The 144,179-nt window shown below is 41.9% G+C and overlaps 2 long non-coding RNA genes across 2 annotated transcripts; both read right to left on the reverse strand.

The window, feature by feature from the left end:
• Positions 1 to 20,186: 20,186 nt before the first annotated feature.
• Positions 20,187 to 26,980, reverse strand: LOC310690081. Its single transcript, XR_014517876.1, has 2 exons — positions 26,931 to 26,980; positions 20,187 to 20,391 (listed from the first exon to the last, which is right to left on the reverse strand). It is a non-coding gene; the product is annotated as an uncharacterized lncRNA (long non-coding RNA).
• Positions 26,981 to 41,441: 14,461 nt separating this feature from the next.
• On the reverse strand, positions 41,442 to 102,347 carry LOC310690104. Its single transcript, XR_014517905.1, has 3 exons — positions 102,282 to 102,347; positions 42,150 to 42,290; positions 41,442 to 41,519 (listed from the first exon to the last, which is right to left on the reverse strand). It is a non-coding gene; the product is annotated as an uncharacterized lncRNA (long non-coding RNA).
• Positions 102,348 to 144,179: the final 41,832 nt, after the last annotated feature.

Here is a 144,179-nt window from a genome sequence, read left to right on the forward strand (position 1 = left end):
CTCTCGGTTCCCCATTCTATACCTCAGCAATGGGGAATACTTTTCAGCCTGAATGCTATATTCCCTTGTAGGCAATATTCCAGGGGTTCGTGCCATTAGTGGGCAGGGCCAGGAGGAAAAAGTGGGTGGAGCCATTCTTGCTATCCAAAAGCCAGAGATTTTGAAACATACTCACCCCTCTCTATCCTCAATCCAGGCAACCAAGAGACCTAACCACAATTTAAAGGCATAAATCAACCCCTTGAGGCTGTAGAGCAGGTAGTGTGGCCATTTATGCATTGTCAAGAAAAGAGGAAATGAATTTGCATAAAGTGCAATTTCCACTCCAAAGCGTGGAAGCTTCAAGGCCCCTGCTTTCTACATTTCTTTATCTTCAAAGTGATTTGGACCAGGGAGGAACAATTTAGTTATAAATCAACTTCTGGGGGAGAAATGAAGTTTAAATTTAGTCTTACTTTTAAAAGGGAAATATGGGGTGCTCAAAAATGTGCAGTCAAATCCAGTTGGTTGTCCCCACTTTAATGAAGAGACTAGAACTTTAATTTGGGAGTACAAATAAAATCCACGGTCAACAAAAGAGACCACTTTTTCCTTATGAAAAGACCAGCAATGAGCGAGGCATCCCATTAGTTTTTAAAATTCACAATAAGAAGCATATTAAGGCTGAAATCCTAACCCCACTAACCAGAGAATAAGCCTCTTTAAACTCACTGGCATCGACTTCTGAGTAAGCATGGTTAGAATGGTAATCTTAGTACATAGAGGGTACCTTTGACAACAAACAGCACTTCAGAAACAAGAGGCACCTGTATTAATGAATATGTAAATAACGTACACTGCAAAGCAATTGGCGTATCTATTTATATATATCATGCATGCATGCTAAAAAGTTGGTTGTAGAGAACTAATGTGAAAAGCTTTCACAGCAATTGTCCATACCACAATGGAGGTTGAATTGGCAGGCATAAGAAAATTCGCTTGATGGCCTAGGGGTTATCTTAACCTCACCCACCCAGTATCAACACCAGAGGAGAATAGGATAGCACTGTTTAGGATTGTAGCCCACAGGAGATGAGCACCTAAATGAGATCAGGTCCCATTTTCTTCACTTTTAACTTGCTTTACTCACTGATTCATCCCCTGTGTTAAATTAAGCAAATGAGAGGCTGATGAAAATTATAAGTTTAATGTTTCGATACAGCTTCAGGACAATCAGTAGTATGGAAAAAGTTTAACTTCATTCCAGATTCTCCTGTCCAGGTATGGTTTGGTCTTTTGCAACTTTAAGTAGCTAATAAATGGTTTTCATATGGAGTCTGATTTTCCAATACATTCTGTCCAGAGTTCTGGCATATGTGATATAGAGGAATGACATCATAGCCATTAAATCTCTGTGCCTTTCATTTAGAAACTTAAGGTTAACAGCTCAGACATCGTTCCAAGGATCTGGTGGTGCAAAGAGGACTATACTGCTCTAATTCACAACGCCTTTAAAACAATGAAAGAATAACCACTAAGTAGGTCACTGAATTTGATACAAACCATCAGTGCTAACAATATCCTAATTTATAACATATATGTGTGTGTGTGTCTGTTAGAATGGAGGCCATTTCCATTTCTTTTTTTGTTTCCAGGATATGCTCTTGCTCTTTATAACATAACTCTGGTAGGGTCTTTTTTAAAAAATAAATAAAGGCTGCCGATATAACAAGACGTAAATTAAATTAGTATTAAGTCGTATATGTTAACTAACTGACTGATGACAACCGCAGGGCTCTGTACCATTAATATTTCACCTTCAAGCAAGCTATAAAGTCGGAAGGTAGGAAATTAAAATAAAATCAGATACTAAGAGGAGTAACAATGGGGAAAGAATGCTTAAGTTCAAGCCCCCAGAAAACCAGTGAACATATAACTCATTATAATTCTGTGCATTCCCATCCATGTGCTATAAGATACTCTTGGACAAAAACTTGAAAGTTAACAGTATATTCTACCGGAAAGCTTCCATATTGTTGCAGGCAAGCCCGATCTCTGAGTGGTGCGAGAGTCATAGCTGTCAACGTTTCCCTTTTTTAAAGGGAAATTCCCTTATTCCGAATAGGATTCCTCTCAAGAAAAGGGAAAAGTTGACAGCTATGGCAAGATTCCAGGGGTTTCAGACAATTAGCCAGGGTTCATGTTTCGTTTTGGGAATGAGGCCCAGTGGAGACTGTAGTGTCTTTATGATGTTCTCCTTATTTGCACATATATACAACCTGAGCCTGCAGTGGAGAGGTTCACAACATTAACACCACCAAAGTGTCTTGTTTCTCCCATAGGCACAGCCTTAGATTCAAGCAAGGAACAGACCCTCTCTCCAGCTTGCTGCTTTTCTTCTAGGTTACATCACACTCTCTCAACTCTAAACTCTGGTTTTATATGCTGATGAAGGGGTCCCCCACACACTGGCCATCTCTCGCTGAACCCCTTAATCTCACTTAATGGACCACCACCCAGGCTATCACCTCAGGGGAAGCTATATTGGCTAGATTAGATTCTAATATTGCTGGATCCAGGTATTAAAGGGGTCGGGCACCCGGTTTAACCCCCTTAGCCTTGATTAAATTCTAACACTTGCTGGATCCAGGGATTAATTAGAAGGGTCTGGAACCCACAAACCCATAACAATATAAAACAATTTAGCAGTAAAGGTGCACTTTGGAAGTTATATATTCTGAATATTAAATATTATAGAATTCCAAAGGTGTGGTCAATGTTATCTAGAGTCTGGGGACTCAGCTATGTTGGCAAAGAAAAAGCGTTTTATGTGCATTGTATAAGGTAAAGGTAAAAGTAAGGGACCCCTGGACGGTTAAGTCCAGTCAAAGGCGACTATGGGGTTGCGGTGCTCATCTCGCTTCAGGCTGAGGGAGACAGAGTTTGTCCACAGACAACTTTCCGGGTGATATGGCAATCATAACTAATCCGCTTCTGGCGCAATGGGACACTGTGATGGATGCCATTTACCTTCCCACTGCAGTGGTACCTATTTATCTACTTGCACTGGTGTGCTTTTGAACTGCTGGGTTGGCAGAAGCTGGGACAAAGCAACAAGAGTTCACCCCGTTGAAAGGATTAGAACCACCAACCTTCTGATTGGCAAGCCCAAGAGGCTCAGTGGTTTGGACCACAGCGCCACCCACTCCACTCCCTATATGTGTTGTATATGCATTATAACACTGTGACACCAGATGGCGCTGTGGAATTCTGTTTTTGCCAACTTTGTTTCTCATACAAGTTTACAACGCACTGAACTGAAACACTTCATTGATGTGTCTTGATGCACCCTGGGATTTATATCCACAAATACTATTCATGGAAACAGTGTTATTTATTGATTCAAATGCTCATTCCCACCTTCTAGCACATAACAAGAGCCCTTGAAGGAGCATACATAACCCTCACTCCAGTTCATTGTGTAGGCAATCAAGGAATGAAAGATTATAAGGGATATGGAAGGTAGGCAAAGGGCTCCTCTTCCTTATAATGGACTGGTATGCTGAATACTCTGTGATGCCTTGTGGAAACTCAGCACATCACAAACTTGGGCAAATCCCAGGGCCAGACTGCAAGTACTTCTAGAGACCTTCCTATACTGGCTTAGAACGATTAACCTCTTTATTCTTATACATTACACCAACCCTGGTACAAAAGCAATAAAATGCTTTTAAATGTGTAGGGTGTTTTTTTTTTTGGGGGGGGGTGATGTTTGCATCATTTAAAACTGAATCCATCCCCTCCCCCCAATGCTTGCCATTTTAACTCACAAGTGCAACAATTACATCATTAAAAATAGCAGCATTTGGCAAGTTTTGCCAATGGATCAAATCAAACTACAGTTTCCAAATACAGAGTCCTTTGTTCAGTGACTGACTGGGTGGTTTTTCAGAAACATAATAGTGTGATTCTACGCTAGTAAACGCTAATGCATGGTATTTTACAGTTCCCATGTTGAGCTGTTGTCTAAAGTCCTTTATGTGTATATTCTCGTCTATTTATATCCCAAAATGCACTCAGTTTTAAACTTTTACTATCCCAGAAATAAAAGACATGCAGAGAGCTTGTCTTAATCTGCCCTGCATGGGCTCCCGGTTCTTTTCTCACTTTTTTTGCCTCTTTGTACAACTGATATTTTTGCAGTGAACTAGCAGTATTTTTGCATGCATGCATTTCGAAGGTATTGTACATATAGAGACGTCACTGCGGTGCACGCTGGCTGTTGGTCACACCGGATTCTGTAACATAGCAAAGAACAGAGGAGCCATGGTGAATCCTGTAGTCTCCAGCCCTTGCCCTGGTTTGACATCCAGATATTTCCGGGATGACATTGAGAGAAGCCACAGGGAAATGTCTCCTATAATGTCTCCCCACTGCCTCTTGGAGGCATGTTGGTACTCAACCATCCCAATCTTTGAGCTGTTGTATCTGCAGGTAGTTACTGATGGTGGTGGAAGTTCTTGATCTTGGTGGTGGATGCTAATTCCATGCATTTTACAGGCAGCATAGATGTTCAAAGAGGATCTGGTGCAGCATGTAACAATAGTGGGGGGAATAACATTTCTGTTGCCCATCCATTTGCCATCAATTACTGCACAACTTCTAACTTTCTAAATCTTAGGGGACTTTTCAACTCAAGCACTTGCAGCTTTGAGGCTGAGGGGACTTTTTTTTTATCTGATTATTCACAGCTTGCTAATTTGTAATTGGACTTTTGCAACTTGAAAACCTCCCGATTTCAGAAAAACTAATTTATTTTTTTCCTTGGGTTAATTGTGGTATTCACACTCAAAACAGTGCAGTGAGATGAGTTCAAGTGGGCTGTGTGCAGTGTTCTGGAACTAATAAAATATATTATTGATTGCCTAATGAAAAGCACCATGTTCACACAAATTTGCTGTGACTGGGCATGAGTACAACAGCTACTTCTGATTCTGGGTGATCACCTGCCATTTTGCTTCTATTGCTGTAGAGCAAGGGTGCTTTTAAATTAAGTTCGGGTTACCTACAGGGCACGATGTTGGGTGGCTCAATTATGGTGCCCTCATACCTGTCCCCCATGCAGGGCTACCTATTGGTTTTAATTTAGCTTAAGATCATCAAAATTAATTATGATTGGAGTGTATTCAAAGTTGGAACAGGCAGCATTAAGATCTTAAACTGTGTTTTGACTGTTGTGTGGCCTGAGGGGGCCCCTATGACTTGCTCCTTTCCTTTTTTCCACCTCACTGTAATTTAGTTTCCCTGCACACTTTTAATATTCTGGATATCCTTTAAATCAAATTTGTCCACCTTATGCAGTCTAACTGCAAACGGTAAGTCTAAAATAAAATAAACCCAGCCCGCTGCAGCTGAAATAGTGATTGCTGCCTTTGCATGGAGCTCATCCTTGTCTTGTCCTAGTTCCCGAGAAAGATATGAGCCCTGTTCAGAAATTCAAAAGAACATATGAGGGTTCAAAGCTCAAAGGAGAGGTATTACGTTGCACCTGGCACCACCAATGCCTCTGTGTGTAGCATGAAGGGAGATTCTAACCCCATTCAGCTCCTCTGTTCCTATGTGTTAAAGGCCACATTCACAATATATATTTAAAGCACTATGATACTACTTTAAATAGTCGTGGCTTCTGCCAAGGAATTCTGGGACCTGTAATTGGCTCTGGGAGCTGAGAGCTGTTGGGAGATTCCTGTTTTCCTTGTAGAGCAACAATTCCTAGAGTGGTTTAACCATCAAGCCCTCTTTCCCTTGAACTCTCGTCAGCACGTGGACAGCACAGTAAGCTAGGAAACAGGTCACTTGGTCACAGTGCCGGATTAAACCCAGTGGAGGTCCCATGACAGTCAGTTTCTGGGGCGGGGGGCTTCACAAATTATCTCCTCATATGTTTTTGAACTTATGACAGGCTAACTCACAGAAAGCTTTGTATCTGGAGGTTTCTCAGGCACTCTCTCTGATGGGATAACATTGAACTAAGAAAGCTTGATTGTAATTTTCAATTTTCAACACTATTTTGATCAGTTGTCATGGGTTACCCAAAAGGTGTGGGGCCTATGTGGTAATCCGGCACCAGCTGGTCACAGTTTTCACTCACCACGGTGAGTTATATTGTATTTCTAATTAAATTACAGCAATTATTTCTACGTTTGCGTTGAACCATGTGAAGCAACATGAGCAAATTTTATTCAAACCTGTCCCCTCTTTTGATAATGCATTTCCACCTTTTTCTGATGATGTGCGGGTGGCCCCACTATCTAGGGTAAGGTAAAGGTAAAGGGGACCCCTGACCATGCGGTCCGGTCATTGCTGACTCTGGGGTTGCGGCGCTCATCTCGCTTTATTGGCCAAGGGAGCCGGCATACAGCTTCCGGGTCATGTGGCCAGCATAACTAAGCCGCTTCTGGCAAACCAGAGCAGCGCACGGAAACACAGTTTACCTTCACACCGGAGCGCTACCTATTTATCTACTTGCACTTTGACGTGCTTTCGAACTGCTAGGTGGGCAGGAGCAGGGACCGAGCAACGGGAGCTCACCCCGTTGCGGGGATTCGAACCACCGACCTTCTGATCAGCAAGCACTAGGCTCTGTGGTTTAACCCACAGCGCCACCCACATCCCTTACTATCTGGGGTACTAACCTTGAAATTCCCAAGAAGACAAAAACATGAGTCTGGCAGGGGTCCATGTGAATCAGCTCTCCATCTACTGAGCTTGCCTAGCAAGAGGTTGCAGGTGAAGATAGTTGCTGAGAACTGCCAGAACCTCAGCAATTTGGAAGAGCTCTCCTTCAATTTGGCAACTAACGGAGAGATGAATCCTTCTGAACACCTGGCTATAAAGCGTATCATCAAAACCTGAGGCAAACACCCCCAACACACACACTTCCCTATTCCTTCTCTGCAAACCACTCCCCACTCCCTTTTCTCATAAAACAAAAACTTTTTCCTGCACACTTTTGAAATTAGTTTGATTGTTCTGGCATTAAAGGGGCTACTTGAAAATGATTGGTTTAGAACATTTTTAGGTTGCAATTTGGAGCAATGAGTTGGGGGGAAATCTGCAATTCAGAAGGGGCTTCCGCCCTCCTCTCCTTTTTCAAAACACCAATCCTCACCCTAAAGGTAAAGGTAAAGGTACCCCTGCCCGTACGGGCCAGTCTTGCCAGACTCTAGGGTTGTGTGCTCATCTCACTCTAGAGGCCGGGAGCCAGCACTGTCCGCAGACACTTCTGGGTCACGTGGCCAGCGTGACAAGCTGCATCTGGCGAGCCAGCACAGCACACAGAACGCCGTTTACCTTCCCGCTAGTAAGCGGTCCCTATTTATCTACTTGCACTTAAGGGTGCTTTCGAACTGCTAGGTTGACAGGCGCCTGGACCGAACGACGGGAGCGCACCCCGCCGCGGGGATTCGAACCACCGACCATGCGATCGGCAAGCTCTAGGTGCTGAGGTTTTACCCACAGCGCCACCCGCGCCCCAATCCTCACCCTACACTGCTGCAATTGGGGGGGGGGTGAGATACTCAGGTGCAAATGTTAAGAGGCCTACCAGACTTCTCACTGGGAATACCGAATGGGCCAGAGATGCAACTCCTATGCTGAAAATATTTGGTCTATGGGCTTAGCCACACTTATCTTTTTCCAGCTCTTTCCAGGTACAAGTCCACACTTATAAGCTGTTTTTGAGTGTTGGATTTTTGTTTTGTTTTTGCCCCAAAACTTTCCCCGTGCAAAACACTCTAGCACTCATTCAATTTGAATTTTCTGCAGGTTGCAGAGTGGGCTTTCATGGGGTAAGCACTGGGACGAAAAGAAGGGCACTTGGGGACAGAGCTTTAAAGCACTGACTACGCTTGGAAAGAGAAGTGTGGCCAAGTCCTATGAGTCGGTGCTGCTTTCCCCCCACTGACAGCTAGGGGGAGCTGACCACTTTATAGAGAAATGGTGTGTTTAATTTATTAACAGATCCAATAAAAAGTGTTAATAAAACTGGGCTCAGTACTAAATGTGGTCCTAAGCTAAGATAAAATTGGAGTATTTATGTATTATTTACAACCATTAGATAAAAACGTATGTGCTAAATGCTTTGAGACTCAGCTAATGTACTTCCATTCAGTCAAGGTATAGGAAACATAAAATAAAAGTCAAGCTGGAGAGTTTCCCTTACCTACTAAAACACACCCCAAATTAGTGAAGCTTGACAGCACACTCCATTTTCTGAGGAGAAGTAATTGAATATATATGCAAAGATGATAGACAGGTTGCATGTAGATGATAGGGAGATGAGAGATGTAATAGATAAATGCAAAAGGAATGGAAAGGGATAGGTATCGAGGGCGACCTCATGTCACATGCCCAAAACTCGCAGTGTGAGCCTCTGTGCTTTACTCAGAAGTAAGTCTATGGCAAGCCCTGTCGTGCAGCACCATGGGAGGTGGTGATAAATGAAGGCAGGAATTGGTCTCTGAATGGTGCAGCGAGACTGTTCTGAATGTTGGCCCTAGTAAGAAGGGCAGGGTCCCTTGGTCCTAGTTTACAGAGCGCTATACAGCTTGAGACCAGGATCCCTGAAAGATCATCTCGCTTTCTGCAAGTGAGGGCCTCCTTCAAGATACCATGTTACCGGGAGATCCATTCCACACCAGCAGGATTTGGGGCTTTTATGTTGTGGCAATCTCCCTTGGGAATCATCTCCCCCCTCCTGCGACACCAATGGAAGACCTTCCTCTTCCAATAATTAAAGGTCATTCCCAGTTTGTGCCTGAACTGGATTTTTTTTTATTTTTAGATAGGTTAATTGTTTTCTCATTTATGTGTTTGCCACCCTGGGCTCCTTTGAGAGGAAGAGTGGGGTATATATTTTCATAACTAAACAAATAAGCCTCAGTTAGTAAACCTATTCCACCCAGAATAATCAACCTAGATACAAAGGTGGATACATTTCTTTAAATAGTAGAGACGTTTCCTTCACCAAATGTACCTGTTTCCATATTTAAAGTTCTCAAGACATCCCTCACCCATGTTTATTTGGCTAGAGATCTTTGAAGCATTTCCCGTCTCACGTAGCTTGAGTTACTTGCTTGAGACATCAGCATTTGTTTTGTTTGCAACCATTTCCCTGCAAGACCCTTCCTCTTCAGAATTATGTGTGCTCAATAGGAGATTTGCAACTGATGGTTGCTTCACGTGTTACATTTTGAATGTGCAACATTAAAGGCTTAAAATGGCAGTGGTGGAAGGGGTGTACAAACTAGAAATAATTTTCAATTGTGAGGCACATGCAGACTGCATGCAGGGAATAGTTACATATTAGAAATGTGGAGGAAATGGAGAAAGAAAAGTTCTTTCTCCCTCTCTCATAGCACTAGAACTTGTAGACAGCCAATGAAGCAGAATGAAGACCTCAACCTTCTACAGTATCCATTGTGGGGACAATATATGAGTCAACATTGCTTATCTGCTGCCTATTTTCCCTCCATGGGGAGGGTAGAGAAGTGTCGGCAAACTACAGTTTGAAGAGGCCAAAGAAAAAATGGCTCCTCCAGATGATCTAAATATTGAGCTTGGATCCTGATTTGCCTGCAGGAAGCCTGTGTAGAGGTTGTATAATACAGTGGTACCTCAGGTTAAGAACTTATTCGTTCTGGAGGTCCGTTCTTAACCTGAAACTGTTCTTAACCTGAGGAACCACTTTAGCTAATGGGGCCTCCTGCTGCCACCGCACCACCACACAATTTATGTTCTCATCCTGAAGCAAAGTTCTTAACCCGAGGCACTAGTTCTGGGTTAGTAGAGTCTGTAACCTGAAGCATCTGTAACCTGAAGTGTCTTTAACCCGAGGTACCACTGTATCAGCTCTGTATGGAGCATTTGCTCTGGATTGTTTGTGGGAAAGGTTATATTGCAATAAGTATTCAGCCTGCTTTGTTTGCACAGAAGTTACACATCTCTCCATCAATCAATTTAAGTCCCACACCTTTTAGTGTCTTTCCCGATGGCTTTCCTAACTGGGCCAAGGCTAATTCAAATTGCCAAATTGGACCCTAAAATCGGATCAAGGGGCTGTGCACAGCCCTCGCTTTAATTTAATTTCTGGGAGACAGTTGAATCCTTCCCACAAAATATTGATACTCTGGAGGCAACCAAGGAAGAATGAATGCCAGGAAAATGGTGAAAATGAAGTGACCCCCCCATACTTTTTACCCAGTTTGTAACATAGTTATGATGGAGATGGCAAAGAGCGAATGCATTCAGCTATCCTGGGTTTCAACTGCTGCTAAATATGACTTTTGGCATTCATAAGCATGGATCACACAGAGCGTCCTTTTATTTCGTTTTCCCTCCTTTTTTAAATAGCACAATGGAAACTTTTTCCTTGCATTAATATTTATATATTTATAGCATAAATAAAATAGTGGCATGGTCTAGGAAGAGAGCTATAAATAAAACAGTGGCACAGAAGGAAAGTGCCAAAAGCGATAGCTCTTAATACCATTTCTTTAATTAACACAAAAACCTGTGTGGTGCCAACAGAGCTGTGAATTTAAGAGGAGCAAATTTGTGACATCCCTGCAAACAAGGCTCCATTGGATCCAGTGAATGGATTTGACAGTTGCATCAGAAGGAGAACGTTACAAAGGGCCCTGCAGGATCAGGCCAACGGCCCATTTTGCCTTGCATCCTGTTCTCACAATGGCCACCATTTATGGGGAGCCCACAAGCCAAGACTTGAGGGCACTAGTGCTTCCCCCAGTTTGCGATTCCCAGCAACTGGTAATCAGAAACATTGTTGTTGTTTAGTCGTGTCCGACTCTTCGTGACCCCATGGACCAGAGCACTCCAGTCACTCCTGTCTTCCACTGCCTCCCGCAATTTGGTCAAATTCATGTTAGTAGCTTCGAGAACACTGTCCAACCATCTCGTCCTCTGTCCTCCCCTTCTCCTTGTGCCCTCAATCTTTCCCAACATAAGGGTCTTTTTGGAGCCTCAGCTTCAGGATCTGTCCTTCCAGTGAGCACTCAAGGCTGATTTCCTTCAGAATGGATAGGTTTGATCTTCTTGCAGCCCATATCCAGTTCTAACTATAGCTTCTTGTCCCACATAGAGATTTCTCAGGAGACAGATGAGCTGATCAGGCACTCCCATTTTTTAAAGAACTTGCCATAGTTTGCTGTGGTCGACATAGTCAAAGGCTTTTGCATAGTCAATGAAGCAGAAGTAGATGCTTTTCTGGAACAGAAGCAGAAGTAGATGTTTTTCTGGAATCAGAAACATAGTGGAGACAAAATGTAGTCATTGTGGCTGTTAGCCACTGACAGGGTAATTCTCCATGAATCCTCTTTTCAAGCCATCCAGGTTGCTGGCTATCACTCCATTGTGTGGTACGGATTTCTTTCATAAACAGAAGCCTTCTCTTGCCTCCAAAGGTAACCAGAAGGCTCAGCTCAGTGGCAGAGCATTTGCTCCCCCTACCTCAGTTTGAATCCCTCACATCTCCATTTAAAATAATGTGAGGTAATATGGTTGAGAAAGACCTCATTCTTAAGGACAGGTGCACACCTCACATTTAAAGCACATCCGACACACATTTCAAGTACATACCTTGCCCAAAAGCAGGGCTTTTTTCAGCCGGAAGTCTCCGGAACTCAGTTCCGGCACCTCTCAAGTGGGCACCATTGCGATTATAAGAGAACAAGGTGAGTTCATGGTAAGTTCTGGCATCTCTTTTTCTAGAAAAATAGCACTGCCCAAACAAATAACGATAACTGTAGTTTAAGGGAAATGAGGACTGTAGCTTTGTGAAGGCGAAACAACAGTTGCCAGGAAGACTTGGAGGAAGTCATGTGCTTTAAATGTGTGTTGGATGTGCTTTAGATGTATGACATGGTTCTGCCCTCAGAGCCTAGAGCACCACTGCCAATCAAGAGATAACCAGCCAATCATCTCACGTGCCATAAAGTAGCTGCCTGTGTTATTTTCTCCGTTCTGAGCAAGCAAAAAATGCTAGATCGATTCCACTAAGAGGGGTTCGGGGAGGGGGGTGTAAATTAAAGAAGTGGGAGACAACGTTTGGGATCTGGCACTTCCAATCAATGATTTTACCATTTACTATCGTAATTTAATTCCAGGGAAAGGAGGAAAGAGAAGTGCAAGAACATCCTTTTGCAAGAAAACTAAAGAGAGAAACATAGGTAATTCATTCTATATAAAGACCACAACTGCATTTCATTCGTCATGGGTGCAAGTTCAAATGACATTAAGAGCAGCCAGTAAGCCTGATTGCCCCCCCCCCCACTATATGCTAGCCATGATTGGAGGAATTACCTTCCCTGTGAAAAGGAAAACCAGAGGAGAATGCTGTTCTATTGCATGTTCCTTTTATGGCACCTCTTCCCCCAGGGATGTTCTGCTAGACAACTTAACTATCCTCTGCACTTGTTGGCCTCTGCCTTCTATGGTCGATTGGTGTGTAGTGCGGTCCTGCCCCCTTTTACCATGCTATCATGCAGCCGGACTGATGGGTGAAACTGATAATTTCAGTTTTCTGTGTTTCTCATTTTTCAGGTCTTAAATTCTTCATATTTCCAAATCTGTTTGTGTGTTTTTCTTTTAAAGTCCTCCTGAAAATTCATCAGCATTTGGTTGTTAATTTCTCTTAATATGCACATATTTTCATGCAGTTTTGCCCAATACACATTTTTTTTGCAGAGCAAATTCCCCTAAAATAAATGCACCTTGGATGTTATTTTCACTAATATACACATTTTTCTGTATCCTTTAGCCCAGTATTTGCATTTTCAAACACATTGCTTGGCTAAAGAACTGCATTGCAAAATTCAGAAAAGTGTGACTGTCAAAGGATGGCGGCATTTCTGTTTCTGTATTATTTTGGAAAGTGCAAATTAGCTAGGTTTGCCTTTAGATGGGAACTGAAGCAAATCTCCACCCCCATCCCCATCACTACACCCTGTGCAAACAGATAAGATTTGGATTGCAGTAAGGAATATGTAGAGGGTCAACTTTCAACTATGGCTTTCCACACTTTATGTGAGAGAGCAGGGACATGGCCACCACACTCTATACAATCTTTCCTTACAAATGTCATAATTGACATATGCACTTGGAAAACAGTAAAACAAAAATAAAGGTGAAGAGATGGAAATCTGGTGGGAATGCATTCAGGATTCCACCAGGATCCCTGATGATTTGTATGTTTTCCAAACTGGTGATATCATTTAAGAAATGCATGATATCCATTTCTTAGTACAGAAAGTATTGATCTGTTGTGCAGAGATCTTTCCTATTCTAATTAATTCAAGAGGGTTCTGGAATCTTCTCTGTGTGAAACAAACAAACAGAAGGTTCATGATGTTCGGGTTATTCCTTCAGAGAAGCCGAGTACAGCTGGCTTAAACTGGGTCTCTTATCTCTTTCTGTCAAGGTCATGCTGACTATAAAAGTAAGGCCAGAAGGAGCCTGGGTTTCACACATTCTTTTTCTATCTCTTTTCCTTTGGGTGTGGTGTTCTGCACATAGTATGCTTAGTGTTAAGGTTTAGACTTATTATACGTTATTGTAAGTTTAAGTTAAGTCTGCTGCAACTGGATTTCTTATGGACAGTGCCAATCCTGAATGTATTGGATTTGTGACCATAATGCACATTTGCCTTCAGTAGCAGTAAAGCTCTGCCTCTGGTCTATTTTGGGGGAATCCTGCACCGTGTTTAAGTTTTTGCTCTGCTAACTATACATTGAGGTTCTACTCTGGATCAATACTGAGTAGAATTTCATGACAATCACTATAGAGCAGGAACAGGGAACCTGCAGCCTTCCAGATCTTATCAGGACAGATACAGCTCAGAATGAAACTTGGGGAATTCCCAAATTCTATGTCCCACCTCCACTGTCTCTAAGCTTTTGAATGCTGGTTACTTGGAATTGCAAGTAGGGAAAGTGCTGTTGTGCTCAGATCAAGCCTGCAGGCTCCCCATGGGCACCGGGATGGCTACTATAAGAAGAGAGCGATGGATTAGATGAGCCTTTGGCCAGATGCAGCAGGACTCTTCAAATGTTCCTAGATGTTGTTGGACTCCTTTCAGTCCCAGTCGGCATGGCCAAGGGTGAAGGGAAGTGTGGTTCTTCAACATCTGGAGGACCACATATTCCTCACTCTCATTTCCAGCTGTGGTTTGTGAGTTTTGTCCTAATTCTCCATGGTAGCCTGTTAACATGAATGGCAATTGTAATAGGTATTGTGGGTTTTTTTGCAATCATTCATGTAGAAAAAAGATTACTATCATATTTTCCCCCTAGGCTAAGAAAAAGAACTGTCATGTTAGTGTAGATATGGGGCATATTCAGAATGTTTATCTAGAAGTGAACATTCCTACAGCCAGCAATCAATCCTCTGAGCTTTCCAGTCTGCTAGTTCTTCATTGCTATAAAGAGAAAAACCTTCTATTAAAGCTTTATAAGCATTCCTCTCTCTCCCTCTCTCTCTCTCAGCTTCACTCTGCTCTGTTCCCAAGCTGAACATTACTCTTGAGCTGACAAGAGATGACAGGTATCCACTTACAAGTCAATTGAATCACAAAATAGTGTACTTTAGAGCCATAATGATTCAAAACAATGGTCAGCCTTCACCATAATTTAGTATATGGGCATCCCACGATCCTACCTGCCTTTTGGAGTTAACATGTCCTTTTGCGTCCCTTGGAGGACATGGTGATGTAATTTGATAAGCTGTGTTATTTTTCCTGAAAAGAAGAGAGGGGGGGGAACCCAAGCTGCATTGGGGGGGGGGCTTATATCATCTTATATCGTAGTGGAAGTTTAGGTATCTTGAGGCTGAAATAGGCTTTCCAGTTTTTACTGAGTGCAAAATTAGCACCAGTTTATTACCCTTCCATACAGGCTTCTCACCTGCAATGTCAAGAATTATGTAAACATCTGGGACATTTCTGAAAGAAAAAGTTATAATTTAGACTTCATGGGTTTGCTTCTCTTTGTTATATTATTTTAGCTGGGATTCTTTAAGCCATGTTGATATATTTTTTTATAAGGACCTGTCTTATGGAAATGAATTAACTTCAAGCCAGGCTGCAAAGACCTGCTGATAGCTGGTCTTACCATTAGAGCTGAATTTAAATTCAGCACAGATCTCAGCCCTTGATTTTGGTAGGAATAGGCTGCAGTAGGGAGCTCCCATGCAGCTGAACCCAGCGACGCTTGAAATCAGCACCAATCAACTGCTCAGTGCTGACTGCATGTCCCATTTTCAAGGCGGGGTGGGGGTCTCCAGTCAGGAACTTGCATTTGTACTGTCAGGCTGCTGTCAGCAACTCCCGGCTGATTGCCAGGAACATACAAAGACAAGGGAATGTTTCTTACCGTCTTCTTTTTATTTAGTATTTACAGAGAGAGGCTATAGAACCCAGCCTCTTGGATAATGGGGTTGTCCCAAGTGAATCTCCACACACACCCACACCCGTCTCTCCCACTTCCTCATTCATCACTTCTACGTGCCCTCTGTCTTTGAGCTCTTTGCTCTCCTACTTTCAAGGCTCGTCGGGTTCTGGGAGAGAGGGGTGGGTCTGGAATGCTTTCTAAAGACACTGTGTCCGTCAGTTGTCTCTCCCCCGTGCTGCTTCCTCCTCCTCTTCCTTTATTTCCCAACTTCCCCCCTCATCTGCCTCTGAGCTGTGACCTCCCTCAAACCCCTGTTGTAAATCTAAACTGTCTTCCACTTCCCCTCCCTGGAAGGGTCAGGCTGGGGAGACGGTCTTCACCATTCCTCCTCTGCCCAGTCTCTGACAGGTGCCGAATTTGTGGGAATCGGAAATAAATGGTCATGTGACAGGGAGATCTTCAGCCATGCCATGTCTTCTTTGGAGACTCCTGCATGTGCTCTACCTGAGGGAGATACAAAAGACAGCCAGATGAGAATAATAATAATAATAATAATAATAATAATAATAATAATACCTTTATTGTCAATGTATAACCTGTGTACATTTTCAGCAGTGGCCCCCATTTATGGAATATTCTCCCCAGGGAGTTGCACCTGGAACTATTTTTGTCAGTCTTTAGGCACAAGTCTAAGATTTCTTTGCTTACCCAGGTATTTGATAAGTAAGATGCCTTCTGAGTGTCTCCCTGGGATAGCTCAGTCAGTTGAGCATGAGCCTCTTAACCTCAGGGCTGTGGGTTTGAGTCCCAGGTTGGGCAAAAGATTCCTGCATTGCAGGGAGTTGGACTAGATGACCCTCGTGGTCCCTTCCAATTCTACAATTCTAAGTTTTACAGTGGTGTTCATCTTTTTGTGAGGGGCTAAGACTTGCCCTTATTAATATTTCACTAGATGAGCATTTTACACATTTGTTTTGTTCATTGTTTTAAAGTTTTCTGGTTTTCAAATACTCTTCATTCGTCGTATTTTAATCTATCAAGTCACTCTGAGACTTTTTCTTTTGTATAAAGCAAATGTAAATGCAATAATAATAAGTTTAATGGAAAGTAAAGCATTAGCACTAAACAATGTCTGAACATGCACTTCCTTTTAAATAATACAGTCTATTTAATGCAGGCTGCACAGATGCAGTCTCTTGCTTTATGCCCTGTGCCAGAGAAGAATTTCTGGTAGGAAATGTTGCGTGCCTGAAAATACATCTGAGCATTACGAGCTGGAGAAGTTTTTAAACTGAAACAGGTTCTTGCAAACTTCAACACCATCTTTGCTAATTACTGCCCAATTCTTTCTGAGCTGACATCCGTACTTTGAACTGGCTACTTACTCAGATAGTGCCCTGACCATGTAAAAGAAGCCCATCGTGTATGTCACAACTTTTCTGGATTTGTCCATTTCAGAAGCTGCTGGTGGCTCATTTTTAATGGACTGTGTTTCTCTGACATGAACTTCAGCTCTGCTAAGGCAAAGTAAATGTCATAAACTACTCTGTTCTTCAGCAGCCATTGGCAAATAACTGGCATCTGTTTTCTGTTGTCTTGCTGCAGTTGCGCTTTTTCAAAACAGAAGCTTCCATTTTCTCAATTATTTCCTTGTTGATCTAGGTCCCGTGGGGAATCAGAAAAACTTCTTCAAGGGAGGAAAAATATCAGAAACATGTTGCTGTTCAGAATATGGTGTGGGGGTGGAGAGATCCTAACATTAGTTTAGTATTTGTCTGTTTATAATTATATAATTTTTGTATCCTGCTTTTCTATCAAAATAGCTACCAAAAGGCTCATAAGAGAGAACGCAATATTGAACAAGACAATAAAATATGCATTCATTAGGAGCAATGCACAACAATAATGAAAACAACAAAAGATTAAGAGGTACTAAAACTTAACGAATCCATTATAAATCAGGAGGTTGCTAATGAAAACGGAGGTCACCGTGCAGGTGCCAATGTGCCCGCCGCTATTGCTTATGGCTCCTGTAAAAGTTCTCCGTAAACGCCCCTCGAAAATTCGTGAGAGACTATTTGCTCTTCCTGCTTAGGTTCTGCTTGGACAATCTTGGCCTCATCTGCCTTGATACATACTTAACCATGCCCACATTTCACTGGACGTCAGTGACAGATGGCCACCCAATCTGTCAGGCAAGAATCTCCAAAGGGAGGAATTAACTCTTTATTGTTAAAAGCATTCTTTAGAAAAAGCCAAGTCCATCAACCCTACGTCTCTCATCTACTTCTAGGTGTGCACCCAATGAGTCAATGACCGCAACAGAGAGGCCCCACCCCCAACCTCAGCTTATGTGTCTCTCCCACCTGAGCTGTGTGCAAGTAGGTGAAGACTCTGCCTGTGTGTAACCTTCTGCTCCTCCTTCTTCAATCCTCCTCTGGTCCTGGGGGACAGTGGAGCAGGAGAGGTCAGAGCAAGAGGAGGAGGCGTGGAAGCCCTTGACTCCACACCACCCTGACCTATCTCTTCACCCTCCAATCCTGCAGCTTCTCCTGCCTCTGACTCTCATCTCCTAACTGGTTTCTCCAGTTCACTGATCCCTTCTTCTGAGTCAGTCTCCATCCCTCCTTTTACTGGTACCCACTCATCAGAAGCCAGCCACCACTCCTCAATGTCCAGCCAGTTCCTCTGCTTCAAAACCTCCAAGGAGAGCCCACAACCTCTCGATGGAGTCTGTTCCACTGGCAAACAGCTGTTACCACCAGAAAGTTCCTCCTGATGTTTAGTCTTTTCTTGTAACTTGAATCCATTGGTTTGGGTCCTGCCCTCCAGAGTAGGAGAAAACAAGCTTGCTCCATCTTTCATGCGACAGCCTTTTAGATATTTGAAGATGGATTTCGCCTGGTTTTAGGGGTTTTAGAGGCCAATACCAACGCTCTAAATTGAGCCCAGAAACAACACTGGCAGTGGACATACAGCTCTTTCAAGTCTTTTAATTTCACTGTCTGGAACGTCTTAAGAAGTCATTTCTGTGGCTTCTAAGTATTAATATTGCATTTTGGGGAAGGGTTGTGGTTCAGGGGTAAAGCATCTCTTTTGTACATAAATGGTCCCAGGTTCATCTCCTGGTGGGGCTTGGAGTGGCCCCAGTCCAAAGTCCTGGAAAGCCACTGTCAGTGTAGACAATACTAAACTAGATTGCCCAGTGGCCTAACTTGGCAGCTTTCTGTGTTCCTGTGTTACAATGAAAAGCTACCCAAATGAATGAGTTGGAATGGCTCTATTTTTAATTCAACAATGGCTGTGGTTTGACCTCAGAGTGACACTTTGTGAAACAAATACTAAGCTTTGTTCATCCGCTGAGTGCAGTTTTCTTCTGTTTTTAATTACACGTTAAATGAAAGCTTAATTAATTAGGACTTGTGTTTGTTTATGAAGCAAAAAAAAAAAAAAGCCCCCTTGATACTTATTAGAAATATATCAGAATCTGTTTCTAATGTAGAAGATCAGAGAGAGAAAACTGACTTCAATAATTCTTTTGGCTGTGCACGAGGCCATTAATAGTCATTAGCACACTTTCAAATGTATTGCCAGAGCGGTAATAAAATCAACACCTCCGCATTTTTTATATTGAATCGCCGCCAAAGTGCATTTGGTTTTGTCACTACATAGCAGTGCATGTGATACTTAAGATATCAACAGAAACACTGAATAAAAACATAATTTCTTTATTAAACTCAGACATGTTGAAATTTGATAAGAAACCAACTTTATTATTCAAATGAGTGAGCAACATAACATAATTCGTAATGAGGGACAGATGTCAGCATTTCGAAGAGAAAATTCAACTGGATATACAGTCTTGAATTTTATGCTCTGTTTCTAAAGGGAATCATAAATCCTAAAGGGAATGTATTTTGCTGTACAAACCACCGTCTCCACCAGTGGAAACCTTCTATGACAAGGATGGGGTACTTCTGTCCTGTGGACCAAACTTAGTCCACTAGGGGGTCCACTTTGGCCCAGGAGGCCATTTTTCCAAAACCACACCCACCTGTAGCCAGCAGATGGGCAGGACAGTGCTTTGGTTGTGTGTGCCTTGTAATCTCATAGTGTGCTTTTGGTGATCCCTCACACTGCTGAGATTCAGTCAGGCTTTACCAGGAACCAAGCCTTTAGTGTGGCAAGATATCAGAATTCAAGGAGGCATTGCAGCCAGGCAAAACCATGAGGCATATGGAACAGGCTCCATCTGGTATGCCAGCTGAGACCCTACCTGCCAGTGCACTGTCTCGCCAGAGTGGCACATGCTATGGTTATCTCCCACTTGGACTACTGCAATGTGCTCTACGTGGGGCTACCTTTGAAGGTGACTCAGAAGCTACAACTAATGCAGAATGTGGCAGCTAGACTGGTGACTGGGAGTGGCTGCTGGGACCATGTAACACTGGTCCTAAAGGATCTATGCTGGCTCCCAGTACTTTTCTGAGCACAAGTCAAAGTGTTCGTGCTGACCTTTAAAGCACTAAATGGACTAGGCCCAGTATACCTGAAAGAGCATCTCCACTCGCATTATTCAGCCTGGACACTCAGGTCCAGCTGCAAGGCAGTTCCCTCACTGCAAGAAGTGAAGTTACAGGTGTTACGGAAAAATCTGGGTTCGGGGGTTACTCTGTCACCCAGCTCATCGGACTAAGTCCGTGGGTCCCTGCGGAAGAAAATGAGCTCAGCCGGACGCAGGAGCAAACTGCAGAAGATCCAAGTTTATTGCGCAACAGGTTCAAGGCGAAATTGAACCGAGAGAAAGGGGTGACATGAACTTTTGAAATTTCCCTCCATGTCCCAGAATACAGTGCAAAATACATCCCAGTTACATCACGAATACATTAAGGAAAGGTTGGGTTACACAGATTACATCATGAATACATTAAGGAGAGGTTGGGTTACACTGGATTAACATATGGAGGAGGGAGGGGGGAATATGCAGAGCTGGAGATATGCGCAGATAAGCACATCCTGAGAAGACAATGGTCCATGTACGCATAGTCTGTCACCTGGCATTGCCCGAGGAAAGGTTTGGCAGAGTGATTTTGACAGGATTACTTGAGAGATTATGGAGGACAGGGGAGGGGTGATGGAGTCCTAGAGAAATTGAGCAAATATATTGTAGTGAAGAAGACATGCCCCCCCCTTCCGTAACAGTCCCCCATTCGGAGATAGATTTGCATTAAAGTTCTGTAAGAACTTGCAAATCTTTTCTCCACACCCTAAATCTCGGTGAATGTAGGTTTTCCCTGTGAGTGGGAATACGCTCTAATGGAAAGGAGGTGGGTTGAGCAGGGCAGCAAAAGAGGGAGCAACACGGACGAATACAATGTACACGCGTGTTATATATATGCGCTAAATGATAACTTGGTATCTACCGTACCAGATGTGTGGGTTTATGCAAACCTGAAAGGGACTTGCAAGCCATGCCTCTTACGGCCATTTGCAAGTATAGCAGTGCAGATAGCTGGATATAGGGTATTATATAAAAGAACATCTGTTGTATTTTGTTACTAAATTACTTGTGGCACCCTAGCTCTTGGGAGAAACATTTTCAATAGTGGTTTATGCTTTACATTTAGCAGGAAGGTCTACTACTGACTGAAAAAAAATGCAGTTTGCTTTCCCCCCCGCCATTTTTGTGTTCTCAGGTGTCAAGGTAGCTCTTCTGTGGTCTCACACTGACATAGTGCTACAGCAACACATCCTGTCTGTTGAATCCCCTCAGGGCTTTCATTTAACCATGTTGCCTAGCATTCACCATAGCTGGCACAGGTTTGGGCATCTCGTGAGGGAGAGGTCTTCGCCTTGGCCTTTAGCTATGGGATTTTATTATAGGCTGTGGTCATGAGAAGTTGCTCACTTGCACTTAAAGGACCAAAAGGCTAATTGCAGCCTGGATACACTTGCCCAATTCAAACTGAGTCCAATTTGAATTTATCTTGCCCCATGGTTCTCAACTCTTCAAACCAATCTGTTAAAAGAAAACCATTCTTAACAAGGGCAGTTGTCCAAATAAGTCAATTTAAGTCTATAAGGAATCATTCCTGCTAAACCAAAGCATATCCACCTTCATGTTTCTTAGAAGCTTCTCCTTGGTAAAGCAAGTTTTAGCACATTTTTTAAAATGGGTAGGGAAGGTTGGCATAGTGCCAGGTGGGACAACGAATTGTGGTTATCTAAACATTGGACTACACAATAGTGTGAGCTATTAGAAAGTATAAAATGCATGAGAATTCTCCACTGGTGTGTAAGGAATAAGACATTAAACATAAAAACAGTTACACACAATAAATTGCCCCCCTTTGTGGAAATCACACTGTCAGACACATTTCAACATTCTTACATAATAACACATAATACAAAACAAAATAATTAAATATCTGTTGCATATCTTGACACAATTGTGATCTTTTACGTATGTATCTTTTGAATCTTGGAGCAGAGGCTTGAGGTTCAAGTGAAAAAATGTCCTTGCAATTCAACTCCTCCCCCCTTTGTCAGCCCCCCCCCCCGTCAGTCTATATCATTTTAAAGAGATAGCTGTGGCCACTTTGAAAACTCTGGTGTTGCAGGTCTTGTGATAGCGAAGAACTGAGTTGAGGGGTTGTTGAGGGGTTGTTGCTGCTTTTCATCATTGCACATCTGTAGAAGTGATATCCTGTAAGGGGCAGGGTTTTGGGGTGACTTAAAAACAGTTAGACAAGGAAGGGGCAAAAGGCAAAAAGGATGTCCTCCAGTTTCCATGGGAAGCTGCAAATAATAACAATCTTAGTGGATTAAACATTTTATTCATTATCATTATTGGACTATTTTGATTGTTGTTAGCCGCCCTGAGCCCAGCTTCGGCTGGGGAGGGCAGGATAGAAATAAAATTTATTATTTAGTATTATTTATTATCACATTTCCATATAATTACTGTTATTATCTGCTAAGTTTGTTTGCTTTCCTTCACTTAGTTTTTGTTGTTGTTGTTCTTTTCATATTATAAAATAAAAATTACTCCACATGTATAGAAAGAGAACCGTAAAAAATACAAAGGTTAAAAAATACAAAAGAAAGCAAAAAATTAGATTACCAGTCAGATGAAAACAAACTTGACACAAGGACATCAGATTTAGAAAAGAATTATTATTAAATATATTATCAAAACCACGCATATTACTACTAGACTGAAAAAAATGGGAAAACAATGGGGAAAAACTTAAAATTCACCATGTGCTATCTGATAAAAGAACTTCATGAAACTGACTTTCAACATGTGATGAACATGTCCCCAAAGTAAAACACAAACACACAAAATGAGCTATGAGGAACCAAAAATAAATAAATGCTAAGACACACAATTAATAAGTAACCTGAAGTAATCTGTTTTGGCATTCTAACATCCCAAATGAAAATAAAAGTGTTTCTTGATGTGACATCAGCTGTAATGTTAATAGTGGAATACTGGGAAATGAGTTAATACCAAGAAAATGAATGGCAATTTAAAGTTGTGCAAGTACCTTGCACTAGCCAAAATGACAGAATTAAGAAATGCTCAGGCAAAAAGGTAAACAAATACCATTCCACAAACAATGTTTGGTTGTGCTTCGATTAATTTCATATATATAATGGAAGAACTGATAAAACGAACTTAATAAAGGAAAACAGATTATTTGTAACCTAAAAAAAATAATGTCAAAGCCACAAAGAGATAGAAGGAAATCAACTAATATAGCAGGGATTCAGACTTGTTTTGCTGAACAGAAAGAAAGTGACTGTTTGGCTTTAAGGGAAGAAAGACAAAAGGAAAACAAATGCAATTACTTTTTATAGAGTATTTAAATCACTGTTTGCATCCCCTCAGAAAGGACACTCTGTTAAAAGGGAAAATTATTTCATGTGAGAGGTCTGTCAGGAAATGCTGTTCCTAAAATGCATAGGCATATACACATACACACACACACAAGAAAACTGTTATAAAATTTAAATCCCATGGGGGGGGGGAAACTACTCAAGAGAGGAACTCACAGTGGGAGTGCTTTGATATTTACCTGTGAAAAGAATTTGGCATGTCCAGTACTTAACTCTATTGTCTTAAGTAGCCCTGGAGCAAAACACATTAAGGATGATTTCGCTCAATGGTTCCAAGTTTTACATAAGGAAATTTGTATAGGTTTCACGCTCTCCAAACCTTCTCTCTCCCCCCTCCTTTCTCTCGCTCTCTCTTTTTTTTTTTAAAGCTGATCTAGCCTCTGTGCATGTGCAGAGTTCATGTCTCAGCAAACCTTTTATACCATTGAAAATGTTGCATCTTTTGGCTCAATTAGAATAAGGAAGGGAAAGGTAAGGAGTAGATTTTAAAAATAGGGTTAGATTTTAAAACAACAAAAAAGAGAAACTCAGCAATTTAAGTATTCACCAAAGCTAGCAATTTCAGCCCAAGCAACAGGAGTGCTTCCTTTATGTACAGGAAAGGGCTATCATTATTGGTCATTTTATCTGGTCATTCGCGGAACAATCAACCGCTCTCTTATTTATGAGTAAAATGGCCAGAGAGTTAGAATTCATAGGATTTTTTTTTTTTTTAACATTCTCAGCCTTACCATCGGCAGACAAATTTTACTGCCCTTTATTTACAGGATGGATGGTCAAGGCTAATTCTACTTGATTATATGAATTTTTATGTGCTTAAACTTTTAATGGACTTTTAAGTTTGATTTTTTTTTAAATAATAGACAAAATGATGAACACTGTAATCACTTAAATGCTTGATATTACCAGTTGGGCTTCACCTCTCACCTTTTAAAACTAAAGAGCAAAGCTAGGTTGAATTTCAACTCCATCACGTCACCAGAATTTAAGAAGTACCCTCCAATGCTTGCAGACACATGTCCTTCCACACAGCCACAAATCGGGAGAGTTGAAAGGGGACCCTGGGGTCATCTAGTCCAACCCTCCAAAATATAGGGTTCACAGCAAGATTTTGCAGCAAGATTTGTACTACCAAAGAGGCATACACATTTAAGTACAGATTTACAGCTGGGAAAGGAAACATCTATGCTCCTATCATGTACTAAGGAAGAGGAAAATAAAAGTACATAACTTTACACAGAACCCTTTTTGCAGATCTTGAGATAGTTTGAGTGAGTTTGAAATGATATTTAAGGAAGATTGAAGTGAACAGTTTTCGTAAGATAGGGAGAGGATCTCTTATAAAGCACAGTTAAAGCAGCCCTAGATTTGATTTTTTTTAAGGGAATACACGAGTGTTGCCCCCCTCCCCTCTTTGCAGTTTCCTTTAAAGGAAGCTTACTCGGGAGTAAATTTATCTGGCACAGAAGTAAGAAGGGAGAAAACAACTGAAAGAGGCAGAGTGAAACAAGGGGGAGGGGGGGGCATTTTCTAACAAAAGAGGCCATGAAGTCTTATAGAGACTGATATCAGGAGCCTTACAATAACTCTTCTGTCCAACCAAATCAAAGTTAAAACTGGATTCAAATATTTTCTTAGAATGAACACCATACTTTTATAGGCATATGCTTAATGAAGTACATACACTGCATTTTAGCTTGAGAGAGCAGTTGGCTCAACTAGGCTTTTGCAGCAGAAACATTAGGTTATCAGCACCTTCCAAAATAAGACTGTAGACTCACAATCTCAAAAGTTGGGGCAAAGCAAGAGGTGGGGTAAACATTTGCACACTTCATTCTCAATTTTTGTCTTATTTAGGACTGCTAAGATCCAGCATGGCTTCCTTAGATTTAAATTTTGAAGCAAGCTTGCAGTTTAAACTATGCACACTTAAGAAAGGCAGTCTGCCAGAGACAGAAGGAACAGACAACACACATAACAGACAACATGTAAACATACATATTCTCATATATGTATTAACAGACAACACACATAACAGACGACATGTAAACATATATATTCTCATCCTTTAGTTGGTTATTGCAAGGAGTTGGGCCACTACCTTTGGCTTCATTAAGTGAAATTAGTAGGAAGGTCCCACATGGTTTTATGAGCCTCCTTGCCTCTTCAAACACACCACCAGTTAATCAAACTGGTAGGGCTCATAACGCTTGGTTGACTGGGTACCCCTTTATAGATGCATGCGTTGCTGTTGTTGCTTTTTTTGCTTTTTCCTTTTTTGGGGGGGTGTCTGGGATAGAGAAGGGGGAAAGAGAGGGGTTGATTAGGATTGGTATGTCTAGGGGTTTGGTATGCTTAGTACAGGGACGTATAGTAAAGAGGAGAAGGGGCTTCTAGTTGCCTGGCAACTTCCTTAGTGGGTTTTAGAGAGCTCTAGCTATCCGGTTCCTTGCGTTCCCTTTCCTATTTCCTTATTTCCTATTTCCTTATTTCCTTATTTCCTATAACCTGGGGTCTCTTTCCACTCTGCCAGTCCTGCCCAATTCCTCATGGGCTATCCCTCCTGGCAACCTCCTACCTATCGTCACATCTCAGGAAAAGGGGCCCTACTGGACGCCCGCGCCATGCGGTGCCAGATCGGGTGGTCCCTGGATAGAATTTCGAACTGAAAATCCCCCTTGCTTTTGGAAGCGGGCTCACGCACGATACACGTGTTACGTGGCACCGACCAGTGCGGCTGGGATTGGGATAGAAAGCAAGACCACTTTCCGCCCCCTTGCCGGGCGCTAGAGAAGTTCGGAAAGAGAGCTCCAACCCCTTGCTTTCAACTGGGATGTCCGTTGCAGAGAGTCGGCTGTCTTTCAAGTCGGGTCTCTCCGTCTTACTTTCGGGCTCCCAATTGGTGCGGCTGGCTGGAGATTTTAAGGAAAAGAGATAGAGCTCAGAACCCCCCTTTCGGGTTGAGCAGCGGTCCCCGGTCTCTCTCACTAACCGGACCAAGAGAAAGGCAAGAAGGAGCGATAGAGAGGAGGGCAGAGAATTCAGTTGCCAGGAGATTCCACCCCCTTCCCACCAGTGCACTGGATTTCTTTTCCTATACTCACGCGTCTTCAACGTTGATCCCGGGATCGATGAATAAGCCGGCTGGATCCCTCTTTTGCTCCCCGGCTGAACTCCTAGGGCTTTCGATTACCGCCCAGAAGATGGCTGGGGGTCTAAAAGGATCTTCCCAGGCAAAATGGCCTGGAGCCGGCTGAAGATTTTGGGGCCCCCAGTCAGCAGCTCGGGAGAACCGCAAGCCCCACGTTGCGGCGCCAACTGTTACGGAAAAATCTGGGTTCGGGGGTTACTCTGTCACCCAGCTCATCGGACTAAGTCCGTGGGTCCCTGCGGAAGAAAATGAGCTCAGCCGGACGCAGGAGCAAACTGCAGAAGATCCAAGTTTATTGCGCAACAGGTTCAAGGCGAAATTGAACCGAGAGAAAGGGGTGACATGAACTTTTGAAATTTCCCTCCATGTCCCAGAATACAGTGCAAAATACATCCCAGTTACATCACGAATACATTAAGGAAAGGTTGGGTTACACAGATTACATCATGAATACATTAAGGAGAGGTTGGGTTACACTGGATTAACATATGGAGGAGGGAGGGGGGAATATGCAGAGCTGGAGATATGCGCAGATAAGCACATCCTGAGAAGACAATGGTCCATGTACGCATAGTCTGTCACCTGGCATTGCCCGAGGAAAGGTTTGGCAGAGTGATTTTGACAGGATTACTTGAGAGATTATGGAGGACAGGGGAGGGGTGATGGAGTCCTAGAGAAATTGAGCAAATATATTGTAGTGAAGAAGACATGCCCCCCCCCCTTCCGTAACACAGGGAACCAGGCTTTGGGCCATTTCGACAGTGGCACTCTCCTTGTGGAACGCCCTCCCATCAAATGCCAAGGAGATAAAGAACTACTCTACTTTAGAAGACATCTGAAGGCAGCCATGTATTGGGAAGTTTTTGATGTTTGATGTTTTATTATGTTTTTATATGTGTTGGAAGTGTGTCTGGGGCAATCCAGCCAGATGACCATGGTATAAATGATAAAATTATCATTATTATTTGGGGTGAGTGCTGAATAAACAGGTTGCTTGAACTGCACAATTCAATTCTGGCAGTTTTCACACTGCGAGAAGTGAAGCTACAGGGAACCAGGCAGAGGGCCTTCTCAGTAATGGTGCCCACCCTGTGGAATGCCCTTCCATCAGATGTTAAGGAGATGAGTAATTATATAACATTTAGGAAACATCTGAAGGCATCCCTGCATTGGGAAACTTTTTAAGGTTGAAGGTTTTACTATGTTTTTATATGTGCTATAAGCCTCCCAGAGTTGCTGGGGCAACCCAGTCAGGTGGGAAGGTACAAATAATAAATTATTATTGTAATATTATTATTATTGAGGTGTGTGGTTTGTGGATAGGTAGTCTAGCTTATGCAGAGTTCCAAGGACCAGATAGAGAGGTCCGGGGGGGCAGCTTTGATCCCAGAGGCTGAGGTTCCTCACCCCTGGGCTAAACACACAATACTTTAGACCCTTTCACTACACCTGCCCTCTTCCCACAAGGGCTCCTATTGCATTCTGATTTCATTGTGGTTCTTCCTTCCTCACATCCATATCACCACCACTGTGGACTCTGTTTCCTATTGGACTGCAGTGTGTGGATTGCAGAGTTTCATGGATGAAACTCCATGATGGAATTTCATCGCCAAAAGAATATTGAGGCCACATTCACACCAAATATTGAAAGAATTATGAGGCCACTTTGAACAGACCTGGCTTCTGCCGAAGGATACTGAGAACGGCAGTTTGCTAAGGGTGCTAAAGTTGTTAGGATACCCCTACTGCTGTCCCAGGATACCCCTACTGCTGATTCCCAAAGTTCCTTCTGAAGAGGGATTGTTTGTCAAACCACTCCAGAAACTATAGCTCTGGGAGGGCAGTGGAGTCTCCTAACAACTCCCAGCATCCTTAGCCACCTGCAGCTCCCAGAATTCTTTTTTGGAATCGCAGTGCTTCAAGTGTGTGGCTTTGAATGTGGCCACAAGTACCATGGCCCCAACTGGTGTGCTACCATGGCCCTCTTTTGCAAAGAATTGAAGGTGGTATTTGTCTTCAATGCACTCCAGCTTTGCTTTTCTGTCATTTCACAAATAAATGTTCAAAACCCTACCCTAAAGTCAGGAGCGAGTATGCAGTTCATTTACCAAACCTCCAGTGTTTAAACCTGACCTAAGCAGATGCCATTGCTTGTTAGTTTAATTGAAGCTACACAAACATGTTTAAGAGTTGCTGACCTTTGCTCTGCATTCCGGTTGACTTTCTGATTACGATCCCACTTTGTTCTGACTCTTATCAAGTGTTTGCTCTTTGCGAACTCTCTGATTACTTGATTTCTTCCTCTCCCCCGCCTCTGTTTCCTTGTCTCTCCATTTATTGTGTGATATAGCTTATTCTTAAGTCCCTGACATTTCAAGTGAGGGTCACTGAATTTATGCAGTGCCAGTATCTTGAGAATATATTCATATGTGTTGAGTATGCTCTTCACCATTGTTCTGCAAATTAGGTGACATGAAACCAAATAGCGATAATGTGTTGTTATGATTAAGGTTAATAAGCTACTGATTATCTCCATAGAATACAATTGCAGACACATTATTTAAATGCTTTTTTGCTCTGTTAAGCTAAATGATAAAGAAAGCTGACTTATCTGTGTTGATAAATAGCATGCAATGTGTCGCATAAATATTAAACACCACAAAAATACATAGAGGGTGTCGCTTTCCTGCCAGAGTGTGAAGCGTTTGACGACAACCTCGGGGATCCCTTACAGACCCCCTGGCTCTACCCACCAACCTCAGGCTTCATTATTAGGATAGTGCCATGGGATCAGTTTGCTGCAAGAAGTAAGCTTTGGTCAGAAGGTTCTCTAAGGATAGAGCCATGTTCAAACTATACCATCTAGCTGATTGCTCTTAGTCATAAGGTGGCCCTGTGTCCTACATTAAAAATGACATTTCTCTATGTCATAAGTCAACCCTTTATTTTGGTGTTGGGAACTTGTGGCCCTCCAGATTTTTCTGAACTTCTTTGACCACTGGCCAGTGAAGATGCCCAACAGCATCTCAAGTGCCACAGGTTCCCCAGCCCTGGTCTATTTGAAGGAGTCCTCAAGTTAAATTGCTGTCCAGTCCAAATCTAGTTTAAAAAGAAAGAACCATAAGATAGGACAGCAAGGACCTTCAGCCCATCAACAGTTAGCAGGTGGATATCTAACTCAGCAGGCATACAAGTTACAGTCTTCCTTACCAGTGGCACAGACTGTGTTTCTTCTCAAATTACAGTTTCTAAAATTACAGGTGTACATTAGGGGTTAGGGTTAGGAGAAGGAAAACTCTGATCTTAAACCTCTGCTGCCTTGCAGGACATCTATGGGAAAAGAAAAGGCTAAGGAGTAAACCCTACACAAATCCAGAGAGGAGTCCCTGAGACGGTTGGATGGTGTCCTGTATACCTCCTTCCAGCAACTTCTGCAGCCAAGCTGGTGCCAAACATTTTGCTCTGCTTTCCTTTGGACCACATCAGCGAAGCTAAGAGGATGGGTTTTGTCATCTTGGCAGCCCAGGACCTCCATACACTCTGCCCAGGCTTGTGCTCTGGGGAGGTGACTTAAGTGCTGTTAGAGCAGTTTGAATTAATCACCCTACCTGTCCGCAGACTGTCTTGCCAGTGTGGTGCATGTTCTAGTTATCTCCCGCTTGGACTACTGCAATGCGCTCTACATGGGGCTACCTTTGAAGGTGACCCGGAAACTGCAATTAATCCAGAACGCGGCAGCTAGACTGGTGAATGGGAGCGGCAGCCGAAACCATATAACACCGGTCCTGAGAGATCTGCATTGGCTCCCAGTACATTTTCGAGCACAATTCAAAGTGTTGGTGCTGACCTTTAAAGCCCTAAATGGTCTCGGTCCTGTATACCTGAAAGAGCATCTCCACTCACATCATTCACTGAGGTCCAGCGCCAAGGGCCTTCTGGCGGTTCCCTCACTGCGAGAAGTGAGGTTACAGGGAACCAGGCAGAGGGCCTTCTCGGTAGTGGCGCCCATCCTGTGGAACACCCTCCCATCAGATGTCAATGCAATAAGCAATTATCTTACTTTTAAAAGACATCTGAAGGCGGCCCTGTTTAGGGAAGTTTTTAATGTTTGATGATGTATTGTGTTTTTAATATTTGGTTGGAAGCCACCCAGAGTGGCTGGGGAAACCCAGCCAGATGAGCAGTGTATAAATAATTTGTTGTTGTTGTTGTTGTTGTTGTTAGACTTCCCAGGGAACCAAAGGATTTGGATGTTCTTCAACTGTGGTTTACACTTGCCCTGAAAATAGGAGGGGAGAGAGAGAGAAGTCTGTAGCTTCTAAGAAGCGAGAAAATCTTTAATAATATCTTGAAGCACAGCTCCACCTGCCAATTTTATAATATGCTGAGAATAAACCTAAACTGCTTCTCTCCCCATGCAAGGTTGCAGATGTTCTCATAATCTGTGTCCCACCCCCTTTGCTAATTGATGCAGGCAAGTGAGACTCTCTCTGAAGAGGGTGGAAGGTCAAAGTTGGACTCCAGAGTGTTGCATCACTTAGGAGAGGAAAAACATTTAAAAGCTGGGTTGCTTGCCTGATGTTATACACCAAAACATAATGTGACCAGCTGTTCAATCCATGCATGCTTCTCACAAAATCAACGGAAGGTGTGAGCGATCAGCACCTCAGAAAACCTGGCCAGTTTCACTTATGCGAGTCTTATGGATGTTAGTACCCAATTATAGGAACGCAGATTTGATCATTTCTGACCTTGGTCGTCAGCCCTTTGTGAACAGACATGCATTTATTCATTGCTTTCCAGAAAGAGAGAAAAATGTCAAGTGCTTCAGATTTGCAGCTTTCTAAGAAATGAACTGAGAGCAGGACACGGGTGCCGCTAGGATGTTTTGTCTCTCATTTTCTGTTTGTTAGGGCAAATTATCTCGGCTCCTTGCCTGGAGGTGGTGAAGCCTTTCGCTAAGGGCGATTATGGTGAGGGAGCATCACAAGGAATCAGAAGTGGCAGCATTATCATTGAGGAAAGATGAATGTAGTGGCACTTCTAATTTATTTAGTATTCAGGATTTTGACTTTAATTAGGATTCTATTGTCACACCATTCATCAAAAGCACTTGAAAGAAATGGAAATGAACACCAAAGTTTTCTGTTGCCTCTGGCACGCTTTTTAAATACTTATTTATTGTTGTTCGGTTCCACGAAATGGTTTTGCTTCTGAGGATTCATTTAGCTTTTATTTATTTATTTGTAAAACGAACACACACAGCACAAACTCTTTAGAAGTGTTGTTTTGCTCAGGTTGCTGACTGGCACCTTTCAGCATCCCTGTAAACAGATAACATTTCTTCTTGTGGGTTTCCTTGCAAATTTGGGAATCTGTACCATGCAGATCTTCTTAAATAATGAATTGTAGAGGTTAGCCTGTGTCTTTTCGCTCTCTTACTTTTACATTAGAAAAGGAGAACAGATTTTATATACCTTGAGGGGGTTTGCTTCAGATATGTTCTAAATACTTATTTTGCCCAGAATTTCCTGGACCCATAAGATTGGACTCTGTTTTCTGTGTGGAATTTTTGTTTTATATACTACGGTTTTATTGGTTCCAGGCTGTATTTTCATTCTAATTATATTGTTTGTTTTTAATGTTGTATACCACTTACAGATTTTTAAAATCATTAAGTGGCTTTTAAATGCTTTTAAAGAATCCTCTCTCCATGACAAAAACAACCCAATGAGCATGACGAGTCCATCTTTTCTCATGCAAATATCGCTCAAAAGCTATGCAATGGGGAAGCAATGAAGAAAACTTCCTTGCTCTCCCCTCATGCATGTAAACTTGCCGCTCGCTGCCCCAGAAGCAATGCCAGGTCCACAAGTAATCGCGTGCTCCTAGATTTAAGAGTGCAGTAAACTTTTCAAGTGCCCCATTCACTCAACTTTTATTTGTCTCCTTACATTATCTGGAATGTGTTCAAATACCATAGTTCCATTCCCCAAGCATCTCATTCGTTGTACAAACAATTATGTCCCAGACACAGTCATTGGGACTCTGGCTTGGTTCTGAATCTCAGACCAACCAAGGCATAGATTGTTTGCCATTTGCATTGTTAGATTCCAGATTACATTTATGCATAAGACAATACATTACATGCAGAGAAATCAACCTTTTTGCTCTGATATTACAAACATAAAAACCACCAGTGCAATTGAACATGTATGCATGATGCTGTGCATTCATGAGAACATGCTATCATAATAACCTATTACTGTGATGAATAAAAGTTTTGGACCAGCATCACACACAACCCCAGATTTTGTGAGTGCCTAAAGCCAGCCCAGACCATAAACAAATGGCAGCTTTGAGAATATTTTGCACCCCTTGCACTTCAGAGCTGTCAGTCAGTATTTTTGATCATTAGCCATCTGTGATTATTTTAATTTTTGCCAGCAGGAGAAGGAACTCTTTTCCACCAGGGAGCTCTGTTATTACAATATAATTTATATGTAAAGAGCTCATTTCATCAGCGAAAAGAAACTTTTAAAAAGCAGTTTCTTACCACGTATAACGATTTATGGCACTTTACCTGCCCTGCTCTTCTTTATACATGAGTAGCATTTATTTTACTTGTGTTGACGTCTCTCTGCTTATATAATATGTTTGTACCAAAAAATTACTATATTTCAGTTACGCTGAAGGACAAGGTCTCTTTTCACCACTGGTTGGTCACAAGGTTATTTCCAACTGAATGAATAAAACAATGCAAAAAAACCAACAATATAGTATTTAAAACAGTAGAACACATATAAAATGGTGACAACACACTCCTGTGACCCAGAGTAGGCTTAACTGAATCAGCTGTAAGCCCAGATAAACAAAAATGTTTTAAGTTGGTGGTGGAAGTGTTAGGATATAGTTCCATTCCACTTTAAAAGGAACGGACATGGCGTTGTGTGTCACATGCCTGTTTACTTCCAGCACAGTCTGCTGGGAACTTCCGTTGTATGTTGCTTTTGCTATACTGCTCTTTTGCTTGGACACGAAGAGAAGCAGATATGTTTTTCCTTTGTACTGCTGCTGAATAAATGTTGTAAATATGCTTACACATGTCTCTGTCCACCTCTTCCATTGCAAAGAGTTCTTATCTCTGCTGGCTTGCGTGCTTAAGCTTCACCCGGCTGCTGGCCGGAGGCTGGAGCCAGCTGGGGGCCTGCCAGTTGCCCCCGTCTCCTGGCAGCATCCAAACAGGAAGGTCATCAGAAACAGACTCAGCAGCTACATACAAGACAACCCAGTGAAGTACCGTAGCTCACTGGTAGAGCTTCTGCATTGCATGCAAAAAGTCCCAAGTTCACTCCTTGGCACCTCCACAAAGGGCTTGGAATGTCCTCTGTCTGAAACCCTGGACAGCCACAGTTAGTCAGTGTAGACAATGCTATACTAGATTTACCAATGGTAAATCGGGTCCTCCCTTAAAGAGGGCACGTGTTGCGGTGAGACCTGGCAACCAAACCCTGTGTTGTGGGTGGGTTTGATTGAATAGCCACAACACTCAATTGGTAGGTCCCTTGATGCTGGGTTTAATCAGGCCAATGGGAGGCAAGCTAAACAGATCAAGGGACCTATATATGCAGGTGACCCAGAGCTTCCTTTTTTGGTGCGTGCATCGGAACACCCACCCACCTCTCCCTTTATTTAGGGCTGTGCTATGCCGTCGTGTGTCGTCTGTCGTTGGGACAGGGGCATGGCAGGAATTTTCCCCACTTGGCTGATTGGCTGGGAAACTGGCTGTAATCAATAAAATTGTGGCCTAAATTCTGCCAAAAACCAAACCACAATTTGAGTCTTGTCTGTATTTATTTAAAGGGGAGGTTTAAAGGTCTGAACACACAATGCATCTTCCTGTGTTGCTATGTGACATGTGACTTAACGTTGGTCAGGAGCCAGTCATCAGCTGATGATCTGCATGCTTGAGGAGCAGCCCTATGTGTGCTCCATCAGTTTCTGCAGCAGTTAGAAAATGTCCAACAGAAAGCACAAGAAGTTCAGGAGACAGCTGAAATAGAAAACAGAGAGGTTTGTTCCCTCCCCATGAGGGCTGCATGCATGATGGGATTGGATTGAGCCCCGTGTTTCTTCAAGGTGGAAAACTAAATACAAAACAGCTTGAAAGTGTGCAACTTCTTACAGAGCATTTTACAATATCTCAGGGTTCCTATTCCCTGGCCCCCACTATCATCATAAACATGCACAAAACCAACATTTACAATCTATTATACGCGTTCCTGTTTTTCATTTACCTCAGCAAGCCTAACCATTCTCCGGGGTCGATTTTCCTAATAGAGTCCTCCCATACTATACTGGACAAATGTCATGTCCCCTGGCTCCATTCATCCACTAATGAAAATAGACCTATTGCCAGCTGCACCTTGCTGATTGCTTCCTACCTGCTGCTAAGGATAATTTGTGCGGTGTAAATGAAGACTTCAGCAGTTGTGCAAAGTGGGGAATGTACAAAGTGATAGTGGTGGCAGGGAGAATACTGAGTTGTATCTACATAAGACTGTCCATACTGAAATGGTTTAGGTTATTCAAAAAGGCCCAAAGTACTGCAAGGAACTTTGTGTTCCTGCTATACCAACTAAGGGTTTTCCAGAACCGTATTTGCCAGTAATATAGGTCTGGTCATGAAACAATAAAGTCTCCACTACTCAAATCTTGGCTGATGAGATTTTCTGTTATCCAGGTAAACCTGGGTAGAGACCACACCCACGCTTTCTTTTTCCAGCTACAGATAATTGTACACTTCTAATGTTTCAAATATGTCCTATGGGTAGATGCAGTTGAAACATTCCTATATTGAAAAATCCACACTGATCTGCTGCAGCAAATATATCTATATATGTGTGATGTTTTGCCTAGGCCCACACTACCAACAAGTCCATCAAGCCAATGTTGGGGGGGGGGGGTACCCAGGAAGAGTAGAGTAGTGGAAACCCCACTCCTCAGGCAAAAGTCCTTGCATATGGCTTTGACTGAACAAATGTGTTAGTTGAATCCTGGCCACTATCTTTTTCTACAAATCGTTCACACTTTGTAAAGTTTTGCTGCAGCATCTCACTATTGATGCACTTTTCATCTATGCTTGCAGGCTGCCTTTGAATTACTTTCATTGATGTTGCTTTCCCACTGCTATCCAGCAGCACTCTACGTCCGTCAGATTAGCACCATGTCACAATTATGAACCTCATACTCGGTGTCAGGGACCTGACCTCCAAAACCCTTGGTCAGTATTCTTGTTGGTTCAGACAGTGCTAAAAACCCAGAGCTGAAACATAACTCTGTTAGGTAATACAGCTGGGGCAGGAGACCTTCCTGAGCCTTAGCACTCTGTTTGAGGGTATGAGCACCCTCAGTTTAAGACTGCAATCCTAAAGCAGGAGAGGGGATGGAGAGAACCAGAGGCAGATGAACTGGCTCTTCCCAATATATAGCATATATTTACATAAAGTGTCAGCCCCCTGCATCTTTACTGCAAAGAACAGTGTGTGTTTTGTTTGTTGTTTAAATAATAATGAAACTGAATCTGTGAATTTTGCCTAGATCGGGAGACAAGGGGCAGCAGCTGTCAGCACGGCTGAGGATAATTTATACATCGTCTGATTTACCCTTCTGGGATTAAAAGGTTGACAAGTTGACACAGGGTTAAAGGTAAATCAGTCTGTTGGATTTCTCTTCTTCTGCTGTGTGCTCTGCCACTAAGTAGTGTGCTTATTGATTGATTTGATTTTTATTTGATTTTTATAGCAATGGGTTGAGTCACAATGACACAGCCTTAGCTCTCCATTCAGAAGAGACGCTGCTTTGTTGATCAATGGACTAGTACCCCATACTTCATCTTCTCTGGAAGCATTTACCAAGTTTTAATGTAACTACAGTCTTTATTTACTGATATAACCACATTCCCTGGCTATTCAGAACAGGTATTGTTGACTTTTTGGCTCACTTAAATATCAGCTTCCCCACCTCCCCAAAATCCTACCGCTCTCTAAGTTTCCAACTTGCAAAAGTCTAAACTAGCTCTCTGAAAGGGCATGATTATTCAAATCACGTTTCAGAAGGACAAAATAATTTGGAACATGCAAGTGTTGACCAAATATCTACTCAGAAATGTTGGCCAGATAATAGTTCGTCATATATTTGGCAGGTTTTCATATGATTTCCTCCCTTTCAAAATCCTTATTTGTTTATGCATTTATTGAAAATATTTAAATTCCACCTCTCAGTCAAAGCTGGTTCACGAGGGGGCTAACAATATAAAGACGCCATAATAAAAGTGAGCAACTATAGGCAACAAAATATGGCAAAGTAAAAATCACCATAAGTGGTTCAAAAACTGAGGGAAACAGAATCAACTTGTGTAAAAAGCTGAGGTAAAGTTCATCTCTTTCTGAAAGTCACTGGGGATGGAGTCTGGTGAACAAAGGGGGGCACTGCTTCAAAAGGAGGGGTACTCTAAGCAGGGCCTCTGAAAGTGACTTTTAATAGGCAGGTAGGTGGTTCCAAGCCACCCAGGACTCTCAAAGTTAAAATTAGGGTTGAACCCAGCAACTTCACTAAGGCCCATCTGCACTCTATATTTAAAGCAGTATTTTCATCATCATCATTTTATTTAAAAACAATGCTCAAGGCGGCTTACAACATGACAAGATTTACATAATTACAAAAGTCATAAACAATAAATAAACCACATCAAAAAATACAAAACCAAATGGAAAACAATTTCCACATAAATCAAAATCTAAAACTAAGAATACAGCATTAATATCAGAAGGTCGTCGGTTCGAATCCCCACAACGAGGTGAGCTCCTGTTGCTCGGTCCCTGCTCCTGCCAACCTAGTAGTTCAAAAGCACATCAAAGTGCAAGTAGATAAATAGGTACCACTCTGGCAGGAAGGTAAATGGCATTTCCATGCTCTGCTCTGGTTCGCCAGAAGTGGCTTAGTCATGCTGGCCACATGACCTGGAAGCTGTATGCCGGCTCCCTCGGCCAATAAAGTGAGATGAGTGCTGCAACCCCGGAGTCGGTCACAACTGGACCTAATGGTCAGGGGTCCCTTTACCTTTTTTTATCACAGTTCAAAATTACATAGGTAAAAAATAACAGCAATTTTTTTATTTTTTTATTTTTTATTTGCTGTGTTGAAAGTTGTTAGGAGAGACTCATATTCCCCTCACAGCTAGAGAAGGGTTTTTTAACCACTCTGAGTACTGTAGCTCTTCAAGAGAAATGCGGTCACCTAACAACTCCCTGCACTCTTAAAACAATAGTTTGGGGGCAGCCATGACTTACACACAAAGGTATGGGTCCACAAAAGGTGTTGCACAGTGTTAAAAATTCAGAAAAAGAGATGCCGGAACTCACCATGAATGCCTCCCTTGTTCTTTTACAATGGCAATGGCGCCCGCCTGAGAAGAAGAAGAAGAAGAAGAAGAAGAAGAGTTTGGATTTGATATCCCGCCTTTCACTCCCCTTCAGGAGTCTCAAAGCGGCTAACGTTCTCCTTTTCCCTTCCTCCCCCACAACAAACACTCTGTGAGGTGAGTGGGGCTGAGAGACTTCACAGAAGTGTGACTGGCCCAAGGTCACCCAGCAACTGCATGTGGAGGAGCGGAGACGCGAACCCGGTTCCCCAGATTACGTGACTACCGCTCTTAACCACTACACCACACTGGCTGAGTTCCTGTGAATTCTGGCTGAAGGAAGCTTTCACGTTACTTTTAACATACAATGAAGGCTGAAGGAAAGCCCTGATGTTGTACATGCAGCTTCTTCATGTGTAGAGCATGCACACTCATTACTTCTGCCAACAGTTAATGCTCACTAGCTTTCAGTAAACAAAATACAAGGAACTGAATAATGGTCATGTGTAACTTCTCTACTGAAACTGAAAGGACTTTGGTAACAAGCTTAGGCTTGCCACAGTGACCTCTTAAGGTTTTGTTTATGCTTATTATTTATTTTGCTATGTGATCAATCCTGTTTTCATGTAACACAAATAAAAGCTTTCACGTTACTTTTAACATACAATGAAGGCAATGGTTTATGGCTAACGTGATCATAAAATGCACTTGTTTGGCCACCCACTCACAACATGATTTTTACCTGTTAGTATTAAACTAATGTAATATGCAGCTTGTAGGTCCTTTCCCTACTATTCTTGATGCTCTTATGAGTCAAAAGAATAAGATAATAATTGGAATCATATTTTGTACAAAAATATTCATATCTCACCTCTTTGCCCTGCATTCATTTGCATGGTATTTTCAATTTGTAATTAATTTTGTAGTCTATTTTCTCCCCCAAGTACTTCTTAGTTTATTATTCTTATTATTGAATACCGCCTGTGGAACACTGCACCCTGATTAATCGTTGCATGCTTTCTTTTCTCTCTGAAGCATAAACTAGCAAGTATTGTGAATTTGGCACTGTGTAATGTAGCATTTTGCTTGCTGTGCAGCACTAACAAACAACACATCAGTAATCATGCCTAGCTCTCATTTAAATGCAACCTCACACTGCATGTTACAAATATCTGGGAGCTGTGTGATTAGTTAACATCTTGCGCATAACCCTTAAGATTCTAGCAAGTTCTCGGGAGATAATTAGCTTTCAGGGTTCCTCCACTGAAATGAACTCTGGCTCCCTGATGCTTAGCTCCGAATGTTGTGACTGGGAGGAACGGCAGCATGCAAGTGCTTTAGGAAGCACACGTTTATTTGTGGGGAGGGTTTAAAATACAAAATGTTTCTTGGAGACCCTGCCCTGCCCATTATTGCATTCCTTGAATTCACCCTTGCAACCAAATAAATTTATTATTTATTATTGCTTGCGGATAGCTTTCCAAAGGGAATTGAAAAATTCATGGAGGACGAGTCTATCAAGGGCTACTATCCACAATAGCTAAGTTCTGCCTACACAGTTGGCGGCAATATGTCTCTGAATACTAGCTGCTGGGAACCACATATGGGGAGAGTGTTGGTTGGCCTGTGTGAGAACAGAATGCTGGGCCAGATGGGTCTTTGGCCTGAACCTGCAAGGCTTTTCTTATGTTCTGAATTATGGAGCATCACTCTGAATGCCAGTCCCTAAGGAAGAACAGCAGGAGAGGGCTAGTGCACTCCTGTCCTGCTTTCATGCTTCCTGTAGACATCTGTTTGACCACTATGGGAAACATGATTTTGGAGAAGCCTGTTGGGCTTGCCAATCAGAAGGTCGGTAGTTCGAATCCCTGGGACGGGGTGAGCTCCCATTGCTCTGTCCCAGCTCCTGCCAACCTAGACAGGCATAGGCAAACTCAGTCCTCCAGATGTTTTGGGACTACAACTCCCATCATCCCTAGCTAACAGGACCAGTGGTCAGGGATGATGGGAATTGTAGTCTCAAAACATCTGGAGGGCCGAGTTTGCCTATATCTGACTAATAGTACAAAAGCACACCAATGCAAGTAGATAAATAGGTACTGCTGTGATGGGAAGGTAAGCAGTGTTTCCATGCGCTCTTATTTCCATCATGGTGTCCCATTGGGCCAGAAGCGGTTTAGTCATGCTGGCCACATGACCCGGAAAGCTGTCTGTGGACAAACTCAGCCTGAAAGCTTGATGAGTGCCACAACCCCATAGTTGCCTTTGACTGGACTTAACCATCCAGAGGTCCTTTGCCTTTTACTTTTATCTTTACCTTTTACCTTTTGGGCCTCTGCTCATACAGAGGTCTGTTTAGTCCTCTATCTTTTGGACTTCTGTCTGCAGGCAAAGACTTTCTTCTTTACAAAGGACCTTCTGAGATGGCTGTCTGCCTCCAGGTTTTAATTTTTTTTAATAAAAAAATAAAAAATGGGTGATTCAGCTGTTTCTGTTTCAATTTGTAAAGCTCAGGGAGCAGTTATGAACCTTGCAAACAGCAACTTTCCAGCTCAGCAAAGAATTGAACTGTCCTATTTTGTTGAGGTTACACTGCATTCAGGAAGTCTCAAGTTCCATTTCTCAATATTCCCATGTGACATGCTGTAGTCATTGCTTAGTGGGCATAGACAATTCGGACCTAGATGGACCAGTGGTTTGTGCTGGTATATGGTAGCTTCTTATATGTTCTGTTTGGCAGGGTTTGCTTATAATTTGTTCTCTGGACCAAATAGTAATAATAATAATAATAATAATAATAATAATAATAATAATAATAATAATAATTTATTTATACCCCACCCATCTGGCTGGGTTTCCCCAGCCACTCTGGGCGGCTTCCAAAAGAATATTAAAATACTATGATACATCAAAAATTAAAAGCTTCCCTAAACAGGGCTGCCTTCAGATGTCTTCTAAAAGTCTGGTAGTTGTTGTTCTCTTTGACATCTGGTGGGAGGGCGTTCCACAGGGAGGGCGCCACTACCGAGAAGGCCCTCTGCCTGGTTCCCTGTAACTTGGCTTCTCGCAGTGAGGGAACCGCCAGAAGAAATGCCTTCCTTTCATTTATTTTTAGCATCTAAAATTGCTCATCCTTTCCTTTGGGGAGCTAATATGCACAATACCATTTTGGCAAAGATTCCGAACCACATTTACCCCTGCCAGTGACGAAACTTTCTTGCGAAGTAGATATTCCTAAAAAGTAGTTGTGAATAACATCATCTGTGGCCAGTAGTTTATCAAAATATATGATTGGTATTCCTAAATAAGTTTTGTGTGACCCAAAGGATTAAGAGTGCAATACTGCACACACAACACATGATAACCAGTAATATGTAAGTGCAGGTTCTTATTTCTCTGGCCACTTATAGATTATCTAGTGTGCCATGTTTGTATGTGTGTGGTTGAGAGGAGAGGAGCTGTAGCATACCCTGTGTACCAAAATAGTAACCAACTGCTTTGCCAAAATTACGTTTCTGTTGCTGCAATGGAGATGTCAGTTTTGGCCAATGGTGTGTAGGAGATGATTCATCGCAAAGTACCATTTGCTCCTAAGGATCACCTGTAGTGGAGGATACAAAAATAAAGCTTTGGCGGGCGGGAGGGATGATGAATAAGCACTCTGTGCTGAAACAAAGTTCTCCAGTTACCAAACACTTGTTTTGCTTTGTGGGAAACTCTTATACACACACACACACATTCTCCCGACACATCGGGGTCTCTATAAACTGACATAATTCACACTGTTCTTCAACAGATGACTTTCAGTCTCTCGCCAATCTTCTCCTTTCAGATCTCTGTTCTGTGAGAAATGGGCCCTCTGTCATATTTTTTCTTCTTCTCAGCAATTTTGTTGCAGGCTTCCCCCACCCCTTGTATATTAATGATCTAAGAGATTTATTATTCAGGTTCTTCTCCGCTTTCTTTTTTTGTTGTTTGTTGATCTTTTGTTGTTGTTTTCAGCTTAATTTCTATAAATTACTGTACAGTTTCCCATAAGGTATAATTAAGCAGAATTGCTAAAGTTTTAATTATTGTGTATTATAGATGTTGAAAGCAACATTAGCACTTAGCTTTTTAAAATGTGATAGTATATTTATAAGCAAGCATTTATAAACACATTTACATATAGTTAAGATGAAAAAGGTATTTGAATTGTAGTCATTAGCATTTCTTCAAACATATGGCATACCAGCAGAGGCCATGGGCCATGCCTTCATTAGCTGAACACTGTTTCATCAGGATCGCGGCTTCCTGCTGAGGCATCCTGTGGAGTCCCCTTCTGTCCCTGAGGTTTCAGTGACAAGGGACAATATGTCCCCAAGGTGAAAATCTGGGAAATAAAGCAGATTAGCCCTCAGAGGCGTTCTTATGATTATTTAATCACACTTAGAAAAGAACTACACAGTGCCGCTGAAAAAAAAAGCCTGCCTAACCGAATTCTCTTTTTCTGTGTTGGTTTCTTCAAAGAGCTATCCCTGAGTGCAACAAAGACAGAGAGTGACAACCACTTTTTTATTTTTACTATTACTTCTCCTGCTAGATTTCTTATCTGCCCTTATACCATATGGTCCCTGGGTGGGTTACAACCATTAAAAAATGCAAGTTTACAGTCTGGGTCCTGAAAAATATGCCTCAGGAGTCAAAGGCCAGAGTAAAGAGGTGTGTCTTCAGCATAAGAGGAAAACTACATAGTGAGGGGGCCAGAGGCACCTCTTTGGGAATGGCACTCCATTTTTATAAAGCTGACCTGATTAAAATTTGCTAGCATGATGGCCAGAATTTGAACAAGTCCTAATAAGGCAGCACAGGTCGGTTATTGTTCATTAGTTTATAATTTTTATTTTTACCTCTCGGATGAAATGTTTCTTAAGGAAGGCATGTGCAGGATTTTCATTTTAGGGTGCTTTTTTTAAAAAAGGGAAAGAAATAAAAAAATATCATCAAATAAAAGTCATGACCATATTTTATTTGTGAATTTCTCAGGTATATAAAGAGAGCTTAATATGACAAGCAAAAGCATTTGTCTCAGGGCATTAGTCTCTTTCACACCCTGCCTGCCACATATATCATTGTAATATGATACCCTTTGGAACAAAACATAGACTTTGAAACATCAGAATAAATGTACTGCAAAAACAATGCATGCATTTCATTTATCACAATGTTGTTTTGAAAGGATTTAATGTTTTAAAGATACCTTTTTCCTTCAGCAATACACTAACGGCTGTTATTAATTTGGGAATAGATGGTGGAGCAATAGATATTGGCCGGAACAGAACTTTGTGCTGTTTTGTCAGATGTTGCCCCAGATTCCTCTGTTATTTTAGTTCATAACTGGCATGAAAATGTCAGTGGTGTTAATCTTAAATCTAGCACAGACCTCAAGGTGTATTTCAGCAGTCAAGGTTTTATCTGGGCTAATCTTGAGAGTAACGACACCATTCCATCTTTGCTGCCAAAGGACAAACATTAGTTTGATGATGTCGGGGACTGGACAGAGGAGGAATGGTGGAGAACGCCTGCCCAGCCTGACCCTTCCAGAGAAGAGGAAGACAGTTCAGAATTACAACAGGGGTTTGAGGGAGGTCACAGCTCAGAGAAAGATGAGGGGGAAAGTTGGGAGATAATGGGAGAGGAGGAGCAGGCAGAGCTGGAGCAGCAGCTGGCTGACATGTTATCACTAGGAAGCATTCCAGACCCACCATCTCCCAGAACCCGGCGAGCCTTAAAAGTAGGAGAGCAAAGAGCTCAAAGACAGATGGCAACCGTAAGCAGCAACCATAGAGGGGGTGATGCTGATGACAAGTGAGGAAGTGGGAGAGAAGCGGGGTGGAGATTTACTCGGGACAATGACATTATCCAAGAGGCTGGGTTCTATAGCCTCTCTCTGTAAATATTGAATAGAAAGTGGATGGTTAGAACTTTTCCTTGTCTTTGTACATTCCTGGCAACTGGCTATAGGAATTGCTTATAGCCGTTGGACAGACACTAGTTGATAGAGTGTGAAGGGATTGCAAAAATGACAAAAGAGAATGCAAGAAGAGCAACTTGATGAAGAAGTAATTAGCTCTCATGAAGCTTGAGGTCTGACTTGAATAGGCATGAGCGAATTTGTCAATTTCAGTTTCTCATTTCTCCAACCTTAAATTTGGTTCCCCACATTTCCACATCAGTTTGCAATTTTTAAAAAAACCATTCTCATGAAAATTCATCAGTATTTTAGCACAAATTCCATATTCCCAGCATGTTTGCACTCCTGTCAGAGCGACGTCTATACTGGCTTGGTCATGTGTACAGAATGGAAGATGGCATGATCCCCAGGGATTTGCTCTATGAGGACTGGCTTCAGGCAGCAGGCCTGTTGGCAGACCAACTCTGCATTACAAAGGTATCTGCAAATGTGACATGAAGACTGGCAACATTAACCCCGTCATATGGGAATCCCTTGCTGATGACCGCAGTGCCTGGAGACAAGCAGTCAGGACATGCAACCATAGCAGTGACCAGAGGAGGAAGGAGTGCTGAAAGAAAGCATTTCTCTCCACATCGGTCTCTATAGCCACACCAGGCACTGTAACCTTCTAACTGTTTGGCTTCATTTCTAAAGGTTCAGTCCTCTATTGTCTCCCAAGACAGATGGATCTCAACAGCCCTTTATATATATGCATTTTGGTATGCAATTTTGTCTTATAGACACAATTTTCCAAAGCATTTCCCCCCAATACAAAGTATTTTATATGCATTTTTCACTAATATATATGCATTTTTCTGCACATTTTACCCCGGTGCATGCATTTTTGCACAGGTGACTTGGCTAGAAAACTGAATTGCAAAATTCGGAGACATGCGAATTTTGAAGGATGGTAGTGTCCAAAACACATTGTTTTGGAAAGTATGAATTAGGTAGGTTCACTTTTGAATGCCAACTAAAACCAAGGTCTCCCCCAGCCCTAGACTTGACTCCCATAATAGAAATAGAGCAGGCAGCTCAGTCAAAGAGCCTTTGCTTGACATGCAGGAAGTTCCAGGTTCCATCCCTTACATCTCCAAGCAGGGCTGTGAAAGATCTCTTCCCTGAAACCCTGAAGAATCTGCTCAAGACAATAATAAGCTGCATGGACTAATAGACTCAGTAGAAGGCAGCTTCCCATGTTCCTAGAGTAGGTCTGTCGGATCTCTAGATAATGCCTTGTTTTACTGGACCTGGGTCACCAAATCTACAGGCCTGGATGCTACAGAACACTGAGAGGAAAGAATACAAGACAGCACCACGCTGTTATGTTTCATCCCTTTATCTAATTGGCAGTATTATGCTGCTCTATCCTTGTCCTCCTCTCCTTCCAATTGGCCAGGCGGTACAGGAAGAAGCAGATTAGTGAAGTGGAGGCAAAGGGAAGAGGGGACACAGACCTGCATGGTATTGGTTATTAGTTGCGTGCTCACCCTCCTACCCTATAGGGCAGTGGTAGTGCCACCAGTTGCACCACGAGCAGTGGAAATGTGTTTGCACTTTTACTTATTTTTGTGGTTATTTCCATTACCCCCCTTCGTCACTACGATTCCCGGGTAGTTTACAACAAATTCACATCACTACAGGAGATCAAATAAAATATAATCATCACAGTAGATTTTCATCAGTTTCCACTTACAGCAGACAGTTGAATTATTTTAATTCTATTAGCCACCCAAACATTTGCACGAATACACAGGCCTCACACAGAAGCTTATCAGAATTGGTAACTGCCTCATTGGTAACTGCCTCGTTAGTAACTGCATTAGTTGTTTCCTTGTATGGAAATGCCTCCCACTTCACTGTTCCACCTCAACCATTTCCACCTGGAAATGAGAGGAATGGAGCACCTGGCCTACTCAATATCCACACCACATTTTGGGCAGGTTGGCAGAAGCTGGTGGCCACAATGGTTGATTTTGGGGAGATATTGCTGCTATCTTTGTCATAAGCCCCTTTGAGGAGGAATGGTGGGAGCCACCCCCTCCCCCTGCTCCTTATCCAGATCCTGAATCATCCCAGGAGCAGGAGGATAGTATAGATTTGGAATAGTGGTTTGCACAGGGACATAGTTCAGAAGGCAGAAGCTGGGAAATACTGCATGGGGAACAGGAGAAAAACACTGGAAGAGAGAGGGTTAACAGATTCACAGTCTCTGGACAGCATTCCTCCACTCAGCCCAAGGTCAAGAAGAGCTCAGAAAGTCTCAGAGAAGAAAGCACAGTGGGTACGAGCTCAGATTACAAGATGTAGGAGCAATGGTGTGATGGCCTGGGAAACCGATTCAGAGGCTGAACCGGAGGAATCCCAGCCTGCACAGGAGTCCACGCCTCCAGGGCCGGCTGAACTGGGGCAGGGCCTTGATTCTGAAGCACCTGCACCTGTGCCGGATCCTCAGGAGCAGGCACTAGGTGAATCCACTCTGGCTCCAGAGGTGGTTGAGGACTCAGTGCCTACAGGTGAGTCTCCCCCTGGGTCCAGTAACCCTTCAGCCTCTCCTGAACTGCAGAGGCTCAGGGCAGAGAGGCGAAGGGAACTGGTTTCTCCCAGGAGGAGTGCTCGCCTTAAGGCCAGGAGAGGCTGATTGGCCTCAGAGAAGATAAAGGCCAGTCAGCCCGGTCCCAGGTTGCGGGAGCAACATCGTTGATGAGCTGTTTCGGCCAGCATCCAGTTCTGTTTCCCCCCAGTGTTCCTGTCCCCGCCCGGCTTCCTGCTTCGAACCTCACCTCGCTCCTTGTGAACTGTTTCCAGCCCAGTGACCCAGGACCAGACTTTGACTACGCCAATGGTAACCTTCCCTCCGGGACCAGCACAGATGTAGTTTAATAGGGACGGAAGGTGGTGTGATGCTTAATTTGTTTTTGTTTTTTTGTTTTTAAAAAAATAATATTTATTAAAAGTTTAAGAATTACAGAAAGAATTAAAAAAGAAAGAGAAAAAGTAAACAATACAAATCAATACATTACAGTACATATAAAAAATAAAAGACACAATACATCAAAACAAAAACAAAAGCAAAAACAATTAAAAACACATCCAATATTTCCATATCTTTATCTTTCATTAACTTGTTTCATCGACCTCTTCACACCTCCCTTTTTGTGTTCTAGTTATTAATTATTTCAGCAAATCCTTTCCATCTTTCACTGTTTTCTGTCATTTAATTATCTTAATTTATTTTAACCTTATCTTACCATTAAAACCCTAAAACTTATTTATACTTAACTCCTTATAGCATTTCTACTAAAGCCAAATAGTTTCATTCCAACATTTTTTCTAACACTCATTAATTTTACAGTATTTCTCTAAATGAATTTTTAAACTTTCTTCCAATCTTCATCCACCGTCTCTTCTTCCTGGTCTCGGGTTCTATCAGTCCTTTCTACCCATTCCATTTAGTCCATCAACCTGGTGATCTTCTGTCCGAGGCTCTTAACTCTTTTCCATGTCCCTTCTGCAGATCTTCTTCATATTTATACATGCACTTTACTTTATCTTCTGCTGATCTTGTTCTTAATTTCCTTCCTTTGGCACTGAGGAGTAGATCTCGGGGAAACTCCAACCTAACAATGTCTTTATTCCTTCTTGACAGGTCAGCCCATTCTCCATAGTCAGAACTAAAGTCCAAAAGATATTTCAGAGCGTGTTTCAGAGTCCCTCCAAAGCTAAAGGCCCCCACAACTCCAATCTCCCCCTGACCCAAATCCAGATCCCAGAAGCCAGAACATCCCTGCATAAGGGGATCTATCCAACTTTCCTTCTCCAATCCAAGTGGGGCTCCAGGTGTGATGCTTAATTTGGAGCACCACCATTTCTAGGAGATATGTTCTTTGTTCTCTCACTGTGATTATTAAAGTTTCTAACTGGTAAAATGTTCCTTTCCTTTGATCTTCTTATCTACTGTCACAGGGGGAGGAAGCCGATTCCCCGAAGCCTGACAATGAGTAAATATGTATTGCAAGTGGTGGAAAAATTACTATACTGGATCCATATTTATATCCTACCATTTCAGAAAACCACCCCTCTTTGAAGATGATTTCTGAAAGATCCACAGCTTCCAGGCCTGAACTTTAATTCCATGGCTTATTCTGGCACCCATGTGTCTCAAGAGACAATGTTGTGCGCCTCTGGGGGTGAAGCCAAACTGCTATGTTAGCAGCACCAATGTGACCTCCCTGGGGCACAAGTCTGAGCAGTGTGTATGCTCAGTCCTGGCATGCCCAAATGACAAGACCCTATCTCTCGGCTTCACCGTTGTGGTCCAAAGGAAAGCAGAGCAATACCAGCTTGGCTGCAGGAAACGGAAGGTTTTCCTGAACTGAAAGAAGTGTCTCAACTCAGAAGCCACCTTTAAAAATACTTTTCTGGTATCAAGTCCCAGTAATGTTGATTGTTTGTCTTATATTCTAGCTGTCCCTATTTATTTATTTTTGCACATCTGTGCCTCTTTTCTGCCCATGCCTTGTTTAAATGTTGTTAGGTTATCAACTCCCAACAAGTCACAGGTCCCGCCTGCAATATACATTTAAAGCATGCTAAGAGACCCCTCCTCCCTTCACGAAGCTGCAGTTCTGAAAGTTGGTTTAATGATCGAGGGGACCTCCACAGGGTGTCTAAAAATAAACTTTCTAAGTGGCGTAATGGTCTAATCTTGTTTCTAGTACACGGATATGTAATGAGTGCGCATGAGCACAAAGCACCATGCAGGGTGCAGTAGATGCCGTTTCACATAAAGGAACGCATAACTGGCCTTCCAGAACTCTCTATCAGGCCCTCAGGCCTCTTCCCAAGCCACACTCCTCACAACCCTTGTTCTGTGCCCTCCTCTTGTGATTTTACCTGGCCAGAACATTTCCTTGAATTGTGAGAATACCTCTTGCATACCTTGACGGAGGATGGAGAGTGGTACATGCCTGGGCAGGCCCACTTTCGCCACTCTCACCGCTGATATGTGGCCCCTGGAAGGTTACCCATGAGGGGAAGTGGCCCTCAGGCTGGAAAAGTTTCACCGCCCCTGTTTCATATGCTGACATAATGTATTGCGTTTTCAAAATATCAGTTTCCTGTAAGCCGCCTTGTAAAGATTTGTATCCTGGACGAGGAGATATAAATAACTGAAATGAATAAATGAATAAACTTCCCAAATATACATAACAGATTTTCTTCCATACAGAAACACCAGTTTTTGTTATTCTCACTCAAAAGCAGGAGGGGAAGCAAAGACGCTGAGCCAAAAGACCCGCAGCATTGCAATATGTAGCATTTGCAATTCATCTTCAAGAATAGTGTCAATATTGATGGAGTTTTATATAGATTCCAACAAGGAACAGTAGGCTAGCGCAGGCAGATATTTACTTTTGGGAATTCCCTTTTGGGCTTCTTTTTTTTGTTAAAAATCTTGCTTTATGCACACAGTACCACAAATCCCTAGAAATGTACCATGCTATTATTGCCAGCTGAGTTCTTCCAGGCAAAGATGACATCAGCCATCTGTCACGTTATACTAATCCTGGGGAGGAGAGCCAACTGTAGAGAGAATAAATACCTTTTTATATCTATTAGCCAAATATTTACATTAAAAATGAAATGATTAAAATCTCACCAGACAAGCTGATGATTCCCTCTCAGTAAGCTATACAACCAGAGTGTGTTTGTAAATGTAGTTTTAATAGCTTTAAACAGACTAAACTGCAAGCATATATTAAAATGGATGTCCCTCTTGATATTTTTCAAACAACAAAAATACTTTCCATTAGGAATCTAGAAAATTCAGATTTAATGTAAACACATAGTTTTTGTTATTCTCACAAGTTTGCCAGCGTAGGCTATTTTTTTTTTGGGGGGGGAGGCAATTGGGACTAGATGTTTAGAAAACAAGAATGTTTAGGGGGGGGGGTCCTGTGCATTCAATTTGGAACCATTCTCTATAATGATGAGGTCTAGAAACTTGTGTTTTTAAAATGAAAGAAAAACCATATGTCACTCTCTTTGAGGGCAGAGGAACACCATTTTGGCACTTGCTGATTGGAATTGAAAAGCGATGTACACAAAGAGGTAAGTTCAATAAATTATTCTTTATTAATCTGTCAGGTTCATCACTGGATTACTCTGATCTCATAACTTGCTTTTTCTCATGGCAAAGAGTACCTGTGAATTCTGAGGTACTTGCTCCTAGGGATTTTGGAGAATTTCAGTGAAAACGGAGAGGGGGACAGAAATGGCCAGTTTGCTTATTCGTCCCATGTCCTGAATGGAAACAGATCCAGTGAGTACAACTGATATTCACTGTTGTTGCTGCCTCCAGTCAGCAAACAATACATGACTGATTACATTTCCACCCCCCACCCCCTGCATATGACTTGCATTTCCTTTGCATTGAAATCAATGGGGTGGGATAACGTAGCGATAATGCAATTTACGTAATTAATTATGTAAACTATGTAAGTTGCATAATTTCATCTCAATGGCCAGTGAGACAGATAAAGTAGTTTTGGGTAGAAGATTAATTGCAGCTGAACTATTACAGTGCTACATGGGATGAATACAAGGTGGAACAGGAAATGATTCCTTCAGACATCACTACTATGTATCGTATGTATGATGATCCCTCAAGCAGTTGCTCTTCCTTGGTATTTTCCTGATCATACTTTTCATGCCAGTCTGTGGAGTGGTCTTGCCCACATCTCCACCTTTGCCTTGCGTCTCACCATTTCCAAGAGCAGGGCTCCATGTCGCATCTTGACAGATTGAGGAAAGTTTTTGGGAAAGGGTCTTGGAGTTAGGGATAGGGGAGAAATTCACTTCACATTTAGAGGTGAACCTACCTAATTCGCACAACCTGAAACAATAGACGAACATAAACACACCCACCCCTCGAAATTCACACACTTCTCCAAATTTCGCAATGGAATTCTCTAGCCAGGTAATGTGGGCAAAAAAATTTGCATATAATGAAGCACATTATTTGGGGGGAAATCACATTGCCAAAAAAAAATGTGTATCAGGCAAAATTGAGTACGAAAGTGTGCTGAAACAAGTCCCCTTTAAGAATGTTTACAACTTGTGGGCTTTTTAGTTTAGGAAAAAAAGCAAGGAAATGAAAACATGGTTGAGAAAAAATCTGCATGCTGTGAAGAAAGTGGGACGGCACTGACCTCCATCTTAGATGACTTAAAAAGAGGTCTGAGTCAATTCACAGAGGATAAGCCTATCAATGAGGTCTAGTTATGGTGACTGTATGCTACTTTCCTGATAAAAGGCAGTGTGCCTCAGATTGACATGTTCTGTGGAGCAATGCTAGGTGAAAGCTGTCACCTTCATATGTTGCTTGATGGCTTCCAAAGGCATCTGATTGGCTACTGTGGAAACAGGATGTTATACTGGATGAGCCTTTGGCCTCATCTATCAGGACTCTTCTTATGTCCTTATGGAATTCAACCAGTTATGCTAAACAGACTTACATGACTATAGAGGTCAAAGTGCTCTGTTGAATGACACTGATCTATCCATTAACAGCTGAATGAGCTTCAAATAAAAACCCACATTTATTAATTTGTAATACTGGTCCATCTGAGGATTGCCTCAGACTGCGCTCTTATCAGCAAAATTTATAATCTCATTACAATCAACAGTACTACAGGTACCAATAAATCACATATATATATTGTCCTGAAGTCTCAAATATTAAATCAATCTTGACCTCCAGCTACTATTTCATTTCTAGATTGTATTTGATTTCTAACTTTGCAGTCAATCTAATTTTGATGGCACAGCAGCATTGGGCTGGCAGAATAAAGTTCAGATACTCATACCTGAAACAAACTGCTGCTTGAAATGTATGAACAATAGTGAGCCAAAAGCAAAGGCATCTAGCAGATGCTATCTGTTTATAGGAACTCCTGAGAAACTCCAGGTCTGAATGAAAAAGCAACTTCAGTACAGCCAGCCTATTAGTTCAGAAAACACATGTTTTCATTGAAAGGCAATAGAAAGGCTCAGGGCAGCAAATGGTGCCTTCACACTGCACAGTGTTGAAGGGGACTTCCTCACATTTCATGTACCAATCCTTGCAAGCAAAGTGATTTGGGATCAGACATAACAATGGAAATTGAAGACGCCTGCAAAATATAGATTGTTCTTTAAAATCCTCAGTTGAGGGGGGTGGGTGGAATTAGCTGAGAACAGTTTAGAATAAATATAGGCATATTTATAAAACAAAATCAAATCGATATGGCTCAGCATAATCATGTGTCAACACAGATAAAATCACATTACCTAAGAACATGGGAACTTGAACTGATAAAAACTTAAATAACATTCCCAACATGAAGCTTAAGGCTCCAAAAGGAAGTTCCAGAACTAATTTCTAGAAGAAAATGTTGTCTGTCTGTAACAAAAATACCAAAGTTCCAGTTTATAGACTTCATATCAAGTTAGTTGCAGGTGAGCAAAAGGAACTGTGGACTGCATCCAAGCTAAGTTCATAGAACTTCATCACCATTGAAATTCATGGAATTAGGTGGTTGTAACTGGGGATTGGGGAGAAACTGGTTTGGTTCACATTTTAAAGCATACCTGCCAAATTCCTGAAATAATACTTGAACTGAAACAGACTTCTCTGGTGCAGTTCTCCAACCAAAAAAAAAAAAAAAAAGTATACAGAAATGTGTATGTTAGCGAAAAGTGCATACAAAAATGCACATATTAAAGAAAATAATGTACAAAAATGCATTTTGATAAGGGAAAAATAGCTGGTAAAATATGCATATTCTAGGCAAAATTGTATCCGAACATTCAAATATTGGCAGAAATGTGCATGAAAGCACATGTGAATGTTCATGCCGACTTTTTAGTTTAGAAAATTGCAAAAGTATGCAGAAATGGGGCAAACTGATGATTGGAAAAATTAGAAACTAAGAAAAACCATAATTGAGAGATTGGTCTACCCCCTAGTCTAGATCCAGCCTATGGTGGACAGGGGGAGCTGCTGTTTATACAAACCAGGTTTTAAATAAATATGCTTAGTGCTGGAAATCCATATTTATCCCATCATTAGGCACCCACACAGAACCTACCCATAGCAAATATTGTTGGATTCCAACCCCCACTAGCCTCACCAGCATGGCTAATGGTGAGGAATGATGGGAGTGAACAACATCTGGAGGGCAATCAATTCCACATCTCTGCTTTAAATTACTAACACATTTGTGAAACCTGAATTCCATAGTCCAGGTTCAATAGAACACACCTGAGTTCTAGAGCTGTTGTTTCTTATTAATACTAATGTAGACTGAGATTGAAACTCAGCTCAAAGCTGAGTAGGGAATCTTGTAACAGCAGGTAAACATAGTCGTAAAATGTGAGAAACGTGAAGTGATATAATTTAATTTGGGTGATAACCCAAATATCAGGAGAACTGCAGTGATGTTATTGCTTAGTCGTGTAAATAGTTTAATTAAATGAGGCAAACTTGAAGTGAGATCTACAGTGTGGTTATGAGACTAACATTGTGCCTGGAAGGTGAAACTTATCTGATCCATGCTCCCATTTGAAACAGGCATCTGTTCTCTTTGGGTGCTTCTGCAATCTTTAACAGGTTATCAGCAGAGGAACATCACTTCAGAGCTGCACAAGGCTGTTGATTATTTTTTACATTAAAAGACCATTTGAACTTTCTGCTAAGTTAATAACAGCTTGATCCGCAAAACTGCTAAATCAAAGTATCTGCATTCTGCTGGCTGGATCCCTCTGAAGTTAATAGGACATAACAGCTGGAACTTGGGATGCTGCTGTTGTGTTAGCTACAGAGGTAAAAACGGAGGTGGGAACTGCTTTAGCTAAACTGATTCCATATCTTTAGCCCCCCAACATGGTGCCCTCTGAATGTTTTGGACTACAACTCCAGCCAGAGCCAGCCACAACATCCAGAGGGCACCAGGTTGGTGAAGATTGTATTAAGAAAATGGGGTGATGCTTTAAGAACCCCTTATTGTATTCAGGGCCGTCTTAAGCATATCCGGCACCGTGGTGCAAAGATCCCTCCGGCGCCCCCTCCCTTCCCCAGAATTTAGAACTTGGGGCCCATCTCATAGCCCCAGGAGCCGCTGCCCACAGAAGACACCGCCAATGTGATGGACGCAGCACAGCTGACCAGACTGCTGGAACCCCATGCTCACTTGCAAGGCTCCAGGGTGCCTCCTCCTCTTCTGCTACTTGATGACAGCCCGCTTTCACTCCTGCCCAGGAGTGGAGGGGTGGCGGCTGGCACCGGTGACACGGAGGAGGCCCCTCGGGAGCCACTCCCACCACCACCGCTCCCACCACTTCCTCAGACGATGACAGTAGCTCAGTGGGCGGTTGCTGAGGGGATTTCCGTGGCTGAGGGAGAGGAGGAGGAGGAGGCAGCCCATCCTCAGCCGCTGCTTCAGAGTCGAAGAGTGGCTCCTCGTCCGCCACAGCCCATGCCACTGCCGCAGAGCACTTGTGGGAGCAGCACAAGCAGCAGCAGTAGCGCCAATGTGCCCGCCGCAGAGGGGGGGCAGGCCGAGGAGGGTAGGAAGGAAAGATGGTTGATGGGGCACAGCTGGTGGTGTGCAAGGAAAGGGGAGGCCACCGGCAAACTGCGTAGCTCCCCCACTCGCTGGGGTGCCCCTGAGAGGCCGGCGCCCTGGTGCAACAAGCCACTAAGCCCTATGGGAAAGACGGCTCTGATTGTATTTTGTTAGGACAGGCTCGTGCTAGATTGAGAAAGACACAGCTACTTGGATGGTTCTTAGAGCAGAGGTTACTAACCTTTCGGGACCAGTAGGCACTAGAGCTCGGCAATGCCAACTGGGCTTTACAAATTTGTGTTGCCCATGAGGAATTCAGTGCTTGTCCATTTGTTTCTTTGAAGTCCCACCTGAAAATGCAGCAGCCCCATCTAGTAAATAAGGCTGGCTTCATTCCTTAGCATGCTAACTGATCACATGTATAATTTCTCCCTTGCAAATGGTTTACTTTTATGGTTTTCTCACCTTTCCTACAAAATTTATCAGTTGGACCCAAAAAGCCGTTTAGGTACCTTGCAGCACAACGATTATATGAACACTCAGGACTTCATGAGATGTGTTCCTCTTCCCTCCCACACCCCACATTTATTTTCAATGTGTCTGGGGGGGGAAAGATTTGAAATAATAAGAATGCTTTCTAGTAAGTGCCCCTTTCAGGTCAGCAAGTCAAAAGTACCGTGATGTTGTTTGGCCCTTCCCACATACCATATCCTGCCTGTTCAAACAGGAGAACAAAAACCAAGGTGCAGTTTGATAGAACTGAGCTAAATGCACTCTCCTAAGATGTTGTGTGTGTGTGTTTGTGTGCGTATGGTATTTGGTATTAATTTGCTCTTCTGAACCAAACTCAGCTTTTGGGAAAGCCTCCACAACAAACACAAACGTGTTCTGTATAAGCTTACACTTTACAGCCAATTTTTTCGCTGCAACCCAAATGCCAGAAGGCGCTTTCTCTCCGTGAAAGAGACTCTGATTTAATTCTATAACATATTCCCTCTCTCACATGTCCTCCCTGCAAATGTAAACATTAGCAATCGCTATGCACTGATTTCATTTTAACCTGAACTGTATTTACTATACCTAAGGACAATTCTCATGGAGCAAAGAGCCCCAGTATTTGTATTTCAGAATAAATATTATGAATCTGTCTCTCTCAGGGGAAGAACATGTTTAGATAACCTGCCTTTCACATAGGAAAGCTGGCTGCACTTCCCAACATGGAGACAGTGCTGAGTATAAAAATCCAATGCCTCTTGGCCATAGTTAAAAGATGTCCCTATTCCTTTGCAAAGGGTAGAACGTATGGAAGCTGTAAATAAATTATGATTGCCAAAGATCAGAGGAATTTTTACACAAGACCAAAGCAACTTAAGCTTGCGCTTTGATACAAACCTGTTAATAATTCAGCACAACAGTAATCATCACATCTCTAGAATTCCTAACAATTGAATTGCCCTTCGGGGGTATTAGCAGATGATTAACAATAGCTTTAAGTTTTTACTGACGGACCTCTCTAGAGGTAACATAAGGTATAGTGTATTATTGAAGAAGGAGGTGGAACATCTATCTATGGTGAAACAGGGCCTGTAAATCTTTGGGCACAGAAGCTTGTTGCGCCGTCAGACATTATCCAAGAATAAGTGCTGATGAGAAGACATGTAGAAGGAGTTGAGTTGCACTACATTATAACTCTAAATGATCAATGGGCTCTTTCAGAGCTGCCAAGCCAATATATGTTCAAATATCAATCTAGCAGAAGCAGAAGGAAGCTTCTGTTTAGTAGTAGTGGTAGGCTTCTCTGTGTTGTCTAGAACAGGGCTGGGGAATCTATGGTCCTCCAGACATTATTGGACTCCAATTCCCATTATCCTCAGCCAGCACAACTAATGTTGATGGGAATTGTTGTCCAACAACCAGTGGAAGGCCACAGGTTCTCCATTCTTGGTCTAGATGCACATAATATCACCACCTTGCTGAATATCATCATTCACTCACCTGTGCTGTATGCTGAGCAGAGTGGAGCTGGTAGGCTCAGGTCAAGTATCCAACTTCACAGCTTCCCTAACTAAGGAGTGGGGAGATTGCCTTCCATCACTCACTAGTTGTGATGGCATTCAGCCAGGGTGGTTTAGCCCAGAGTGAAAGGAGAGATGTTTTCATTCTTTCTGCCTTTGCTTTCATAGGTAGGATAATTGTCTGGGAAGCCTAATGTTGTATTAACAACAGTGGGGTAAACTGCCACCATTGTGGGATGCCTGGAAGTTGAGCTAAATGGACTTCAGTCTGATCCAGATGTGTTTTTCTTCTTTTGGGGTGGCAGCTGGTAAGAAGAAGGGAAGAATCTACCCCCTTGCTTACAGTGTCAGGTTTACAGGAGTATTCACATATCACTATGTTAATGTATGCACTTTTCAGATGAGTTCACCTGGAGTGTTCTCACAATCATTAACATTGATTAGCATCACTCTACCCTGTAACCAGACTGTAGAACAACCAAAGGTGTTTAAAGTGTGTTAATAGGTAGCAAATGTGCCTGGCGAAGTCCTCCTGACTTCCTGGCACATTTGCAATACAAAGCTGCTTCTCCCATTCATTCACACAGTTTTTTGGATGTCCAGAATGATCTCACTCTCAGAAAAATACTTGCTTAAATGCGAAGAAAACCACTCAGGTCCCTCTCTTCCCTCTTCCTCCCCGTTCTGATCTCCCCAACACCACCACAAAAGAAGATTACTAATAAAAGACAAAAAAGCACTTCCAGATGTGATTTGCTTTCATTTTCCAGCTGTATCAGTTAACATAATACTGCACTCCTCTTTCTAGCCATGGAAATGCATCCTAAAAAAAAGGATGCTATTCATCCTGAATGAGCTAGGTTAAAAATAAATTACGGCCAAGTATTAGAAGGCTTGTTTTATCACTTCGTTTCATACAGATCTTTAACTTTCTCGCCTACCATTCTACAGTTCAGCAAAAGAAGAATTATTTTCCCTGTCTGCTCTCAGATGCTGGAGTCTTTTATTCAATAACAGTTTGCAGAATGGTTCAGAATAGGTTAATGAAAGATCTCTAATACTCTTGCTAGACCAATCTTCTTAACAGAGAAGGGTCATAATAGTAATTACATAGGTGGTCCAGCCAGAAGGATCTTTTTATCTTAGAATTCAAGACACACTAAGTTTGACTAATCACCCACAGTGTGTTTGCAATTAAAATAGCACTATATTAACCCTGCCAATGTGAGGTATCAATATTTTATGTGTGGCTTGACAGTTCTAAGCGGAACATTTGAATGCTTGATAGAGAGAGTTCACTTTTAAAGAGAGAGTTTCTTACTCTTCCTCAGAACTGTAAACAGGAAAGATACTAAGGAGGGAACTCAAATGAGATTTTCATAAGAAATCTGATCTTCAGGATATTTTACACACTGTTGCCAAGAAAGGAGGAGAGGAAAGGAGGGGAGAGAGAGAGAGAGAGAGAGAGAGAGAGAGAGAGAGAGAGACTTCCTTCCTGCAAAGTCAAAATCTGGGATGTTTATAAGACACACATTTTCTTCCACTTTTGGGTGAGAGAATAAATTCCTTAACATTGCAATCTCATGCACACTCACTTGATCATAAGTCCCACTGAATCCAATAGGCCTTTCTTTTGAGTAGGCATGCACAGCATCAGATCGAACACTGAAAGTCAGAATTGCAAAACTGAGTTGATTCTGAGTTACGTCATAAAGTGGGGAGGAAGGCTAGTGAAGAGACCTGGATTGGACCTGTTGCCATCACATGATGGTAGCAGAGTCAACACATGTCTGTTCCCTCCCCTCCCCTGAAATGTCCCACTGGGTCGCTGCTGTAGCTTTCACCTGCCATTGGGAGAGGTGCATTGGGGCACCCCTCACCTCTGGAGCTTCCCCCCCTCCACTGGCAAAGAGTGGTCTCACAGGGCAGGACTCAATGGAGGAACACCTCACTCCATCTAAACTTCTTTCAATATGGTGGATCCAAAGTTTGGACTGCTGTCCCCATGGAGGTCCCATGGTGCTCTCAATCCTTCATGATCAATGGTCAGTGATGTTGGGATATGTAGCCAATCATCTGGTGAACCATAGACTTTCCACTTATGCTTTAAAATACACTTCTTCAAAGTCCGTATTAGAACAATACCTTGATTAGGCAGCCAAAATATAATAAAATAGCATGCAAGTTTTTGAGTTTCCTCAAACTCTTCATGAGGCTAGATAGTAAACAAAGCAATCTGGTTGGGGGGGGGGACAAGGCTGTTGGTGTCAATCAAGCCACCCATGTCTGCATATAGTAAGCTTTAGTCTGCAAGTCCCCCTTCCAAGAGTAGCCCTGGAATAGCTGCCCTGTGAAGCATGTTGTGGCCACCTTTATGGGAAATGCATCTGATAGACAAAATGATTCGAGGAGCTAGTGGTCTGACACGGAGCCCTTCCTGCCTCTGTTCCTTCCCCCTCCCTCGCCCTTGTGAAGTTTTTTGATGGTTTGAGAACAGTCTTTGATGTTCTGAGAAGGTTGGGAGGAGATGAAGCCCCAGATACAACTGCCTTAATCAGTTTGGGAGGATAGTGCTGGGTACCTTCTTTCATGTTGGGCATTGTTTTGAGAAAGTGAGGCATTGGGAGGGGGTGGCTAATGGATGAGCTGCACGTAGCCAGTGTGGCAAGCTACATAGGTTATCTATAAAATCGGACAGTTTGGGCAGAGTTTCTTTGAAGCTCATGCATGGACTGATAGGCCTTAGAGCCGTGCAAACTGAGGCTACTGGGAGAGTTGCTTCGCCGCTTCTTGAGGGCTTCCAAGTAGCAGATTGAAGTGCTTGCTTGGTATGTATACATAGTTTGCTGTTATAGAATGAAATCTTTAATCTTCTCACTCACTTGTGTATTTTGTATTGCTTCTGAATCTCATTTTAAAAGAACCACCTTGCCTTTGGCCAGACAACACCATAAGGTCGCCCAGTAAGTTCAGTGCTCTAGCCAGCACATGGACTAAATGGAGATTTTGTTTATTTATCAGCAGATATGTGCAATCTAAGTAAGCATGTCCTATGGGTGGTTCACAAATTAAAAAATCATCATCAACAACAACAAAAATCCAATCAAAACTAAAAACAATAAACAGAAAGGGTAGCCTGTACACAAAGAACATCATAAATACAGCACAAGTCAATAAAAATCCAGGTCTTTCAACTAAGGCCTCTGCAGTGTGAGTTGAGCACTCTAGCTAAGTGTACTAACAAAGCTCACTGGTTTTTGAATCTCCCTTTATGAAAGTGCTTTGCATCTGAAAACAATCTTCAGCTAAGCCATTGATCAGAATGTTCAAGCACCTGGTCCACATTAGCAGTCCAAAGCATCTCCATCTCCATCCGAAAGCATCCAGGGTCTCCCAGGGTGCCCAGGTTTTCGCACAGGCATATATTTTTTTCTCCATCCCCTTTAACATCAGGGAGTACTCTGTCCATGCATGTATTCTAATTGTATACATAAAACACTGTCTGACACAATGTTATCTGACAAGGTGCAATTATCTGACAACATGGCAGAACATGATTGTGGAATCTCCTTGTGCATTTCCAAGCTCCATCTGCACACCAGAGCCCCTGGATCTGGACAGGAAAGCTATATAAATATATATATATATGCTTATAATAGCTAATTTCCGTTGACTAGCATCCTATGTTAGCTGTGAACTAATTCTCCAAAAGCCAATCTGTATGTAGAATACACATGTAGGATGAAGGTTTCAGGTGATCTGAAGAAACCCCAAGGTTTGGGGGAGATATTTTGGGGACAGTGGGCAAAAAAAGTTGAAAAATCCAAAAGTGAGAGAATGGAATGGATAATCCTGAATGAAGGCATGGCTGATTGGTTGGAAAATTATACAGAAACATTCCACACATATATTGAAATATCAGGTGGGAGGGAGATTGCTGTGGTCTACATAAATTCTCTCTCTCCAGGCTCTCTGTCCAGTTGGTGGGGGAGTGTGTGTTCCTGGTGTTGGGAATTTAGGACAGATTACGGATTCTGCTGGCTTACCTAGCTGCCCAGCTATCTAGCTGCCCAGCAGTCTCCCTGACAGAGCTGGTCTCGGAGGCAGTATTGAGGGTTCCCAGACTGCTGGCTGCCATGACGACCATGGGAATGTCCCAACATGTCACTGGCCCAACCAATGTGGCTGGCCCCACTTTGGACCTTGTTTTCTTAACTGGGCAGGAAGCGGGTGCTCTGAAAGTGGGGGATATTGACATCAGTCCTTTGTCATGGTCAGATCACTTCCTGTTGAGGTTTAAGCTTTCAGCACCTTTCCCTTCCCTGCAGAGGCTGGGGACCTACAGTGGTGCCTCGCAAGACGAAAATAATCCGTTCCGTGAGTCTCATCGTCTAGCAGTTTTTTCGTCTTGCGAAGCAACCCTATTAGCGGCTTAGCGGATTAGCACTATTAGTGGCTTAGCGGATTAGCGGCTATTAAAGGGTTAGCGGGTTAGCGGCTAAAAGGCTATTAGCGGATTAGCGGCTTAGAAAAAGGGGGAGGAGCGAAAAAAATCGGAACACTCGCAAGACGTTTTTGTCTTGCAAAGCAAGCCCATAGGGAAAATTGTCTTGCGAAGCAGCTCAAAAATGGAAAACCCTTTTGTCTAGCGGGTTTTCTGTCTTGCGAGGCATTTGTCTTGCGGGACACCACTGTATTAGACTGGTCTGCCCTCTGAGGCTGATGGAGCCAGTGGGCTAGACCAGGGTTAGCCAATATAGTGCCCTCCAAGAACAGAAGCACAGCCATTGTTTGAAATTTGCATTTCTCCAAATGTTGCAGTGCAGTTATCCAGCTAAGTAAGGTGTACAAAAATGCCCATACTCGGATATAGTGTGCATATATTGGTAGAAGTAACATTCAGAAATGCATTGTATTAGGGAAAATTTTATACATTAGGATAAATGAATGAGGGGCGTTGTAGTTCAGTGACATAAGGAGGGGACTATATTGTCTACCTCTGGACTAAAATCCAAATGAAGAGGCAAAAGGTTTTGACTCTACCTTCTTTTTGCATGGCATATGAGCTGAAAACCCACCAAGGTAGGAAAGTCTGGTTTTCAGGATTCTTAAGAATACGGTTCCTGCATCAAAATATGTTTGTAGGTCTAGCTTAAAGTGTAACAGCTCCACAATGTCCTCAGTGCTGTGCTGTGCTTGATTGCAGCTCAATAAAATAAGGATATCCTAAGATATACTGACTCTTAAAGGCATAATTGAAAAATCATGAACCCAGTCAGTGAAACTCACATTTATAGAATTTTCCATTATCTTAGGAGCTGATGTATTTTTTTTAGCTAGATTTAATGGGAGAGTTCATAATTCAATTCATTTTTTAATATGATGGTTTTGCTAGCTGCAAAATTTACAGTCTATTTAGGGGACTCTTAACTAGTACATTCTATTCAGTCCTCCAACCGGCTTAGCAAATAGGCATTTTTTTCATGGAAAACAAATAGAGGGATTTGCCTGCCCAAGGTCTAAGAAGGTCTTTCCATCAACAAAGGTCCTGATTACCATATCCAGTACATGAAGAGACAGATTCCAAAGAGATCACAACTCAGTGTTGCCCCCAGAAAGTCCCAGGTTCAATACCTGCCATCTCCAGTTAAAAGCATCTGGTAGCAGGTGAGAGGGGGAAAGCACCTGACTGAAAATATAGGAGGGAGAGAAATTCAGTGCAGTTCGCATTTTATTTTTTGAGTTCTCTGGATTTTGTGATACAGTTCTCCAGCCCCAATATGTGCACAGCAGTGCATAGATTGAGGGCAAGTATATGATAGGTCAATGGCTCAAATGAGAACGTTACTTGAAACCGTTTTCTTAAAGAGTCAAACAATATTAAGATGATTAAATTTTTGATAGAATGGCCATTTACCCAGCCCAGGGGTGGGTGGCAGTTGTGATACACTGGAGTGGCTCCTCGTTCCCCTGGGCAGTGTAGACCTCCTCCAATGTGACCAGCTGTTTGGGCATTCCCTGGCTGGCTGCTAGGGATGATGGGATAACCTACTATCCACAAATGTAAATGCCCTGTCAGGGAGAAGCTAGTGGGCAGAGTCTGGGTGGAGGACTGGAGTGGAGAAGTCTTCACTCTGGTCCACCTCCTGGCCATAAAAGCCAGCTGTGCCCGGGCATGGGACCACAGTCAGATGAAGAGCATTTGGAGCACTTGGCTGAAGAGCAGCTGGAATCATTTGATTTATTAATTACTAATTTACATCAACAAAGGAAATTAAAATGTTAACCATTTAAAAGAAGCAAATGAGAGTGAGAACGTGTATGACTGGAGCAGGATTTCTGTTATATTTGCTAAACCTACTTGGGCTACTGAACTCTGTTCACCACTGCCAGGCAGGGAAGATTAACATGTGCAAGCCTGGAGCTAAAAAATTCAGTGTGGGGCTGTTGATGATCTGATCACACTTGAAAGTGCCTGATGAATTAGGCATCAAGATCGGCATGATGAGCAGAGCTTATTAACATCAACTCCCCGCCAACACACACACACACACGAGATCTATGCATCCCTCAACATACACTTTGCCCAAAGGGTACAGAGGACTTCTGGGGCCCAGCCAGGCTTCTCTGCCAAGTTGGCTGTGCTGCAGCTGAGCTGAGATCTGTTTCCTCTGTGACCTTTTGCTGAGTGGCAAGCAGGGATTAGCACAGATGAAAAGACCTTAAGATCTCTTTCTCTCTCTCTTTTTAACATTGTGGTTTAATTTGAAGCGATATATTGCAGGAGAGCTAGAGGCATGAGGCTCCAAAAATGAGATTTAAAGGGCCACTGGACACCCCCCAGGCCTTGAGCTACACAATTCAAGAGAAGGATTGAAGCCACAGCATGTACCCAGTGTCCATACCCTAACAAGTATAGGGTTGAGTGGTCCTATGCAAAGAGATGTATCTGAGAAGCTAGCTGTGAGATTGCTTTGCTGTGCACCCATTTGTCTTCCTATAAGCATAAAAATAAGGACGTGGGTGGCGCTGTGGGTTAAACCACAGAGCCTAGGACTTGTCGATCAGAAGGTTGGCTGTTCGAATCCCTGCGACGGGGTGAGCTCCCGTTGCTTGGTCCCTGCTCCTGCCAACCTAGCAGTTCGAAAGCACGTCAAAGTGCAAGTGGCATAATAGGTACCGCTCCGGCGGGAAGGTAAACGGCATTTCCGTGCACTGCTCTGGTTCGCCAGAAGTGGCTTAGTCATGCTGGCCGCATGACCCGGAAGCTGTACGCCGGGTCCCTTGGCCAATAAAGCGAGATGAGCGCCGCAACCCCAGAGTTGGCCACGACTAGACCTAATGGTCAGGGGTCCCTTTACCTTTACCTTTAAGCATAAAAATGTGAAGCTGTAGCCATGCTACAGTTTGAGCTACCCCTCCCTTTGGCAATTACACCATCCGTGAACCTGTGGCCTTTCATACTTTTTTTCTTTTTAACCCAACACCCATTGCCACACCAAAATGGATGGAAAACAATTCAGTAATTCTGTAGGAGATTGTAGTAAAAATGCAGTTCGCTCAACTTATGCAATAGCTACTAGCCCACATTGAAATATATGGTTCTGCAGTACTCTATTCTGGGGGGGGGGACCTTAATCAGTAAGGATACCCCTGTGGGTACACACTGAAGGAAACACATTGGCCCCATAAACCAGTGAGGTAATCAGATAGAGTTTTGACGAGTCCCACTGGATCTTAAATCATTACTGCTAAGTGTGGGGGAACTGTGGCCCTCCAGTTGTTGTTCGACTCAAACTCCCATAAGCCCCAACTAGTATGGCCAACGGCCGGGAGGATAACTGGTTGGATATTTTCTACTGGTGTGGCTGATCCAGAGGGCCGGGTTTCTCCCCCTGAGCAATTGTTTCTGGCTCCCAGTGGTCCCACTTGTTTTCATGGCAGCGGCAAAAATAAATTAAAGTAGACATCGCGCTGGGGTGGGCATATAAATTTAATCCTCACTGCTCATCCCAACTGTCTGTTTGCATTTCTTAGTGCAGAAAGTATTGATCTAATGTGTAGAGAACTTTCCTATTCTACTTAATTCCAGAGGGTTCTGGAAGCTTCTCTGTGTGAAAAATACTTCATGGTGTTTGGGTTATTCCTTCAGAGAAGCTGAGTACAGCTGTTTTAAGCTGGTTCTGTTATCTCTTTCTGTGAAGGTCATGGTGACTATAAAAGTAGGGCCAGAAGAAGCCTGGGTTTCACTTTTTCTTTCTCTTTTTCTTCTGGTGTGGTGTTAAGATTTAGACATAATAAAAGTTATTGTAAGTTTAAGTTAAGTCTGCTGCAACAGTGCCAATCATGAATGTACTGGATCTGTGGCCATTATGCTCATTTGCCTTCAGTAGCAGTAAAGTTCTGCTGGATGAAATACAATTGTCTCTGGTCTATTTTGGGGGGAATCCTATGATGCTTTTAAGTTTTTACTCTGCTAACTCTACATTGACGTTCTACTCTGGATCAATATTGAGTAGAATTCCATTACACCAACACCCTGATGGGGGGCAGATCAACCCTTTCCTGCTTTTAGACTGATTGTCTACTAAAGAGCAGGCAGTTACACCACCTTCCACTTATATGCAGAAATCAGTTGAGAAGTGGAAGTGGGGAGGCTCTGTGCCCTGAGAGAGTGTGGGGTAGCCACACCCACCTGTGGGGTATAGGCCCTAGAAAGCTGGACAAGATGAATGGGGCTCCCAGGATGAATGCAGCTACCCATCCCTGTTTTAAGCATCTGCCACCCCATCCCAACTCAGGTCTTTTTCTACTGTTTAGGAATTGTTTTCCTGTTCAGCTGCAGATTGTGAAGTTTTTATAATGTATTCATCATTTTCTGGTTTATTTTTTAAAAAAATTGCTTGTAATATCTTGGGATACTTGTAAACCATTTAGCATCTTCGCCCCTACAAACGTTTAGACGTATGCAAATTATCTAAATAAATGTTGGGAGTTGGGCTCCCAACCCCATCTGAGGGGAGACAGGTCCCTTGCCTTTGCCTTTCAGGCTTTTGTGCTAATGGAAAACCCCACCATTCACTTTGATGCAAACTTAAAATGCTCATTCAGTAGATACATTCCTTTGAGTATATGTTTTTTATCACTTTGACAGAATTTACATATATCTTAGACTTCAAGTTTCCAAGAACTATGAAAAATTATTGCAAAGTATTGAGTTAATCCGTTTGGTATTATGTTCCCATCCGGATTTCATTTTATTTTTTATATGTGAAGATTTATTCCAGTGCTGAGCCTTATATGGCCATGTATGACCGAGGTGTCGTTCCCACCCCACCCCCTGCCATTTCACAGTGGCCTGTTGTTGTGGACAGCACTAAGAGAAAGACTCCAAAATAGAGAGATCTGCATCCACTTCAACGTTGAGAAACGTGATCCCTGATTCATTTTACGGGGCAAATGAGCATAAAAGCCACTCCAAATAATGTGTTGGCTTAATTAGTTTGAAAACTGGTTCTTATAATTTCTGAAATTCATATAACAACAACAGACAGGGCCTTCTACTCTGGAATCAGCTTGAACAAGTTATCAGGCAAAATTATTAATCTGTTACAGACAGCATTAAAGGGAACAAGAAGGAGCTGCTACAAACTGTTGCACTGCAGAGTGCTTCCGTTCAGGATTCCAGCTGCTTCATTCCATCATGGTTATTTTTCTCTTTGTGCCTCATCCAAGAGAGGTGTTGAGGGGAAAGGCCACAGGAGGATGGGCCTTTTCAGTGGTGGCTCCCTGTTTGTGGAATGCTCTCACCAGGAAAATGCACCTGGTTCCATCACTGCCATTTTTTAAAGCTCCAGACTGACATTTCTATTTACTCAGGTCTTTGTTGGTTAAGCTAGCCTTTATTTGGGTCTCATATTTCAGTGGGGTGGGGTAGGACTTGTCCTTATTGTGTTAATGGTATGAGCATTTTAAGGATTTTGTATTGTACAGGGAATCCAGTCTTGTGGACCCGGTGCTGTTAATGGGGGTGCCTGGAGACAGCCCTGGATAGGCAGGTGAAGCAAATGTGTTTGGAGAGCTTGAAAGTGGGATCAGATCTCACTACACCCTGAATTCCATTGTGAGGAACTCAGTGGGGTTAGGTTTGGAACTGGGCTCTGAAGAAATCTAGCTAATAATTTGGTTTTCTCTTCCCTATAATGGGGGGGGATGAAGTGATGACTCACCCCCCTGTGGCGGCGATTCCAGGGTCCCCTCTTAAAAGAGGTTATATAATGCGTGTCACTGACCATATACTGAAAAGCTGTCAGTGAACTACCCTGAGTGCGGGGATATGGGCTGCGCATACATCTCGCAGTGCACCCCCATATCCCATTTACCCTGATGAACCCCAGTTCCCTCCAGCTGGGAGGCTGGGAGGATACACACCCAAGGCCTAAGCCGAGGTCTTCCTACATTCGGAAGTTTAATAAAGTTGTGGCCTAATTTTAATTCCATAACACGTTGTCAGAGTCTTTATTCCTTCCTTATGATCCCTGGGGGCTGGGGCTGTCACAGCCTGGTCATGCAATTTGGTTTTCTGAGCTGTGTGCTAAGCATGACCAGGGAAATTGACCCCACCACTAGTTTGAGCCCCAGTGATTACAATCAACAGAACTGCAGAAAATAATTAAACAGATACAGTGACATATCTTCCAACACGACGCAGCCCAAATCCAGGACACCATGTTCCAGGTCTGAACCACCATGTGTCATGTGACCCATGTGAAATTATGCCCCCCAAGTTCTTTCTTTGGGCACAGCACCCAAAAATGCAAGTTTTGGGGCGCCACACAAGATTTCTATCCCCTCAAAAGTACCATGCCTGAAAAACATGCGGCCCAAACTTGTGAAATCACGGCGACCATTTGGGCCGCTGTCATTTTTCGAGGACAGTTGATGAGTATGCAGCAATTATCCTATTGTGTACCTTCTAAATTAATTTGTTTATTGTAACAAACATTAACATGCTCCTGGGTTTTTCCCCTAAAAGAAGCTCTTACATGTTTTGCAATAGTATCTAGACTTTCCTGTGATATATATGGACACAAAACTCAATTTAATATAGACATTAGAGTTGTAATTTATGGGAAGGAAGGCTTGTTAAGTATTCTTTGACAACACAGGCAGCCTATCAGCTATGTGGTAAGACCACAGAGCTGGAAAGAAGACTCTGACTTAACACCCATATTTTATGCGATAATGCAAAATAATACCGAGATACGCTTTGCATCATGCTAAAATCTCTGTATTAAGCCCAGGCTTGCACATGAATACGTCTTGACTTTACTTTAATGAAATATGTCTCTTAGATGCAATAAAAACAACACATTTCTTCAACTTCTAATGTTATTTTACTTCTCTTTCAAGGCTGAAGGATGCAAAACTTTCCCCATGCCAATATGATTTTGCTTCTGTACACTTAACACATAAGAAAGAAGCAGAAAGTGAAATTTTCGGATAGAAACACAATATAAATTGTAGGCCCTTTCATGTGTTCCAACCTCTTATTGGAGAGAAGGAGAGGTGAACTGGGACTGTGCTGAGAGGCAATACATCATTGGAGCATAGAAAGCTGCCTGATGCTGAGGCCAATGGTCCTTCTAGCTCATTATTATCTATTACTGACTGACAGTGGCTCTCCAGGATTTCAGACAGGAGACATTCCCAGCTGTATCTGGAGGCCCTGTGGATTGAACCTGCGACCTTCTGTATACAAGGCAGACACCTACCACTGAGCACATTCATCTGGCCACATCTCTGGCATTGGTGCATTCTGTTAACATTATCAGGCCTCTAGGCAGTCAAAATCTTGGGGGGGGGGAGGCCTTCACAAATTATCTCCTAATACTTCCGAATATTCTAACTAGAAGCTGGAGTTGGCGGAAACTCACACTAACTCACAGAAAGCTTCGTATCTGGAGGTTTCTCGTGTGCGCACTCTAGCGGGATAACATTGAACTAAGAAAGCTTGGTTGTAATTTTCTTTCAAGATCAATATTATTTGATCTGTTGCTGTGGGGCCCCTAAAAGGTGTGGTGACAGGCTTCAGGGAATTGGCTTCCTCCCCCATGGTAGTAGATAAGCAGAACAAAGGAAAAGGAGCCTTCTTACCAGTTAGAAACTTTTATAACCACAGCAAGAGAACAAAGAACACATCTAGAAATGGCAGTGCTCCCCGTTAAGGAACCCACATCCTGCCGTCCCTATTAGTCTATGTCACTTCTACGTCTTGTAATCTGTGCTTTCTGTGCTCTCCATGACTTTGGAGAAGGGGGGATGAATGCTTTCCGGAGACTGTGAATCTGTTAACCCTCTCTGTCCCAGTGCTTCTTCTCCCATCCAGTATTTCCCAGCTTCTGTCTTCTGAACTATGTCCCTCTGCAAACCAATGTTCCAAATCTATACTGCCCTCCTGCTCCTGGAAGATTCAGGAGCAGGAGCAGGGGAAGGGGGTGGCTCCCACCATTCCTCCTCAGTGCAGCCCTCCTGGTGCCCATAAGTCAGTGCCTACTCAGGCGCTGTTATCATGTACCTTTTTTGGGTGGTGCATTTCCTCTTTGCTGATGCTACCTAAGTTTGCATCCTCATGGCACTGGAAGAGGCCATTCTCTCCTTGACAACAGTAACTATGTTGGGTGTTTTCTCACCCCAACATGTTGGCGTAACGACTGTGCTTCCAGTCCTAAAGTCTAGGGCAAACTATAGTCTACTGGCCTCCCGGAGGATCTCCACAAGCAACGCCATGATGAATTAACCCATACAGACCCAAATGTTGGGAGATAAGAGTGAGAGAGGGTGCATTAGACAAAGGCCTGGGCTCTGCACGCCCTTGCCCTGAGCCACAGTCATAGCATGAGCAGCAGAAACAGTCTTATGAATAGCATTTAACTTGAATTTGTAGCAAACTGCTGCTTTTATCATAAACAATTGCCAGATGGTATAACATTATCTTTCCTCTTCCCCCTCTCCCCACTCTTCTTTCACAAAAGCAGCATTAATTGCAGAGCAGCCCAGGGCTCCACTCTGCTCATCAGTGTGATAACACTTCATGACCCTGATTAGCCGTCAGTCTACTCAATTAAAAAGATCATTTAGACATTCACCCAATCATTTGCCTATCGAGCCACCTGGGCCTCAACCAGGGGCTCCCCATTTTTTAACATTCTCTTGCCCTCTCACATCTCGCCTCATTTTTCTCTCTCCTCCTCCTCCTCTTTTTTTTTTAAACATATCTCCAAAAGACGTAATTGAATTAAATAAAGCGTCTCAGGGGCAGCTGCAACATCTGCTGTTTGTGGTATGTCAAGCCTTCAGCATTAAAAACAGTTACATATGCTCCAAATTAGCAGGTCGCAGAGATGAAACAGTCGATGATAGTGTTTTTGTGCCAGCATGAGAAGCAGCTCACAGCTGTGTGCAATTTACAATTAAAGGCTTTATCAGAGCTCAATTGTACTAGTGAATCAAGTGGTGAGAGGTCAGTTAGTGAATTAGACCAATTAGAGCTTGTACAGTTAAATTATCTGTCTTATTACCTACTGATAAAGAACCATGTCAGAGGATGAGGCTGGATGTACTTTACTAAGTGATCCTAGAAATTCCCCCACCCCATATTCCCCCCTCCGCCACCTTCCTGATGTAATGGAACTCTATAGGTCTGCAACATCAAAGTTCTGATGACACAAAGAAATTACAGGTGACTTTTTCTTTCTTTTCTCCAAATTCGCAAACGCACGTACGCGCAGGCAAGTTTAAAGCAGCTCAAGCAAAGTCAGCTGGCTGGTGATGATGGCACAAGATTGTAAACGTTGGCAGAGCTCCAGGGGGTATTTATCTGCACTTAGGAAGTACAAACTCGGAAAGTTAACTGTGGGAAAATGTTATGCTTCTAAAGACATTTTTAATTACTAGGAATTGCCCGTTGCATGTCTCTTTCTCTGTGTGGAGAATCGAAGGGAAGAGGTGGGGGTGGAAGGAGGGAGAAGAGAAATAAGGCGGAGGGGGACGAAAACTCAGCACAGACATTGCCGGGTCTTCTGTTCCCAGACCAGACAATAGCAGAATGAAACCAACATGCTTCTAGAACATGGGAACATTGGAAGCTGCCTTGTGCCAAGTCAGACTATTGGTCCATGTAGCTCTGTGTTGACTACTCTGACTGGCAACACCTCTCTGAGGTTTCAGGATTTACCCACCCTTACCTATAGACACCAGGAATTGAACCTAGGGATTTCTATGTGCAAGGCTGATGGACTCCTACTTAGATGTGGTCCTTTCCCAGAGATTTCATGGAAGAGATTGGAAAGGTGAACAAATATTTAAGCCAGGAAAATATTATGTTCCATTATTAACATGATTGGGGTTTTAAGAAGTACATGAGTACTTCTACAAACTGATCAGAACAAGTAGGATCGGGCCCTTTTCAGAGAATCCTACATGCTGTTATTCCTAGTAGCTCCAGCATTGTAATATCTCCCCCCCCCAATGGATTAAAGGGGTAGCTGCTGCAGAAATAGTAATGAGATTTAACCTCCCTGCAATCCTGAACCACAACCTCTGTCTAGCTCAGTATGGTCTGAATGGCAGATACCCAATGTGGTACCTACCAGGCAGTGCTGGATTTGCGTATAAGCTTAATAAGCTATAGCTTAGGGCCTCACTCTCTTGGGGCCCCCCAAAAAAATTAAAGGAAAAAAACCTGGATGTACATTTCCAAAATATAAGATAAAAAACAAATAAAATAAAACCTACATACAGCAATAGTGTTGTGTAGGCTCCTATGATGTAAGTATTGGGGGCCCCAATCATTTTAAGTTATAGCTTAATAATTATTTCACTATTAATAGACTTCTTTTTAATTTTATTTCACTATTAATATACTTCTTAATTATATTTCAGTTCAACAATTACTTTGGTAAAATACATATTTTGTTATGTGCAAATGGCTTTAGATGCCTATTAGGTCCATAAATTATCATATAGCATATGTTCAACACAAAAAAACTGTGACAATTTTTGTTGACAAAGGACAGCTGGACAGATAAAGGGCCCCATTACCTTCAGTAGCTTAGAGCCTCATCAAACCTAAATCTGGCCCTGCTACCAGGTGTTGTTCCCATCAGCCCTAGTCAGTTTAGGCAATGGTCTGGAATGATGGGACCTGCAGTCCACAACATCTTGAGGACATGGTGTTGACTACCCTGATCTACACAGATTGAAAATGGCTCTCCAAGTTTGTAGACAGATGTCTTTCCCAGCCTTTGGCGGAGTTGCCAGGGATTGAAACCTGGGATCTTTTGTATTCAGAGCAAGTGCTCCACCACTGAGCTTCATATCCTCTTAAGCTGCTGGTCATGGAATTTTCTCTCACTTTGAATCAAATAAGCTGAGCACTCCAACCCAGATTGCATAACTTTGGGGTGGCCAGGAATGGAGAACAAGTCAAATAAAGCTTTCTAAAATAATGAAACTGAGTAGGGTGGGAAGAGGTAACTTTGCTGTCCCCCCTTTTGTTGGCTCTGATTAACCGTTCCCAACATGTTAAGATAATTCTACACACTCTTAAATGATAAGTTACAGTCTAAAGTCCTTAGGTGAACAATCATTTTTTTATTCTTGCCTTTGACAGAGTCCTGACAATTGATATTCACAAGTTTGCAATTATTGCCTTGCTCTGCTTCAGCTCAGTTGTTTTTTGTTTTTGTTTTTTTGGCATAGCAAGGCTTAATTATTTGCACAAAGCCTCCCAAACAAATGGATGACACATCAGGCTCGGTGCCACATGGCGCCATGCGCTCACTTGGTGTGGGATCTGCACCTCACTCTGCCATCCAGTCTCCAGCTAAGGTTCCAGCACTTCACAACCAAAACCTGAACATAAAGGCTAAAATAGTATGTGGGAAATGTAATCTTATCTCTGGATGCAAAGCCAGCTCCCAAATTTCAATCAGACACTCATGTCACTCAAGTACAGATTGTGGTGACATCAGAAAAATATTGGAGCGGAGGATTCAGAAGAGGGAAAGCACATTTAGTGGGGTGTAAGTCTTTTTCCCACATTTTAGATTTCTAGGAAAAGAAATAACAGTGCATTTCAAATTAATACTTCAACTCTAAATAATTTTAAGCTGATATTAGCCCAATTTATTTTGATTGTGTTCACTTTTTCAAAGTGCTTAGGATTCCACCCTTATTTTAAATTTCCTGTTTGGGATTCTAATATATATATATATATATACACACACACACACATATACACACACACACACACACACACCATATTTTCCCATGTATAACATGCCCCCATGTATAAGATGCCCCCTATTTTAGGGGACTCAAAATTAAGAAAATGCTCAGAGTTGTTTTTGTTTGGGGAGGGTTGTTGAGCATTTTGGGGGGGAGGGATTGATGAAAATCGCTCACCTGTATGAACATTGCAATGGCTGCTTATCGTCTGTACCCTCGCCGGCAGAAGCCACCAATCACCTGCCCAATTTACACCGAAACAGCCAATCAACAACAGCCCTTGCCGCAGCCACCAATAACATGCCCAATAGCCAATGACAATCTCAGGCTCACGGCAGCAGCCAATCACACGTCCCTCCTATGCACTATCCGTGTATAAGACAGCCTCATATTTTTTACCTTATTTTATAATTAAAAATAGCCTCGTCTTATACACAGCAAAGTACGGTATATGGGGAAAGTGCCCTTCAAGTACTAATGTAAATCCAACAATGAAGTTGTAAGGGGAATGGAGCTCCTTACTGGGGAAGTGTACTGAGCCCCTCACCCAATCAGGCATTTATGTATGCAGAGAATAAGAATCATAGCTAGAAGGGACCTTGGAGATCCCAGAACTCCATTCAGAAGACATAAAACCAGCAAGTCCTGTATTCTATGCAAGGATGTTGGGGTGTGCAGGAACACCTGAAAGCACCATTTGTGAATATTGGCACATCTATTTATTTTTGTTTTTATTTATTTATTGAATTTATATACCACCCTAGACCCTGAGGGTTGTCCACATTGCTATTGCAATTTGCGTCTTAGTAGCAAACCAGAAAGCGGTGTGTGTGTGTGTGTGTGTGTGTGTGTGTGTGTGTGTGTGTGTTGACCGGGACCTTTACAGAGTTAATGTCAATGTTTAAACATATTAAAGTGATGTTCTTGCTTCTTTGCCCCAGCTTTGCTAAGGGTGTCGTTTCTCTTTTCCTGTCTCTTTACTAATTTACATAAATGCAGTTGTTTCTTTGTGGTAGGCACATCTCCAGAGCTTCATGTGGCTCATGAAAAATTAATCCGAGATCCATTATTATTTGTGCACTATGTTAATAATGGATTAGATGTGCAAACAGCCTGGCTGTGGATGGAATAGGTGGGCACACTTTGGCTAGACCAGTCAAAGCTGCTGCTGCTGCTGAGACTACCCTTTTATAACATGTAAAGACTCTAATGCTTATTGGTTTGCTCTTTTACCGGGGGCAGAGGAAGAGGACTTGGTGCATAAAGCAGTTGCATCCAAGAGGTACCCATCAAATGTGTTAGCGGGGATATATTTTGAGTATTGATCAAAACACTCTCCCCTGGTGCATGGATGATTAATTCACTATTAACTCCTAAGCTATGACTAAACCGAAGAATACATTTTAATAAGTGGCAGTACTTCCTCTAAAGTGCAGGCTGTAATATAATGCTCAATATCAGTCAAGCTGCCTGGAGCACTGTGTATTTATGTCTTCTATATGCACGGACAGGAAGTTCGTCCTAATATTTAGGCCATTAAAAATTATTTCTTCATTTGCCACGAGTTCTTCTGCTTGGGGTGTGAGATTACTCAACGCTTTGATTGGGGTATTGTTTAGGCTCAGAATGGCCTCAGAGCCCACCATACCCTCTAATATTCACAGAAGGGGTTCTAGTGAGTCCGGACAGCTCAGTTGGCTAGAGCATGGTGTTGATAACGCCAAGGTTGCAGGTTCAATCCCTGTATGGGACAACTGCATATTCCCGCTCTACGATTCTGTGATTCTTCTCATCATAGGCTATCCAGATTTAGCAGCTATTATGTTTCTTTGCCCCCCTTTCCATTACAGAAGCCCTCGCAATTCTGTTCCTCTATTCACAGAGACAGTTTGGTTTGATTTTGCCCTCATCTAGGACATGTCTACTTCATAAACATGCCTAGGATTTCACTGCATACTTTTTATAACCCTTATCAGCTTTTAGATTAATTTCTAAATTTGTGTTTAGCTTCATCTTGTGCTTTTATGCTGAATTTTGCTTCTATTGTTTATTGCATTTAAAGGTGCGTTATTCCTTGCTGCACTTTGTTACAGCCCAGCCTAGAAATAGTGTTACTGATTAAAATATATAAATTAGAACAACACACTATTTTTTTCCTGCTCAAAGGGCAATGAAGAAAATTTCTAAATATTAAAGAAACCTTCTTCCTGTATAGAGAACACCAGAATTCAATCCATCAAATGATCATGCTATGGCTTTAATTAAACCAACAGATTTGTCACTTGATCTCTTATTATCTTTAATTTAAAAATGCACCTCTCTTGAACTAATAAGTCATCAAGTGGTCGTAATAATTTCCCCTCTAATGCTGCTCAATGACCTCCATTTTGAAAGTGAAGAGTAAATGTTATATATGTTACCCAATGGTCAGATTGATATGAGTTTTGTGATGCAATGTCATCTGGAGAGAACAATATTCTTGTTCCTAGAGTTGAAGTAGGATAACACTTGTTATCTCCCTTTCCCTAAAGTAAATGTGTTAGGTCATCCCAACCCAGGGAAGGGAACTATTATGCCTTAAATAACCTGGCTATGCAGGCTCTGCAGAGATAAACTCTGCATCTCTCTCTTGCCATTAATGAACAACAATTGAGGTCACAACTTTACTTGACGTGTTGGTGGGAGATCTGTGATTAGATCTCCACAGGAGCAATTCAGATCAGGACTGTGGTTGCTTGAGAAGGGGGAGTTAACTCTATACACACACACACACACACACACACACACTCTATTTTCTGTGCTGAGGTCCTGATCCGAATCTCACCACCACCTGCAAATGCAATTGCAGTCTAAATAACCCACTGTGAATGAAATCATGGATCTCTTATCATCTCGTCTAGTTGTATCCTGAGTTGAAAGTAAGTGAAAACAAGGAGTCAAAAAATCTCCACACATCCATACAGCAGTTGTGTATACAAATGAGTCCCTTCTGTTGTGCACACCTAAGCAGTGGGTAGAGTTAAGTGGTGTCTGGTGACCAGGCAGAGAGCCTCCTCAGTTGGGGTGCCCACCCTGTGGAACACCCTCCCATCAGATGTTAAGGAGATAAATAAATATACAACTTTTAGAAGACATCTGAAGGAAGCACTATGTAGCAATTTTTTTTCATGTTTGATGTTTTATATTGTGTTCTTATATCTGCTGGAAGTTTCCCAGAGTGGCTGAGGCAACCCAGTCAGATGGGTGGGGTACTACTACAACTTATTATTATTCACAGGGCAGTAGGCAGTGAAGCCAACAGTAGGTGGAACCGAAGTCACCTAGGATTCCCATACATCCGGACATAGCTAGGAACTGGCCGTCCTTAACAGCTCAAAAAACTGAGATTTTGCAACCCTACCAATGGCAGTCCGAGTCTGTTTTCCCTCCACCCTTCTCCCTGTTGAGTTTTACTAAGGAGCAGGCAGCTGACAGCCAGTTCCATCTCCTCAAAAAGCTGTAGCTGAGCTTGGTTAAAATAAGGACTTGGTATAAGGTAGCTTCCCATGTTTCTTAGAATGTTTCTTCCAATGTTTCTTAGAATACCTCCAAGCAAGTGAAACAATGGATCTACTGATCTCCCTTTTAGAGGGCCCTATTAATAAAAGGTTTTGGAACAATTATCCTAATAAGAGCTAGCGATGACATTATTAAGAACCAATTACCCTATCTTGTCTTTATATCTATAAATTAAAGCCTCGGCTTGCCTTTGTCTTACACTCTACCATGGCCAATTGTTTAGCAATTGACCTCTGTCCTCATCTTAACTTATTCTATGCCATGACCTTTCAAGAAGTGTGTTCTGAAGAGGATGAGTCATGGCAACATGTCTCTAATAATATGGCCGTGGGGCCAGATTTTCTAAACAGAACAGATGTAGATGCCTAAATTGTATTGTTAAGGTCCTGAGGTTTATGGCAAATCTTGACACTTTTGGTCCTTCGATGGTAAGCGGGGAGGTAAATACCATGGAATCCTTGACTTTTCTGGGTAAAATAGCAAAGGGTCATCCACCTTGGAACTTTGGAGAAGTCATTAAAATCATTGCTTTGATTAACCTGGGGTGGTTACTGAAAAGGGAAGTAAAAAATGCTTAGAAGATTATTAAATCGTTGCTGTAGTGTATATCCTGATTCAGTGGCTGAAACAACTACAAGGCACTTTCAGGATGCCTGGGGTGAAGGAATGGAAACAATGAAGTTGGTGGGGTGAGTTTCAGGGTTCTAGTGTTATGGCGTTGGCTTGGACAACAGACCAACACATTTTTGTTGATTGATTGTGTGCAAAAAAGGGAAAATATCTAGCTCATGGAAATCTCTCAATCCTTTCTTTGAGTTCCTGGCAAACAATGATCTCCCACCCTCAACAGCATCAAGACATATTTCATAGGCACATCCAGCTTTATAACATCAAGGCTTTTGACAAATTCCCCTGCAATATTTTTGTGGAGAAGCTGGTAACATGTGGGCTGGATGAGGAAACTATCAGGTGGATTTGAAGCTGGTTGATGGAACCCAAAGCCTGCTCACTTTTGTACATGAAAAAGGACACCTTGTCCTTTTCCTCAACCAGGAAAATGGCTAGGACCTCCCCTGTCCACAACATCTAAAGAGGGAGCCCAACCTGAAGACCATAGAGTCCAGACTCTAAAATTTCCTACCGGTAAATATAGCACTAAAGGGCTTGCTCTTGCACAGAAAATAAAACAAATGCCCTCATTTCTCCCACTCAATCCAGAACCCTGTGTGGTTCTGCAATGCCTAACTGTGTCCATGGATTTCCGAATGCATTTCAGTTGATGGTACAATGCTGGTTTACTCCTCTTTGTGAGTGCTAATCTCCCTATTCCATCAACAGTGAAATGTTGTGCATTTTTAATCAGAAGTTAGTCCCACTGTGCTCAGTGGAGCTTGCTCCCAGCACAGTTTACATAGAATTGTTTATTTATTTTGATTACTTGCATAGCACCCTTTGCACAAGCCACAAGGTGGTTAGCAGCAAAATCAAGCAAGGTGGGGGTTTTTTAAGGCAGGACAAAAATAGACTAACACAACCCATAACATTTAAAAACAACAACTCAAAAAACATGATGCAGCAACCTATAACAATTTACGTGGCAAGATGGGATGAAGGCAATATAAGTATAAGAGAAAGTACTAGCATTAAGATAGAGAATAGGAGAACATAACAAATACTATGTTTCTGCCCTCAGATCTAAGCTTCTGTAGCAGATTTAACACGATGTTCCATTATGTGAAAGGCTGCTTTTTAAAAAGATCTAAAAATTGTTAATTTTGACTGTCAATTACCACCAGAGCAGTTGCTGTTTGGTGAAAACCGACAAATACATTTTTAAAAATGAGAGTGTAATATTTTAAAGCTTTTTCAGGCACCTTCCCAGCCTTTGAAGACCTGGGTTGAGGGATTTAGACAGAGTGCCTTTCTTCATAACCTTAAATTTTAAATAATACTATCAGGGGTTTGTTTGGTTTTGTTTATAAATATATAAAAACAGTATATAATCTCAGTATAAATGGTGAGCATTTAAGGTCCCCAACCCTAGTCTGCGGGTTGCCATCTGATTGGATTTTATTCTGATCCTGATCTGATTTTAGGATGTATTTTAATTGATTGCCTGATTTTATGTTAATGTGTTACACATTTGATGTTAGCCGCTCTGAGCCAGGGAGGGCAGGGTATAAATAAAAATTATTACTACTACTACTACTACTACTACTACTACTACTACTACTACAGGAGAGTGGTAATGCAAAGTAGACTTAATTGTTTTGTTGTGTAATTTCAATTATGAATGTTTATATTTTATTGTTTTTGTAATTAGTTTATATACTTGTAAACTGCTTAGCAGCCTATTTTGATATTAAGCAATATGTACATACATACATACATAATCTGACTTAACAATTTTTTTAGGTTTCAAGATTTTCATCAACCATTCTTCCTTTCCTTTGTTCTCTCCACCTTCCATTTCTGTGCATAGAAAATCCTTGCCACTGTAGTCACATACATAAATACCATTGAGGGAAAGATTGTGGGATAAGCCACGAAGTACAAACAATACGTGGGAATAGCTTTCACGTGAAGCAATTCAAAGCATGTTACATGTGCTGGCTGTAATGTGTAAATCAGCCTTTCAGAACGAAAGGCTACTGTTTTACCCATAACTCATTCGTCCAAGTGGTAACTGGAAATGCATTAATTGAAAATGATAAATAAGTGGAAGGGCCCTTTATTCATTCAGCGATAAAACTAAAGCCATGATTTTCTTTAATCTCTCCCACTATTTATGTGAGTTTAGTAGCATGTTGAGAGTTGGTAGGCTAACAGAGGCACATTTATCCTTTGGTATTTCAGCTGCTTGCAAGGCCAAAGTACTTCATCCCAGTATAAATGTTGTTTTTTTTTAAAAAAATAATCATATTTCTCAACTCTTGTTTAAAAGGATAGTGTGACTTGTGGATTTAATGCGCTTATTCTTTTTCCTGTGCCTCCTTCTACAAAGCTCACATTTGTAGGGACCTACAGAAGCCTATCTCCCAACTAAATCCTCGCCCCCTAACCACCCCGCTCCACCTTAGAAAGGAGCATTCCCATTTGTCAGAAATAATGATGAAAATCTCATTCCTCCAAGAACGTTGCTGAAACTTAAGCCCTTATTAAGGTCCTCATGGAGAGAGTGAGGCCCACTGAGGCCCACGCCATCACATCTCTCTAAACCAGCCTTTCTGCAGTCCACATGCTGGTGGAGAAGATAGGAAGCAGGGAGCCTACTCCAAACGTGTAGGCTCCCCAAGTGATTCACACCATCCATTTTAAGTGGTATGATAGTAATTTAAACCAGTCGTTCCCTCCCCCAATGAATTCTGGGAGCTGCAGTTTAAGGGTGCTGAGAGCTATTAGAAATCCCCTATTCTCCTCCCAGAGTTCCCTGTGAAGTGTGGTTCATTGTTAAACAACCTTGAGTACTGTGCTGATGGAGCACTGCTATAGCACTACATTGAATTCTTCTCTTTATGTGTGTGTGTGTGTGTGTGTGTGTATATATATATATATATATATATATATATATATATATATATGCTGATTTGGGCCCCTAAGCCCAACTCAGAGTAAACCCCATACCTAAGTTAATCATGTCCATTAACTTCAGTGGGTATATTCTGAGTCAGACTAGCATTGAACACAACCCTTTATTTGATGATGATGATTATCATCATTATTTCAGCTTGTTTTTAAACACCTGGTTTTATCAGCATTTTTATATTTTATGTAAATCAGTAAGTTTTGATGAGTATGTGGTGTATAAATTCTGTTGTTGTTGTTGTTGTTGTTGTTGTTGTTGTTGTTGTTGTTGTTGTTGTTGTTGTTGTTTTAAAGAGTTCCTATCAGTCACCTCCAGACTGTCAATGTTTTGTGAGAGAGGTTCAAGCACATTCTGGAACTTTCGGCTTGTATTCGGTGACGTAATAAGGCTAAGGTTCCCTTAGTGTGAGGATTTTCCTTGCACGATAGAACCTTCTCCCCACTCTCTCCCTCCAGCAAATATCTTCTGGGGTTTTCCTTCACTCTCTGGAATAGATTTGGGGATGGCACATTATACACATGGAAGACGGGAAACAGTGGGAGTGATTCCCACTGTGCAATCAGGTATCCTTACACTGGGCCCCTCTAGCACAGGGCTGTACAACTTCCGAGAGACTGTGATCTAATCCCACTTTTTTTTAGGGAGCCAGAGTTGTTGAGCTTTTTTCAGGGGGGGGGGCTGATTAGCTGACGATCCCAAGATCAACCAGGATCGACCACGGACATCCCGCTCTAGCACAAGACAATTGACTATGGCTCTTAGCTTGGGAAACACTTGCCTGCAAGCGCTCCAATTGGAGAACAGCCTTTACCAAAGGTGTCATGGGCTTTGAAGACACTCGAACTCAGGACACAAGGGGAAAACATGCTAAGAGGGAGGCACACTTGGCAAATCCACACCGTGATCAACTCCTGCCCAGAAACCTATGTCCCCACTGTGGAAGGACTTGTGGATCCAGAATTGGCCTCCACAGTCACTTATGGACTCACTTTTAAAACCGTGTTTATGGAAGACAATCTTTCTCAACTACGAGTGATCACCAAAGAAAGGAAGAAAGAAAGTACTTTGCCACAACAAATCCACTCTTTTTTTTTTCTAACAAAGAAACTTTTCCGATTAGGAAAGTGATGGAAAAAATGCACTGAAAAGTGTGGGATGAATGAATGATTAACGAGTTGACATGCAACACATGCAAGCAAATCAGGAAAAATTTTCGTTTCCATTTAACTTCTCTGAAAACAAATCAGAATGGACGCTCAATAAAGACTGGACATAGTCTAACCGCATAAGATTCCATTGTCATCGGGAAGAGCCCATGACTAAGGCAGGATATGTGAATATGTTTGAAAAGTTATTTCTTCCTGCTTTTTCCCCCTCTCTCTCTCCCTAAAACACACGCTTAAGAAAAAGATTTGACATCTTGCCAACAGAGGGCAACAGTCAAGCTATGACAAACCCACATCTATCATTTTTGTGACTTCCAATGACTTAGAAGGACACATAGAAAACCCTCATCTGCTTTTATGGATATGACTGTGTAATTGCAGTGTAATTATGGCAAACAACAGCTCCAGAAAATTATATTGGAGGAAAACAGCTGGTTCTCTTTAACAAACTGAGATGAAATCTTGTCACTTAAAATAAAACAAAATTCAAAGGGGGTAAAATACTAAAATATAGATACTGGTTATAAACAGACAAAACCAACAAAAGGACTTTTTAAAAACAAAAAATGAAAGGGAAGGGTAAAAAAAATACAGGAAACTGGGAAATACAAAGCACTAGGTTCTTATCTCACATGGTTTTATTTTGTAAGACAAACAGGTTCCTGCAATATTAACACCTGCGGCTTAAGTTTCACTTATGGGGCATCTCATTTCAAAAAGTGAAAGGTTTGACCCAACAGCCTACACAATTTATCATCCAAACCAAAGTCCCACATTCGAACTATTTACAGCAAAAGTTCTTCGTTGCAGAAATATAATGCAATTCAGATCTACGACACCAGTCTTCACCAACCCGGTGCCCTCCAGACATTTTGGATTAAGTTTATCTGAAAAAGTAGCATACAAAGTAGCTTTCAAGGTAGTTAAAATAAACACATTAAAAAATAACTTAAATAAATGGTCTGAATGTTATAAAATGCTATAAAATGCCTTGTATGGCAGTGTACATTTTTGAACAACCGTGGAGTTTGGAGATGTTATCTTTCTTTTAATCCATTTGGAGAGTTATCCTTCTCTTAATCCAAAATTTTGAGGCAATTCAAAGTTGTCAAAAACTGCTCTGGCAGTTTAAGATGCTGGGAAATGGTTTGCTTCCATCCATTTTCTTCAGCGAAAAATCTGTTTTTCCCCCCCTCCGCTTTTCATCATGTAAGCAAGAGGCATTGTGTAGATGCAATTCTGCCTGCTCTGTGGTGATGAGAATGTCAACATCTACAGCTTGTTGTCAGTAGCCTCACTTCATCTTCTCTCTCAGACTAATGTTTGGTTAAAGATTGTGCGAGAGAGTGTTGTGTTCTCCCCTCCGCCCAGCCTCCTATTTCATTCCTGCATGTCTGTAGTAACCTGTCAACTGTATAACTGTTCCCTTCATCCATCCATACTTCAAGGTCAAACATTTTATGAGGTGTGTTGAGCAACAAGAGACATAAGAGATGTGAAATGTGCAGTCCTTCCAAGTTTCAGATGCAGATAAATATTTAGTGGACCTTCATAAAAGGTCAAACTGGTGAGCTTTCAGGATAAAATTAAGCATCATGTCCATACTTTCTCTGAGGCTTATGAAAATAAATCTGCTGGTGGAAGCCTGGGGAGAGAGAGGAGAGAGAGAGCGCCAAGTAATGTACAATATGCAAAAATCCATATATCGTGGTAAAGTGTGCAGATAGATGCATCTGATAGTGAAAATACAGTGGTACCTCGGGTTAAGAACTTAATTCGTTCTGGAGTTCTGTTCTTAACCTGAAACTGCTCTTAACCTGAGGTATCACTTTAGCTAATGGGGCCTCCCACTGCCACCACACCGCCACCGTGTGATTTCTGTTCTCATCCTGAGGTAAAGTTCTTAACCTGAGGTACTATTTCTGGGTTAGCGGAGTCTGCAACCTGAAGCGTCTGTAACTCGAGGTACCACTGTAACATACAAAATGCATTATATTGAGGAAAATTGCTTTGCAACAATATTTATATTTTAGAGGAAATTGCATATAACATTGTGTACAGCAGGTGAAATTTGCACAAATATGCTGACAACTTTTCAAGAGGACTTTCCTTAAAAAAATGCAAACTGATGTAGAAATGTTGAGAACTGAAGTTATGATTGGAAAAATGAGAAACTGTGTGAAGCATAAATTGACATATTCACCCATCTGTAACAGGAAGCTCCCTAACAACCTGTTTGAAGACTGATGGATGCCATTCCTGAATAGATTTAGTAATTTGAAGACAATCTTTAAGCATAAGAGCTCCCATTAACCACATCTTCCAAGGTGGGAAGGGTTCTCAACAAGAGAAGGATATCATGTGTAAGGATATCATGTGTGCTTAAGTTTCCTAAAAAATAAAGCAGAAAGAAAGAAAGTAACAACATTCCAGGCATTAGTTCACACACCACCACTGTTCATGGTTGGTTATCAACATTACTAGTGGAAGATCTTTACCAGCAAATAGCTGTGCTTAAAATGACTGCCTTGGCCTTTAGTCTTTTCAGGAAGTCTAATGAGGACCTCAGAGGTCATGGTATGACTCATTCAGTGAAGTCATTTTCCCAATTAGTCTTCTGACAAATGCATTATGTGTAGAAGTAATTAAGGATGCATTTTAAGAACAAGTGGTTCCAATAGGACTCACAGATGGTGAAGAAATCTGCTAACACCAATTTCACCCATTTATTTTATTTTTTAATGTACTAAAGGCATGGTGATTTAATAAAGCAAGTGGGTTTGTTTTCAGGCTAAAGCTGGTTGAGGTGTATATGTTTATACATACAATGCAGGTTTTGGTGTCTTCGGGTGTCTTCCCGTGTAAGAGTTGGGGTGTCTAGGCGACGTTTCGACGAGGTCTCACTCGTCATCTTCAGGCTGGTGCTTTCGGCTTCTTGTTACTGGAACAGAGCAGGATGTCAGTGTTTGAGTTCCTATAAATACTGTTGAGGGGGTGTGGTGTATAGCCTCCAACGTTCTGGGCAGAGAGGAAGTTCCCAGGTTAGTGTGCCTTTTCTTCTTTTGTTCCTTAATTACTTGAGGGATATCTTGAGTGATTTCTTGAGTGATATTCTGAGTACCACTTAGGTGGGTCATTAAGTGTGGATTAGTTGCTAAAGCTTTCGTGTCTTGACCTCTTGAGCTTGTGAAGAGTTTTTCTGAGAAGATGGCTGTACTGCACTTAGTTGTGCTCTGGCTTGGCTTCGTGTATAGGGGCGAGCTGTGGTTTTGTGCCCTGTGCCAGCCAGATCTGTGTAGGGATTGCAGGGGGGTGCAGCATCCGGAGGTGCCACTATGGTTTGGCTACTGGATGGTGTCTGTAATTTATCTGTGGAGAGGGTCTGGGTTTGGGTCTGGTGTGGTTGATTGGTGATGGCGTTCTGTGTGCCTCTGGTTCTGGTGTCGGTTTTTGTGCCATACATACAATGGCTCTACATACAAAGGCTTTGTCTTTGTTGCAGCCTGAATTTCAAATTGGTCCAATCAGAGAAGTTGGATCTAAGTTTATTGTGCCTTCCTGTTTTCTGAATTTCAGGACATCCATGTGCTTCTGTGCAAGTTATTCTGGACCTGCTTATCTTCTTTTACACCACTGCACCACTGGAAACCATCCAGGGGGCTGCATGCTAAAGGTGGGTGAGGCCAAGTGAAAAAGTTGGTAGAGATGCATAACAGATACATATATAAACATATATCAGGAATGGGAGACCAGAGACCCTATAGGTGTTGTTGGACTACAACTCCCATTATCCTTGACCACTGGCAATGCTGGCTGGAGCTGATAGGAGGTGGAGTACTCCTATCAACATCTCTGGAGGGCCAAGGGGCCCAATCTGTGATATATATGGGGAACACACATTAACTATTTTGTTGGGCTAATCAAAGATTTTTTTCAGTCTAATCCCTGTTCAGTCTGTTAAATGGCAATGCAAGGAGAACCTTCTTGGTGATGGTGCCCAGTTTTTGAACTCTTTCCCATTTGTGACATGGCTGTTGCCTACTTTTCAAAGTTTTAGATGCCAGCTGAAGACATCATTAGTTGCCTAGGTTTTTAGTGGACTCTTAATACCAGCAATGATGTTTGTAGTTAGTTGGTTGTGACTTTCCTGGCTTGTTTCTAGCAAATGCATTGCGAACTTGGAACCGTTTTAGTTGTAACCTGCTCTAAAATTCCTGCCCAATAAGTAGCAGGTAAGTACCGTATTTTTTTTGCTCCATAAGACTCACTTTTCCCCTCTAAGAAGTAAGGGGAAATGTGTGTGCGTCTTATGGAGCGAGTGCAGGCTGTGCAGCTATCCCAGAAGCCAGAACAACAAGAGGGATTGCTGCTTTCACTGCGCAGCGATCTCTCTTGCTGTTCTGGCTTCTGAGATTCAGAATATTTTTTTCCTTGTTTTCCTCCTCCAAAAACTAGGTGCGTCTTGTGGTCTGGTGCGTCTTATAAAGCGAAAAATGCGAAAAATACGGTAATTTAAATAAGGTAAAATAAGTACACTATAATTGACAGCCACAGAATTGACACTGTGACTATAACAGAACAGCGCTTGCAAGAAAACGAACCTCCCAAACAGCTCATATGAAAAGTTGTTTGTACTGAACACATTTAATCAAGATACAAGAGTTTGCACGAAGATTTTATAAACAAAGAAAAATGAATTCGTTGGTGGGGGGATAATTTATTCACTATGAATTATTCACCCATCTCTAATTGCACGGATGCTGCATAAAATTAAGCATTATCCTGAGATACGAAGACCAGTTACAACCATGTGCAATCTACAAAGCTCTGCAAAAGCATCTTTGCACTGCAAAGCAACCTAAGTCATTCCAATAGGCAAACGGTTTTTACTCCTTCCTTGTACTATTATCAAGAGTTACTCTGGTTCATAGCTGTCAACGTTTGCCTTTTTTAAAGGGAAATTCCCTTATTCCGAAAAGGATTCCTTGCAAGAAAAGGGAAAAGTTGACAGCAATGCTCTGGTTGGCTACAGGTTATTATTTGTGGAGGAGGAAATTCAGAGATTGGGAAGCAGTTCCTCATGTTGTGATTCCTACTCAGCTGCGCTATGTTTGTGAATTACCATAACCACATTATTGCAATTGTCAATTGCATAAGCCAACCTTCCTTAACTAGGTGCCCTCCAGAAGTTTTGGACTACAAGTTCCATCAACCCCAGCCAGCAATGGTCAGCGATGACAAAACTTGTAGGGCACCAGATTGAGGAAAGCTGCCATAGACCTTTCCCTCTCAGTCAGCACCTCACCAAGATGGGCAGTGATGGCAAAGGACCACAAGAACAGCTAGCTCTATGACTTGTGGAGCGTGATTGTGTACGATTGCAACATAGGGATGCATGCAATGGTGAATGTATGTGAAAGAGGCTCTTAGAGATATTAGACTGAGAGGTGAACATGAAAAAGTGTTCACCCAAATCAAGTTGTGTTCAGCTTTCAGTGTAAATTCACTCCGAATGTATGCTTGCTTGGTTACAGTTATGCACAAATAAGCACTCAAAATTCTTCACCCTATTTGTGGGCAGAGAAATTGGGAGGACCTCTTTTCACATCATTTCTGCAAGTAGCAGTAGCAGGAACGGTAATTGCAGCCATCATTTGGCATCTTCCAGGATGCCCTGGGTGTAGTATCCATTCTGGGGCATTGGAGAAGAAAATGACACCTGCCGCTAAAAGAAAACATGGTGGAGAAAATTATGCCAAGTGGCCTTGTTTTTCTAGAGATCTGAGAAAAAGAAAAGGATATTATCCGGGGGCGGGGGGAGTGTCTTCTGGAAAATATTGGCTCAGCTCTAGTTTCAATGATTTTCTTAGACTAAGGCATCCAGGAAGCTGCCTTATCCCAAGTTCATCTAGACATGGGATAGCCAAAATGGTGCCCTACCAGTGTTGTTGGACTACAGCTCTCATCATCCCCATCCATTGACCATGCTGACTGGGGCTGATGGGAGTTCTGGTCCACAGCATCTCATGGACCCCATGTTGGATATCCCAGGTCTATACCATATTTGTCCATCTATGGACGAATATAGCATTGTTTAAACTTGGCCCTTAGCAAGAGTTAAAATGCAGTGCACCCTCTATAATATTGTTCTTTGGGACATAGCTGAACTACTTTCTACAGTTTCCACATAAAGGTCTGATGAGTACAGGAACCTGCTGGAGACACTGAGCTGTACAGAGTAATGAGTTGGAACACTGTTATAGTGGAATGTGTGTTATACGATTCCAAAAGGGAGATGATATTCGATGATCTCATCCCGAAGGTTACTAAATAAATGAGTGTAAATGGCTAGTTGGTTCTCTTTATTTCAGCATGCGGTGTAGACATTTCCTTCCTATTCCTCTGTACAAGTATATTGTATCACATTAAGCTTGACAGTAAGGATTGACTTAGAGGCTTTCAGCTCTGTGTAGTAATTCTGATCCTCCCCCCCCCCCCAACACTTAAGTGATTAATTTAATATACATGCTTGCCATCATTTTACACCTGGCATTTTTATAAATGAATACTGTACCATACTGCTTTGACTAGAACAGATTGCCAGTAGTTTTAAAATATCAATTAAAATAAATACTGGTTTTGCGTCCTTTCCTTTTTGGCCCGCATTTCTGGAAATATAGCACAAAGTTGCTGAAGGCTGGATGCAGAAGTTACTGCTGTGTTCAAGAAGGTATGAGTTTTTATAAATATATAAAATGTTTTTCACATGGCTTAAGGCAGGAACCCAACAATACAAGACTGGTGCAAATGCTCCCCCGTGTAAAATAAAAGTACATCAAAGGAAATGAACATGAAGTGCTGCTTCAACAGCTCACAATCAATGCTTATAAGGATGTTGAGGAGGGATAGCTTAGAATTTGTGAAGACAGCTGCGCAAAATTATTTATCGACCAGCCTGATTTATTAAATATGGCCCTCAGAAAGGCTGAGGCCTTAGTTCAGTTCTGCATATACGCTGGAATTAGTGTTATCTAGCAAGCAACTGGTTGCCACCTCTGTTGCTACTTCTAAGTGCTCTATCCATGTTAGCTTCTCATCTTTCTGCTTAGGGGTCAGAGGTGGGCTCGGTCAAGGTTGGTACTTGGGTGGGTCAAGACAGGTAAGGATTGTTGCACAAATGCTGTTATTACAAGGAGGGGAACAGGAGACCTTCAAGATCCAAAACATTAGGAAGAACTTCCTGACAGTAAGAGCTGTTCGACAGTGGAATTTGCTGCCAAGGAGTGTGGTGGAGTCTCCTTCTTTGGAGGTCTTTAAGCAGAGGCTTGACAACCATATGTCAGGAGTGCTCTGATGGTGTTTCCTGCTTGGCAGGGGGTTGGACTCGATGGCCCTTGTGGTCTCTTCCAACTCTATGATTCTATGATTCTATTCTATGTTGCGGGACTATAGCTCCCACCATCCCTGTTCAGTGGCCATGCTGGCTGGGGCTGATGGGTGTTGAAGTCCAACAACATCTGGGACACCACAGGTTCTTTATCCCTGCATAATTTAAACAGATTATGAAATGTCAATACAGCTGAAGTAATGAAATGCTAGATTCTGAATGACACTGAAAGCTGGGGATTGCATATTGTTTTATTAAGTCCTTCCTAATCATTTCAATACACTTCCATCTTTTTGTTCTTTTATTACTCTGATCTTCCTCCAGTTTATTAATGATAGAACATTCACTTCTAAAAATTGGTTGACCTAAGTGAGGCTTAGATATTTCTTTAAATGTATCCCCCCCCACCCACCCACTTCCGATTTAATTAAAGGGTTGCTGCAGACTTAAGAGAAATCATTAGCTCCTGACTTTTTTTCAGCCTTCACATTTTTAATAGGAAAAGTGAATCAATTTGGGGTTTATATTAATAATATTGATTTACCTTCAGTATCCAAAAATATCAATGGGGAGAACAATGCAATGGCATTGATATGTTAAAGAGATTAAATCTGTGCTGCAAAGATATTTTAATCTTATTTAGGATTGTTTAGACTAAAGGAGATTGATAATGAAGTGATACAAAATGGGGCTGAGCTATGAGGCATAGAAATGACATGCAGATTTGGTTGTGTTTAGAATAAACCCATAAGTGGGAAAATGTCTCCTTATACCAAGATGAGGAATATATTGAAATACAGAGAAATTGTTTTAGTTATAGGAAATGAATCACCGTGAGGTCGATGGAAGTAAAAAAAAACCAAAAATATAATAAAAAGAGATTCACCTCAGAAGGGTCAGCATCTCAGTAGAGAAATGACATTCTGGGATGTCTGTTATAGTTACTTTGTATTATACTTATGTTCTTACTTTTTGTGTTTGCTCTGTTTTCTTTTTTTCTTTTCTTTTTGTATTCAGCTGAAATGTTTGTATACTTTGTTTCATTTGTATCTGCATAATAATCCAATAAAAAAATTTAAAAAGAAAAGAAAAGAAAAGAAATGATGTGTAGTTTCTTTCTTCAAACGATGCTAATTTGTCTACTTTTTAGTAGGGTTACATGGGCATCTCACAACTTCTCCCCAAGGGGTGGGCTGTATCAAGGCTTTGTGTACCTTCTAAGCAAATGGAGCCCTGAGTGAGTTTTGAGAAGTATCTACTACTGACAACTCCTCCCTCCTTACAAATCCTTTTTATGCTGGGACAAAACACTGACCGTGTGTTCAATCCACGCCCCAGCAAAGCATCATTTCCTGCTGGGTTCTAGGACTACAAATCCCAGAAATCCTGGTAGAATGCTAATGCTGTGCAGTGTGGTTCCCAGCACAAAGATGTGTGTTATTTGCAGTCACGGAAAGGTCCCATGTGGCTTCATTCTTGGTCACCAGTTACATACAGGCAGAGCGATGCTAACTATAGAAAACTGACATAAATTACACCAGCTCATATTACCCTTATTCCAGAATCTGTTTAGGAGAAATTTGGAGGAATTTTACTTACACTTCCTAAGTTTCACTGCATTGCCAGGTCACATGGCTGAGCTGAAAGGACTCTTGCAATAGGCACAAATATCCCCTGGTCCTATCCTGCCGCACCCCTGCAATGTGCTTTTGGGGGACTTAGGCCAGGATAAACTACACTGTCTCAAATTCTGCTGGCTGAGCCAGAAACAAGAGACTTAACACAGCTCAGTCCCAGGAAAGCCCAAGACCCACCAAATCTAAACTCTTTCTTTCTGGTGTATCCTGGGTTTGGATCGCTCTTAAAATGCCATTCCCTGCAGGGAATCATTGGGTGTGCAGTCAAACCTGATGATTCCATTGGTGGAAAATATGCTAAGAGTTTCATTTTCTACCTGTGGAGCAGCTCTGTGTCCAATGAGGTGGCTTTTTTTGCAGCCAATTTCTCTTCCCCCTCATCCTCCAAAGGAAAGTGCAAAAGGTCAGCAGAGAGAGAGAGAGAGAGAGAGAGAGAGAGAGAGAGAGAGAGGAAAAGAGTGGGACATGAATGAATTCCAGGCTGGCATGTTTGATAGGACCTCTACCCACTTAGTATGGCCATGAGTCCTATTCTAGAGAAGACAACCCAGTGTGACAGTGTGGTGTAGTGGTTAAGAGCAGTAGACTCGTAATCTGGTGAACCAGGTTTGCGTCTCCGCTCCTCCACATGCAGCTGCTGGGTGACCTTGGGCTAGTCACACTTCTCTGAAGTCTCTCAGCCCCACTCACCTCACAGAGTGTTTGTTGTGGGGGAGGAAGTGAAAGGAGAATGTTAGCTGCTTTGAGACTCCTTCGGGTAGTGATAAAGTGGGATATCAAATCCAAACTCTTCTTCTCTCTTCTTCTTCGTCAGAAGGGCTCTCTGGTCCAATGATAAAGATAAAGGACATTAAGACAGGACAGCAGGGGCCCAGCTGTAAGCTCCTGGACAGTAGACTGAGTCAGGCCCAACAGACACAAGCATCCCCTCTACAGTGAGATATACTGTATTTCAATGTGAATTGTAGTAATTATTTCACCGATGCATATAAATTAGCATATGCAAATTTTATGCAAAACTATGTCCACTGTTTTGGTCGTGCAGGTCCTCTTGGGGGCAATATATAAATAGAAATATGTAAATGGTCACCCTTATAGATCGCTGTAATTTGAGCATATTCTAGCACCCTTCTAAATTATTACCCCATCCCTAGGCTAGAAAGCTTATGAGTCATCTGAAAGAACTTTGATTTGTAAGAGTCCTCGCACACCATTAAAAAGCGCACATGTGTTATGATGAGCCTCCTTTTCTCCCAAGAATAGAGCTATCACTGGACCCTGTTATCTCACCACCCCAAGGTACAATATGATAATGATACCACTTAACACCAGCACATACAGAGAGAAAACACTGGAGATGCTGCAAGCATCTCAACTATAAAGAAAATCAAATTAAAATATTAATTTACTGATTAATATAACATTAGGTGACCCATTTCTCCAGCTTGTTAAACAACAAAGCCTTGTGAAGCTAAATAACTGCCTCAGAGATAAGTGTTTTTAGAATTCCCATGGAGATGTTTAGCTCCTTTTTAAACATCATTAAAGATACACTGTGCATGTAACAGGCAGCTTTATTTTCTGCTGCGCTGACAAGTCCTGTTTGTGTTGTTTGTTGATACGTACTTTAAAAGGGGGTCACAGAGAGTTGCGGAGTTTTTCAATTAGAGAGTTTTGAGCAACTAGGGTGACTTTTGAAGTGCTGGTGCACGTATTAGGAGAAAGGGAGTGTGGAAAGGCAAGTTGTGTCATTGGGCACATACCATCACAACACAAGACACCCTCATGAAGGTCCTCATCCAGCACAAAGAAGTAAATGAAGGTAAGTCCCACTGAAACCAGAGCACGTAGCTTCACCACTGCCAGGGGCCACATATCTGTGGTAGGCAGAGCCAGATACATAAGTAAACAAAACAATGGATGTGTCTCTAGTCTTTGTCCTAGGCTGGATTCTACCAATACCGAAGCCAAAGGGTTACACAACCATGTGAACACTTTCCATTCTCCACTTTGAAGCCAAAATCCTGGGTGCCATATTCCCAGGCACCATCTTCCCATTTTTTATCGCGAGACCATGGCGGCCATTTTGGTTGCTGTAATCCCGTGTGATTTTGCGCCACAGTTTCCTACCCCTCACACACATATAAAGCTTTTTTTTTCCAGACACAGTGGCAAAAGCCACATACTTTGGGGGTGTTGTGACCCCGAAGAAAGCATTTTTTATGGTGGAGGGGATCTCACTGCAAAATCACGCAAAATCGCAGCAGCCAAAATGGCCGCTGTTCTCTCACAATAAAAAAACAAGATGACAAAGCTCTTCCAGGACACTTGTGGGGTATGTTAAGGACACATTCCAGACAGGCAGGATCACTTGATTAGGGTCTACAGTAGGGAGAGTAAGGAGTGTTGTCCTGGGGAGGTTGACTGGAAGAGAATCCCCAGAGCTGGATAGTGAGGACGAGAGGGCCAAATTCAGACCCTATATCTAAGATTATCCACCCTGTTCTAAGCAGTCATGGGCAGTCTAGCTGCAATATAAATATCATCTGATTCTTGTGATGTTGTGCACTCTGAGGCACTGGGAAAAATTTAAATGGTGGCTTGATCTATCTACCTTACGGAGCATGTAGTGCCAGGAAGAATTTTGATTCAAAAGGGAAGATCAAGGGTGAGTTGATGAGACTGTGGGTGTTGCCCAAAGATTCCAAGTGTTGACTCCAGCTCTGTTCTTATCTTCTATCATTTATGCCTGATGGGAAAAAATGATGCAACTCCAAATTCACATGCTTTCTGACTGTGTCACATTTTTTACATGTAAAAAAACTGAGATATTTGAAGGATGCATTTATCTGACTCTTTCAGTCTTTATAGGTGGACTCCCATATTAAGAAGAACTGGTTCGTCTATTGGATTTAGAAAGGAGAGCTAATTTCGAAAACAAAAACCACCCAACTTCTAGTAAGTTAAAATGCAATGGGTTGGTATCCAAGGAAGAGAAAAACAAAGGCACTGCTTTCAAACCAGGATCCATCTAATCCAGCCCTCAATCCACAACTAGACGTGCCAATCTCAAAACTGAAAGGGAGAAAATTTCTAGCAGTTAACTGCAATAACTAAAGAGTCCAGCAAACCCCAAAAGTGCTCTTTTGAAGGGATAACCAAATAAAAAAGCAGAAGCTCTAGAACAATTCAGCATGCGTGATAGACTCGTTTTGAAACCAAATTGACAGAATCATGAACAAATTTCACAGGGCTGCTTTGAGGACAAAGTGAGATATACTGCTTTGAGATTCTCTAAGGGAAGACAACATAAGGTCCTCCAAAATGCTCTTTAACTCTTCCATAATCCCTCACCATTAGTCATGCTGGCTGCAGCTGAAGGGAGCTGAAGTCCAACAACATCTGGAGGGCAGTACATTGGCTACCCCTGCCTCGGGAGAAAGAGCAGAATGAATGCATTTTCACCTTAAATATACATGCAAAACTATTTTGCTCAATGGGGCTTCAGTTCATAGAAATGTCAATAGCAATGTGTTGATATGTGCGATGCAAGGATGAATTAGGCTATTATAACACTCATCCATTGCTCTTTGTTTCAGTTTGGTTAGCTAACTAGAAGGACAAGACAAAGCATGTTCCCCCCTCCCCCCAATGTTATCTATTACATTATAAAACATATAAAGGTTTCTTGGAAGCACAGACACTTGACAATTAGAAATATACACTGTATTATGAAAGTTTAGCTTTACAATGGTCCAACTCATGCTGGACTTTAAAAAGCAGCACAAAACATGAGGAAAAGGTTCCAGAATTATCATTCTCTTCTTGGCTGGCTGCTTTGTGTACTGGAAAGCATTCGACAGCACAAAATACTCATTTGGGACTAGTATTCAATTGTGCCAACAAGCCAGCAACAGCTAACAATTCAGAATCAATAGGCAGCCATGTGCTGCTGCCAAAATGGTACATTTGCCATTGGTACATTTGGCCTCAAATGACAGTGGATGCCAGATACTAAACTGCACACAGGGGGATGTACAACCCGTTGGTTAAAATCAACAATGTAAACAATAAGAGACAGTACATTAAACATGAAAGCCCTAAATATTGCATTTTCTGAACCAATTTTGGATGGATTGTTTGATAAATGATGCATTGTACAGTCACACTCAAGATCTTTGTGGCACCATCCCTCCTGAAATTACACTGGCGTTCCTGTAAAACTGCATTTCAATACCTGCATAACTACCTGGATAAACATCGTTTTGAATGGGCATCTAAAAGATGGCAGTGAATACAGCTACACTTCACAGGTTGATTTGAAACAATCAGTTCCAACTGGAGCTGAAATGAATTTGCTCCCCAAAATTCTCAAAAATGCAGATTTTTGCTCTTTAATATTTGCCAGTCATTGAATATTTCCCAAATATTAACCCAGCATTTGATATCTTACGTAGTGGGACCTCAAAGAGCATGTTACCCTAATGCAAGAGCATCTGCCTTGATGCCCTGATGGAAGGATTGAGAACCTGTGGCCCTCCAGATTATGTTGGACTCCAAATCCCATGATTCTATGAGCCAGCATTGTCAATAGTTATAGATGATAGGAGTTGGAGTCCAATAGCATCTAGAGGGTCACAAGTTCTCTGGCATCGTCTAGCTGCATTCCATGATATCAGGGTTGAAGGTGAATCATGACTAATCCCTATGTGAGTAATATGTGAACAGGGCTCCTATGAGATTTGTACCAAATCATCCATTTGTTCTCCAGAATACATTACTGGGCAAGATGGGAGATTCCAGACGGGATAGCCTAAGACTAAGGACCTTTCATCCTCAAAGGATGAAACGAGAATCGCACCCAAAAGAGTGTTGATGTGGATTGGGATCTTTTGTTTCTTTCTAGCTGAGAAAGCAGGACAAGCTGCAATTCTCACTGCTGCTAACTACAGATAACCGCCTATATCCCCAAAGAAAAATGCAGCCTACCTGTGAAAGCTGTCAATCAAACCTAACAAGGAGTAGTGCATAATTTATCAATGTTAATAGCCTTTGGGGCATTTCTGAAAGAATTAATCTAAACAGTCAAACAATTTATCACATCAAACTACATAAAATGCACTTTTAATTAATAAATGGAAATTCTATTGCTTTTACAGCTGCAGGAGATCAATCCATTTTTTACCTTCAGACTATAGTTTGGGTTTCTTTAATGGCTTTTAATGGGTTCTGCTCCCTGATCTAAGCTTCAGCACTTGCTTCCTGGAAGACTTTCTGTACTTTGTGGCATAAGCTCACAGCCTCTTTGGAAAACTTTCACCGAGAGATTGCCACGCAAACAATCATTCTCTGGTTTTACTGAAAGGCATTATTCATTACTCCTGAGTTGACCTCTTTGGCCCAACTCCATAAAGTAATAATGTTACTGCAATGTAAAGAAGTTCTCATCAATAGATGATGGTAGGAGTCCCTTTAGTTAAAGCCATTCGACTGTTAAGAGTGAAGCATATACATCAGCTCTGTAGTATGATTGCCTACTAAGTAGTACTGCCATCCATAAATTTGAAAGCATTTCACACTGTATAAAATGTTTTGATGTCTTAGACACAGTAACAATTTGTGATTAAAGTTACATTTGAGGTTAACATAATACTATAATATTATATTGGATGATATCTTATTAGTGGGCACCCTTTTTCAAAATAGTTGTTTGTGATAAATCTCTCACACAATGATCTCAAACGTGGTTAAAACAATAGTCCTCAACCCACTTTTGAAGCAGTCGATTTGGTACCAGAGAAAAAAAGCCAAGTGATCTGGTAACTACTTTCAAATTATCAATAAAAGCCACTCATCAGGCCTAGCATGTCGCAGCAGAAGGCAAAAGGTGCGATCTAGGATGATTGTAGGATGACTGCGTTGCTTAACTGCCTTTGAAATGGATAAAACTGAATGTTTAACCAGAGTGTCACCAATTTGTATTTATTTCTTATTTCAAAGTAAAAGGTCATTGGCATAAAATTAAGCTACTCACTCCACTCGCTAGACGAAGGAGTTTTTCGTTTTCTTAGCCACTTCGCAAGACGCATTTCCCTATGGGCTTGCTTCGCAAAACGAAGCTTGCCCCGCAAGCTCTGGGGATAGCGGGGAAGCGCATCGCGTCTTCCCTGCTGTCCCTGGACCTCTTTTGAAGCAAGGGGTGGCGGGGAGAAGATCGCTTCTCCCCGTTGCCAGCTCCACAATCTCCGGGAAGGCGCGCGGCACTTCCCCTCTGTCCCCGGACGGTCTCCATAGGAACACATTGATTGATTTTCAATGCATTCCTATGGGAAACCGTGCTTCGCAAAACGAAAAACTCGCAAGAAGAAAAAACTTGCGGAACGAATTAATTTCATCTTGCGAGGCACCACTGTATTCAGGCCAATATGGTATCAGCAATTAACTTCCTAGAAGGTGGAAACCTTCGGTCTGTCATTGTGACCTCTTTGGCTTTACTCTTTATTCAACTCTCCATCCACATTCAAGCCAGCAAGTTGGTATAAAGATCAGATATTCATTGGCCCAGGACCAGCATTCGTAAAGCGAATGAAAATGTACAATAATTTAAGCATGCTCAAAATGCATCACATATGCTAACATAGTAATACTTAAAAACAGGCCTGCAAAGCCATATTCATCATTCCTGCATTGCAGAAGAAGCCCTACTTAGTGAGGTCATGGCTGAGGTGAGCCTTGAACCAGCAAGTTCATGGATCAAAGTTAATTCTCTTAGCTACTATAATATATCAGCTGTCCAGAAACGCCTACTTTTTAAGTTGCCAGTGTTTTTTGTGTTCTTTCTAAGAACATGCTCATATCAGTAGATGAACTATTCTCTGTAAATCATTAGTAATTAAAAATAATTGTGGCCGGGCAACCAAACAATAGACTCATAATATAAAAGCAAATGGTATGCCCTAGTGACAGGTCTCTGTAACAATCTCTTGTACCATTGGGTGATATTTACCATATGTCCCATGATTGATAGTAAGATTTAATGAGTTCTTACAAGCAATTAAATAATCAAGGGTTCCTGCTGTTATATGGCAGAGCTCGATAGAACAATGACAAATGAGAGAATATCTACAACCTAATCAAAGGGACATATTTCCTTGGGAACAAAATAATATTATCTACCAGTGCAATCAAAGGACAAAAGGACCCAGGGAGGACACAACAGAACGTGATAACTTTGGTGTTCTTTTCATTAGCTAGCTATACTGTTTCCTATTTAATGGATCCTATTAAATCGGAAAGGGAGTTAGGCAAGTTAAATTTCCTTAAATTTTCATGACCCATTGATTTATATCCAACAGATTTTTTAGATGTAGTTTATATTATATGCCTGGTCACATTAACTCTTGTTCATCTCATAATAGTTTTACCTGCTTATTCTTTTAGTGCTCTTTTAAATATATCAGGTCAGCATTGTACAGTAGCCTGTTCAGTTTTAATTTGTCGTGTAAACAGGCAACCTCAAATCTGTGACTCAGTGGCAATCTCGTTAAATCTTTTTGATTAGCTCATCATTGGTACAATTTCCACCATGTTATTCCTCTGTCTACTGATATTAAGTGATCTGCACTTGTATATGTTTATGAGAAAATAATAACCCATCATGAAAAAAGGGGAAGCGCCAGAGATTTCACAAAAAAGTATTTCAGCAACTCTGACCTCACTTTTATTTCAGAACAACTAGAGACAAAAGTACAAAGTTTGATTATGTCTTTTTAAAAAAATTAATTTGATTTTCAAAAAGAAAGAAAAGAAAGAACAAAAAAGAAAAAGAAAAAAGAAAAAGTTACATCAAAATGTCATACATATTCACATATCGAGATTACCGTACTCTCCATCTCCTGATTTCCTGCCATCCCATCCATGGGTCCTCTTAATTCTGTTTTCATCTGCATACATCAATACTTCTCCAAATTTTTCATTTTCCTAAATTATCTGTAGTTTCTATTACATTACAAGTGTATTTAAAATCCTGCTAATGTTTTGACCTGTTTGCAATGATTTTGTATATACATTATCAACATTTCCCATTCTTTTTTCAATTTCTTGTCTTCTTGTTTCCTGAGCTTCCCAGTTAATTTTGCCATTTCAGCATAGTCCATCAACTTGATTATGTCTTTTTAACAGCTCTGCTTTCAAGCAAATGCACTAAAACCCTAGCTGCCTTATACAAAAGTCAGACTATTGGCTCAGGGGTTCTCCAGGATTTTGGATTACCATCTCTCCAAACCTGCTTGGAGATGCCAGAGATTTAAACTGGGACTTTTTTTCAAGCAAAGCAGATACTCCAGAAATGAGTTAAAGCCCTTCTTTCATCATGATAAAAGACAGCATATAAGTGTATTTAATAAATCATGACAACATACTTCTGCATGTATGTCCCTTACACAAATGAAAACATATTGGGCATACATGTGGTGCTTAAATAAACACACGGTGTACCACTCAGCTATCAACAGAGTGCATGAGTTCAACGGACAAAAGCAGAGCTAACTCTATCTGATTAAACTCCTTAATTAGGACTTCAAGTGCATTATGCAGAAAGTAATATATGAGTTAACTGCAAAGCTGTGCTGGCATTCCTTGATATCTGAGAAAAGATACATCAAAAAGCAAAAGAAAGAAAAGAAAGAAAGTGTGTGTGTGTTTTAAAACACGCACGCGCACACAATATGAATCAACAGCTGTTGACTACTCACTTAATATCAGGTTTGAAAATCCTGACAAAAATACATTAAAATGTTCAAGACTTTGCAAAAATTGTTTCGAGACAGATCTGTACCTGTCAGAAAATATAAGTGCTAGCTATAGAAGTACCACAGCTATCACACATAATGTCATAAGGTGTTAGATGGTGTGCAGAATGCAGATGAAAAGATCAGAGAAATATTGCAGAGATAATAGATCAATCAAGAACTGCAAAATCCTGTAACCATCTGCTGACAGCAGGTTCCTTCTTTGAATACTTATTTTTAAGTTTATTGTAGAAATATGCCATAACTTAGCAAGGATGGGGGGGGGAGCAGTTTAAACTGATTTAGAAAATCTTCTTCTTAAAATGATGTAGTTATATGTAGGTATATGCTCATATTTTTTTAAAGTCTGCCTATTCAGCTATTAGTTGGAATCATTTTATGCTCTATACTACAGCTGGCTTGCTGATATTGCCTTGTGTATCATACCTAGCAATGAAGGAGAAATTTGATTCACTTTTAAAGGCAAATCTACGCAACTCATGCTCTCTGAAACAGTAAAAGAGCTGAAATGCAACCATCCTTCAAAATCCACACTTCTCTGAATTTTGCTGTGCAGTTCTCCAGACAAGTAATGTGTACAAAGATCCATGTACTGTGGTAAAGTGTGCATAAAAATGTGTACCGTATATTCGTGGAAATGACATGCATACATATATTTATTTATTTATTATTTCATAGAATGTATACACTGCTTGCTTGTAAAAAATTAAATAAATGTCAAAGCATTTTTTTGAGAGCAAAAACATTGAGATGAAGAAAAACCCACAACCCCTACTTTAAAACGTACAAAAGCTAAAATACAAAAACAGATTGAAATTACCTCAGCTTTCTAAGCATCGGGGTAGGCTTATCTAAACACAAATGTTTTTAGCATGTGCTAGGGGAAATATTCGTAATAGGCAAAATCACATACCAAAAAAAAATAAAAAAATGTGCATATTAGGAGAAATGCTTTAAAAATAGAAAACTCAGACCGAGGTGGAAATGTGGAGAGCTGAATGTTAAGACTGGAACAATGTGAAAACAAGAGAAACCAAAATGGACAAATTCACCCACTCCTACGCAAATTTGATGCTGTCAGCTTCTGTGAACTGTTCCCACTGCCCCATTTTCTAAATGACTTGGAGCCAAGTTTCCTGAAGGATCACCTCCACCTGTCCACATTTTGACCAGAGGTCCTTCTTCACGTTTCCCTGCCTGAAGGGGTAAAGCAGGTGTCAAGGCTCTGCCAAGGCTTAGGAAAGCTATTCCTCCCCCAGTTGCAGCAGAGAAAACAAGGTACAGTCATACCTTGGGCTGCGAACTCTGCGGGTTGCGCATTTTCGGGTTGTGGACTGCGCCAAACCCGGAAGTACTGGAATGGGTTACTTCCAGGTTTCGCTGCATGCGCAGAAGCACAAAATGATGTCAAGAGCATGCTCAGAAGCACCAAATTGCATCATGCGCATGCGTGCGCAGACACAGCTCTGCGGGTTGCGAACGTGCCTCTCGCATGGATCACGCTCGCAACCCGAGGTATGACTGTATTTTTAATGAGTTTTATTCAATCCGAATAGCGAGAGGCAAAAGAACGCAACAAGCCTCAACAATGGTGTTGCTCCAAACTGGGCTCCTCCTCCCTCCATCCTAGCAACAGCATCTTCCTTTACGGCGTCCACTTGTGGCCAAATGTCTCTGAGTCCTTTGTTCCTGTACTCTTAACAAACGTCGCATTCTGGGAGAAGGGGGATCAGAAATGCTCTCCAGTGACAACGTGTCATTTAGTTTCCCCTCTGCAGCCCCCCCTTATCCTTCCAACACTGCCCAACTTCTCTGTTTGTCTATTTCTGAGCTGTGACCTTCCTCAAACTCCTCAAAGCCCTGCTGTAATTCAGCGCTGCCTTCCCCCTCTCCTGCAGCGTCAGGAGAAGGGGGGCATGATCTCCACCACTCCTCCTCCTCCTCCATCTCCCTCTCTTGAGCCCAATCCCTGACAGCAGGTAACAACTAGACCATTACAACTAGACCAGAGGTAGATAACTCCCTATTCGGAGAACTGAACCAGCCAGAGAACATTGTTAATAGACTGCCAATATTTGTCAAAATAAATCAATAAAATCACAAGGCGTCTGTCTGGAAAGGCTCCCCAGGAAAGAAAGTTTCATGACGAGGTTGCCACCACAAAAATGGTTTTATTTCTCATCTCTTTCAGCCTAATGTGACATAAATAAGAGATTTGGAGCAAGGGTCTGTTGCTCGAACAGTAGAGTGCTGTTGTTTATGTTCAGCTTTCAAACTTCCCATAGGCATCTGGCTGGCCACTGGGAGATGTTGGATTAGATGGTCCATTGGCCTGAACCAATAGACTCATCTTATGTTCTGTATGTACAGATGAGCTCATCCATTATTTTATACACTATTAAGCCAACACTTGTAATGTCACCAGGCTGTACCCCTATATTCCATTATATAGGCGGCAATCCTGTACAGTGGTGCCTCGCAAGACGAAAAGAATCCGTTCTGTGATTCTCTTCGTCTAGCGTTTTTTTTGTCTTGCGAAGCAAGCCCATTGAAGGATTAGCGGATTAGCGCTATTAGCGCTATTAGCGGCTTTTAGCGGCTTTTAGCGGCTTATCTGCTGATCGGATCAGCTGATAAGTGGCTTAGAAAAAGGGGGGGAGGGAAAAAAACCAGCAGGAACTCGCAAGACATTGTCATCTTGCGAAGCAAGCCCGTAGGAAATTCGTTTTGCGAAGCACCTCCAAAACGGAAAACTCTTTCGTCTAGCGAGTTTTCCGTCTTGCAAGGCATTCCTCTTGCGGGGCACCACTGTATTCCTTTTCCTAGGAGTAAGCACAATGAGACTTACTTTTTAGAAAGCATGCATAGGATCATGCTGTTAAGTGGAGCACTTGAAGCAGCAGTGGAGATTTTACATACATTTCAAGCTTTTCCCTGATCTGTTGAATAAGAGCAAGACTCGAATATAACTTATCTTCTCCCCCCCCAACTCCCCCCCCCATCAAAATGAATTCCATATGCGGTGGCAAAAGTCAACAGCTGATACTAAACGAGCTAATTTTTAAAGAACTAAGTGAGAAAAGTGCTACAATCTGTCAGCTTTAAATTCTTACTACTTATTCACAATCAATAAATTCACAAAAATTACACACCTCATTACGTTCCACACAGATTGCAAAGCTAGCTATAATGTAAAAACAGGCAGACAGTCTGTCTCAATATTATTACAGGAAGAGTTGGTTAAATTAATAGCTTCTCATTGATTAAAAAATCTTGCATTTTGCATGTCCTTAGGTTGGTTCCCACCATTACCTTTCAATAAGGGAAGACGTGTCTGTGGAGAAATGTGGTTGTATCGAGCTACTGAGCTGAAACACAAAGGTAGGCAAAATATGTTGTTTACATTAGCCTGCTCTGGTTTCCTGTCATAAAGTCCTGTTTACCTGAAAGGGAAGGACAGGCCCCCTCACTGTTCTGCCCCACCCCACCAAAGAAATAATCAGCTTAAAGCAGTCATTAAGCATAAATAATACAAGTCAATGCAGTCATTATTATAAGCAAGGAATCGTTATGTCCAGATCAGCTTCTCTTGCATAAGGTCTCCCTGCTTTCGCAAAGAGAAGCAGCAGCAGAAAAGTTTGAAAACACCCCCAGACTTAGGTTGTGTACACATTACCATTTACTCTGGCTCCAGTGTGCTCCCACAGCTGGTGTTTGAAGCTGAGTACACATGACATTAGGCACAATCCATATGTATCCTGTCGTTTCTTGAGAAATACTGCTGTCTGATAAGTTTACCCTCAAACCAGCTTCCATCTGATTTGAAAACGTAAGCTGAAGTGTGAACATTTGAGATATCCCATTACGCATGCACAGATGTCAGTGCATGCGCAGACGACAGCATTATTATTAGTATTAATTGAATTTATACACCGCCCTATACCCAGAGGTCTCAGGGCGGTTCACATAATAAAATCCAAATATAAAATCACAAAATACATAATCAAAATAAAAACAGCAACCCAACCACCCCCACATTTTAAAAGGGCATAGGATGTAAATCGAATCAACCAAAGGCCATGGTTAAAAAGGAACATTTTTGCCTGGCGCCTAAAGGTGTATAATGAAGGCACCAGGTGAAATTCCCTGGGGAGAGCATTCCACAGATGGGGAGCCACTGCAGAGAAGGCCCGGTCTCATGTTTCCACCCTCAAGACCTCTCGAGGAAGAGGCACATGAAGAAGGGCCTCAGAAGATGATCTCAGGGTCCAGGTAGGTTCATATGGAAAGAGGCGGTCCTTGAGGTGTTGTGGTCCTGAGTCATTTAATAGGAGTCCAAGGGTTTGCAGGCATGGAAAAACAAATTACTCAATGGATGTTGAAGATGTCCTTGCCATCTCTCTCTGATGTGTACAGCAAGTGCAAATGTCGGGTCATTAAAACAAAAAGTGACGGTGAAGATCTCCAAACAGAGTGACTGGGTGGTAAAATGGCAAATGCAATTCAGTGTAAACATGTGTAAAGTGATGCAAGGAAAACATATTTTCATGGGGTCTAAACTGGCGGTGATTGACCTGGAGACTTTGAAGTCATCGTAGATAGCTCAGTGAATATGTCGACCCAATGTATTACAGCTGTGAAAAAGGCAAATTCCATGCTAGGGATCATCAGTAAAGGAATTGAAAATAAAATTGCCAGCATCATAATCTCCTTATAAAAATCTATGGTGTGACCACATTTGGAATACTGCGTAATGTTCTGGTGGCCTCACCTCAAGAAGGATATCGCTGAGTTAGAAAAGGTTCGGTAAAGGCAACCAAAATGTTTAAGAGGATGGAGCAGCTCCCTGATGAAGAAAGGTTGCAGCATTTAGGACTTTTTAGCTTAGAAAAAATGTAAGAGGCAAGATGGTGGAATTCTATAAAATTATGCATGGCATGGAGAAAGTGTATAGAGAAAGGTTTTTCTCCCTCTCTCATAAGACTACAGCCCCATGAAGCTTAATGTTGGAAAATTAAGGACAGATAAAAGAAAGTACTTTTCACGAAGCACATAGTTCAGGGGTCAGCAAACTTTTTCAGCAGGGGGCCGGTCCACTGTCCCTCAGACCTTGTGGGGGGCTGGACTATATTTGGGGGGAAAAATATGAATGAATTCCTATGCCCCACAAATAACCCAGAGATGCATTTTAAATAAAAGGACACATTCTACTCATGTAAAAACAAGCTGATTCCCGGACCGTCCGCGGGCTGGATTTAGAAGGCGATTGGGCCGGATCTGGCCCCCGGACCTTAGTTTGCCTACCCATGACATAGTTAGATGGCTTTAAAAGAGGACTGGACAAATTCATGGAGGAGAAATCTATAAATAGCTACTAGCCCCTTGAGCTGTGCTCTGCCTCCACAGCTGAAGCCAACAGTGGTTCTGAAGGCCAGCTGCATACCAGACCACAGGAGGGGAAAGTGCTTGAGTGTTTCCCTGATGCATCTGGTTGGCCACTGGGAGAACAGGATGCTGAACTATATGGGTCATTAGCCTGAACCAGCAGGGATCTTCTTGAGTTCTTAGAAGCCCCAGCCAACATGGTAAATGAGCAGTGATGATTGGAGTTGTAGACCCAGAAACATCTAGGAGGGACACAGGTTCCCCACCCTTGATCTGAATATTAGCTCCAGCATGGAGTTGCTGTCAAAGCTTCGGTAGGCTGTCCAAGGCATTGAAGTGGTGACCTAAAGGTTTCAAGAAGTAAATCCCACTAAAGTCAATCAACGGCTTCTGCTGCTTCTCCAGCATAGCATTTCCTTGACCTAAAAGGAAAATTGAACTATCCATGGTAGTTCAGTTCGATTTATTGTGTTTAACGAGCAGCCATTACACACATTACAAATAATAACAAGAATACTGCTAATAATAGTGGTTTACATTTCTACTCCCTGAGCTTTACAGGATAAATCATTTCCCATTCGCCCTTTACATGAATTTGCAAAGCCTTGGCAAAGAATTTGGATGTTCTAAAGGATATATACCTCTTCATCAGACAACAAAAAACAGGTCTTTGTAAGAGACGTCCTTCCCTTCTGCAATCTTAACAATGGGTAGATGTATCTATGGTAGTATGTGTGCAGAACATGCTTCTGCCCCTCTTATTAATGACTCACAGGTCTCTGCAGTTCACTGAAAAGCTACCGCCTGCCTCTCAGTGGTCTCTCGTTAAAGACCAAAATCAAAGAGTAGGCATCTATGCTTGCAATAATAATAGTAAATCTAACCTATTAATAGTAAGAGTTTTGGGAAGTAGTTATAATTTATCTGTCATGAGGAGCAATAGAAAACTGCAGAGGTGATAAACAGCATAACCATAGCAAGGTCCTTGGGGTGACGAGCCTATTGCCAAGAGTTGTGTGGCTTTGGGAGAAAAATGACATATATTTTGCATGTGTATTTCTCTAGAGGGGCTGTGCCAAATAGATACATATTTCAAATGGCTAAATGAGTGTTCTGTAGCCCTATCTATGGGTGGCCTACTCTGTTGCGGTTTCTTGTACTGATAGCAACACTTTTCTTGGTAGAGCTAGCTGCATAACCTGGAGTGTGTTCAGTGGGTCGTGTGGTAGTGTGATTTCATGTGTTGTATTTTATCTTGTCAAGTCACTTTGGGACTCTTTATGGTGTAAAGCAACTGATGAATGTAAATAATCATAAATACCATAGGAAGGGCTGTAACTCAGTGTTAGAGAACCTGCTCTGCATTCAGTAGGTCCCATTTTCAAGACTGAACTGGGTGGGCCAATCACCTGACTAGGTATAAAGCACCTTTCTAATGTAAAATCAGGTTTTGCTCTGAGAGACTTTATTCCCCCCCCCCCCCGCTGCCATCATTCTGAGATATAATCATTATACAATTTGCAGAGATTTCACTTCTGTTCCTTTCTTTTAAAAAAGGATCTTTTGAATGCAGCTGTCTTGACAAAAGACGAAGAACTGTCATATTAGTTTCATATCTGTGCTGTTTAAGGATGTGTTTGAAATTTAAGTAGTGTTTTATTTATCACTCTTAGGCACATTTGCTCTGATAAATTCAGCCTTTATACTGTGTCATATCCACTCCCGTCAAGGCTGGCTTTTCATATCTTAAACAGTCGAAGTTGCCTCATAAACAAGCCTCAGCCAGGGCACAATTCTGGAAACAGTTAAGCAGGAAAGTTTCTGCAACGCCCTCTTCATTGAGGATCAAGATGTCACATTTTCCTAGAAGAGCAGAAAAGATAACAGCACAAAGCTTGCAGAGCTAGAGGTAACTACAGAATTCCTTTGTGGCAGGGAAGAAACATAAGGCCACCAATTCATCTGGAAGAGTGAAATAATACTGGGGAGGGGAGGGCTGTGTGTGTAGAAAGAAATACAGAGAAAAAATAGGTCCCCGCCCCATCCACTGAACTTGTAACTCTATCAAAAAAAGAGATGAGATTCATCTGGTATGACTTGTTTTTGAAAAACCCATGCTGGGTCTTAGTAATCACAGCTTCCTTTCCTAACTAAAGGGAAGTCTTCTTTCTACACATAACTGTTAGTCTCTTTCTGCATAAAACTGCTCCATTTTGGGGAAGTTTTGCTCCTCTTTTTTCTTGCTTTTAAGAAGTCTTGCTCATAGGTTTTTCCCTGCTTTTGCACACACTGTTACGAACCTGCTCTTCACGCCTAGCTGACCACATCCACAGAACTTGATTGTTACATTGTCTCATGCTATGATCAATCATTAAGTAACAGACATCCCAAGCTCACGGAAAACAAACTGTACTTGCTCTCCATGCCTAGCTGACCATATCTACAGAACCTGATTGTTATATTGTTTGTGCCAATTAATCCCTAGTTACAGTTCAGTTAGGAGGCTTCATTTCTCAGCCTTCTCTCCATCAATGATAAATGATCACATGTAATCCCCACCTTTAAGATGTAATTCCCGCCTTAGTACTTATGTTAACCAATTACAAGTTTCTGTGTGTATGTATCAACCAATCAGCCACAGGCACACCTTTGGCAATGCTTGTAATATTCAATAAAACAGGCTCCCAGGGTCCGCCCTGGACAGACGCCTAGCTACACCTGCCTCTCTCGTCTCCCATGATTTTTCATTTCTACATCTGGTGACCCCGACCAGGCAGCTACACCTGCCTCTCTCGTCTCCCATGATTTTTCATTTCTACACCTAACTTCTCACAGACTGACTGTTGAATGATCTGTTCCTGGTACTGATGTCAAGCTGATCGGTTGGTAGTTACCTGGATCTTCTTTCCCCCACTTTTGAAGATGGGGACAAGATTTGCTCACCTCCAGTCCTTCAGGGACCTCACCTGTTCTCCAAGAATTCTCAAAGATTATACACAGAAGCTCTGAGATTACACCTGCAAGCTCCTTCAGTAGCACCTGTTGCTCTGGTTATGGGTTTCATAGAGACATCTAGTTGGCCACTATGAGAAACAAGAAGTTGGACTAGTAGACATTTTGCCCAATCCATCAGGATCCAAGTCAGCCAATATTGTCCTTTCCAGAAGTTCCATCACCCCTGATCATTGGTCATGTTTGCTGGGGCTGATGGGAGTTGAATAACATGAAGATCAGGCTGTGGTTTAGCTTAAATAACATAAAAGCAGCACGGTCTTTTTTATTGTTCTCTGAGCCTCGTGCATGTATGATATGTATGAGTGAGTATGTACTTGCTCTTTTTCGTTGGTTTTGTCTCCTACAAAAGGCAGTTGTTAGTGTCGTTATTTTAATGTATTTCTGGTTTGTAAGCTGCTTTGGGCATGGAAGGAAGAACATCATTTATCTGAACTCCAGCTTCTTATGCCAGCAGGACCCCTTTGAAAATTTCTTGGGCTGATGGATGGTATCTACCCTCTAAGATCTGCATCTTTGTTTCTGTCGAAGATTGATTGTTAGCAGCAGAAGCCATGTTATTATTGCCTGCAAGAGTTCGAGATCCTTTTGTCTGTCTCCCTGCCTTGCCATTCTGTTGGGTAGTTTGCATAGAGAGAGCATGAACTGCTGATTTAGGGATGGAACTGGCAATTAGTGAAGCTGGCTATAGCTTTGTTGTTGTTTTTTGACAAGGCTGAGGAGTTAAAGGATGACGGACACAGCAAAGTGGGAGGGAAGGCATCAGAATCTGCCTAAGCAGCACAGGAGCTGTTATTCAATAAATGCCCATTTTAGTCTGGGTTCTGCAGTCAAGTGTGAAGGAAGTTCATCTGTAATTAATAACCATGAAAAGAAATACATATGGGTAAACTCCAGCTCCCAGAGGAAAAGATGGAGAGTGTTCTGAAAAATCAGGATGATGACCCTTTCAGAATGTTTGGGGGCAAACTGAAGGTGCACAGCAAGGTCAGTCTGCATCAACCAGACTTTAATCAAACAGAGAAAGCTGCATGCATGGTATATCTACATATTTGGGCTGCATTTGCACAGCAGTTTATTCCATTTCCCTGTCCTTTCAGCATTATATTTGAGCTGTCGCATGACGCAGGTCTTAGGTTTTATTGTTTTTGTTTTATCTTGGTTTCATTGTATGCATAATTTATTGTTTTAAGTTGTTTTGAGTTCCATTTTGTTTTTGAAAAAATGCTGGGTAAGTTTAATCACTCTTCCAGATCAATCCCACAAAAAGGGTGTTATAAGCAGGGGAGGGTCCACTATGAAACTAATGAAGTTTAAGCTTCAGGATCCTTCTTCAATGAGGGGCCCCGGAAGCAAATTTAGTCCACATTGCTTTTTATATATATTTTTATAATGGGCTGAGTCGCACAAGAAGAAGAGTTTGGATTTGATATCCCGCCATTCACTCCCTTTAAGGAGTCTCAAAGCGGCTAACATTCTCCTTTCCCTTCCTCCTCCACAACAAACACTCTGTGAGGTGAGTGGGGCTGAGAGACTTCAAAGAAGTGTGACTGGCCCAAGGTCACCCAGCAGCTGCATGTGGAGGAGCGGAGACGCGAACCCGGTTCCCCAGATTACGAGACTACCGCTCTTAACCACTACACCACGCTGGCTCTCAAATTGGTTAATTTTTTGTTGTCTATATTTCGACAAGCCCAACGTTTGAGAGTCAATAGCACAGGTGCTGTAAAGGTTGTTGCAAACAACCTCATTGAAGAAGGTAACAGTGGGTATTCTGGTCGTGAATGGGCCCCTATAACAGTTCAAGCTTCAGGGCCCCCAAAATGTAGGCCCGCCACTGGCTGTAAGAGTGAGGCCCCACATCCAGCATCCCAGCAGACAATCAATACTGTTAACTGCCTATGACACCTGTTTGGAGTGAAAGAACCCTCTTCTCACTCAAAAGAGCACTCAGTTCTTCGCCAGTAGAAATATTTGTGGTAGTTTTGGGAAGCAATACATTAGCATGCTTGTAATATTACATCATGTCAAATGTGTGCAAAGTTCTTCGAAAATCTTAAGAAAATACACTTCAGAGTTTCCTTCATTTACCAACTCCTCTCACGCGCTGCTGAAAACTGTTTGCTAAATTCCCCAAACTACCTGTAATGAAAAATGCTATGATCTCCGCCATTATGTGCGTAGCAAATTAACAGAGTCCTGATTCTCTGATCAATTATACAACGACAATATGCTATTTTAAAGCTGGAAGCCCAGCAGGAGCTTTTATTTTTTATTAATTTAGTATAATTTTAAACATTACAAAAATAGCTCTCTTTACAGCTTCCCCGCTGAGTCCTAGATTGTTGCCACAGCATTCTGTAATACTTTATCAGCAGAATAGCATCGTTCCAACACTAAGCATTTGATTCAAGTAGAAGCCCAAAATAGAAAAGGGATGAATGATAAGAAACAAAAGAGAATCATAAGGGGAATGTATAGTTCTCAGAATATGTAAGGCGGTCCCCCCCCACCACCACTCTGCCTAAGAAGTAGCTGTTGTCCAAAGCTAGATATTTGCAATTTGGATTCAGTAAGGATTCAAAGAACATACTTAGAGCCTGTCAGTCAAAGTAAGGGTGGAAGGTAGATCTGACTCTTAAGAATACACAATGTGGTACTGGAAGAACTAGGAACACAGAAAGCACATATCAGGATATGCCGATGATTTCATTCAAAATCACCAGGAACATGAGGGACAAGTTGGTGAGAAGTGAGCATAGACTACAAAATATATGTTTTGAGGCACTTCACAACCTGTAACATTTGTTTGCCTGTGTTTTTATGTCATTCAATACAATTGCTAAATAATCAATGTGGGGGAAACATCTAGGGTTCTTTAAAAAAAATGAATAGGGGGTCATCTTTGTAATATCTGATGTTCTTTATATAAAAAAAATGATACACCTTTAATCAGTCACTTTGTGAAACAAGATAATCCTGTAACAGGTTTAAGGTTTGAGGCATTGAAAAAGCTGTGTGCAAATGATGGTGAGTTATTGTTAAGAAACAATATGGATTGGATGTTGAGGTTAAAAGCTCTGGCCCCATGTGGACTTACTGAGAAGTTCGAGTGAAAGTCTTTGATTACCTATCACATATTGACAACATTTGTGAATTCGTCTTTTAAAAATGTATAATTCTTTTAAAAATATATAATTTGTTGCCTTCAGACCATAATTTCAGTCATCAGTTAATAGAAATGGGAGATATATGTAACTGAAATAATCTGCAGGCTGTTTTCCCATTTTAACAAGTATACAGTACATAGGCTTATATGCACTTCACATAATCAATTGTATTTGTTTTTAAATGCTGAGTATTCATTTGCTGTATTGTCTTTGTTTTTATAACCCCTGAAGAAGACCTTTGAACATTAATTGGCTGAAACCTGCAAGGCTGTTTTGAAAATAAAATTCTCTTTTTCCCCCCAGCATCTTGCAATACAATATCCTTTGCGGGTTCATTTTGGGTGTTCTCCTGTTTTCGCATTGGCCAACACAATTTTCGCTCTGTGCCTGTACAGAGGATGGAATTTGCTTGATGGCAGAGGTTCATTTCAATGTTTGAGAGAGTCTCCTCTCCATTTCCTGCAAAAAAGGTCATTCTATTCATAACGTTGGTCCTTATTTCTCAGGAGAGAGTGTAACTTACCTTGAGGGTTTGCCCCTGTCAATTTATCAAATATTTGTATTAGAAAGGCATGAGTAAGTGTGTGTGTGTGTGTACATATATATATGGATGCAGTGTTTAATCTGTCACTTGCCTAAATTAATAAGTTAAAAAAGTTTCAACCAACTCTAAAATTTTCCCCAATTAATCAGCCTCAGATTCTTCTTGTTGCCGTTTCTCAAAATTGCTTCCAATGGTTGCTTAAGCAGAAAGAAGCTCATGGAACTGATCTTTCCCCTGTATCGCCAAAAACGTCTCTCGTGAGGTCAGAGAGATTCTCCTGTACAGCACTGCAGTGGGCTGATGGACCATCCAAAGTCTGGCAGAGGTACCGCTTGAACCATTTTTTCGTATGCTTGGTTTTGAGAAATTTACCCCTTGAACTGTAAACCCCAATTGTGACAGTAAACCCAGCAGTTCGAGACAAAGCATTTGCTATTTACATAGAACATCCTGTTTGTGTGTGCACGTAATTGCCCTGCAAGCATTTCAAAGATGGTATGAAAATGGGAAGCATTCTTATAATGCCTCCCTGTAAATATTCAGAAATCAGTCCCTGGGCCAAGCAAAAGCAACACTGGTTGGATTTGCTGAGAATTACGGAAGAAAGAGGCATTTCAGAACTCCAGCTAGTAACTGCCAATTGGCTGGAAAGATTTATATGACAAGTTCCACCTCAAGCTTACCCTATACCACCTGACAACTTATTTGTTGTTGTTGTGTCTGCTGTACCTCACCTTGCAGTGCTTCATCTCGCTTGTGTCTGCCTTCCAGGAATGAAGTCTGACATCTTCATTCATAACTTCCTGACCAATCCAGGTCAAGTGTTATATGGATATTGACAAAATGGGAAGAGTCAGCATGACAGGCTCTCAGACTGTATGTGCATCTGGGCATTATGTAGGGCACCAGAGAGTCAGGGAAGTTTCCTCTTTAGATGACCCATCAATTATTTGTAATTAAATCAATAGGAGGTTTTGTTTGCTTGCTTCCTCTGGAGAACATCAGGACTGCTTCAGCTTCCACTGCAACATACGTAGCATACAAATGCATTGGCTGCCCAACTCTTCCTCCGCTGTTAAATCCTGTGCATTGCAGAACATGGGAAAGAGGGCTGGAGGTTGGCATTACAATAATAGAGTTATATTAGCATGTGTGTCCACTGGGTGAAAAATACTAATTTATTAAGTAAGCTTCTCTTTCAGTAACAGTCAAGGGAACACGAATGTGGTAAGTCAGTCCAAGGATATTGAGGGAAATGAGGCATGAAATAAAAGCTTTCCTGCACTCTCTACTGATCCTCGGGAATGTTAGGCAATTCGATGTATTGCAAAAGAGCATCCAGGCATTAAGAAAGACACTGTGTGGGAGGGGGGAACCCTAGGTCCTTTGTATGACACTCTGCTGTGAACAAGGCCAATGAAAAGTCCTATTGGAAGTGGTGTTCAAAATTTGCACAGCTTGGGCCTTTTGATACCACGCATTCAGCAACAAGACTGTCTAAAAATGCAGGCTTCTGAGGTCAAATACCTGCCATCTGATTACACAGTGTGCTGTCTGGTTCTGTAGATTACAAATTGGCTGATAATGCCATTCTTCTGGATGGCCAAGTTCTATGCCCACTATAAGAGGCAATACATTACAGAATACCAGTTACAGTGGTACCTCGGGTTAAGAACTTAATTCGTTCTGGAGGTCCGTTCTTAACCTGAAACTGTTCTTAACCTGAGGTACCACTTTAGCTAATGGGGCTTCCCACTGCCGCTGTGCCTCCACCATGCGATTTCTGTTCTCATCCTGAAGCAAAGTTCTTAACCCGAGGTACTATTTCTGGGTTAGCGGAGTCTGTAACCTGAAGCATCTGTAACCTGAAGCGTCTGTAACCCGAGGTACCACTGTACTGGGAATCCCAAGTGGGGGACACCCAGTTGTGCTCAGGTCCTGCTTGCAGGCTTCCCAAAGGCATCTGATTGGCCACTGTGAGAATAGGACGCCGTTTTAGATGGAATCCAGTAGGGCTCTTCTTTATGATCCTATGTACATCTTGTTATGGATGATCTGAGGTATGCAGTGTGATGGAATATTTTTTGGGGGGGGGCAATGAAAGAGTTGGCATGTGTAAGGCTTGCATAATTCCTAGCACTGATGGTGGGTTCATTACTAATTACAGTGGTACCTCAGGTTACATACGCTTCAGGTTACATACTCTTCAGGTTACAGACTCCGCTAACCCAGAAATAGTGCTTCAGGTTAAGAACTTGGCTTCAGGATGAGAACAGAAATCATGCTCCAGCGGCATGGCGGCAGCAGGAGGCCCCATTAGCTAAAGTGGTGCTTCATGTTAAGAACAGTTTCAGGTTAAGTACGGACCTCCGGAACGAATTAAGTACTTAATCTGAGGTACCACTGTACTCATTTTAAAAGCTGAGGTTGAAACATGGGCCTCAAGGCATGGATGGGTGAATATCCAAGGTCTGTTTACTCTGGTCTCTCACCTGGAAAGGAGGAAGAAGGTGATGTAGGAACCCTGGGCATCTGTCAATCTCCTTTCCCACTGGCTGGAGTAGTTCTTTCTGGACTGTACCATCAGAATGCAAGACTGGGTGGATCATACGTTTAACTGCAGTCTTATAAAGCTATAACTCATTTATCTGACATGCCACATGCTGTTTTTTATTTTCATCATCAAAGAGCATTCAAACATGAAACCCTCACCTGCAGTGGTGCAATCCAGCAAGAGATCGTCACATGATTCTATTGCTATTGTGGCCCAGCTGTCAGTAGATGGCATCACCTTACATAATGGAAGGGTCATAGCTCATTTGTAAAGAATCCAATTTTCTGCTGTGATCCATGGGATATTTATAGACAGTTGTTATTACTAGTGTGCTTTGAATTGTGAACCCATTAGAGACACCAATATCACTGTGGATATTTGTTAAAAGTAATGCAACCCAGCTTGTTGACTTGAACAGGAGCTGGATGAAGACATGTGCATTAGAACACAGGAAAAATATTCTGCACACATCAAAAAGAGTTTCAAACCTGTCTCAGCAATACTTAGCAAAGCACATACAGCAGCCTATTGAATTAGTGTCTAAATGTTATTTTGTAAAGAAATTGAATAAAATTTGCTACCCTGTAATCCAGTGAGCTCTTCCTAATCAAATTTTCATATTCTGCATTTCCTGGGATTTGCAGCCAGAATTGTGGCAAGCCAGACATTCACACTTATGCATGGAGGAATATTTTTTAAAAACTACAAAATATCCTCTTCGTTTTTGAATATACTATTAGCATTAAAATTCCAAACAAATTGTGCCTCTTTCCCACTATTTCTACTGTTGACTTTTATTGATAGTATATAGGTGGCTGCACCTTCTGGCTTCTCTCCACTCCTGCCCCCACAATGTCTGCCCACCAGTCCCAAGGCATTTAGTGAAGTTAACAGTTAATGACATCTCCAGATAGAGTTTAATCGAGAATAATAGTTCTGTGATTTTATCCTTTCCATGTTGATCAAATGAAATAAATTCTGTGGAACAGACATTGTCATGAAATCAAATATATTTTAACAATTCTTGTTTTAGCCATGGTGAGGACTCATACTGCTTATGGAATTACTAGAAAAGTCAGGACAAAAACACAACTCCCTAGAGAGAAGGTTCACATCAGGGTTTTCACTTTGTGGCTCCAGTTCTCAAAATAAGTGATAGTGTTGCAGTTTGCATTTATCTGGCACTGTGATGCCACTTTAAACAGGCATGGCTTCCTGCAAAGAATTCTGGGAGCTGTGGTTTGCTAAAGGTGGTAAGAATATTTACAAGGCCCCTATTCCCCCCCCCCCCGAGCTACAATTCCCAGAGTGGTTTAACAATCAATTTCCCTTCACAGGAAACTCAAAGAACTGTAGCTCTATGAAGGGAATAGGGGCCTCTAACGATTTCCAGGACCCTTAACAAACTACAGCTCTTTGAGGGAGGCCATGATTTTTAAAAGTGGTATGTGTCAACACTTTAAGTGTATTGTGTGAATGTGGCCCAACTCATTATTCTTTCCTGCATGATGAATTGGGTGTTGTTTCCTTGCATAAAGCATCTTCATCAACTCTGAATGAGCACATACATAAGTCTTTTTCTCTGTAGGCACTGGCCAGGATGAAATGCACAGAAATTTATGGATACCAATGAACTTCTAGTTTGCAAAACTCTACACTAACTGTGGCTATGGTTCAAAATCGCTAGGATTGTCTATAAAAGGTTGTGCCTTTAGTTTCCTCATCTGTCAATCATGTGGGGTTCCCAATGAAATTAAACTATGCTGTGGAAAAGAGTACTCCAATATGGGCAGTCTAAAATGGCTTGGTGAATATTATTTGATTTGAGTCTGCAAAGAATAAGTGCCTAGTGACAAACTGGCACAAATGGTGAGTCAAGGGCAAAAAGTAAGGACAAGATAACAGATAGCACCATTCCTACAATTGGAACATCAAAATGGCAAGGAGGAAAGGGGTTAAGTATCCCTATCCTTTGCTACGTCTCTTTTTAAATAGACGCTCCTAAAATTGATTCTCCTTCCATGACATGTGTTTGCACGTAATAGTAGTGTAGTTAGGCCCTCGGTCTGAGGGGAGCATTTCTGCAAGACATTATTTTTTGGTGAATGTGCCTGGTCGTTCCATGAATTATGGTTTCTCAAGGAGTAAAATGTAAAACATGCTATTAAAATGAAATACTAATTGTTACAAGAAAAGCCAGTGTCTGCAGAACATAACTCACTTCTAATAGATTTCATAATGTCTTCCCTTTTATTGGAGGGAAGGATCCCTTTAGCCAAAAATGTCCATTTTCTGAACTCCAAATTGACTTTTTCCTCTCTCTTTTGGAGCTGATTCTGCAGTGGCATCATGAATTTCACAGACAGCTTTGTTAATCAGCAGAGTCCCCAAAAGCTGTCTTGGGTAAAAAAAAGTACTGCCCTTTCTTTGGTAAAAGTTCTTCCTTTTAATGGACTTCTTCTAAGTCAAGAGCTGCAAAACTATGCATACCAAGTTTGAAGTTAGGGCTATTAAAACCAATGGGACAAACTTCTAAATCAGTGCATTGGGACTTGGCTTTACAGTGGTACCTCAGGTTAAGTACTTAATTCATTCCGGAGGTCCATTCTTAACCTGAAACTGTTCTTAACCTGAAGCACCACTTTAGCTAATGGGGCTTCCTGCTGCTGCCACGCCACCAGAGCACAATTTCTGTTCTCATCCTGAAGCAAAGTTCTTAACCTGAGGTAATATTTCTGGGTTAGCAGAGTCTGTAACCTGAAGCGTATGTAACCTGAGGTACCACTGTACTGTTTGACCTAAGCGTGTGTTCTAATGGGAGAAATAGAAATCTACTTGAAAAGGAAATAAGAGGTCATGAGTGCATTGAGATGCTTGCACAACCAGATTGTTATGTATTACATATCATTTGTTGTTGAATTTGACTTTAAAAAAATAGTCAAAAGTTTGATTTAAAGTAAAATTCTTCTCTGCCCAGTTATACTAAGAATACTGTCAATAATTGCACTGATTGAGTCATCTTCCCCGAAAGCTTTAAGAGCAGGCGGACAGAACTGATACTTCATCCCACCCACAAAATAGTACAGGAAATACTCCCGAGCAAAATACAGAATGTAACGATCTGAATAGTTTGCTCAACAATTCGGTCAAACTCTTTTCAAATGTGATTAAGAGCGTCAAAAGGGCCATGATTAACTGTGCTCCTCCATCCTCTTTAATTAATCAACTAGAATTAAGGATGGAGAATGAGATGTTTGTACAGCAACATATCTTTGCAGTTGGTTACAATAATTATTGTCGAATTCAACTGTTTGGAAGCCATTCTGTTGCTGTAAATTTAACATTTGCCTTTTCTGACCTAGCCATTTAAAGCTATACGCAAGACAGCTCAGCGACAAGTCTTTATTGACCCCAAGCTTGAAGTAAAATGCATCTCTGCTGGTAAGAGTTTCTATGTGTCCTAATTCTACAAAAGGTAGAATTATTAGAATGGCTAATCTAGTATTAGAACGGCTATCAGAGGGCAGTCCTCTATTTGAAGAAGGAGTCCTCTGTTGAAAGGGTTGTCAGACTCAAGGCTCCATTTTTGTATGTTATCTTCACTAATATATATTTCTTTTAACGCACACTTTAATACAGTCATACCTTGGGTTGCGAACGTGATCCATGTGGAAGGCATGTTTGCAACCCACAGCATTCACAACTTGCAGCGCCACGTCTGCGCACACGTGTGGCGTGATTTGACGCTTCTGCACATGCGCGTGACATCATTTTGTGCTTCTGCGCATGCAAGAGCGCCGCAACCCGGAAGTAACCCATTCCAGTACTTCCAGGTCCGTAACCCGAAAACGCGCAACCCACAGCGTTCGTAACCCAAGGTATGACTGTATATGAATTTTTGTAAACACTGGTTGGCTAGAGAACTGCTTTGCAAAATTCAGGTAGGCAGAAATTTCAAAGTATAGCTGTGTTTATTATTCACATTTCTCTCTATCTCACTTAATAAATTTGTATAAGATTGTATTATTAGTTTCTTTTTCTAATAATATAGCATCAATAATCTGAGAATATTATTCAAATGTCATAATGCATTTCTAATAGATCTCAATAGTGGCAGTCCAAAATACAGTTATTCACACATAAGTGTAATTTCGTTCAGTCATTCTTTTCTTATTCTTATGATACCATTATTATGTTACATATTGTCTCGTTTGCAGGAAATATATGGCTGTACCCATCATTAGTCATACTCAGAGCAGTATGTCAGTTCCAAGGGGTCTACTCTTGGGTATGAATAATTTTGTATAACATCCATAATGTCTTATAGAACATGAAGCTTTGTATTTTAGTGTTATACTATAGTTTACTTTCATATCTTTAACCATTGGACTACTACAATTGGCTCTACATGGGGCTACCTTTGAAGATGACTCAGAAACTACAACTAATCCAGAATGCGGCTGCCAGTCTAATGACTGGGAGCAGCTGCCGGGACCATATAACACCGGCCCTAAAGGATCTACATTGGCTCCCAGTACACTTCCAAGCACAATTCAAAGTCATCTAGTCCAACTCTGCAATGCAGGCATCCCAGTTAAAGCATCCATGACAGATGCCCATTTAACCTGTGCTTAAAAATATCCCAGGAAAGAGAGTCCACTACCTCCTGAGGAAGTCCGTCCCACTGTTGAACAGCTCTGACTTTCAGAAAGTAACTTGAATCCATTGGTTCAGCTCCTACCGTCTAGAGCAGGAGAAAACAAGCATGTTCCATCATCCGTGTGACAGCTCTTGATATATTTGAAGATGGCTATCATATCAGCTCTCAGTCTCCTCTGCCTTACAGTGCTTCATGTCATTGGTGCATATAACTTTGTATTTTGTACACTGTACACTGTACACTGGACAACACAGGCAGCAACACAGCAAGGTTTCAGACGGGACATTCCCAGCCCTATCTGGAGATTCCAGGGATTGAACCTGAAGCCTTCTCCATGCAAAACACATACTCTGCCAGTGACAGGCAGCTCTTCCCAAGATACGAAGAGACTGGTTTTGTGTGTAGGTTAGGCAAAAGGTTCACAACAGACAATATTAGCAGGACCTCCAGGTGCAAATTCTGCAAAAAAAAAAAAAAAAATCTGGACAGCTACAATATCTGGACTTTAGATTGCCTAGTCCTTTGGACTCTCTGTGTGTACCATTTTTTTTAAAAAAAAATGGCCAGTAAAATGTCAGTCATGGATTATGGTGCGCATTCCTTTCAAGCTGATTTTGAACCGACTGCATTTAGGCTACCACCGAATCAATTTTTCATGAATATCTACCCTCCAAGATTGCACCTCCAGCCAGTTCAGATCTCCAGAGAATGGTTTAAAAAAAAAAAAAGATTTATCAAGTAACAAGTAACACCTCAGGAAAAAGAAACAGGGTTTTTAATTGCTTTGTGTGCTCTATAATTGAAGGCAGGCACCTTCTTGAGGCACTCACTGCCAGAGGGAGTGTGACTCCACTTGGCCTTGCCTAATTAATCCTGTGATACAAACCTTCTGGCTTCAATTTTCACATTTCTGACTCTTTTTAGAGGTGATAATAAAACTAAAAAATTATGTTAGTTACTGTATGACTATAACCCCACCAGCAGAACACAAATAAAACCGTATGGACGGAAACCTTGTCTGCACATTTTTGGTTTTTCCAGCATTTTCTTTTTATTTTTTGAAGACCCCAAAAGACACATTTTGGACTAACAAGGCCAGTTAGAAAAAGAAAAGGGGTCTCAGGAAGGAAAACACAGTTGTACTCATTCTTGTGGTGGTTTGGGTATTTATTTTACTTATTTTCAAGATCTGCATGTGTGTGCATACACTGTACACATGTGTGCACACACACATGATTAACACACCAGCTTTTTTTAATGTAGGAAAAGGATTCAGCTTCCACCTTCATAAGCTGCTCTGGTAAAAAAACAGAAATCAAGGTGGCAGTTACAGAGCTTTTTAGGTTTTTTTATTTAATAATGTTTATATACCACTTGGTTGTTAAAGAAAAAGCAACTCTAAGCGGTTTACAAAACTTTGGGGATGAAACGCTCAGAAGTGCTTCATTCGCTGAAGCCAAAAACTATATCCCAGGTTGAGGCTATGTGGTGTTAATGTGTCTAGGGTGGATCTGTTGACATTTGTAATTCCTTCCCCATTCAGACCAAGATCAATAGCTCAAGTTGGGAAAATTTCATGGTACATCATTTGGACTTAAGCTTTATAATGCATGGAGTCACCTGGGTAACATCCCATCTCCAGTTTTCAGTGGAAGAAGTAGTGATAGCTGCCAACTTGACTTCAAAAGATAATTTAACAATTTCACGGAGTTAAAGACCATCCATGGATGCTCACCATAATGGCTATGTTCTGCCTCCACTCTTCAAAGCAGTATGCCGCTGAATACAACTTTCTGGGAATCTCAGGTGAAGAGAGTGCTGTTGTGCTTTGGTTCTTCTTCTGGGCTTCTCACAGGCATCTGGTTTGCCACTCTGAGAACAAGAGGCAGGACTAGATGAGCCATTGGCCTGATCCAGTAGACTCTTATTCTCTTTGTATGTATTTTAAACCACTGAGCCTCTTGGGCTTGCCAATCAGAAGGTTGGTGGTTCAAATCCCTGCAACAGGGTGAGCTCCCGTTGCTCTGTCCCAGCTCCTGCCAACCTAGCAGTTCGAAAGCATGCCAATAAATAGGTACCACTGCAGCGGGAAGGTAAATGGCGTTTCGGTGCGCTCTGGGTTCCGTCATGGTGTCCCATTGCACCAGAAGCAGTTTAGTCATGCTGGTCACATGACCCAGAAAGCTATCTGTGGACAAACACCGGCTCCCTCGGCCTGAAAGCAAGATGAGCACCGCGACCCCATAGTCGCCTTTGACTGGACTTAACCATCCAAGGGTCCTATACCTTTTACCTTTACAACTTTGTCTAGTATCTTACACACTAATATTTTTGCGGTCTGGATCCTGCCATTCCCAAACTTCAGTGCTGCGATTTAAAAATGCATCCTTGCTCAGACCAAGTTAAAGTGGGACAGATCCATTGGGGATCCAATTCAGGTTGACGCCAGTAGGCTGTACTGCAATACAGATGATAAATAACCCCAGTGCTTTGGCTCTGTGCCCATCATAATAAAATAAAGTTCCATCAAAGAAGAGCTGAGCTCCACTCAAACTTCAGTTTGTGCTTTTGAGCTTCTGGTTAGAAGACATAATATATTAATGCTCTGCAACTTTCACTGGGCTCACTTTAAAATTTATATTAAGTAGATTGTTGCATTATGGTAATGTACTAAATTACCTAAAGCAAAGTAATACAATGATTAACTGACCATAAACATTGGTTTATGGTCAGTTTATAACGGATTGCAGAGATTAACATTATGCATTTTCATAACAGAGAAAATTTGTGGGATGAAGTATCTGTGGACTGACTCGGTGCTATTAAGAATAATAAAACTGTGTTATCACTCCTGGTGGTCTCAGGTTACAGCTTGCAAGTAAACTTTGCTTTAAATCATCTTTGAAAATGTCAGATATATTCATCATTGAAAAAATGTCCAGTACTTTCCAAGCATAGAATAATAATTTCCAGTATATGTTTTCTAATGTATAATGTATAACAAAATGATTTTTGGTCTCTTCACTAAAGTTGCCCATCTAGGATTAAGTTCACCCAACTAAAATGAAGCTATACCAAAGAAAACCTTATATTTTCCTTTGAAAGATCAGAAAACATTTTCCTGTAGGTTCAGCACTTTCTCGAAGCTATGCTTTTCATTCTAAAATAATGGGAATTCAACAGTGACAAGTGTTCATTTGGAAGGGCAAAGCACTGCACAAAGATAGTTTTGGGGTTCTTGTATTGGGGATGTAAAGGGAGCAAACGTCCAAAAATGAATTGCAAGAGACTGCAAGAGAATCTGGCCATTGCTTCTGCAACAGTGTTTGATTTTCCACATAATGGGGAAAAAGAAAGAAAGGCATTCATCTTGAAGGAAACTAGTGGAAAGTAATTGTGGATGGCAGCCACTGAAGCCAATCTGCCATTTGTCCTGCATAACGTGCCCCAGTAAAGTATTCACATATGTACACATAAAGGTAAAGGTAAAGGTACCCCTTACCATTAGGTCCAGTCGTGGACGACTCTAGGGTTGCAGCACTCATCTCGCTCTATAGGCTGAGGGAGCCGCCGTTTGTCCGCAGGCAGCTTCCAGGTCATGTGGCCAGCATGACTAAGCCGCTTCTGGTGAACCAGAGCAGTGCACGAAAAAGCTGTTTACCTTCCCACAAGAGCGGTACCTATTTATCTACTTGCACTTTGGTGTGCTTTCGAACTGCTAGGTTGGCAGGAGCAGGGACCGAGCAACGGGAGCTCATCCCATCGTGGGGATTTGAACCATCAACCTTCTGATTGGCAAGCCCTAGGCGCTGTGGTTTAGACCACAGCCCCACCCGCATCCCATATAGCATACATATGTACATATGTACACATACTTACATACATATATATGCCATGCAATCCCATGCTTGCTTTCTTGGAAGTATCTCCTACTATGTCCAACAGAGCTTCCTCCCCCAACGTGTTTCGGATTGCAGCCCAAGATCGCAACCTAATAATTTTGACAAGGTTAATTTATTTCTTAGAGCTTTCTAGGTGCCAGCCCTGTAAGCTTATCTTAATATTGGTCTTCCCCCCACCTCCCAGTTCTTATTCCTCCATCATCACCACCAGCACAAATCAAAATTGTATGCAGCAGTTCTGTTCAGGTTGAAGGTCAGACTATTCTCATGGCTGTCAAGAGCATCTGGGACTTCGCGATGTCCATGTTGTTGTAACACATATTCACAAATGATGGGAATTAGCGTGAGTCAGTGGATTGGGTTAGCGTAAGCAATATAGCAGTATGCAGTGGAACTAATTTCATTAAGAGCAATAAAATTAAACAAAAGGATGACTAGGAAACAGTCATAAAGAAGAAGAAGAAGAAGAAGAAGAAGAAGAAGAAGAAGAAGAAGAAGAAGAAGAAGAAGAAGAAGAAGAGTAGTAGTAGTAGTAGTAGTAGTAGTAGTAGTAGTAGTAGTTTGGATTTGATATCCTGCTTTATCACTACCTGAAGGGGTCTAAAAGCGGCTAACATTCTCCTTTCCCTTCCTACCCCACAACAAGCACTGTGAGGTGAGTGGGGCTGAGAGACTTCAAAGAAGTGTGACTAGCCCAGGGTCACCCAGCAGCTGCATGTGGAGGAGTGGAGACGCGAACCCAGTTCCCCAGATTACAAGTCTATCACTCTTAACCACTACACCACACTTTCTATGTGTACGCTTTCTTCAGAGAGACCATCTCAGAAGCGTTGTAGATGATAGAACAAATTGAGATAAACTTTAAGCTGTGAGCTGGATTGAGTTTGTGTTGCTAACACACACCTACACACACACAGCCCAATGAAAACTGCAGTGTCCCAATAACAGAGGACCAGGGCATAAACAGCTTGCGATGTATGACTCATGAAAGGGGAACCAATTCACACATTTCAGGTAGAAATGAAAGTGGGAGCACTCGCCAATATGACCTGGAACAAAATTTCATACTGAGCCCATGCATGGCAAACAGTCACACCCTAAGCATAAGCAATGTCCATGACATAGAGTAATTCCAAGCAAAGCATTACTGGGAATATCTCCCCACAACCAAATTTTCTGTACTCGGATGTGTCAGTTGGTGACGACCCAGAAGGAATCGCATGGATGGATACGAAGGGATCGGCCTGTGAGATGCAGCATGGGGAATGGAGTTAAGGGATAGAACAGGGTTTTAGTAATGGAACAGGAGTGGGGAAGCAATTGCCAGGGTTTTCTTATCCAGCTTTATTTTTATATCTTATCTCTAGACAGCGGCAGAACATACACCCACGCTGCCTGGGGGGGCGTGCTCCCGAGGGCGGCGGGGTACAGAGGGTGCCCTCCCTGGCACGGGAAAGCCACTCGGGTGCAACTCCCAAGCCTTCCCCAGCTGGAGAAGGAAGGGGGGAATGCCATTGGCAAAGCGGCGCAGCTCCCCCCTTCCCCCAACGGCTCAAGGTAGGCTTGGTTGTTGCCGACGGGCGGTGCACCAAATGTCACCCCCTCAGCGAAGACACCCGGGGCAGTCCGCTGCCGCTGCACCCCCCTTCCTCCACCCCTGTCTCTAGAAACAGCTTCAGAAATAAGATACATAAGGACCACTGTAGCCCAGTGGTAGAGAACATGCAGGGCCAACTCAAGGTTTGTAGGGCCATTGGCAATGTGCCCTCAGGTGGACTCCCTTCCCTGTCAGTCACCCAGATGCACTTACCAACAGTGGTCAGTTGTGGCGGCGGCAGCACTCTGAGAAGCAGTGGCCCTTATAATGAGGTGGAGCTGCTCTCAAGACACCAGCATCACTGCAACTTACCTGAATGGGGCCAAGGTGGAGCAGAGCAGTGGTGAGTCCCAGGGGCATGATATGTTTTCCCCAGCATCTTTATAGGTAAATGGTGCTAATGTGCACTCTGGCTTCTGTCACGGTCCTCCGTGCACCAGTAGCGGTTTAGCCTGCTGGCCACATGACCCGGAAAGCTGTCTGTGAACATACGCCAGCTCCCTCAGCCTGAAAAGTGAGATGAGCGCCACAACCCCATAGTCACCTTTGACTGGACTTAACCATCCAGGGATCCTTTACCTTTACCTTTTTTTCACCTAGGACCTTTGGAACTCTATCCAGGCCTTGCCCTGTTTCACATTTATAGCATTTTCCTCTTGCTGGAATGTGTCCTTGAACTTTGATCTTGCCTCTTGCTTGCCTGGATGAAAGATAGACAGCAGTGGGGGTGTAAACTAGACAACCGTAAAAGGGAAAAATTACATTTCTTTCTCCTCCCATTATGATCACATCCACACCATACATTAAAAACACTATTATTCCACTTAAACAGTCATGGAGGGACCTGGGAGTTGTACTTTGTTAAGGGCCCTGGAAACTGCAGCTCTGTGAGAGTTAAATACCATTCCCATGATTCATCATATGCTTTGAATGTGCTTGAAATCTACTGTGTGGATGTGACCTTTAAACCGGACTTTGACCAGCAGTCCTTCCAACAGGTGATACCTTCAAACAGTGTCCCCTGATAGCCTTTCCAATAGGACTGCCTCTGTACATGAGGACACATAGCCACTCTATAGATGAACAACAGACAATAAAAAGAGTCAGTTCTTTCCACAAGAACCCAACAGCCACAGGAAAAGCAATGAACTAGCAAATTTGTGTGTGTGTGTGTGTGTGTGTGTGCGCGCGCGCAAGTGCGTACGTGCCATTTCTCAAGTCTTGCATTTCAGTAATTCAAGACGGTACTTCATCCTACAGCAAAAGGAGTTAGTTTCAAAACTCCTTCCTTGTGGACTGAAGATGGTGTCCTGGTTACAAATGCTGCTTTGCTTTAGAAGTGTAAATAGCTCTCGCGTGGTGGGTTTAAGCTTCCAGCTAATCCAAAATTGAGTTGACAGAGGCAAGAGAGAAGAAAAGAATTTGACTAGATATAGACATTCATTCTCATGGAAAGAGGTTTATTTCATGTAAATGTAAACAATTACTTTCCTTCAGACTATTTGGGGAGCACAGACAATACTTTGGGAAAACAAATAGGCATGGCAACTGAGCAGTGAGGGGAGTGCAAATCTATATGTAGATTGCAGAGATGAGTACAATAATATATATATATATAAATGAGCATGTGAGACATCTGCCCTAGTTTCCAGCTTCTTACCTCCCAGAGATTCTCTCATTTCCCCCCTTCCTGACATTACTTTTTCCTCTCTCATTTGATTATTTGCCATGTGTTCACAACGAGGAAAGCAATAACGCTACAGCTGGCGTTAAGAAAGTTTTTAAAAAGAACCTCACTGGATCAGAACAAAACACCCTGTTTCCAACATCACCTGTAGTGCATCTCTGGAGGGTAGGACTCAAACCCAAGGCTTCAAGTCACAAGAAAAGAGATTCCAATTAAACATCAGAAAAATCTTTCTGGCTGTAAGAGCTGTTCAACAGTGGAACGGGCTCCCTTGAGCAGCTGTGGACTCTCCTTCCTTGGAGGTTTTTAAGCAGAGAATATATGGCCATCTGTTCTGGGTGCTTTAGCTGAGATTTCTGCATTGCAGGGGGTTGGACTAGATGACCCTTCTAAATCGACAGTTCTGTCTCCCCCCTCCCTAAATCCACCTCTGTCCATATGGACCATATCTCCCTGCTTGGCCAAAGAGAACCAGTGTTAAGGAAACTGTCTCAAAATTCAACTAAAAAAAGTTTTCACTTTGAATTAAGAGCAGCTTGCTAGGACCAGCCAGCCAGTCTAATTACTCTCTGCAATGCAAATAGACACATTTCTCAGAGAGTCACAACAGAAACCTTTTCCTTAAGCAAAACAAAGCAACAACAGCATCAACAAAAAATAACTACCTTCTATAGTTTTCACGTGTTGTTGTTTTTTTGAATAATGAAAGGGCTAATGTAACATAACAAACCCTAAACTGTTTTTGCATATGGGGCAGGGGTGTGTGTGTCAAAGTGTGCTATGCCTTCGGTTCCTTCTGTTCACAATGGTTCTAGCTACAACAAATGGTATTCTTGCTCTTTCTGTCTGTTGCTCAATCTGCTTGGAAAGTAGCCATCGCTGTACAGCCAACCATAATATTTGACACTTCCTGACATCACGAAAGCCACCATCTGTCTATCACCCGAAGCCCGCTGCATCTTAAAGATTGTTTGGTCTGATCTTTAATCAAGGTTCATTGTCAAGGCAGAGAAAGAGAGCGTGTTGGATGGAACAATCTGCATATTTAAAAAATTGCATTTTGTTTAGGTTTAGAATTAAGTCAGAAGGAAATATCTAGGTCCTTTTGGAAAAAGCTTGTGTTTCTCTTTCAATTAGGCCAGATTCCATACTTGCCCTTGAAAGTTTCGCTAATGAAGTTAGACTCCATAAACTAATCGGAACTCGGGTCAAACTCACAGCCTTCCATTAACATAGATGCACTCTTCCAGATTAATCAAATATTAAAAACAGTAAGTGCTTGAAAAATAGACAATATATGAAATATAACATGAATTGGAGGAAGGCAGGGAACAAGCTAGGAGTGAATGATCCTGTTTACCCAAAGCAAACATCAAAAATCCACCTTCAGATCCATAAATGGTGGCTAGGCTTAGTCAACCACTGGGTGAGATCAAGCTAGGTCACATTCAGGGGACACTGACTAAAATCATTGGGATTTAGTTCTTAAACTCCATTTGTTTCAGTCTACTCTGACTAGCATTCAGTGTCATTCAATATTTTAAACCAAAACTTATTGTCCTCCCAGAGCTACATATTTCAGAGTAGTTTAACAATCCCTCTTCAGGGTACACTGGAACTGTAGTCCCCCTCCCCTCACAAACCTATTATTCCCAGCAGCCTTAACAAACTACAGTTCCCAGGATTCATTGGAGCATATTGTGTGCTTTTAATGTGTGCTTTAAATGGACCTGCCCAGTGAGAACATGAAGAGTGAAATGGCAACTCTGCCTGAAGGCAAATAACTCATCTAACCAAATATCTAGCAAACATCTCCATCCCCTGCAAGGGGACTCATCAACCCACCATTCGCTATTTTCACAAACTGAGCTGAGGCATTTGCTTTAGCATTATGAGTAATTCATTTACACATGGGCAGTGGGGGGGGGTTCAGAATGGTAAACCTTTTGGAAAATAAAGGCAGATTGGTTAAATAAGGATAAGTTATTCAGAACATCTGCATTTCTTTGGAAGAAGCTATTTCAATATTGATTAAGCTTTCCATTTTTTGGTGTGTTTCTGTGGGGGAAGGGGAGAGACGCCCACCCCTAACCAATATTGGAAATTCATTGCAGCTTCTTATTGAGAGTTTTTCCACCTCAGAGAAGAGATGGAAATTGGATGAGGCATTATCAAGGAATTAACTTTCTTTGCTCTGGTCAGCACGTTAACTGGTGAAAAGTTCTGCATGGCTTTAAAACTTCCATATGGGTTGAAGAAGGGGGTACTTTTGCCCAGTATAAGAGGCCAACTTGCCTATTTGGCTCTTTGGAATGGGTCAGACTAGCTCCACAACTAAAACTTATTTTCCCCCTTCCCACTCTTATTTCAAAACTATTTTTGCCTTTGTATCAGAAAGGCACCCGCCCAGTTTGGTTGCTAAACACATTTCTTATAAACTTTGTGTGGATACTTTGGTCTTTCAGTTGGTTTATATTGATCAATATGTTTAAACTGAGATGGATGGATTGTTGGCTATTGCATTTTTAATGTGAGCTGATTGGGGAAGGGGTTCTTTCACACTTTTCTCCCTTTCTCTTTTCTTTTTTTGTTGAATTTCTTATTTTAAAAAATGAATGAAAAGAAGATTGGAAACATGAGAAACTGAAAACGACAGATTCATCCATCCTCAGGTCAGATTGGTATTTGATTCACCCAGCGGTGAATCTGATGATTCTCTATGAGAAGTGTGAAAGGCTTGGTGACCTACTGCATGCGCCTGGACTCTAATTCACATTTGAAGATTTGGCCGCACAAAGGAGATCGCACACAATGGATCTTTTCCCTCTCATTGGGTTCTGGATAATTGTACAATAGTGTACAGGAACGCCTGCTGATGCCATTGCCAGTACAGTCGTACCTTAGAAGTTGAACGGAATCCGTTCTGGAAGTCCATTTGACTTCCAAACTTTCAGAAACCAAAGCGCGGCTTCTGATTGGCTGCAGGAACCTCCTGCAGCCAATCGTAAGCCACAGAAGCCCTGTCAGACATTCAGCTTCCAAAAATAGTTCGCAAACCGGAACAGTCACTTCTGGGTTTGCAATGATCAGGAGCCAAAATGTTCAAGAACTAAGCTGTTTGAAAACCAAGGTATGACTGTATTTGAAGGAGGTTGTTGTTGTTGTTGTTTACCAGAGTCTTAAATACTTGCTCAGATAGGGACGGCTCAGTTGTTTCTACTTGAACATATGGAGGGCTGCTGGTAATATTTTTCTGTACTTCTAAACTTCCTAGGAGTACAAAAATTACTAAAAGGAGGAACACATTTTGTAAGGGGTGAAATATTTTTATTGGGGGGGGGACCTTTTATTTTATCCAGACCAGCTGAAGACCAGCCAAAGCTGATGGATGAGACCTTGAGCCACCGAGGCCTTCTATGCCTCAAAAGCCAGCCATGGATCCAGGAGGACCAAAACAGGAAGAAAAATAATCATGGTCCAGGCTAGCAAAAAGAATTAAAATCAAACCTAGGCCTAATAAGATGACACTCAGATATACGGGGACCACAGTTGTGCTGTTATAAAAGGAGATTTGCACAAAAAAGTCTATAATTTGCATCTATACATATTCATAATTAAGAAATAATTACTATAATTTAAATAGAAATACACCATAGGGAAGATGAGTTGCTGCTCAGCTGCTCTTCAGGTGATAACTGTTGCTCTGCAATTTCAAGGTGCTTCCTCTCCCTACTTACGGCCTTTAAACCAAACCTGGACCCAACAGCCCTTTCAGCAGAGGAGACTTTCAAATAAGACATCTGTCCTCTGACAGCTCTTCTGGTAGAGAACCATCTTAATCACCTTAGTTAGGAGACCGGTCTTACCTGCTTTATCCTTCCTTCCCCTACTTAGAAGTACGTCCCCTAGTTTTAGCTTTTAATTCTGTTCTTCACCCTGCATGCATTCCTTACCTGTTCTATACAACCCATAGGACACCTGCTTCCCTGCTCGCTGCCTGTTCTGCTGCTTCATCAACTGGTCCATCTGTAAGCCTGTCTCTGCAAGCCTGACTTGCTTGGCACCTTGGCACTGACTTGACCACCGGAGAGGATTATGCCTTTCAACGCACCAAAGTCACTGTCTAAACTCTGATTCTTGCAGCCTTGGCCCTATCTACAGTAGGACCATTGTTTCTTTGTTCCTTGTTTATATAGAAAGAGTATAGCAGTGCAGACCCCGTTGGCATACTGCCTGTTAAGACATTAGGCCCTTGAGCAAAGGTGCAATGTTAAAAGAAGATGGGTTTTCCTCCATGTATTGGAAAAAACAACAACTGAAGAATACTCTTTTGTCTCTTTCTTAATCTTCAATGGTTGTTGAATCTGCAGAGATAAAACCACTGCCATCCATACTCCCAACCGGAGTAAAGATATAAAGCATTACACCAGTTAAGCATTAAAAGTCACAGCTTTCTTAACTACAGAATAAAGATCAGCAACAAGCATTGCCAAATGTACAAAATTCAGCTGTGGGAACCCTATAAATCGATCTTTTGTGTTGGTTCACCCCCCCCCCCAACGGTGAGCCTATTTTTATTTTACTGAATTATAAATTTGTGACCTGCCCAGAGAACATGGTTAATTAGGTTGTATATTATTAATCAATTAATATCCTTCTAAATATATGTCTCAAGGCAATGTACACAAAGTAACAAAAACAGCCTTTTTTTTTAAAAAAAGTTAAAATAGCACAGAAAAATAAGAGCAGATGTATTGAAAACAATAAAAGGAGTCACCCATGGCAGAGACATGTTCATCCGGTGGGAAATCTTGTCAGAACAGAATTGTCTTCAGCTGTTTCCAGAAAGTGCAGACAGTGGGTGCTTGTCCTATCCCAACAGCAGCAGGGGCAGCCACCCTAAAAACCCGGCTCTGAGTTACTGTGAAGAGAGCTTCTGATCTCTTTCGAACCTTTAGGAGAAACTCTTCCACAGACTGCAGTGACTTACTGGGTATATAAAGGATTAGGTGGTCTCTCATGTAACCTGGTCCTAGCTCCACCCCCAACCCCCATTGAGTGCTGCTACATGCCTGTGGTGTTTTCAGAGCCATGTGGCATTGTGGAAACTGTAGTGAAACACAGAACTGACCAAGCTGTATACATCACTTGGTGTCCCATATTAAAGGAGCCCCATATTTAGTTAAGGTGAGTTGCAAACAAAAAGCATTATCCAGCATTAATGAATCTAAGTTACAGTGGTACCTCTGGTTAAGTACTTAATTTGTTCCGGAGGTCCGTTCTTAACCTCAGTGGCGTAGCGTGGGGGGTGCAGGGGGGGCCGGCCGCACCGGGCGCAACATCTGGGGGTTAGGGTTAGGGGGCGCAAATCCACGGGTTAGGGGGCTCAAATCCATGGGTTAGGGGGCGCAAATTACTTGCCTTGCCCCGGGTGCTGACAACCCACGCTACGCCACTGCTTAACCTGAAACTGTTCTTAACCTGAAGCAGCACTTTAGCTAATGGGGCCTTCCACTGCCACTGCGCTGGCGGAGCACGATTTCTGTTCTCATCCTGAAGCAAAGTTCTTAACCTGAAGCACAATTTCTGGGTTAGCGGAGTCTGTAACCTGAAGCGTATGTAACCTGAAGCATATGTAACCTGAGGTACCACTCTACTCATGTGTGTTAATTCCAATGGGTCTACTCTGAATAAAACTAACAGTGGATACAACTTATTACAGACCCTCCAAGTATCCCTATCTTCCAGGGACATCCCTGATTTAGAGAAGCTATCTCGGTTTCAGATTTGATCCTGGAATGTCCCAGAGTAGACCCATTCCTTAGGATGTCCCTGTTTTCATTGGAGAAATGTTGGAGGTTATGGAGTTATCTGACCCCTAAGCCATCTGAAGGCAATCCTGTATAAGTAAGTTTTTTTAAAAATGTTTAATGTTTTATTATGTTTTTATATATTTTGGAAGCTGCCCAGAGTGGCTGGTGCAACCCAGTAAAAGGTGTGGGGTATAAATAGTAAAATTATCATTATGGAATGGGATGTCTTTGTTTTCGTCAAAGAAATGTTGTAGGATATGTTATTATTGTAGTAACATACATAACACAAGACCTTCTATACTAAGAATATACATTGTGGCAAACACATTAATATACTTGCATATATTCAAAATAAACATGGACAAAACTCATTTTTAATACACACTCATCTTTACACTATTGTTTTGCTCTTTTGGCAGCCCTTAAAGTTGTTATCGTTTTGGACCATATGCCTTTTTAAAAAAGAAAAAAGAAAGATTAAATATATTTGTTGTATGCAGTGGTTCAATCTCAGCCTGATTCAGAAGCTCCATTAAGCCAACAGTGCAATCAGCATTTAATTCATTAGCAGAAACATACTAAGCTACGAACCCCCGTTGTTTATGAACAACAGCTTCTCCTGGCTTATAAATATAATTGATATTGGGGCTTACGAGAACAAGGTTAGGCCAGCGTGAATTCCTTCCCCGTTTCTTTTTATTTTTCTGACTGGTTTGTGGATCAGTGTTGCCGGGACCAAGCTAATCGCATTTTCACTAGCTCCTACTACATTCATTCACTTTGTGTTACGTTTCATCAAAGGTCATCACATATATATATTTTTCCCCTCCCTCCCCCAAGAACAGTAGCTTCTAATATCAAATACCTGTTCAAAGTAAAGGCGGATAATTAGTGGTTGGGGTGAGCACAGGATTTTCATCTCTAGAGGATCCACTCCTCACAGATCTCTAATTAAACCAGAAGAAGTTGCATGGCATGCGTATGCTGAGAGGCATTAAAAATCCAAGCCAGGCTTGAAGTGGGCTGGTACAAAGTAGAGGAGAGGATAGTGGCAGGGGTTTGGCTGGCTGCTTTTTTCATCAAACCTGACTGAAGTACTCGCACAGCGCTCTCTCTTCTGCAACTCTCTCATTAAGCTTGGTCTCACATGTGTGATGCAAGACTGACTTACCTTGCAAGGTCGCATTTGCCCCTTTGACACAGGGGAAGCTTACGATTTGAACTGCACTCATTTTCAACAGATAAAGGGCATTAGGAACTCTCTCCATCCAGCATGTTGGTTTAGATCTGCAGGTCATTGGTCTACTTATTTGTTTATAGAAGTGCCAATATACTGCTCTCTCATAGAATATCAGGTCAGTGTAAAGCAAAATAAAACATTACAGTGGTACCTCAGTTTACTAACTTAATCCGTTCCTGAAGTCCGTTCTTAAACCAAATCCATTCTTAAACCAAGTCATGCTTTCCCTAATGAGGCCTCCCGCCGCCGGTGCCCTTCCATTATTGTAGCTTGCGGTCGTAGACTGAGGTAAAACACTACTTCCGGAACACTACTTCCGGTTTTGCGCAGTTCGTAAACCGAATAGTTCATTAACAGGACTGTTCGTAAACCGAGGTACCACTGTATTTACAAACCCACTAGAAAGAGTATGGACCAATACTTAAAAATGAATGGCTGCTCCTGAAATTTTTTAAACAACTACATAGGCCTTCAAGAGATGTCCACCGAATCTATGCTAGAAGAGCGTTCCACAGCCTGGGACCAGCATGAAGCTATAGGCAGATCCACACCACATATTTAAAGCATATGACTTTCTGCAAAGAATCCTGGGAACTGTAGTTTAAGGCTGCAAGATTTTGTATGCACAAAGATGGCAGGGCCCATTATGATCAACAATGGAAGAATGGCTGTTAAAACTAACAGGCATAGCTAAGGTGGCAAAATTGACATGTTTAGTCAGAGAAAAGTCATTGTTAACACGTGTTAAAGATTGCAAACCTCTCATAGATATTTTGCTTGAAAAGGAAAAAGAAATGATGACAATTGGATTTGAGGATTGAAGATAGTCTGTGCATAGAAAGTGGCTTTGTTCGGTGTTATTTTGGAGTGGATGTACTGAATACTGTTTATATGTGGCGGGCAGGCGAAGAATCGGAAGTCCCTTACCTTCTTTTTTCTTATTTCTTTTTTTCTTTTAAGCTGTTTCCTATTTCTATTACTTTATTTCTTTGTTTCTTTTTCTTTATTCCTTTCTCTCCCACCCATGTTTTTATTGTCTTGAGATCAAAGCCTTAGTTTCGACAAAAAAGGGAAATGTATTTTATATTAAGTTTTGTATTTTTCTCTATAAACACTAAAAAAAATTAATAAATAGGAACTGTAGTTCCCTCTCACAAAGTTACAGTTTCGAATACCCTTAACAAACTACAATTCCCACAATTCTTTATGTGCTGTGGATGTTTTAACTGTATGGTGCAGATCTGCCCTAAATCTCCACCAAATTCTGTTTCAGGCCAGTTAAAAGGTAAACGGACCCCTGACCATTAGGTCCAGTCGTGGCCGACTCTGGGGTTGCGGCGCTCATCTCGTTTTATTGACCGAGGGAGCCAGCGTACAGCTTCTGGGTCATGTGACCAGCATGACTAAGCCGCTTCTGGTGAACCAGAACAGCGCACGGAAATGCCGTTTACCTTCCCGCCGGAGCGGTACCTACTTGCACTGGTGTGCTTTTGAACTGCTAGGTTGGCAGGAGCAGGGACCGAGCAACGGGAGTCCACCCCGTTGCGGGAATTCGAACCACTGACCTTCTGATTGGCAAGTCCTAGGCTCTGTGGTTTAACCCACAGCGCCACCTGCGTCCCTACCAGTTAGGCCTCTATAAATTGGCAGGGGGCAACTGACAGTATTCCACTAGATGATCTCAGTGGTGGAGCTGGAATATAAGGGTTCCAGCAATCCTTAAGGCTCACTAGAGGTGAGGGAGAAATTGTTTTCATCTGAATATGACCCTGCCTAATCCACACACCCTCAAACAATGCACAAACCAAAAAAAGAGCTACCTTTCCAAATTCACACTTCTCTGAATTTGGAGATGCAGTTCTCCAAGCAGAAGTAAATGCCAAAACATTAAGGGAAAGTGCGCATAAAAATGTATGTATTGGGGCAAACTGCATACAAAAACGTCCCTTTAAGGAGAAAGGCACATTAAGATGGTGACGAAGTGATGTGATGAAGTGAACCGAAGGTTGGAAAAACAAGAAACAGGGAGGAAACAAAATTGAGAGATGCAGTCATCTCCACTGCTCACCACTTTCCAACTCAATGCAAGCTATCAAATAATAGTAATAATTCCTTGAAGAACTGGAAAAAGTCCCCTAAAAGTGTGCCTGTACCTTGCCCTCCACTAAGCACAGAATGCCCCAAAACCTGAAGATAAGCAAAGGCCCAGGTCTACCAAATCAGTTGCGCGATTTTTCCAAGGGCTTTCTTGTTGGGTTGGGGGAGAATAAGAAGAGGAGAGAGACAGCTTTTCTAGGCATCTACAGCATGATACACAACACCTCCCTGCTGCACATGCTGCTGGTGATGTGCTGAGTTATACAATATCAGTTTGAGATGTGTGGAGTTTGTTTTGTGAATTGTAACATTTTCGCTGTTACTACACTGGAAGGTGCCAAGCTGAGGCTGCCAGTTCTGGCAGTGTTCGTCTATCCCAAAGAGCGAAATAGACAAGACAGCCCAGAGGGAAGTGCTTGGAGCTTATTTTGAATCTTCCCTTGTCAATCTGGGGGCATATGTTATGCTTGCATATACAGTACAGAGCAACACCTGTCAGGAACTGTCCTCCTTCTCTGCAAGTTAAAATGTGGGTGAATTTTACAATTGGTTTTGCATGCTAAGAGGACCCAATTTAGAAGGTGCCATTTCCCCAAGTGTAGCACTCCTGGACAACAAAATCTATCTGCGACACCCAGGGACGGATTTAGGTTTGATGAGGCCCTAAGCTACTGAAGGTAATGGGGCCCTTTATATTTGTCGCTGTTTTTTTGTGTTGAATATATGCTATATGGTAATTTATGGACCTAACAGGTATCTAAAGCTATTTCCAGTTCTTTTTTTGGGGGGGGGGTCCCACAAGAGAGTGGGGCCCTAAGCTATAGCTTATTTAGCTTATATGTAAATTCGGCACTGGTGACACCTATGATGGGCACCAGGTTATGGGATTCCCTCCCTTCCAAGATGCATCAAAGCCCATTGCTTTCTGCTTTTCAACTGCAGATTAACAAATTCCTCTTTGGCCTGGCTTTCAGGGATCAATGAGCAACATATTAGATCAACTGTCCTCTCCTTCTGCAGCACTGTATGCCAATCGGACCGGTTTAAGTATGGTTTTCATGAATGTTTGAACTTATGTTTTATTTAATTGTTCTTTTGCAATCATTGCACGCTGCTCCCTACATGGTTGAGAGCTAGTTTCCCAGGGCTGCCTCTTGCATGAGGGAAGATAGAGAGAGCAAGTAAGAGGAAGGATGGAGCTTGGGAGTTTGGCAGGAAACACTACAAAATGTATTTTCCCTATCTGTTAGTCTTAAACATGCCCTCTTCTGGCTGGAGGCATGCAAGGTTGCTTGTACCCAACAAAACAAAAGAAGATGAAGCCAAATAACTCCCATGAGCCTCAGCTATAAGGACCAATGAAAGCAGAGCAGAGAATTTTTCCAGGAAAGCTTGTGCTAGCAGAGAAGGACTGAAAATTGCAGCAAGTTTTTGAAATTATCCAAAAGCAGAATCCTAAGGAGAGGCATATAGGATCCAAAATTGTCATCCTCTCTCTGTCTCTCTCTCTCTGACCTAATTTCCTCATTTTGTTTTTGGCAGTTCTTAATTTCTAGCTTTCTATATTATAATGCCTGAAAACAAGCTCTGGAAAGCTAAAGTGCAGGGAGGAGATCAATGAAGCCTTTTTAGACGGTTGCTAAAAATGTGATAAATCTTTCCTCCAGTTTGTTCTATAATAGGCACAATATTTAGCAAAGCAGTTAAAGCAATTTCAGGTTCCTGTAAATCTGACTTGAGCTGCGTTAGCATTAGCGTGGGATGGAACATTAAACTATTATGGGTTATCTGTCTTAGAAACTTTGATCCCTGTTATTTGAATTATTCTTCTCAGTCAGTCGGTATATTCCACAGCCTACAGATCTGTGGGATTAAATTGTACACAGAAGCATCCCAGTCCAGCTCCATGAGCCTTTCAAAAAGTATTTATGTGTGTCAAGTTGCAACAGAATGTGGCTCAAGATGCATGGCTGTATGCATGTTCCATTAGACACAACACAATAGGGACCAACGGTGTCAGCACTTGAATGCACGTCTGAATGCGTATCAGGATTCTACCTATGGGTCCTAGTGCAGTGAGTGAAGTCCAGCATACAAAACTCCTTAACTGCGTTGGGCATCCATATTCAATGAAATACTGCATGCAGAAGTGAATCCACTCATTGACCATTTGATGTTAGTGGTGGCAACATTACCTGGGAATTCTAAGAAAGCCCCAAAATCAGGACAGATTCAAAATTAGTGATTAAAATCAGGGCAGTTTTGAAAGCTTCAGCTCACCATCTCAGACCCTCCAAGTGTCCCTGTTTTCCAGGGACAGACCTGGATTTACAGAAGCCATCCCAGTTTCTGATTTGATCCCAGAATGTCCCACTTTTCCTTAGGATGTCCCTATTTTCATCAGAGAGATGTTGGAGGATATGGAGTTCTCCAACAACTGAGGCAGTTGAAGGCAGCCCTGTATAGGGAAGTTTTTTAATGTTTTATTATGTTTTTACATATGTTGGAAGCCACCCGGAGTGGCTGGGGCAACCCAGTCAGATGGGCAGGGTAAAAATAGTAAAATTATCATTATTTTCTTTGGGAAAATGCAGGAGGGTATGCCATCTTGATTCAAAATAGCATCCAGTTGTTTTTAAACATAGACAAAAACCCATTCCCTGATCTCAATTATGATATCTTAAGAGGCGTTTCTAAGCCTAGAAATCAACTCCTCAAAGTAAGTAGAACAACAACAAAAACAACATTTCTTGCCCACCCTTCACCATGAGGTTCCAGAAACAAAGAGTGGGTTTAAAAACAATATTAAAACCAGTTGAAACAAGTGGAGATGAGACACTGTCTTCAGAAGTCCCTGTACTGAACTGAGCTTATTCCTTTTATCTTGATAACTCTGTGGGCTGCCCTCAGGGCCCTGCCTATGAGGTTGGATAGACTAATAAATAAATCCTTCTAGCAATAAACTGCTCATGAGGAAGAACTAGTACAGCTTAATTACTAAGAAAGGGTATGTATGAAGACTACAGTGCGTAAGGAAAGCACTAAATGCAGAGGGGAAGACAGAGTAGTTGCTGCGATTTTAAATGGGATGTTTCAATGCAGCCAACCAGGGGCTTATTAATCTCTCCGTTTGTTATATCTTCTGCTGTATCTGTGTCTTCTTAGTAGTGCTCGTCAGCTATTTCTGCCTTGGCAGCTCCTATGAACAACTGTCGTTAAGTGCCATTTATTTTAAACATCCTTTGTGCTGTGCTTTACATGGTCTGCATAGCATCAGCCCCCAATAACCCCATATTAACAAACACAATTTTACCCGTGCAGTTCATATTCATCAATATTATTGACGCATTTTAAATAAAGTTTTTATTTCATTTAGAAACCTCAACCCACAGTAAAACACATCAGGGTTATTGTTTTTTGAGGGTGGGTGGGTGGGGGGTGTTGCAAAGGAGAAAGCCACCCTCTCCGCTGCTGGAAGACAAGAGTCATCTGCCTCCTTGTCACTGTGTGAATATGAATATTCCGATGAAACTGGTAGAGCTGTTGCTTTCTGTTGATCTCTGTTACTCAGTGTTTTCCAAGCCTGGGAACAGATGGTGCACCACCTGACTTTGAACAGTCTAATGTAAGATTCATTGTGCTTCACAGGAAATCAAAGATCAAGCAACATTGCAGAAGGTGAAGCAGCACCTCGGTAACCAGCAACACAGTATGATACAGTCATCGCGGCGAAGAGAGAAAGTAAGAGGAAAAGAAATCGAAAAGGAGAGAGGGAAGGAATTGGGGGGGGGGGTAGTTTGACTTTGATTTTCCAATGTTAGAAGTTCAGGCCTGAGAACCGAAAGCCTGAAAAGAAGTGCTTATGAGATTCTTTGGATGCGCACAGGTATCCATTAAAAACAAGTTCAAAGGGCTGCGAATGCACTTTGAGTTCTCTTCTCTTTTTTCCAAACATGTGCAGCTGTCGCTTATAAGCAAATTGAACACTGGCATATTGTATTTTTAATGCTTCCCTGCATTTTTATTATGGCAGTTGTCTTTTGCAAATTGCCCTGGGATCTCTTGTTGAGGAAGCGTGGTTGAAGAGATGGCTAAGTAAATACGCTCTTCCTCCATTTGCTGGCTGATCTGTCTTTGACACCGCCTCTTCCTCTTCCTGTTGGAGAACCAAATGCAACACAGCTGAGAAAATGCAGTAGATGGACAGTTTGCTTCAGTTTCAGGCACTCAGCTGCAGGGGACTTTTTTTCTTGGAGACAGCTGCAGGAGGGAAAGGGGGTGGCAAGAAAGAAGAGAAAATGAATGCCCTGCAGCTATGTGTTTTCTTCTGCTGCTCATTCTCCCTGCAGTGCTTTTTCTTGACATAGGAGTAGTGGTTCCTCTGGCCAAGACAACCTAATCCAGAGAAGTGGAACCCACAGTGCTCCAGTTGTATTGTCCTACAACTTCCATCATTCCTGGCCATTGGCCATTGTGTTTGGGGTTGATGGTCAATAGAGACCAACAAAATCTGGAGGGACACACCACTACCCCCTGGTTTACCGTAACTAAGCAATGCTAGGCATTCAGCTTTGGTCCTTAAATGAAAACCTTCTGTTACACTGGTGGTTTATGATGCCCCTTTTCATGGTATTGAATTTCAGTAATAATGACAGCATGCAATAAATGATTCCATGCTCAATTGAGTTTTTGAATGAACAAGTCATGTAGCTTAGCAGAGGGAAGGCTTTAGCTAGTTTGACAGAAGATCAGGCAAGAGAAAGACAGTAGTTCCAGTCCCACCCCCCCACACCCCACCCACCCCATGAATGAAATTGTATACAGTCTTTGACTAGGCTGGAGAAGAAGCTAAGTTAGACATACTGAATGGAAGCAAATGCTTAGAATTTTTTTTCCCGGACAGAAGGATTTGTGAAACCCAGCCTAATAACAATCTTCAGGGCAGGTCTGTGCCCAATGCAGTGCTGTCAGGAACCAGACTGAAGGGTATTGCTCTGAGGAAGAATGGTGGGAGCCCCACTCTCCCTCTGCTCAAAGGCCTAATCCTGAAGCTCCTCTGGAGCAGGAGGATAGTATCGACCTAGATCAATGGTTCGTGGAAGGACACAATTTGAGAACTGACAGCTGGGCTGAGCTGAGAGAAGAGCAATCATTTTTTTTTTTAAATAATTTTTATTGCATTTTTTTCAGACATAGAACAAGAAAAGAAAAAGAAAACAAAAAAAATAGTAAAGAAAATCATGTCCTTCCAACAACTTATTTCCACATTCCAACGAACTTCCCCACATCTCCCGCACAATGCATTCTTAACAATAAATTTGTCAGCAAATTGTAACCTTGTTTCGTGTGTTTCTTTGTACTTTCAATTGCAATTTAAGTTTAAATCCCTTATTGTCCATTTACTCTAAAAACATACCATATTAGCATTTTTAACATTTAAACTTGATTCTTTCAATAATATTATCCAATTTCATAGATATTGCACTCTCATTGCTGGGGCTAGAAATTTAAATTATGCGTCATTTATAATTCATGTAACTTATAATGTTTTTGCAAATAGTTCTTAAATTTTTTCCAATCCTCCTCCATGGCTTCTTCTCCCAGGTCTCGGATTCTGGCGGTCATTTCGGCCAACTCCATATAGTCAATCAGTTGCGTTTGCCACTCTTCCAGCGTGGGAAGATCTTGGGTCTTCCAGTATTTGGCGATCAGAATTCTTGCTGCTGTAGTAGCATACATAAAAAACGTTCTATCCTTCTTTAACACCTTTTGGCCGACAATACCCAATAGGAAGGCCTCCGGTTTTTTAGGGATGGTGTACTTAAACACCTTTTTTAACTCGTTGTAGATCATTTCCCAGAAGGCCTTCACTCTTGGGCAAGTCCACCAAAGGTGAAAGAATGTTCCTTCAGCCTCCTTACACTTCCAACATTTATTATCAGACAAATGGTATATCTTAGCAAGCTTGACTGGGGTCATGTACCACCTGTATACCATTTTCATAATGTTTTCTTTCAAGGCATTACATGCCGTGAATTTCATACCGGTGGTCCATAACCTTTCCCAGTCTTCAGACATGATATTGTAACCAATGTCTTGAGCCCACTTTATCATGGCTGATTTAACTGTCTCATCCTGTGTATTCCACCTAAGCAGCAAGTTATACATTCTCGATAATACCTTAGTCTTAGGTTCTAACAACTCTGTCTCAAGTTTCGATTTTTCCACCTGGAATCCTGTTTTTTTGTCCAACTTAACAACCTCATTAATTTGGGCATAATGAAACCAATCCTGCACCTTATCCTTTATATCTTCAAAGCTCCGCAACCTCCAATTGTCGCCAATTTTTTCTACTAATTCCCAATATTTCGGCCAGCCGACCTCCATATTGGGTTTTTTCCACGCCTTGGCCTCCACTGGTGATAGCCACCTCGGAGTTTTACTTTCAAGTAAGTCTTTATATCTCATCCAGACCATAAAAATTGCTTTCCTGACAATATGGTTTTTAAACATTCCATGTGTTTTTACCTTGCCGTACCACAGATACGCATGCCATCCTAACGAGTTGTTAAAACCTTCCAGGTCAAGGACATCTGTGTTTTCTAGTAAAATCCAATCTTTCAACCAGCAGAAGGCTGCCGCCTCATAGTATAACCTTAAATCTGGCAGGGCAAACCCCCCTCTTTCTTTTGCATCAGTTAGTATTTTAAACTTTATTCGGGGCTTTTTGCCCTGCCAGATAAACTTTGAAATATCCCTCTGCCACTTTCCAAAACATTCCACTCTGTCCACGACCTGCAAGGCTTGAGAAGAGCAATCAAAGGGAGAGGACCGGGAAGAGAGAGAGAGCTGGTTGAATCTTCCTCCCTAGAAAGTGTGCAGCCCTAGAGCCCTAGAGTCAGGCGTCTGGAAAGGGTAGCCTCTCAGAAGGCTCAGTGGTGGAGGGATCACATGGTGAGGAGATGGGAAGACGGAAGTTACTAGAGGGAAGTGGTAGGAACTCAATTGGAAGCACCTGCACAATGAGAATGGATGCTTAATATTTGTGCTGTGTTTAATAAACCTCTCTGTTGCTGAAAAAGACTGCTTTCGCTTCGTGCTCTTATCTACAGAGAGGGGGAAGGCAAGCCTTGCCTGGCAGCCTGACAAGTGCAGAAACAGGCCTGCAAATTTCGAGTTGTGAGTTTCACTGGGCTGTAAACAGACAAATGGCTTCTTGACTCGCCAAGTATCTAATTCAGGATCAGTGGTTTTGTTGCCTGAGTACTTGCTTCCAATATGCTCTACCTCTACATTTGTAAATAAACCAGAAATTACAAATACACTATATGCCTCCACATAGTGCTCTGTCATCCAAAGGGACCCAAGTCCTATAGTACTACCACTGGACCTCTGGGAATTGAGGAAAACTTTACTGCACAATAGGCACATTCACAAATGCAAGAGTTTAATTTTTAAAATCACAAATAAGCGAATGCATTTTCAACACACCTTATTATAGCCCGGTTGTGTGCGATTTCAGAGCTGTGAAAGTGGCTAATGAATAATGACGCACCGTCTTCACTTTTTTTCTACAGAAAACCTAAAGATATTAAAGGCATATAAGTGGATCAAGGGTGGGTTCACAGTTCGTAAATCATCTTCCTGGAAACAACAATGTTCACAAAACTGTTCCATCACTTCAGCTTACTCAATCACTAACCTCAACACTCAGATGCAAATTCATTTATGTCTCTCCTTTTTCTGATCAAGAATGCATTTATTACCACTGCAAAGCAATTTGCACATATCAGCTTAGAGGTTAAACACTGAGCAGACCAGACTTGCCAAAAGGCAGTTGGGTAATTGTCATAGGTAGACATATCCAGTCAGCTGTTTGGTATCCTTTCCACACTATAGCATAGTCTGCAAAGAACAAGCCTTAACATTTCGCTTTGCTTTAAATAAAAACTATCCCATTTGTATAATAGCTCCCTCGTGTTCTTGTCACATCTCTGGTACATGCTATTTTTTTCTGAATAAAAGTTTAGGAAGTTACTTTGCAAGATTCATGACCATTCTGATTCTGGCAACCAGAACCCCAGCCCTGGTGCAAAGTACCTGGATAATCAAAATGGTGCTGAAACAAAAAGATAACTGTGCTCTTGGAAATTTGTTTAAGAATTTAATAATTAAGCCAGGTGCGGGAACCCTTGCCCTCCAGATGTTGCTGAACTCCAATTCCCATCACCTCTAGCAGATTTGGCCAGGGATGATGGGAGTTGGGGCAGGCCAAAGGTTCCATTCACCTGAATTAGGGGAACCACTGAGGTTCCTGGTAGGTGGACGGTCCATTTCGTGCAGTAATGGACTATTCTCTAGTCTCTGTGGTTTCGGCTGACTGTCCTGATGGACCCAACAGGATCTGCCATGTATAATCCTTCCACATATTTTCCCTCAAGATGTCTCCTCTAACTTTTCTTCCTCTAGTAACTCTTGTGAGACTGGCTTTATGGATGGTGCATATTTCAAAATAGTTCTTGAAATGGTCTACATATGAAATGTATGGCATTGTAGGGTTCCTTTTAAATGCTAAATCCATGCTCTTGTTCGTTTGTTAAAGACAAGGCAAAGACATCATAAGGTCCCAATTGCCTTGCTGGACCAAATCCCAAGCTCCATCCAGTTCAGACATCCTCCTCTAAGTTTTGCAACAGTGGCCAGTCAAATGTTTCTTGGAAGCCCATGCAGGACATAATAGAGAGGGCCATATTCTGTTATTATGTGTGTCTCCTCAGCATTGTTCAATGACAGACATTGTTCGTCTGAAAAGCAGGGCAGCTAACTCTTCTCATCTTACCATATTGGTAGAGCAGTAACAACAGCATCAATAATGACTTCTAGTTGTAATAATTACGATCAGAGTGTACGCATTACTCAATAATATAACCTCTTCCTTCCTTCCTTGGGATGCGGGTGGCGCTGTGGGTAAAACCTCAGCGCCTAGGACTTGCCGATCGCATGGTCGGCGGTTCGAATCCCCGCGGCAGGGTGAACTCCCGTCGTTTGGTCCCAGCTCCTGCCCACCTAGCAGTTTGAAAGCACCCTTAAGTGCAAGTAGATAAATAGGTACCGCTTTATAGCGGGAAGGTAAACGGCGTTTCTGTGTGCTGCTCTGGTGCCGGTTCGCCGGAGCAGCCTTGTCACGCTGGCCACGTGACCCGGAAGTGTCTGCGGACAGCGCTGGCTCCCGGCCTCTAGAGTGAGATGAGCGCACAACCCTAGAGTCTGTCAAGACTGGCCCGTACGGGCAGGGGTACCTTTACCTTTTACCTTCCTTCCTAGACTTAAACTAATTTAAACCTATTCTGCATTTTAATGGTTCTGAATTGTTAAAATAGTCTTCTGATAGTGCTACACCAAAACTATTGCCAATGTGAATTTAGGTCCCTAAAGGGGATTTCTACCTTGATGCAAATGACAGTTTTATTAGGCCAATGATGTCTAATACTGAAAGGTTGACACATTGTCCCATGTATATTATTTTTACACATAATTCTCATTACGCCT

Source organism: Podarcis liolepis (assembly GCF_965112155.1).
Source record: "Podarcis liolepis genome assembly, chromosome: 12".
In the NCBI taxonomy this organism is placed as follows: Eukaryota; Metazoa; Chordata; class Lepidosauria; order Squamata; family Lacertidae; genus Podarcis; species Podarcis liolepis.